At 35.5% G+C, this 144,179-nt stretch overlaps 8 protein-coding genes and 7 long non-coding RNA genes across 16 annotated transcripts; 11 read left to right on the top strand and 4 right to left on the bottom strand.

Annotated features, from left to right (window-relative positions):
- Window positions 1–8,647: 8,647 nt before the first annotated feature.
- On the bottom strand, window positions 8,648–10,572 carry LOC110900322 (protein SICKLE). The gene is made up of 2 exons (XM_022147224.2): window positions 10,237–10,572; window positions 8,648–9,608 (listed from the first exon to the last, which is right to left on the bottom strand). Exons 1-2 carry the CDS (start codon window positions 10,541–10,543, stop codon window positions 9,523–9,525), a joined length of 393 nt encoding a protein of 130 aa, XP_022002916.1. The 5' UTR covers window positions 10,544–10,572; the 3' UTR covers window positions 8,648–9,522.
- A 7,589-nt stretch (window positions 10,573–18,161) lies between these two features.
- Window positions 18,162–20,303, top strand: LOC118485538. Its single transcript, XR_004876572.1, has 3 exons — window positions 18,162–18,430; window positions 19,315–19,400; window positions 19,500–20,303. It is a non-coding gene; the product is annotated as an uncharacterized LOC118485538 (long non-coding RNA).
- A 31,396-nt stretch (window positions 20,304–51,699) lies between these two features.
- LOC110902343 lies at window positions 51,700–52,146 on the bottom strand. Its single transcript, XM_022149031.1, has one exon. It carries the CDS (start codon window positions 52,144–52,146, stop codon window positions 51,700–51,702), a length of 447 nt encoding a protein of 148 aa, XP_022004723.1.
- A 641-nt stretch (window positions 52,147–52,787) lies between these two features.
- LOC118485933 (ATP synthase subunit a, chloroplastic-like) lies at window positions 52,788–53,387 on the top strand (the record flags this gene model as incomplete). The annotated part of the gene is made up of 1 exon (XM_035982466.1): window positions 52,788–53,387. A coding segment is annotated over one exon (600 nt), but the record flags the coding sequence as incomplete, so codon positions are not given.
- Window positions 53,388–57,817: 4,430 nt separating this feature from the next.
- On the top strand, window positions 57,818–61,833 carry LOC110902345 (putative disease resistance protein RGA4). The gene has a single exon (XM_022149032.2). The coding sequence runs from the start codon at window positions 57,823–57,825 to the stop codon at window positions 61,831–61,833; it is 4,011 nt and encodes a 1,336-aa protein (XP_022004724.1). The 5' UTR covers window positions 57,818–57,822.
- A 1,660-nt stretch (window positions 61,834–63,493) lies between these two features.
- On the top strand, window positions 63,494–65,050 carry LOC110900323. 2 transcript variants are annotated; one of them, XR_002570911.2, is made up of 5 exons: window positions 63,494–63,651; window positions 63,863–64,084; window positions 64,183–64,324; window positions 64,401–64,625; window positions 64,718–65,050. It is a non-coding gene; the product is annotated as an uncharacterized LOC110900323 (long non-coding RNA). The 2 variants fall into 2 exon arrangements; XR_004876571.1 differs by having other exon boundaries at window positions 64,249–64,324; window positions 64,718–65,048.
- A 6,903-nt stretch (window positions 65,051–71,953) lies between these two features.
- On the top strand, window positions 71,954–72,498 carry LOC110900328. The gene is made up of 2 exons (XR_002570918.2): window positions 71,954–72,158; window positions 72,232–72,498. It is a non-coding gene; the product is annotated as an uncharacterized LOC110900328 (long non-coding RNA).
- Window positions 72,499–75,129: 2,631 nt separating this feature from the next.
- On the top strand, window positions 75,130–75,735 carry LOC118485932 (ATP synthase subunit a, chloroplastic-like; the record flags this gene model as incomplete). Its single annotated transcript, XM_035982465.1, has 1 exon — window positions 75,130–75,735. A coding segment is annotated over one exon (606 nt), but the record flags the coding sequence as incomplete, so codon positions are not given.
- Window positions 75,736–82,743: 7,008 nt separating this feature from the next.
- LOC110902346 (putative disease resistance protein RGA4) lies at window positions 82,744–86,661 on the top strand. The gene has a single exon (XM_022149033.2). It carries the CDS (start codon window positions 82,765–82,767, stop codon window positions 86,659–86,661), a length of 3,897 nt encoding a protein of 1,298 aa, XP_022004725.1. The 5' UTR covers window positions 82,744–82,764.
- Window positions 86,662–92,009: 5,348 nt separating this feature from the next.
- On the top strand, window positions 92,010–93,575 carry LOC110900330. The gene is made up of 4 exons (XR_004876570.1): window positions 92,010–92,235; window positions 92,728–93,020; window positions 93,202–93,367; window positions 93,466–93,575. It is a non-coding gene; the product is annotated as an uncharacterized LOC110900330 (long non-coding RNA).
- A 1,931-nt stretch (window positions 93,576–95,506) lies between these two features.
- On the bottom strand, window positions 95,507–96,978 carry LOC110903558. Its single transcript, XR_002572059.2, has 4 exons — window positions 96,724–96,978; window positions 96,374–96,429; window positions 95,712–95,812; window positions 95,507–95,634 (listed from the first exon to the last, which is right to left on the bottom strand). It is a non-coding gene; the product is annotated as an uncharacterized LOC110903558 (long non-coding RNA).
- Window positions 96,979–98,227: 1,249 nt separating this feature from the next.
- LOC110900331 lies at window positions 98,228–100,159 on the top strand. Its single transcript, XR_002570922.2, has 3 exons — window positions 98,228–98,372; window positions 98,459–98,587; window positions 100,031–100,159. It is a non-coding gene; the product is annotated as an uncharacterized LOC110900331 (long non-coding RNA).
- Window positions 100,160–100,169: 10 nt separating this feature from the next.
- On the top strand, window positions 100,170–103,327 carry LOC110900332. The gene is made up of 4 exons (XR_002570923.2): window positions 100,170–100,341; window positions 100,429–100,530; window positions 102,272–102,969; window positions 103,121–103,327. It is a non-coding gene; the product is annotated as an uncharacterized LOC110900332 (long non-coding RNA).
- Window positions 103,328–112,452: 9,125 nt separating this feature from the next.
- LOC110902347 (putative disease resistance protein RGA4) lies at window positions 112,453–116,513 on the top strand. The gene has a single exon (XM_022149034.2). The coding sequence runs from the start codon at window positions 112,515–112,517 to the stop codon at window positions 116,511–116,513; it is 3,999 nt and encodes a 1,332-aa protein (XP_022004726.1). The 5' UTR covers window positions 112,453–112,514.
- A 5,539-nt stretch (window positions 116,514–122,052) lies between these two features.
- Window positions 122,053–125,011, bottom strand: LOC110900333 (protein SICKLE-like). The gene is made up of 2 exons (XM_022147226.2): window positions 124,471–125,011; window positions 122,053–123,003 (listed from the first exon to the last, which is right to left on the bottom strand). Exon 2 carries the CDS (start codon window positions 122,930–122,932, stop codon window positions 122,225–122,227), a length of 708 nt encoding a protein of 235 aa, XP_022002918.1. The 5' UTR covers window positions 122,933–123,003; window positions 124,471–125,011; the 3' UTR covers window positions 122,053–122,224.
- Between the last annotated feature and the right edge of the window lie 19,168 nt (window positions 125,012–144,179).

The raw sequence follows: 144,179 nt of genomic DNA, 5'->3' as shown, positions 1-144,179 counted from the left end.
GGCTTTACCTCTAGAATCACATGATGTAGGTCCCGAAATCGGAGGATCGATTTTCACTACCAAAGCCTTGTTTATAACAAACAAAGTTAAGTGTGCGGAATCCACTTAACTAAGCAAATCAAACATAGAACAAAGTAACACACAATGGTTAACCAAAGAAACACACTCGTTTGATTAACTGGATGAGAATGAACAAACTGATACAAACACAGTTTACAGACTTGCAGGGTATTCTCTCATCTCTCACTGTGAAACTGTGACTATCTGTGCCTTATATAGCAGCTGGGCTGTTAACATCGACGAAACAAAAGTTGGGCCGACGAAACAGAAATAACCCCAAAACAAAGCCCAACATACGACGAATCACATGTGATTCGTCGTTGACATTGACGAAACAGAAACCACAAATCAAAGGTCTGTTTCGTCGACATGTATTCGACGAAACAAACTTGTTTCGTCGAAGGCTGCAAAATGTATTCTGTTTGCTGCAAACAGACAGCAAACAGAAGGCACAAACATCACATGCACATACAAAATTTTTTTTTTTTTTCTTTTTGCAAACCAAATTTCGCAGGTTTATATATATATAAAAATAATAATAATTTTTTTTTTGTGTAGTGCACATGCACATGTGTATGTTTACTACACATGTGTACTAAGCTTAATTTTTTTTTTGAAAAAAAGTTTTTTTATATATATAAAAACCAGCGACTTTTATAAAAAAATTGAAAAAAAAATTGTGTGTTTTTTAGGCTTTTTTTAGTTAGTTTTCGAGTTTTCACAATAAAAGTGGTTTTCATTTGAACCATCCCCTATATTTAATTGTTTAGATCATGTTGAAAAACCTTGGAATAGTTAATGGTGGTTTTGAATGTGATGAATAAAATGAAAAGAAACAGAGAATTTTCAATTTTAAGTGGTGGGCCGAGCAGCTAGGCTATAGTTTTCTTCATTGGGCCCAAACATAGTCATGGTTTATTTGCTGATGGGCTTGAATTCATGACTAGGTTTGGCCCAAATCCATGAGATGTTTAGACTGTGGGGACTGTATAGGTTAATTTCCAATGTAAACTAACTAAAAAAATATGATTTAGTTTCAATAATTAATGCTTGTTATATTGAAACAAGTAATTGATTTGTATGGGTATTAAATCTAATTATTCATTTTTTTATTACATGATTTTTTATCACCATAAAACCTAACTAATTTAGTTAAATTGTTTTCTTGTATTTATTTCCCAATTTAAAGTTATTAATTATTTTAATAAAATAAACTTGTTAATGGTTTGATTCAACAAGGGTCAAAACCAGCTTTGTTTTGAACTGGCTTTTTAAAAGCCGTTTCAAAATCAGGTTTTAACTAGTTTGGTTCGAGTTTGATCATTCGATGTATATGTTCCCACACCAATTACAACCCATATGCTTGGGTGGATTCAGAACCAATTTCAATATCAGTCCCAGTTCCGAATTTCAAACATGCTCTTGTTAAATAGTTTTCTTTTTTTCACTTCCTTAACCCTAGTAATATTAAGCTGGGCTCAAATGACTTGTTTAAGAAGCTGGACTCGGCACAGCTTAATCAGCAATGGCCTATGTGACTCAAACCACTTAAAGCTTCTCCCCCTTTGGAGACGAATGGAGTTCACTTTCGGCCACCAAGCCACGGTTATCCCTTACTTTATTTTCGTATGTTTATTTTTCCAAACCAATTCAGGTTTGAGTCAACAAAAGTCAAAACCAATTTCTCTTGGAAGTGGTTTTTGAGGGGTAAAAGATTGGTTTCAAAAGTAGGTTTAATCAATTTGGCTCAGGTTTAATTGGTCTCAAAGTATATATTCCAAAACTGATTACAAACCACCTTTTCGGGCCAGTTTGAAACCAATTACAAAGATACCAGTTTTTAATGAGCTTCCTAGATCTTAGTAATATTAAGTTGGGCTTAAGTGACTTTGTTTAACAAGTTGGACTTGGCCCAGCCTAATCATTAATGGCCTATGCGACTTAAACCAATTAATCTTCTTCCCGCTTTGTAGACGAACGGAGTTCACTTACGGCCATTGTGCCGTCATCGCCAATTCATACGAACATAATATACCCCTGTCCTTGTCATTCTTACCACTTTTGGAAACCTCTGACCGACCAGCTCGTGCTCTCCTCCTTTTTCTCAGATTTCTCTCGATTCCGATAAGATTTCATCCTAAATCTTGTACTTTCTTGATCTACACGCACTTCTACACCTTTCTATCTTTCGAATCTTAACTTTTAACCGTGAAGTCATCAAGATTCAAGTGCTCTAGGATGATATCATCATGGTGTTCTTGAAGAACTTCATGTTTTGGCCTCAATCCACCAAGAATGACGTGGATCTAGCCGATTTCCACATAAACAAAGATCTGTAATAGATCTAAACAAAAGCACGGTGTAAAGGATTGAAAGATGGATTTCCCAACTTTCTTTCAACTCTTTTACACTCAATGCCATTAAACCGATAGAAACGAAGCTTGTGTCGACTTACTAATCATCATAGTAGTTGTGCGGTTCAAGGTTCAGATTCTATCCACGAGGTTCACCGATTTCGGGTTAAACATTAAATTCCGTTCCGAACAGTTCACCGGCCGGACTTGGGTGATTCCTGTCCGATCAGGAGAAACAAGTAAGGACGAAGGTTCTAGGGTTCGACCCGTTGTCAAAATACCTCGATATAACGACAAACAAACCAGGAACAACCAAGTGTTAGACGAACAGGTCGACCAGGTCAGGAGGCTGACCGATCGGACTGCTGTCCGAACGGACAGCCTAGCCAATCGGACAAGTCAGCCGATCGACCAGGCCATCTGATCGGCTAGCACATGGCCCCACACTTGAACAATTCATTGAAGTCTAGTATTGAACGAACTACTGTTCGATCAGACTACTGTCCGATTGGATTACTCTTCGGATCATGAGATACTATGCTTCAACACTTAATCGATTTTCAAACTAGTTCGATGCACTTGGAGTGCCACCCGATCGAACAGCCATCCGATCCGGTGACACCCTGCTAAGAACTTGTTTACCGAAGTACCTAACTGATCGGTTAAGCCGGCCGATCGAACGGTCCGTTCGATCGATCGACCTGAAAGGTAAGGATACTCCAATGTTTTCAAATGCTACAACAAAAACTTTAAAAGTCAAACCATCATACACAAACACATCTTACTCAAAGGAAGGAACACTCCACTCGAACAGCCCATCCGATCGGCCTACCGACCGACCGGACAGGCTGTCCGAACGGACTGTTAACCAAACGGTCAAGCCGTCCGATCGGACCTACCGTCCGATCGACCAAGCCGTCGGACCCTCCAATACTTGTTTCCGTTTTACGCGTTACTCATCGTTATGCTATCGAACTATTCAAGCTAACCCTACTCTCAAGCGCTCCCTTCAATCCATCAACCGCTGTGAGTATACTCGAACCCTTTTTGCTTTAGCACTTTTGGGTGTTACATACGTTACTTATACTAAATCACAATCGAACACACTACTCAATTACTTTAAACGTTAACCGTTACTACATGTATTACGTGACTAAATGAATGCTTGTTGTTATGTTTACACGTGGAATGCTGTCTACCTGCCTTAACGACACAGTACTATAGTTTGGACTCAGCACCCGTTCACACGGGGGTTGTTAAGGACAATTACTTGCATGGATTACGGTGGTAATCATGTATTGCGAACTGCCTCAGGCAGTCAACCCGCAGTCATTGGTATGATAGATCCATGTCGATAATTAACATGCTTCGTTTTCTGCTGTGTACGTGCTAGTTATGCGTAAACTATTTCGAACTCTATATGCTATTATCAAACTTGTATGCTCACCTTTACATTATGTGTATTGACTTTATTTTAACGTATGTGACAGGTGTTTAAGGTGCTTACCTGCTAGGGAAGCGAGGCTAGAATAAAGCTCTAGAGCCCAACAAATAGTTGTCTGTAGTGGTCAAGCTAGGGGTCTCTAGAAGCAGATAAACAATTGCTGTATTTACATTTAAATCTGAGTTGTCGGAACAGAATATTTGCCTAGATGTTATCTGTAATAATTTGTTTGCTATTTGAGGTACGGTATGGGACGTATTATATAAATTGAATAGTAATGATAATTGTTGTCGAACTTCTGGACAATTTGTTTCGCTCAGTGCCATGCCCCAATGATTCCGCCATCGGTTGGGGTGTGAATAAAATACACAACAAATTTAATTTATAACATAAAACATATTGTAAAAAAATAATATTATAGAAATGGGTTAAACGGGTCAACCCGCCAACCCGATTGGGTTGACCCGAACCTGACCCGTTTAGCTAAACGGGTTGGCGGGTTCAACCTTAAACTAACCTGAACCCGTTTAGACTAGACCTAAACCCGCGAATTTCGTGTTATGTTCGTGTCGTGTTTTCGGGTCGTGTCAGAAATTCACACCGTTAGTTCAAATTCATCGTTGATTTTGAAAAGTTTCATCAAAATGTCGACCCTCGAAATCAAAAAGTAGAACAGAGGATGAAGAAACATGACCAAGCTTTAATTCAGACCGTATAACAGAGGATGCAGGAACATGACCAAGCTTTGATTCGATTGGAGTCAGAGGGCAGTAACAATGGTTTCAGATCGTAGAACAAGGGATGCGATTTTTGAACCGAGAGGTAGGGCATGCATGATAGCGTGCGTGATTTATGTTTCCAACATGCGTGATTAGGTTTTTTGAATTTATAACATACGTGATTTTCAAATGAACGTGCGTTATTATCTGTCGTACGTGATGTACGTTAAGCCGTATTGTACGTTAATTGGTCTCTATATAATACTGTTATTAGAAAATTGTAAATATAAAGGATTATATGATTATAAGATTTACAAATATAAATATGAGCCTGTTATCAATAAATTATATAGAGTTGTTTCTTAGTTTGTTAAAAATTAAGCATATTTAACTTAAACAGAAAAAGCTAGTATTAATATTATAACTAAGGGGACTAGGGGTGGTTCACTAGTGATGGAATCCATCACTCCCACTATCCAAAAAAATTATGCCATGTCATCAACCATTTTTTCATCACTCACAACCTTTTTTAGTCGGGGTGGTCATCACTCACCACCACACCCAACAATTTCCCCCCAACCAACAATTACACTCACAAAAAACAACCATCACGCGTTGAAAATATCACGAAATTCTGATTTTGTTAACTTAAAACGCGTTATAGCAAGCATGCGGGGTGGGAATTGTTATTGTATAACGCGTTGAAAAGGTTTATCACGGAACAAAAGGGCACCGCCCCGGGTCCCCTAATAGTATCAAATTATGTTGTTAAGAATTATTAAGAGGCTTTGCTAGGATATTATTTTGGAACCATTATAAATCCAAATGAATTATGAAAAGCAAGAATAAAAATCTTGAACGAGGATTTATATTAAATATTTTAGGTTATGGTTACAAAAAGTTTAATGCAAGTGGTAACCAAACAAGAGGATAGAAGAATAATGATCAATTTCATTTCTTTGTCCATTTCATTACCTCTTCTATTCAACTCTCTCGTCAATTATGTTATCCCGTACCAAGCAGACCCTAAATATTGCGAGAACAAAAAGAACAACTCTAAATCACTAAATTTTGGGATATAAGGTTGATACTTTTTTAAATTTTATGTTTCTTACATTCATATGTGTATTACATATATATAAAAAAAAACCATAAATTTTTACCTACACATAGCTTACATACATGTAGGTAATTTAACCTACACATAACCTACCTATGTGTAGGTTATATAAAAACTGAAAATTTTCTATATTTTATTTTGAATTCTAGTGTGAAAAAACATTAAATCTTACATTTGTAACATTTTCATTTATATTTCAGGTTTTTAGGATTGAAAAAATGAGTAATTCATTTTGTTCCGCGTGTTCTCGCAATATTTAGTGTTCTGCATAAAACCATCCCCTATATATATATAGAAAGTATATATAGAAAGTATAATGTACTTCAAGGCTTAACCTACATTAACATACATGACAAAAAATATAATGTGCGTTATTATCTTAGAACGTGCGTGATTATAGTCCCATGCGTGATTATGTGGTCCTATGCGTGATTATGTGGTCTCATGCGTGATTATACCCCTGATCCAACGGTTACCATTGTCTCCTACGTGATGTATGATAAGGCTTTTTGTATGTTAACCTTACTCTCTCTCTCTCTCTCTCTCTCTCTATATATATATATATATATATATATATATATATATATATATATATATATAGGGTAGGGCTAGATAGAAAACCCTATCTATATAAAAAACCCGAGAAAACCCAACCTCCCGACATTTTTTTTTTTAAAAAAACACATGTAATATACATGTTTTTAAGAGTTTTGGGCCAAAAAAATCAAAAAAGCGCCGAAGGGATAATTTAAAAAAAAAAAAAATTTTCAGCAACTTTCAGCATTTTTGTCTAACACGTGTTAGGCACTTTTTTTTGTTTATTTTTTTTTAAAAATCCCTTCGGCGCTTTTTTGTTTTTTTTTGGCCCAAAACACTCTAAAACATGTATATTACATGTGTAATTTTTTTCAAAAAAAAAAAAAAAATGTCGGGAGGTTGGGTAAAAATGGGTTCCCATTTGGGTTTCCAGAGTTTTCTAAGAATTTGAGGGTTTTTTGTCTAGCATTACCCTATATATATATATATATATATATATATATATATATATATATATATATATATATATATATATATAGAGTGGGGATCCTACGGAAAGTGTGTTTTTCCTAAAAAGTGTAAAAAGTCATAAAACACAATAATTTCAGGCATAAAACACACCTAAAACTCACAAATAATAGAATGAATATTACTAAAACACCATATTCAAACTCTAATAGTCCATAAAAACTTCAAACACACCATCGTAGAACTATGAATATAAAACACACAATGCTAAACAACATAAAACACAATAATATTTGTCATTCCATAATCAGAGCCTTAACATCTAAAACACAACACAAAACCCACATACATGATGTTTTAGTAATCTTCATCATATTATTTGTGGGTTTTTAGTGTGTTTTATGGTTGACATTATGGTGTTTTATGACTTTTTACACTTTTTAGTAAATTTGGACTTTCTGGCCAACTCCTATATATATATATATATATATATATATATATATATATATATATATATATATATATATATATATATATATATATATATATATATATATATATATATATATATATATATATATATATATATATATATATATGCGAACGACGATAATGGTAATCTGGAAAACATAATTGGGGTTTTGAATTTGAGATTTGGGAATTTTCCGAAATATTAGGTTAGACCACCCGTAGTGGGGGCTTTTTGGGCATTTTTCCCCAAAAAAATCGCCCCTTAACGCCATCGGACCGCCCCCTTGGGCGTTGTTTTCAAAAAATGGGGGGAGGCGTGCTTTAAGAACGCTTATTTGTTTTATTTTTTGTTTGCCTGATAAGAATATTCCAACTAATATTATTTGTTTTATTTTTTTTAAATATAATAATTGGGTAATCATTAATGGAGAATTATTGGGCATTATCTCACTACACCCATATATGCAAAACGCCTCATAATGCCCATTTGCTAACTGAGGTGACACGTGTCGCACAATGCCCATAGGTGGGAGCATTATTCATCTCTACCATTACACATGGTTTTAGTAATAGGGTTAAACGGGATTCAATTCATAATCGGTTTTTAACATGTGATTGTGATTCCTTTTATTTTTAAAAAGATGTACTGCATTTGGGCTGGCTGGTTTGAGCCCAACAACAACTATCTGTCATGGGCAAATGACCACTTGACATCCCATTTTCAGTCCATGTACAAATAGCAGACCCAAATTGTATCGGGTATAGGAGTATATACACATTGTTATTGCTACAAGTTAACTACATTTTATAACAATGGACTTTTTTATAGGAAGTTTAAATAAAATGACAAAATTAACGATTTAAGCACTTTATATGTTAAGAATATTTTATATATTAGTTAGTGTCATAAGTGATTATTAACGGAGATTATAATACCATCATTACTCTCACTTATATTGAACCAAAGGTTGAGCCTATCTGAAATCATCATTTAATAGAGGAACGTCAATCACCTTACATGCCTATGTATACATCATTGTTAACTTGTTGAGTCATCTCATGACGTCCAACCGGTCACCGATTTGAGAATATGTTGTCAAAACATGGAGTCAAAATTGATATTAGTTTATTTTCATTCAAACTCAAAAAACAATTTCTTTCATCGGACCATGGGTGTAACACAGCAATAAAATGATTTCTTTATGTGTTTTGTAGCATCTCCGTGTTAGTTTCTTGTTAAATGTGGTTGGCCTCTTTGGTTCGTTTTAATGAAGTTGCCGTTTAAAAAGAAAAAAAAAAGTGATTTCTTTAGCCGTTGACAGCTTGACTTTAATTATAAATATAATCCATGAAATTTAATAAAAAATGTAGAAACCAATTCGTTGTTATGTAGCTAGCTGACAGCTATATATATACCTACAGCCAAACAAAAGAATTGTTAGAATACGTTGACCAAGAGGAACAAGAACATCAATAAACAAATATGAATTTTATTAATATCTACATCCCTATCATTCTTTCAATATTACACATACTAAATACTGCAATAATAATTACCTAAACGCGCATGCAGCAATTAGTCGGAGACGATAAGGCCCAGTCTTGGTTTTATCCTGCTGGGCTATAGTAACCTCTAGAGTACTGAGCTTATAAAACTTCCGTTCCAGAGGCTCGTGAGAGAAATCGCTCACAGGATTTCAAAACAGATCTACGATTTCCGAGCTCCGCTGTAGCTGATCTCCAGGAGGCTGCTGAAGCCTTAGGATATCCAGCTTGCACATAGGATCCGTGGTGAGAGGGCCTAGACTATGATCTGTAATTCAAAGTCTGCACATCACGTCATCCTCCATAAACAAATCCAAACAAAACCTTAGAAAAATCATTCAGTATAGGGTACATCCTCTACAACTTCATTAAAAGATGCAGCCAATATTTCAGCAAGGCTAGGTTATGAACTAGACTGTCTTTGAGATTCTGAAACTCTAGGTTTTTTCGCATTAACAGAAGGTGGAAGCCACTGCTTTTTGAGTGACTTCCAAATTACTGGTTCTAGAAACTTCCGAGGGTCTTCCAACATTGACTTGTTGAAGAAACAATCGGGTCGTCGTTCTTCTGCCGATACATGATTACGGTCCCGCCCTCGCCCTCCACCCTGTCCTGACCACGGCCTCTCCCTCTCCCATATCTTGGACCACTGGTGAAGTGGGTTTGCGGGCTAGGAAAACCGACACCTGGTGGGCTATAGTAACCTCTAGGATGAGGACTATTGCCCCTCCAACTCGGGTTCGGTAAAGAGCTACTTTGTGGTGGGTTAGATGAATAAGCATGATTAGAACTTGCATAATATCCCTATGGTTGTTGCATTTGCGGATTTGGCGATTGGTTTATATGGGGTTGAAGGGAAGGTGAGGTAAACATTTCGTCGGTACGCAAGCCTGTTGAACCAAAAAATAATTATGTAAATTAATAAGAAAGGCAAATTTAATGCTTGCTGAAAACAAAAGAAAAATGAATATAAAGAAAATCAAACTACTCTTGTATGCATAAGAAGTGGCAATTTCAACCCATTTACTGATTGGGTCAATTCCAGTTATAAATGAGTAAAATAATGTTTTTTAGATGGCTTAAAAGGGAACGGGTCAAACAAGCTGAAAGTTGCTCAAAGTGTATTTGTAATTCATAAAACCTCCTTAAGTCGATCACTCAAAAATTAAGAATGTTACTGCAGTAATATAATTTGACTAAAATGGTTACTAAAATTGACCCGTTTAGACTTGTACAACATGATCACCCATTTGATATTCATATTGCTACATATATAAAAACATAGCATCATTTCGCAATTTATAATACTTTGTTTAGTGACGATCTCTCAAAAGTTATTTGCCTCCAATCCAATCATCTTAAAAGGTCAATTAACTAAACACAGATTCAATGATTATCCGTTTAAGCCCCAACAAGTCACGCAGAGATGTAAGCTTTCACGTTCAAATGGTGAAATCAAGAATATATATAGAAGACCAACGAATTAGTTGTGATAACAACAAGGTCATATGGTATTACTTGGAGTGGATGAAATATTCTGTGATATCGGAGGGCTGACCTGGCTCCTCTGCTTGTTGCCAGAATACGCAGCCATTGGGTTGGTGTAATAACTAAAGCTTCGAGAAGTCTTCTGCACCTCAGTTTCAGAGTTAGTTGTGGATTCAAGTAACGGGTTTGCGAGACTAACAGTTGAATGATCTTTGTTATGAGTTGCATCCTCCTTTGAAGCTTCCAATCGCATAGCTTTTAGTCTTTCTCTTCTCTGAGTTGACTCTTCCATTGACCAGAGAATATATACATATACAGCACGATTGCATACACACATATAAGAAATGTGAAATCAGGATGTTTTTGTGATATTAGAAGTGTCGAATGGGCGAAAATTTACAACATGGCTAGAAAGGAAACAGGTATAAGGGGTAAAAAAGTCATCCAAAGTGATTTTAAATTCTTAAAAACCTCCTAAATTAACAAGTTGCTTTATATTTTTAACAGAATACGAATTCAATTCCATTCCATAATAACTTATTTGACATACAAATACATATTTAGATCAATGTCGCACTACAAAACCACAGAGATTGCAACTTCAGACCTCAAATACCAATTCAATTCCAAAATACCGCAATAATAATAATGATAATCCAAACACATATCGATTTAGTTAGCAGTTTACATTAATTTAAGCAATTTGGCAACAAATTAGGGCTTAAATGAGGAATTAGCGAAGAACCCTAGAACAATAGAGAAACATACATATATATATACATATTATAAGTATACTACCAATGAGAAATTTAACCTCAAATTAATATTGCAGAAATCAAAGCAAGTCTTCAACAAACAAACGGAAAATTTCAATATGCGGACATTGTTTATATATTAATTTTGTTACTGGTTTGGTCCAAATTTAAAGTGTAATTACCTAGAAGACCCTGAAGTATTGCCACATTTTGAGACCATCCATCCCTTTGAGTTTATTTATTTTTTAGAGTAAACTGCCATTTTGGTCCAGTCATTTTTGTCAAAAACTCAAACCTTTTGCATCTGGATCCTTGTGGTTTTAGTTTTATTGCCATTTTGGTCCAAAAATGAAATCATGTCATATTTGTCTTATAAAATCCTGCAATTTTATCCTTTTCCTCAGGGGCAAATCAGGGCATATTTTTCTTATAAAATCTTGTATTTATTTATAAAAAAGAAATGACCATTTTGCTCGTGAGAAAAAGGACAAATAGCATGATTTTATAAGAGAAATATGACATGATTTCATTTTTGGACCAAAATGACAATAAAACCGAAACCATAAGGACCCAGATGCAAAAGGTTTAAGTTTTGAATTAAAGTGGCAAAAGTGACCAAACCACAGGGACCAAAATGACAGTTTTCTCTATTTTTTAATTTGTTGTGGAAAAATGTGAAAAAGTAACTATGACTATCAGAGAAAAAGTGGTGACATGGATGATCACTTACCAAGTGACGATGTAGAATGCCACACTAACAAAAATACTCAAGTGTCACGTGGACCTATAAACACAATTTTAAAAACAGGTTTAAATTTATTTATTTTTTTTTAACGGCTAACAAACTCAATCTTGAGCACTCTCGGGGCACCCACTGGACAAACGGAGTACTTCGAGAGTAACCCGAGTCCACCACCAATTCCGGGGAAAACCCGGTAACCCACAAAAAAAAAAGCAGGTTTAAATTACTGGTTGAAACAACTACAAGAGACATCATCGGTACCATAGACTTTCATCTAATTAGAGTACTAGTTTAGTTTTTAAACCGTCGAAAAATCTGTTATTACTTCTCTCTCCACCCATCTTACAAATTGGTTTTGCCTTGGGAATGAAGCAAGTGTGTGATTCGATTAATTTTCTGTTAAGTTATTAGATTAAATTACACTAGAATACCTTGAGATTAACTTTTTATAACATCTACGTTTGTGATTCGTTTAATTTTCTGTTAAGTCACTAGATTAAACTACACTACAATATATGAGAAGGGTTTGAGATTAATGTTTTATAACATGTACGTTTATGATTTGATTAATTTTCTATTAAGTTATTAGATTAAATTACACTACTATTCATGAGGACCGTTTCGAGCTGAACCGTTTCGAACCGAACCGTGCCGTATCGAACCGGTTCAATTCGGTTCGGCTTGAACCGGTTCGGCTCGAAACCGTTCGGCTTCGAAACGGTACGGGTCGAAACGGTTCGGCTCGAAACGGTACGGGTCGAAACGGTTCGGCTCGAAACGGTACGGGTCGAAACGGTTCGGCTCGAAACGGTACGGGTCGAAACGGTTCGCGTCGAAACGGTTCGGCTTGAAACAGTTCGGGTCGAAACGGTACGGACGGTTCAGCTCGAAACGGTCCGGGTTCGAAACAGTTTGCGCCGAAACGGATTTTTTGGATTTTTTAGAATGTTTATGATTTTTTAGAATTATTATTATTTTTTAGAATTTTTATGATTTTTTAGAATTATTATTATTTTTTAGAATTTTTTGGAATTTGTTTGGTTTTTTGGAATTTTTTTGATTTTTTGGAATTTACTTTTTTTTTTTTTTTTAATGTTTTAGAGTTTACACTTAAGTCCCTGTGTTTCTAAAACTGACGCAAACCGTCCCTGATTTAGTTAGTTAACTCAAAGTTAACAAAATAAATGGATGGAGTTAAGTTAGTGGACTGAAATAGTTACGAAAATGAAACTAATGGACTGAAATTGCAATTTTTAAACTAATGAACTGAAACCGTTATTTTTGACAAACCTCAGGGACGAAAACAGTAATTAACTCTAATTTATGTAACAACGATTTTGAAGTAGTTAAGATAAATAAAAGTATAATTCATTATAAAATAACATAAATATGTAATCAAATTAAATAGACTCTTGCATGTTGTAAGTTGTAACCAGTGTTTTAAAAACCAAATAGACTTTTAGTTTTGTGGGCTTATGGCTTTACCGGTAAGCCCAACACATAGGCAAGTAAGTCAAGAACGCACTTTTATAAAGTGAGTGGTCCAACCAATTGCTCGTTACTGAACCAAAAAGTCCGTGGGATTTTTGTCCCTGAGGTTTGGCCAGTTTTTGCAACTTTCGTCCAAATGTTTGTTTTTTCGCATCTGGATCCAAAAGGTTTGAAATTTTACCATTTTCATCCGGATCGTTAACTCCATCCATTTTTCTCCGTCAAGCCAGGGTGTTTTCGTATTTTCTATTAACTTAAAGCGAAATTTGATCTTTTTCACTTTATGTACAAGCATTTAAAATACCCCTGACCGAATCCGTTAGACCGAATTTACCTTTAACTTACTAAAAAGACGGAAATGCCCCTGACTTAACGGAGAAAAATGGATGGAATTATCGAGACGGATGAAAACGGCAAGATTTCAAACCTTTTGGATCCATATGCGGAAAAACAAACCCTTGTATGAAAGTCGCAAAACTGACCAAACCTCAGGGACAAAAATGGCATTTTACGGTTAATATTATTAAAAAATATATATATTTGTTATTTAAGTGCATCTCTTAAAATATTTAATGTTCCGAAGTGCATGTCGTTTTCTACCAACATCTTCAAGATTCTAGTCATTACAATATTGTTTAGGCCTAAAGCGTCATAAAAGTAATTGTAGACGGTATTCTCAATCTGGGCTATGTCCATTGAACTCGGGCCCGTTAATAACTGGCCCATAATTCATTTTACATAACTCATGTTTTGACTCTTTTTCGTGACGGATGAAGCTGAAGCAAAACTAGCATAAAAGAGTCCATAAAACGCAATTTATAAAATTAATTTGTATGGGTTACCTTCTTCTCATCCTATCAAGAGTCATCCAGCAACTCTTCTGAATCAGAATCGCTTGCATTATAACCTGAATAATAACAAGTTAGAGCTCAATTAGTGACAAGATCAATTTCATGTGCATAATACGGAAAAGGCACATATAATGTATATATGTCTGGGCCATCGGGGGCAAAAGTGAAAGTGCACTAATTTTAACGTTGTTTTACTAATTTCGTGAAAATAACGTTAAAAGCTGAGGACGGTTAATCATGCATTATACGGTGACGTTGATAGCTGAAAGACAAAAGGGTAGACGCACTAATCGGTCTCTGTCCCGATTGCTGAGTGTTATGTGCCTTATGTCCAAGGCTTGATGCAAAACTACTATCGAGTCGGGGTCTCACTGGAAGCAGCCTCTCTATTCCTATGGGGTAATTATTTGGTTAATTTTTTTCATTTAATTAAATACAAAAAGGGTATATGTGTAATTTCAATCTTAACTTGATTGCATAAATCTCTCACAAATCAAGTAATCAATTATCTTCTTAAATTGATTGCATAAATCTCTCACAAATCAAATCAAGGATTAGGAAAGATGTAACTTAATTCAATTATTAAAATAATTATTTGTTTAAATGCGATGTACACATGTGTATTCTGATTTTGCCATCTTTTTAATGTGATGTACACATGTGTATATCGTCTGTTTTTGTGATATCCCAGAATTTTTTTGTATTGAATGTTGATGTACACCTATGAATTACTGTACACATATGTATGATGCTGAGTACACATGTGTACTGTTCTATTTATATCCAAGTACACATGTGTATACCGTTAAAATATGAAGGTTACGTGGATCTTAAAAATCAAAATTTGAATTCTAGTGATGAAATCTGAAATAAAAATTAAAATTGAAATCTGGTGATTTGTTGTTTGTTTTGATAACTATCTTATTAATAAATAAACATAATGTGGATAATGAATTTAAATTAAGAAAGATGTAACTTAATTCAATTATTAAAATAATGATTTAAATCTAATTTTTTATATAATTACAATCCTACCATTAACAACTAAAAAGGAAATCAAAGGTTCATATATGTTCACGCAGTTCACTCTTGGGAGGTTGTTCACGCTGGAACCCTACCCATAATGTACATGCTTATGAGTTTTGGGGTGTTACAGGGACGCTATATCAAGGTTTTTGCAAAACACGGGAGAGATATAATATTAAACTTAGACGTTGGGTCTACCACCATGACTTGGTTCGTTTGCATGCTTTGAAAGCATCCTGAGCAGCTTAGAAAAAATGTCACGGGTGCTGAATTTGCAAATAGTGCAAGTGAACAAAGCCTAGAAAAGACTCAATATCTTCATGCAGCTTTAAACGAAGTGGAATGCAACTCAAATATATAGCAATATCTCATACCAAACGCTACCTAAGGATTTGACAGATGCTCCGCAATGACTGCTCTCCAGGGGCAGCTGAAGCATACCTTGTTGAGGATGCTAATCTGTGCGCAATTTAATGTCAAAAGAATAACAATCATGTCTAAGGATATCCAGCTTGCACGTGGGATTCATGGTGAGAGGGTTCAAAGTATGTAGATCTGAACTGTTTTATTATGGTCTTATAATTCTTATTGATTCATATTGAATGAAACTTTTCAGTTTACTTATGTCATATGAGATTATGTAAGTTGGTTGTTATGATGTCGAACTACTTTTTAGTTGTATTTGATCTTCTATCTAACTATGCATCCATCAACTTGTAATGAAGGTACTCATTAGTGATACATAGAAAGCCGAGTCGTGATACATAGAAACCATTCCGTTTACGTTTTAATGGAGGTTCACAATTAAAATGAAGATGCATTTGAGTTGTTTTAATTTGAATATAACTGATTGATATATCTAATTGTTTAGATTATGTTAAAAAAGCTTGGAATCATTAATGATGGTTTTGAATCTGATGAATAAAAGGTAAAGAAACAGGGAATTTTCATTTTTAACTGGTGGGTCGTGCAACTTGGCTGTGGTTTTGTTTAGGCTTCTTTATTGGGCCAAAATGTAGTCTTGGTTTCTTTGTTGATGGGCTAAAAGCCCACCCATGGAAAGATAAAGAAAAAGGGGTCGCCACGAAGGGTTTGAAATTAGGCCTCTGTATACTAATACAATATGATTAAGTTTCAATAATTAGACCTCTGTATACTTATTATTCTTTGTTTTATTACATGATTTTTCTCACCATAAAACCTTAACTAATTTAGTTAAATTGTTTTCTTGTATTAGTTTCCACTTTAAAGTGATTATTTCAATAAACTTGTCAATGGTTTGAGTTAACAAGAGTCAAAACCGGCTTTGGTTGAAACTGGCTTTTTAAGCTGTAAAAATCAATTTCAAAATTGGGTTTTTAACTAGTTTGGTTCAGGTTTGACACTTCTAAGTATATGTTCACACACCGATTACAACCCATCTGTGTGGGTCTGTTCAAAACCAGTTTCAATACCGATCCCGGCAGGGTCGGCCCTGAGAATTCGTGTACCCTGTTCGAACTTTAAAAAATGTGCCCTTAGGCCTTAACGAAATTGGGTATTGGGTTCAATAAAAGTCTAAACCTAATGCCAACGGGCTAATAACTAATATAAAGCATAAGAATAGTTTCGTAGATGGGCCTATGTTGGCGTTTGTATATGTATACCCTATTAAAAAAAGAAACTTTTACGTATACATATTGGGTTTTTCTAAAAATAGCATGCCCTCCGAAACATCGGGCCCTGGCCGGTGGTCTTCCCCGCCCACCCCCAGGGCCGGCCCTGGATCCCGGTTCCGAATTACAAACATGTTCCGGTCCCAAACCAGTTTTTTTCACTTCCGTAGGTAATATTAAGTTGAGCTTAATTGATTTGTTTAAGACGTTGGACTTGACCCAACTTAATCAGCAATGGCCTATGTGACTTAAAACCACTTGAAATCTTCTCCCTCCTTTTGAGACAAATGGAGTCCACTTCCGGTCACCATCCCACCGTTATCCATTACTTTATTTTCATATGTTTTTTTTTTTTCCAAACCGGTTCAGATTTGAGTTAACAAAAGTGGTTTTTGAGGGGGAAAAAGATTGGTTCCAAAAATGGGTTTAACCAATTTGGTTCGGGTTTAACTGGTCTCAAAATAGATTCCAAAATCGATTACAACCCGTTCTTTCGGGCCAGTTTAAAACCAATTACAAAAAGCAATTTTTTCCCCTCCCTATACCCTAATAATATTAAACTAGAATTACGACCCGCCGCAATGCGGCGGGGATTCTTTTGTTATAACTAAGTCGATTTAAGACGCGCACGTTATGTTGAACCTGTCAAACGGGAAAAAAATAGACGATGTAAAAACGTTCACCCACACACGCACGTTGCGTCGTGTTAACTCGTAAAATTTAGAACGAAACGTAAAACCGTTAAACTAAAGACGCACGTTCCGATGTGTTAAGTCACAACATTTAGAACGAAGTATAAAGCGAAAAATTTGCGGAAAACAAAAACTATAAAGGATCAAAGCTGAAAATAAAAAAAAGTTGTGAGGATAGATTGAAAAAGATAAAAAGTTTTGTGTTAAAAGTAAAAAAAAAAACAAATAGTTTTGAGTTAAAAGTAATTTATGAAATACTTTTAGGTGAAAAGTAAAAAAATCTTTTTTTTTTTAAACCCCAAAAGCCAAGGTTTTAACAACCATATGCATAACCATTTTTTGTTTGAAAAAAAAACCCTCAAAGGCAAGATTACCACACATAAGTAAAAAAATCAAAATGGTTAAATCGTATAAGATAGAAACTTTTGAATTAGAAGTGAAAAATCAAATTAATTAAAAGGGTTAAATTACTAAAGACTAAAACTTTAAATTAAAATTGTCAAAGATTCAAACTTTAGGGTTAAAAAGGAAACAAAGATTAAACTTTAAACTTAAATTGTTAAAGATAAAAACTTTAGGGTTCAAAAGGAAAATTATACTTTTTTTTTTTTGAAAATCTCCCCAAACACATGTTACAACCCTTATATGCATATTTAACTTGCTTATTTATATGTTAATAATTGGGCTTAAGTGACTTTGTTTAACAAGTTCTACTTGGCCCAACCTAATCATTAATTGCCCTATGCGACTCATACCGGTTCCCCTTTTGGAGACGAACGGAGTTCACTTCCGGCCACCCTGCCGCCGTTGCCGATTCAGACGAACATAATAAACCTAAACGAATAAATATTCGATCTTCGAGCTTCATAGGTTCCTTCCGTTTCATCGAATTGCTTTCAGCATCACAACAACTACTTCCAACGAAATCGAAACGGCGTTGATGAAGAGTAGAGAGATTTACTTGTAATTACAGTTTTCATTCACTTCAGGATCAGATTTTTATTTATTCAATGTAAGTTCGCTTTAACCTAACTTAACTAGATGTCGTTCTCTATTTTGTTCATCAAGTGTTGCTGCTGGTTTTATATATTGATTTTAACTATTTATAGAGGACACTAAACAATGCTGATTAAATGTGATTGTGTATTTTGTTCATGTAGTACTATCGCTTATTAGTATAATGCCTGTTTCTTTACATGAATTTGTTCTTCAATTTCTTTACAGAGTCATGGTCACATATCTATATGTGTTCATGTATGTACTAACCGGTTTATTGGTTCAATTTATACGTATGTATGTATGTATGTGTATGTCTCTGTTTGTTTTCAACCTAATTAATCCATATTGCGGGTAGTATGACAAAGCTGTGAAGTAACTTTAAAAAAAACACATTACTGTAAACAGCAATCTTCATCAACATTGTTGTTTTTGCTATTAAGATGATGGAATATAGATGCTCGTTATAAGACCCGCTTCACTGAAATTAGAATAAACGAATAGAAAGATAGGTTACTCAGTGTTTGATAAGTCAGTTGGTTACTCTAAGTGGTAAACTGACTATCCCAGTGATGTCAAATCACTAATTATTATAAATCATTCATAATAAAGTTAAAACTTTAAAGCCATATGACCCTATATATATGTCTGATTAGTTTGAGATAGACAAAGTGAAAAAACAAACCAAATCGACCCATCTTGACATTCACAATTTTCGGACGAAATTTTGTGTACAAGATAATATAATATGGTATCAAGGCAACAAACTATTATATGCAATTTTAGTTCTCTTAGTCTCACTTCTACTTGAAATTCTTTGTTGTATGACTAAACTGCCCTGTTGCTTGTTTTGTATGGTCAGTTGGCCAAAATGCTAAAAATCCTACCTTTTTCATGTAGTAAGGGCAAAATCTGGTAAGAAGCAATCATTAGAAGATGCTGGTGGCAAAATTGCACATTCTGCAATGAGCTTGCCTTAAAATAAGGTGTGTTTTAACATGCATACATATTAAGTTTTTCTTACAAAATTTTAATGTATTCATATCAGTTTTTATTTTGGAAAATTTTGGTTTTGACCATTATAGTCAAAGTAGGAGAGGTAAAAGAGCAAAGATGAAATATATGACTTGGTTCACCCAGCTGTGGATACAAGATTGTTCGAGTAAAGGGGTATTAGTAGAGCGGGCAATTCTGACCCACATGCATAAAATGGGTCGTTTTGGATCTTTTTTAAATCACCATGGGTTGATTTGGGTTTCTTTTTAGTAATCAATGGGTCTGGCTGGATCACCCTAAAATACAGAAAGATTTTACGGGTCAAAACCCGTGTTTGGAATTAAAAAGAAACAAACGGGTGGAACGGGTTAGTGGGTTCAGAAGTAAAATGAAACAGGTGGAACTAGTTAGAAAAAATCTCCGGTTTTTTCCTCAAAAGCTTTTCTTTTTCTTCTCTCTAAATCTGAGATTGTCACTCTCACACAAAATTAGTTCTTAAAAAATCTCACCAAACCACCATATTAGAAGCTTACAGATTCTCCTCTACTCTCGTCTCCTTTTACGCACTATCTCTGTGTTCCGGTAAACTAGCGACAGGGCCGTTCCAATGTTTTTGGAGACCATAAGCGAACTACGAAGTGGGGGCCTTAATTTCACCCATAAACTCTCCTCCAATCCCACTGGACCCGTCGCCATTGGTGATTACGGTTATTTTTTTTTTGTCTAGTAATAGCGGATAGCCTAGAAATTGAAAGCAGGTTGTGATGGGAAGTGAGAAAGATGATTGTGGTTGTATTTTAGGGGCTTTAGGGCGCTGAATAAGGATGTTAGGTCGATGGTTGTTGTTGTGTTGTAATAGGTGGAAATTAATGCGAAATGAGCTTTGAAACTGAGCCTTTTTCTTTTGCTAAACAATATTTACTTTGGTCTCTTTCAATGAAAAACTAGTTTAGTTTTGAAATAAACGTATTTATTTGGGCCTAATGCGTATACTATATACACAAACTTTCTAAAAACTTTGAGGCCCTTATTTTTTGGTGGCCCTAGGCCCGTGCCTAGGTTTGCAAGCTTATGGAGCCGGCCTTGACTAGCGACGCCGACCACCATTAAGTTGGTAACATATTAAACGACGGTGTTTCGATGTTATGCGGAGGTCGTAACGTAACTGATCACTCAATGGCTGACAGTTACGAACCCAAACGGGTTGACATATGCGAGAGATCAGGTGGAGCGATTACTGAATTGAAACCGCATGAATTATGAATCCTTGCTGCCTTGCTGAAAGAAACGATCGTTGGTTGTTCTTTTCTCAATTAGTATGTTTTAATATTTGATTTGTGTTTATTTGCTTTTTTACCCAAAATAAAACTGTTTTCTTTTAAGTTTAACTGAATTTTAGTTTTTCAGTTAAAATGAATTTCTATTCAACATCTGTTACAATTTCAATTTCTATTTTAATTTAATTTTAACTAAGAAAGCAAAGGTTTTACTCCAGGCCGTCTCCGAGAATTATAAAAAAAATTTGGGTTTCGGACGAGGAAAAAATTGGGTCCACTACTTGTAATATAAACCCATCTATTATATATCATGAAATCACAATATGCCGATAATTGTTGTAAAATAAACAAAATAAAAGTAGTGTAACAAAATAATCAAACTTATTTGAGCGAATCGGACGGCTCTTTTAACGTTTTTAGAAAGATGATAATATTCAACGATAAATTTATATATTAACCTTATATGGTTAATATATGAGATTGTGTGAAATGGTGAAATAAATGAGATTGTAATAAATTTATAAAAGAGGAACTATTTGATCCAAACTTCTAAAAGTTCGTCATTCATTTTCTTCCTTCATCTTGTGAGATCTGGCTACTGCTGAACCATCCATCAGCATGTCTACTTACCTCGCCTATAAATCAAACCGAAACATTTTGTGATTCAAACTTATCTCATCACATGTAAACTTATGAAAGGGGTAGCGGCGTAACTTGTTGCTCGTCTACCTGCCATTAGTTTGTAAACGTTTTCATTGAAATGCAGTATCTATAGTTCCTTAAAAAAAAACAAATACGAAAGTTATAATTATTTATTCTTGCAGTTGTTTAAAAACATAATGTGAAGCACCATAACTATGGAGGTTTGCCCACAACTAAGAACCAACCACAATTTTAAACCAAAAAAGGTCATACATGTAACAATAATCATGTCGAAATTAAATTTGACCAATTCAATCACACCCATTGCATAACATGTTTCACATAATTTATTTTTAGTACCAATTTTCTAAGACAATTAATATAGAAAGTAACAATAGAATATTGTAGTTTGTTAGTTGCATTTTTAGGCACGTTTTTACAACATGTTAATATTAAATTTCGTTACAGATCATGCATATTTCATAGTTATACCTCATTATTTTGCGTAACACTTGTTTTGTGGAATGGAATCTACTTTGGTTGTATTTTGGTTGATATTGTAGGTGCGGAGCGCTTGTTAAGGACGACATAGGAGGAGTTGGAAGGATTTTTGAAGGCAAAGTTTGAAGACGGGAACGAAAACGAGCTGAAGGGATCATGAAATTTTCATATTAGTACATGGGCCAGATTAAAGTAATTGCAAAATTATTATATGGGCTCATATTTAATCAAGTGGGCCAAAACTTGAGGAGCCCAATGATAAGGTTTTTTGAAAACATAGAGATTTGAAAAAGAAAAAAAAGTTGGGAGGACAAAAAATCTCTTCATCAACAAACTGGAGGAGAATTGGCAAAAGAAAACACAAGGAACCATCTTTTGACGGTTGCAACTCGGGATCAAAGAAAGCATATTCTAGATGGTGATTTTTGAAAAAAAAACAACAAAACTTGTTTTGAGTTTGTTTTCTTTTCGTGAGTTTTAATTTTGTGATGATTTGAATTTCTTTGTTATTTAAATTGATTGTTATACTCATCATGTTCGGCTAGACTTTTATATTTTCAACATCGGGGTTTGTTATCTTTGATTTGGTTCATAAACTTATGTGAAACGGTTATGTTAGATCTCATTATTTTAGTGGTTTGTTTGTATGATTCTTGTTTTTATACGGATCTGATCCGGAAAATATTAGATTGTTAATAGACCTGATCAACATATTAATTTTTCTAATAAAGTTCAATCAATTTTTAGAACTCTAATAAAGTTTTAATTTTTGATACTAGGAACAAAATGATAAGTTGAGTTAAGGCGTTAAATCTTTTGATTTTGGACCCAAGTGATTAAAACCACTAAAACACAGGAACTCAAATGTTCACCGAAGAATATTGATAAGATAACATTACCAAGTATGTTCATAAGTTAGTGCGATATTACATTTTCATCATATAAAGTCTAGCTTTACTAATACTTGTTTGTTTTCAAATGTTCACCGAAGAATATTGATAAGATAAAATTACTTATTTTGATTATTTAATAATCAAAATTTATTAAACTATTAAATTAACAAATTATTGAATATTGAGGGATAGTTTATTTTATGTTAGAAAATATTAAAATAAGCGCTCCTTTTTAATACAATAAGTATTTTACGAAGTTAAAGATTTTATTCAGTTTTGTCCTTTATTTAGGGGCTGTTTGGCAACCCTCTTAAATGAATCATTAAGAGGTTCCCCTCTTATTCGGAAATAGGTGTAGTTGTTTGGTTGGCAAAATGCTAGCCTCTTAATGGCATCATTCAGTCTGTATCATACGGATATAATAACTTGCTGAATGAAAAAAAAAGACATTTGTTACCCTTTCCCCTCTCTTCTCCTTCTCTTTTCTGTACAGATAGAAGAAACCCTAGTTCATCAGCCAAGACCTCCACCCCACTCATGTCCTCCCCACCGAAGCCTCCCACCGCCCTCCTCATCCCTCTCCTCACCACCTCCCGCCTACGCCGCCTCCTCCCTCTCCTCACCACGTCTCGCCTCCCGCCGCCTTCCTCCTCCCTCTCCTCACCACCGAACGCCTCCCGCCGCCCTCATCCCTCTCCTCACCGCCGAACAGCACCCAGGTTCGTTTTCTTGGTTATTTTTTTTATTAAACTGATTTTTCATTTATTTTACTCATTATTATGATTATGATGTGGTTAAGTTTGATTTTTATGGATTTGTTTATTTTTCTGATATTTTTATTAGTTTATTTTTTTTTCTGAATTTGGTGATTTTTTTTCTATTAGTTTTTTCCTGATTTTTTTTAATACTTTACTCATTATTATGTTGATTGATGTTGTATGTAGAATGGTTATGTTGTATGTTGAAAATTCATAGATGTTGGTATGATTGATGTGGTATAAATCCCTAATATTTGGTTATTTTTATGAATGTTTTTTTGTGGATGGTTATGTTGTATGTTGAAAAAAGATACATGTTTTCTTTATGTTGTATGTTGATTGTTATTAGTTGTTATATTAGAAATGGCAAAAAGGATTAGGATTAATTGGAAGCAATAAGGTGTTGAAAAAACCTTTCTTGAAGCATGTGTCGCATGAAGTAACCGTTAATGAGGTCCTAAAGGCAATGATGAATTTCGCAAGAGAAGTTATAGTTCCAACATCTTCTAATGTAAGCGCAAATAACTCCGAACGACATAGAAGGCTAAAAGAAATATTTCCTAGAGCAATAGGTGCCTTAGATGGAACTCTTATACATGCGATCATGCCTGTTGATCAACAGACTCGTTACAGGGGAAAAGGAAAAGGTGAATGCTTTCAAAAGTATTAGCAATTTGTGATTTTGATATGATATTCACATTCGTATGGGCTGGATGGGAGGGCATTGCACATGATTCACGAGTATTAAAAGAAGTTGCATTCAACCCAAATTCTGGCTTTCCTTTTCTGCCACCAGGTTTTTAACCATTCTTCAATGTTCATTTCATACATTATTTGTTTTTTATATGATAGTTTTAATACTGATACAGATAAGTATTACCTTTGTGACGCTGCGTACAACAATACTCATGGATTTATGACTCCCTACCGTGGTACGAGGTATTGGTTAGCTGATTTTCGACGACAACGTATACAATTAGATATAAGACTTGATCCTAGACACCTAGACGGAATCAACAGATGTAGTGCACCAACAAAAGCCATCTTTACCGACAAGGCGTCCACAATCCTATCTTTATTCGCCAACGACCACTCGGGTGCTTTAACTAAGGAAGAAAGATTCAATCATGCTCACGCACAACTCAGAAATGTCATTGAACGTGCATATGGTGTTCTAAAGGCGAGATTCCCAATCCTAAAGCAAATGGCTCCCTTTTCTTTTCCAATACAAAGAGACATAGTGATTGCTTGTTTCGCCATCTATAATTTTGTAAGGAAATGCAATATTTATGATCAGTTATTTATGGACTATGATGAGAACACGATGTTTCATGAAATGCAAAGTGGGGAAAATGATGGCCTGTTAGTTCAAGACATAGAGTGGGGTTCACAAGGTATTGACTATATGACTTCTTTACGTAACCAGATTGCTAGTCAGTTGCTTTTAAATGATTCAAATTAAAATTGTATGCAGAGTTGTGTTATTTGTATTTGGATTTCGTATGTTGTGTTATTTTGTATTTGGATTTTCGTATGTTTCCATGGAATTTAAAGGATTGATGTGTAATTTGGATTTTCTATGGCGTTTTGTATTTTTCTTTTACAATTTTCATCAATCTGTACACTATTCAGAGCTCTTGCCAAACAGATACATTTCATTCAGCACATAATAGTTCAGAGGGGTAAATTAGTCATTCTGCACAGTCATTCAGAGATACAACCAAACAGCTCTTAATGGTTCAGCACTTACTGGTTCAGAGCCTCTTACCCTTTCAGACCTCTTACTGGTTCAGCACTTGCCAAACAGCCCCTTAAAAAAAGGTTTAACCGTAGACACTTATTTTTTCACTTAAAAACATATAATCAAAATTGAAAGCCTCTCATACCCATATATCCCACCTCTTTTAGACTATGGGGTATGGGGCTTGGGTTGGGGCGTTGGTTGGAGTAAAACGCCCAAGCCACCACCCGGGTAGGCTTGGGTTGGGTCGTGGCCCTTGGGGCTTGGGTTTCAAGCCGGGCATGGGGCCGTCTTGACATCCTAGCTGGCGGCCTCCTAGTCGCTGACCCCGCCATGTCATAGTAGGCCATTTGAAAGTTTGAATTTTAAATTCAAACCGTTTGGCCAAGCCAAGCGGTCACTCCAACCCCAACATCCCCTATAAATGTAACCCCCAACCCCACCAGCTACCCCATCCCAAACCGTCACTATCCACCGCTACCCTACCGGCTACCCACTTGATCCCACGAACCCGCTACCCCAACCCGAAGAAGATGGCATCTTGGACCCACGAGGAAGAATTGGCTCTCGCCATAAGCGTTGTTGAAGCTATGAAGGGTCGGCAACCTGACCAAACACGATATTGTCCGGAAGCATTCGCAACCTACAAAAATAACGTCCGACACGACCAACCTCAACGCGTGCCAACATAAATGGCGCAAGCTACGGCCCAAGCTCGATCGTTTCAAGGCTTACTACGAAGCCGTTCCTAGCGGCGATTTAAGCCACGAGGACCAGGTGGCGGTGGCGAACATTGAATTTCTAGGCAACGAGCGAAAGGCATTCGACGAGATCGCCCTTTTTGAAATTTAACTAACGCTCTAGGTTTTTTATTTTGTAATTTTTAGGTATTATGTAATTTTTAGAATTATGTATTTTTAAAAAATTTAATGAAATTTTAGGTTTTTTTTATAAATGTTGCATGAATTTTATAATTTTTTTTTTTATTTTTTTTAATAATCTGCCAAGCGGTGCACCCAACCCACGCCCCGCCATACCCCACGGACACGTCACTAGGCGGTGGGAGGGCTCCAATTCCACGTGTCAACTCATGCGCCAACCCAAGCCCAACCCAAGCCCCACCATACCCCACAGTCTTAGCCGTCCCATTGAAGCACTCCAACCCCAATTACCCAAGCCCCAATCATCAATAAAATATATGTATACAACAGTTCAAATTTTGGGCCCCTTTTCATTTTGGGCCTTGGCATTCGCCCGGGCTGCCCAGCCCAATAACCGGGCCTGTTTTACACTGTAGGGAATAGAGATTCTATTACTGCCGAGTGCAGACATCAATCTATAAAATGACCGTTCTAACCCGAACCCAATCTGACCCAAACCCATTAACCCGATCTGACCAAAACCAAAATGTCCCTTTCCTGAACATGGCCCGTTCTGACCCGCACCCATTCTGATCCGTCACTACACCCAATCTAACCCGCTCATTTTGCCAGGCATAGGTATAAGCGTTATCATTGTAAAGTATGTTTAAGGTCTATAGTTTATTATATAAGGGGTTTAGGGTGTCATTTAAGTAAACCAGTATATCTCAATCGTTGCGTCGATTGTTTCACGCCGGTTCAATATGTATTGTCACACCCCGGCCGCGTATAACGTGCAACCGCGGCGGAAACGCCGGGGAGTGTTGTGGACAGAATTAATTGTTTCATGACCATGGCATACAAAGTTGTATTTTTATTTATAAACCAGAGTGTTACATCGTTTCAAAACAGGAAATACGAAGTTCATATCATAATATTCTATCTTCATTTTTAGGTTCTAAGGCACAGGTCCGCCCTAGTGTCGTGATCATCATCCTATGGAATAGCTCCTGAAAACACATGTGAAAGTAGGTACGTCAGCATAAAAATGCCTGTGAGATACATAGGTTTTGTGAAAATGGGATTCATGACTCAAGTATAAAGAAATGTTTAATAACAGTCAGTCATAAACCTTTGTAATTTGTCTTGCTTTGTAAACCCTTTGAAAAACGATAATATCAGATGATATGTAAAATAAATGTAAGGTTAAAAGAATAACCTAGTGAAATGAGTATGTATAGGATGAGTTGTTTGTAAAACAATGTCTTGTGAAGAATATGTCATTTGTATAAAATGAAATATGTTTATGCTGAAATGATTTAGATAACGCTATGATATATAATATTATACAAACATTTAAATATAGGAAGTACCAGCGGTGTATCCACCATGTTTGTATCATATTACATACGCCACGTTACTCCAACCATTTACCCAAACCAACCACCATGTAAATTGTTCATGTATAAATCAATTGTTAAGTGTTATTGTGTAAACCATGTCGGAATGTCTATGTTCAATGTGAACTACCAAGTATGTATATAAATGTCAAAATGTTTATGTTTAATGTAGATCATGTAATGTGTACCCAACATATCTTGTATGGTTAGTGAGATAAATCAACTTAAACCATATGTAAAATGCACAAAACAAGGTGTTGAAGTAAAACATGGTTTAAATCAACGTTATGTTTTGTGGAACAATGCATGCTCTACTGATATAAACATTTATGCGGTATTGTGAAATATGCATACATCCAAGCCTTGAGACTGTGGCGATAAACCCTTAAACAAATCAAAGGTTTATCTAAGTTATGTATATCGAATTCGGTCATTCCTTCCAATCCAATCAAACCCAGGATTTCAGGAACGGGAGTTGTCAATTCCTATGGTACCACTACCTACTAACGAACGGCGTAGCTAATGTTAATGAATGTATTGTTCCATGTTAAACAAACCAAATGTTGTCCCAAAATGAAGGCATGTGATGTAAACAATTGCACTAAGTATGCACACAATGGGCGTAATTAGCATGAAATGCAATGTGAAACAATGTACTAAGTACGCACACAATGGGCATACATAGCATAAAAATGTAATGTAAAGCAATGTACTAAGTACGCACACAATGGGCATACAAAGTATGAAAGGTATTGTAAAGCAATGTACTAAGTACGCACACAATGGGCATACATAGCATGAAATGTATTGTAAAGCAATGTACTAAGTACGCACACAATGGGCATACATAGCATGAAATGTATTGTAAAGCAATGTACTAAGTATGCACGCAATGGGCATACATAGCATGAAATGTAATGAAATCATGTACTATAATGTACTAACGAACATAGCAGGTATATGATGTGAAAACATGGAAAGCATGAAAGTAACAGGTAGGCACATGTGTTTCACCCCAAAACAGTTTGAAAAACAGTAAAAGAGGGGTTCAATGTACTCACATTGACTCCTTGAAAACATGTAAAAGATGGGGTTCTATGTACTCACCTGAGATTGCTTTGAATTCCTTGTATAATAACCAGATAATGCTAGAGATCACGGAATATCAAACGGCACCTAATAGGTAGCTATGTTAATATACCGGACCTAAATCAGAAGGATCAGATAGTATGCGGGTTCGTAAACCAAACGAGTATGGAGACTCGTGTAATGTGGTTTAACAAAGCCTACATACTAAAATGAAACCTAACCTAAGTGCTTACGGCCCATTACGACCCGTTTAGGTAGCTTATGCTACCTAACAAGTCGTTCGCGTAGAACGCGTTTGGAACGCCTAACATCGTGGCCATAAGGTATAACCTCGGAAGGTTATAGCTATGGTCACCTAATGTGTTTGGTCGGATCCTAATGATCGACCAAATGGGTCGGGTTCGAAAGTATAAGCGATGGTTTAGATCGCTTACCTTACGACTCTATATAAGCAGTATACTAAAAGTGACGAGCTAAGCATGTTAGAACATGCTTAACTAAGTTTAGAAAACAGGTTTGGCATCAAAACAAAAGGCTTTGATGCTCACGAGTAGTTTGGTTACAAAACATGAAAGAGTGCGCATTTTGGCCGAAACTACGACTCGTCACTGAGCCTAGATAACGTGGTAATCAGTAGGTATAGTCACTACGGACTATAACCTTCGTGATCACGCTCACGTTATGAACTTCATGTTGACCATAAGCTGGTCACACGGAAAGTCAAACAAAACTTTGACATTCGGACTTGAAAAGCGAATAAAAGAACGAAAGAACACTTACGAAGGGTCCCCGCAAGCTAATCTAGATCAAAATGGCCTAGATATGAAACAAAGGTTCCGACTTAGAGCTCTTGATCAGATTGTGTGGGTTTTTGCCAAAATGGGGGGGGGGTATTTATAGTATTTCCCGAACAGTTAGGATCGTTTCTTGAAAAACGTGATCGAATCTCGCGCGTACACTTGTCGAAAACTTGTGGTTACTGAAAATGACCCTTAGTGAGCTGAAAGGGCAAGTAAGAACATGTGGATGAGGTTTAATCAGATGAGATTTGCTGACTAATCAATCTTACCTGATCAGCTAGTCCCACGCGGCCCGCGTCAATGTGCAGGCCAGACTTACGCGGGCCGCCTGGCCCCGTCTGATCTGCACCACTTGCAGAATTTACAGTTTAGGTCCCTGTTGCGTGTTTAAGGCATTTCCGACACTTCTAAGGCCCGTAAAACCAACTTTAAGGCCCTAAAATGATGCCTAAACATTGTGGACATGAAACATGCTCAAAAACATGTCGGATGTTGGTTTGTTTGGCCGTACGATCGCGATGTTCGGTTAATTACGACGGAATGCGCATAAGCACGAAAGACAATCCAAATGACGCGACAAATGGATTTTTCTCATGCCAACCACCTAGGCATAATATAAGGATGCTTACATAAATTTTTGGATGTCCGTATGTATTCAGAACGTAAGTTATGCGCGAAAGTGCAAACTTGTGCACTTTTTGACACTTTTAGTCCCTGAATGATCCAAAAGTTTGTTTTAGCATACCAAACCCCTCAAAGCCTATTTCTAAGCTATGTAAAGGATATTTATGGTATGTTTAACTTATGGACATGTTCCGGAATGTTCGTTATAGTTCAAATTGGCATACTTTCGCAATTTGTAAAGTTTAGTCCCTGTAAGCGAATTAACTTGTTTTTGCCATACCAAAGCCTTTAAAACTTATTTCTAAGTTATGTAAAGGTTATTTAAGGTATGTTGAGTATATGTTGATGTTCCGGAGTATTTGTCGCATTAAACTAAGTACGTTTACGCACCAGTTAGCGTATAACTCTCTAGAAAGCGATGTAGAGTTTGAAATTGAATAAAAGTTAAAACATGAAAAATGTAAAACATAACCAAACAAACATTGGGATCAAATAACATTGTTTTATTGATAATTGAACTGTTCACAATGATATCGAGCACAAATGTTACAGTCTCCCCTACTTGTGGAAATTTCGTCTCGAAATTTATTTAGAGGAAACTCGTGGAAAAAGATGCGGATACTTCACCTTCATTTGGTCTTCGCATTCCCAAGTAAACTCGGGTCCACGTTTAGATTCCCAGCGAACCTTGACCAAAGGAATGCGCTTGCGTTTGAGCCACTTGACATCACGTTCCATGATTTCTACCGGTTTGTCAACAAATTTCAGTGTTTCATCAACACGAATTTCGTCAAGCGGTATGTGGAGGTTTTCATCAGCTAAACACCTCTTGAGATTGGACCCGTGAAAGGTTGGATGAACATTTCCAAGTTCAGGAGGTAACTCAAGTCTGTAGGCTACCTGGCCGATTCTTTCGACGATCTTGAATGGTCCAAGGTATCTAGGTGCAAGTTTTCCTTTCTTTCCAAATCTGATCACACCTTTCCAAGGTGAGACCTTAAGTAATACACGATCACCGACTTGAAAATCCAAGGGCTTGCATTTTAGGTCCGCGTAGCTCTTTTGACGGCTTCTAGCTGTCTGAAGGTTATCATGAACTTTCTTAACCTTATATGTTGTCTCTAAAATGAGGGCAGGTCCAGTAAGTTGAGCCTCGCCGATCTCATTCCAGCAGATTGGTGAACGGCATTTTCGACCATAGAGAGCCTCGAAAGGAGCCATGTTGATGCTGGAGTGATAACTGTTGTTGTAGGAGAATTCAATCAATGGAAGCTGTGAATCCCAACTACCACCAAAATCGATCAGACAAGCTCTAAGCATATCCTCCAGTGTCTGGATTGTTCTTTCAGATTGACCATCCGTTTGCGGATGATAAGCTGTGCTCAGATTAAGTTGAGACCCCATAGCAGACTGCATGGTTCTTCAAAAATGAGAAGTGAAACGAGCATCTCTGTCAGAAATGATGTTCAAAGGAACACCATGTCGAGCTACAATTTCATCCACGTAGATTTGAGCAAGTTTGTCAGCCGAAAAATCCTCACGGATTGGCAAGAAATGCGCTGATTTAGTAAGACGATCAACAATTACCCAGATGGCATCGTGACCTTTCTTTGTGCGCGGGAGTTTAGTAATGAGATCCATAGTAATGTTTCCCATTTCCAAACTAGGATCTCCGGTTGCTCCAATAATCCAGAAGGACGCTGATGTTCAGCCTTAACCTTAAGACAAGTAAGGCATTTGGATACGTATAAGGCAATGTCTTTCTTCATACCAGGCCACCAATACTGAATACGAAGATCCTTATACATCTTATCTGAGCCAGGATGAATAGAATAACAAGACTTGTGGTATTCATCCATAAGCAAGGTACGAAGATTATCTTGGCTTGGGACCCACAAGCGGTCCATGAAATAATATGATCCATTCTCCTTGAGTTCAAGAGCAGCAGTTATGTGATAAGGAAATTCCTTATCCATCAAACCTTGTGAAACACAAGCTTGTTGAACCTGAGAAATACGTGCTTGGATATCGGTTTGAATAACAGATTGGACACGAACACAATGAAGCTTAGTACGTTCCTTGCGACTCAACGCATCGGCTACGACATTCGCCTTACCAGGATGGTAGCGAATCTCGCAGTCGTAGTCGTTTAGAAGTTCTACCCAACGTCGTTGCCTCATGTTGAACTCTTTCTGATTGAAGATATGCTGAAGACTTTTATGGTCTGTGAAAACCACACATTTTGTACCGTACAAATAATGTCTCCAAATCTTAAGAGCGAAAACAATTCCAGATCATGAGTGGTGTAGTTCTTCTCATGTATCTTCAATTGTCTTGATGCATATGCTATGACTTTGTTCCTTTGCATCAGGATGCAGCCAAGGCCCAATTTAGATGCATCGCAATAAATGACGAAATCATCGTTGCCCTCAGGCAATGTTAGGACAGGCGCGTCGCAAAGCATTTGTTTCAAAGTCAGAAACGCTTCCTCTTGCTTGATTCCCCAATCAAATGGCTTGTTCTTCTGAGTTAGAGCAGTTAGAGGAACTGCAATCTTTGAGAAATTTTTGATGAATCGGCGGTAATAACCCGCTAGACCAAGAAAAGAACGAACTTCAGTAGGAGTAGTAGGCGTATCCTAATCCTTAATCACACTGATCTTGGAGGGATCTACATGAATACCTTGTTCGTTGACAATATATCCTAAGAATTGAACTTCCTTAAGCCAGAATTCACACTTGGAGAATTTGGCGAAAAGTTGCTCTTTCTTCAGGAGTTCCAAAGTAAGACGAAGGTGTTGCTCATGATCAGCTCGCGTCTTTGTAACACCTCGAAAATTCGGGTTCAATATAAGAACGACACGTGTCATGTATGCGTTGTAAACCCGGATTTAATAAAAATGTTTTGGTAGGATTTAAAGATGGCGTCATGTTAATTTTACCTCTGAACGAACTCATATAAATCCCAAGACCCTAACACTTATTATCAACAATTGATATAGCCCGGTAAATGCCCACAATAATTGAATTCATGCACAAGAATGAAATTCTACGAAGATAAAGCATGATAACCCTTAAATTTCGGTACTTTATAAATGATTCAAAGGAAACAAGTGAAAATGGTAGGGTATGGGACTGTACAAAGGCATTTTGGGAGGTCCCTAACTATCAAAATAAAGTCCCAAAGCCGACACAAGTGGTTGCCCTTTCAAAACTTCAACAAACAACAAATGTTAAGCCTGATGTCCAGCTTACGGACCGCAAGGTTAGGACCTTACGGTCCGTATGGATGTTGCCAGCGACCAGAAACAAGCAGCAGCCTGTTATGCGTAATTTTCACCACTTTGGCCGGTTCTTCTCACTTGTGGACGACCCCTAGGCACCCCTAAACACTAGTAACATGTGTATATCAGTTGTGGAGAGTTGTAGACCTGGTTGTCAATGAATCATGGTGCCTTGGACACTATATAAACCTCATAAGTTGCAACTCTTTGATCATTCCATTCTCAACTCACTTCTGACCATCTGAGGAGCTTTCAAGCAGATCACAAGCCTCCCTAATCAACCATTAAACACTAGTAAGCTTGCTAATCCCTTCTAAATTAGTTTTAGCTTAATTATTTAGCTAAAAGTCAAACCGACGTAACTACGGTTTGACTTCATGATTAGTTAATGATAACTCAGTCTTATCTCGATTTAAAAGCACCGTTAGGTAGGTAATCATATGGGTATTAAACCCTTATAAGGGCACTTACTGATTTCAGACATAACTAGGTCAATTGTTGAGTCAAGCATTGACCGAAAAAGTCAACAGTTATGCAAATTACGACTTTATGCATGACTAGCAATACGTTGTGCGTGTAACCTATTTTAAACTTAATATAACTTGGTAATAAGTGTACGGACATGTCTAAACTCGTCAGATTCGACAACTCTTAGTTTTAAACCGGTTCGGAACCGAAAGTCACGAAACTATGACTTTTACGTTGACTTCAGTTCTGATCCGAGTTAGATGGAATGAGAAATGACTTAATGCTTCATTAGAGTTGGGTTACATGATAGTATAAGTCTCTGTACTTGTTTCGTTGATTACCCAATTAATATGCATGTTTCCGTTAATCGCTTATATGTTGACCATTATGCCCTTATCACCTTAGAACGTGATTTATGAAAATGTAAGAGTGTAGAAACCTTAAATACTAATATATAAACTTGTATGCAAAGTTTGACATCAGTTTGACTTGTAGATTAAGAGTTATGCTCATTATCGCAAAACTAATGCTTTATGTTAATAAAACGGCGTAATTAGCATATAGCCTAGTTAAGCCTACTTTTTGGTATCAAACTTAATACCCACTGATGTAATATATTATTTTGGGAATTTTAAAGATTTTTAATCAAGTTTAGGCTGAGCATAACTCCTAGTCGCAGGCTTAATCCGGTAATTGTCGGTTTTGCCCTTACGGGCCATAAAATGAGTTTTACTTATCTAAAACGACTCCAAACCTTTTGCTACTGATCACATATGATAAATAAACTATTTTAAGCCTTCTGGAAAAATAAAAATATCAAATTTAAGTATCGAACCCGGAAATGGCCTTAATCGCCTTAATTAGCGTTTTTAACGCATAGTATGTTTTAAAATCATATTGGACATACCCGGGTTGATACCTACTGATATAAGAGGAAAATTATAATATTTTAATAGTAAGCAAAGGTTGATAAACTCAGACTTCAGTTTTGAGCTTTTCGGGTTATGTGAAATTACCAAAATACCCCTACGGGGCCTAGTTTGGTTAAAAATGATAAGTTTCACATACATGCTTTAGTCTACTGATATAACATATTAAATTGAGTATGTTTACTGTTTACCTCAGACCTATAACTCAGTTAAACATCTAAACTCTTTTACAACCTTTAAAATGACCAAACTACCCCTACGGGGCATAGTTTGCGTTTAAATTCGTCTCGGGCATAATGAAAGACATCCTACTGATGTTACGACATATTTGAAGCATATTAACCTAGGAAACCTGCATATAGCTCTCATGACTACCCGTCATGCTTATTACGCGTACGGTTCGGTTTTTGTAACAAGTTTACATAAATTAACCGAAACGGGTCAAACCTTAACGGTTTTATCTCAAAATTCAGAATGTGAATAATAAACCCATATAAAACAAGTCTTCAAATTTGTCGGGTCTGAATCACATTCTATCCGGTCTTCGCTTAATCGTGCGTACGAACCGTATCTTGAAACTAGCCGGTCTAAGCTTAAGCTTAATGAATGACCCGTTAGAATTCTAATAGGTTATTATAAACCTTCATTCCAGATTAGGAGGACCAATAAAAGCTACGTGCATTTCGCTTATTGTTATTAATACTTACTCAGGTAAATACTTTTAACTTATTTTCCCTATACGGGCTTGGGTTACGGTATATAGCATACCGCTTGATCGAGCATTAAATTCTCCATCGCTTAGGTGGGTAGTTGAATAAATTTGATCGGCTCATTTAAACAGTCTTGTTACTTAAAGCCTTTGGGGGGTTAATGACCATGTCCCGGATATCCCTGGCATCATCTTACGAGATGGCCACGACCAGAGCACGGGGTGTAGGCGTACACCTGTCAGTGTATAACTCTATGAAGTGGTGTGTCCATTGATCTTTAACCCGGACGAGATCCGGGCTAATGAACGCACAAGTATCATGTAATTCGTTCACAAGATTATAATATTAAATAATTCTCCCAAGTTAAAATAAAAATGTTTATGCCACGTGCATCCAAACCAATTTTCAATCATTTTCCAAAATGAGTCAGTTGATTGTATTTACCAGTGTAAACTGACGTATTTTCCCAAAAAGACTGAATGCAGGTACTAAACGAAATTGGCTGGATTGTCTCCTTAGCATCAATAAAAAGTCTCGCAAGCTTATGATGCCTGAAGTCTGTTGAACCATTATTTATATTTTATTTCGATCTGTTCCGTGGATAAACATCCGAACATTGTGATACATGATATTACAATAAATAAAATTCGGTTGTGTTATGTTATAAATTTGCTTCCGCTGTGCATATTAAATATTGTGTTGTTTGACTATTACGTTACCAACCACGTCACGATACTCCCCCACCGGGCCCACCGGTGACACGTGGAAATCGGGGTGTGACAGTCTTAGAGTATATCAAGATATCGTCAATAAAAACAATGACAAACTAATCCAAATAAGGTTTACAAACCCTATTCATTAAGTCCATGAAAACAGCAGGAGCATTAGTCAAACCGAATGGCATGACTGTGAACTCATAATGCCCATAACGAGTACGGAACGCTGTTTTTGGAATATCTTCTTCATGCACACGGAGCTGATGATATCCAGATCGAATATCAATCTTTGAAAAATAAGAAGCGCCTTGCAATTGATCAAAGAGATCATCAATGCGAGGTAGGGGATATCGATTCTTGATGGTAAGCTTGTTAAGCTCACGATAATCGATACACATCCTAAAAGATCCATCCTTCTTCTTTACAAAGAGAACGGGAGCACCCCAAGGTGAAAAGCTAGGACGGATAAAACCTTTGTCAGAGAGTTCCTGCAGCTGCTTAGACAACTCTTGCATCTCAGACGGTGCAAGACGACATGGAGCCCTGGCAATGGGATTTGCACCAGGTACGAGATCAATACGGAACTCGACTTGGCGTGCTGGAGGTAGACCAGGTAACTCTTCAGGAAAAACTTCAGAATAATCCCGAACGACAGGAATATCTGAAATAGACTTACAATTGCCTTTATCTGCTGTAACATGTGCTAAAAAGGCCACATAGTTCTTCCGTAGATATTTCCGAGCTTTAAAACAAGACATGAGTTTGAGACCACCGGCAGGCTTCTCACCACGAACCTGTAGGATCTCGCCTGTCGACAGCGGCACACGAACAATCTTCTCGAAACAAACTATCTCTGCACGATACTTGGCTAACCAATCCGTACCCACAATAACGTCGAAGCTTCCAAGTTGCATAGGCATGAGGTCAATAGGAAAAAGATGGCCGTTAAGGTTCAACTGGCAGTTGTGAAGAACAGATTCAAGAACGATGGGTTCAACATTAGCAACTTCTACTGTCAATGGTTTACCTAGTTTCGTTCTAGACACTCGAAGCATTGGCTCGAAAGATAATGACACAAAACTCTTATCGGCACCCGAATAAAAAAGAACAGATGCTGGCTGATTATTAATAAAGAACGTACCGTTCACCACATTATCATCTGCTTGTGCCTCTTGTGCATTCATGTTGAAGACCCGACCTCGAGCCTGAGCCTGATTCTGGTTTGCATTCTGGTTGGCTAGCCTTGGGCACCGGTTTCTGTAGTGGGTCAGATCCCCACAATTGTAGCACGATCCAGGAGGAATATGAGGTCGTGCAGCTTGACCTTGTTGTTGAGCAAGAGGCTGAGCTTGGTTCTGGTTAGCAGGAATGCGGCAGGTGGCAGCAAGATGACCATTTCTTCCACAGTTAGTGCATTGACGACACTGAACCTGTGGTGGGTGATGGCCGTTAAACCTGTTGCACAAAGGTGCATTACCAAGATAAGGCTTCTTGGCTGGAGGCTGTGCGGGTTGGTTGGGAGCTTCCTGGTTAACCTGGGCAGTGACAACAAAATTTTGGGAAGCCTTACGCTTCCTTGACCCCCTTGAGGAACCAGAGTCCTTTCCCTTCTTGTTTTGACCTTTCTTGCTATCTTCCTTGTCAGCCGACTGTTTCTTGCCCTTGTCACCCTTCCTGTGTAATTTATTCTTTCGAATCTGCGACTCAATCAATGTCGCTGATAACTCGATCGCCTGACAGAGTGTGGTAGGATTACTACCAGTAAGGATGTCTTGTACCGAGTCAGGCAGACCGTCGATGTACCTTTCGATAGCCTTGTCGAGTGGGGCGACCATAGTCGGGCAAAGCAGACTCAACTCCTCAAACCTATCAGTATATGCCCTGTGCTCGCCACTATCTTGCTTCAAATCATCAAACTCTTTCTCCAACGCTCGTTGCTCATGACGAGGACAAAACTCCCTCATCATAAGAGCTCTCAGTTCAGCCCATGTCTGAGCTAGAGCAACTTCTGCACCTTGATCTCTCATAACCCCGTTCCACCATGTAAGAGCCCTCTTCTGAAACACACTCGAAGAAAATGCGATTGTCAGGACACTGCACGTGACGGAAAGTATTCTCGATGCTCTCGAACCACTGAAGAAGCCCAGTTGCTCCCTCAGAACCACTAAACTTGAGTGGTTTAGCCGAGTTAAAATCTTTGAATTTGCATGTACCATTGTTGTTGTTGTTGGCTTGGTTCCATTGAGCAAAGAGATTCGGGAATTGAGCAGTCATCTGCTGCGCAATGATTTCTGCCAGTTCAGCAGTCGCTATCTGGTGTTCGTGTCGAGGAGGCATTCTAAAAGAGGAAAACATGAAAGGAAACGAGTGAGATGATTGGATGAAGAGAATGAGATGAAACAGAAGCACAAAAGCAAAGATGGTGGTTATGCATCGCAAAGCAAACAAGCGACACGTAATGTCTAATCAAAGTAAACGGGTCGATAATAATGCATTGCGAATACATGCTCGCCTATAAGTGAACACTCACCCCAAGAGTTCCCAGGTAAGAGTGACCGGTCCGATTATGTGGATTTGTACGAACACTCTAGCCTTAGACAGAAAACCCACGGTACAGGCATTCATTCTTCCAGTTCGCACGTGTTCACACTATTAAAACCCGAAAACCTTGACGAGATTTTTGAAAATTAAAAGGGGTTCAAAACCTTATAACAGAGGGTTCAAAACCTAGTAATCAATCATCCTAGAACAGATGATTAATTTTCAATGCGGATTCGGAACCGAAGTTCTCATTGTGGTTATCACCTAAGGATAGGTGAAGTGCATGTTTTAAAATCTAAACACAAGATAACTTGTGTTAGGGTCCTAGAAAGTTATAGTCTAGGTCAAAGCATTACTAATAACCTAATTCCCTATAACCATTGGCTCTGATACCAACTCTTCTGTCACACCCCGGCCGAGTATAACGTGCAACAGCGGCGGAAACGCCGGGGAGTGTTGTGGACAGAATTAATTGTTTCATGACCATGGCATACAAAGTTGTATTTTTATTTATAAACAAGAGTGTTACATCGTTTCAAAACAGGAAATACAAAGTTCATATCATAATTAAACTACTTTATCTTCATTTTTAGGTTCTAAGGCACAGGTCCACCCTAGTGTCGTGATCATCATCCTATAGAATAGCTCCTGAAAACACATGTGAAAGTAGGTACGTCAGCATAAAAATGCCTATGAGATACATAGGTTTTGTGAAAATGGGATTCATGACTTGAGTTTAAAGAAATGTTTAATAACAGTCAGTCATGAACCTTTGTAATTTGTCTTGCTTTGTAAACCCTTTGAAAAACGATAATATCAGATGATATGTAAAATAAATGTAAGGTTAAAAGAATAACCTAGTGAAATAAGTATGTATAGGATGAGTTGTTTGTAAAACAATGTCTTGTGAAGAATATGTCATTTGTATAAAATGAAATATGTTTATGCTGAAATGATTTAGATAACGCTATGATATATAATATTATACAAGCATTTATATATAGGAAGTACCAACGGCGTATCCACCATGTTTGTATCATATTACATACGCCACATTACTCCAACCATTTACCCAAACCAACCACCATGTAAATTGTTCATGTATAAATCAATTGTTAAGTGTTATTGTGTAAACCATGTCGGAATGTCTATGTTCAATGTGAACTACCAAGTATGTATATAAATGTTAAAATGTTTATGTTTAATGTAGATCATGTAATGTGTACCCAACATATCTTGTATGGTAAGTGAGATAAATCAACTTAAACCATATGTAAAATGCACAAAACAAGGTGTTGAAGTAAAACATGGTTTAAATCAACGTTATGTTTTGTGGAACAATGCATGCTCTACTGATATAAACATTTATGCGGTATTGTGAAATATGCATACACCCAAGCCTTGAGACTGTGGCGATAAACCCTTAAACAAATCAAAGGTTTATCTAAGTTATGTATATCGAATTTGGTCATTCCTTCCAATCCAATCAAACCCAGGATTTCAGGAACGGGAGTTGTCAATTCCTATGGTAGCACTACCTACTAACGAACGACGTAGCTAATGTTAATGAATGTATTGTTCCATGTTAAACAAACCAAATGTTGTACCAAAATGTAGGCATGTGATGTAAACAATTGTACTAAGTATGCACACAATGGGCATAATTAGCATGAAATGCAATGTGAAACAATGTACTAAGTACGCACACAATGGGCATACATAGCATAAAAATGTAATGTAAAGCAATGTACTAAGTACGCACACAATGGGCATACATAGCATGAAATGTATTGTAAAGCAATTACTAAGTACGCACACAATGGGCATACATAACATGAAATGTATTGTAAAGCAATGTACTAAGTACACACACAATGGGCATACATAGCATGAAATGTATTGTAAAGCAATGTACTAAGTACGCACGCAATGGGCATACATAGCATGAAATGTAATGAAATCATGTACTATAATGTACTAATGAACATAGCAGGTATATGATGTGAAAACATGGAAAGCATGAAAGTAACAGGTAGGCACATGTGTTTCACCCCAAAACAGTTTGGAAAACAGTAAAAGAGGGGTTTAATGTACTCACATTGACTCCTCGAAAACATGTAAAAGATGGGGTTCTATGTACTCACCTGAGATTGCTTTGAATTCCTTGTATACTAACCAGATAATGCTAGAGATCACTGAATATCAAACGGCACCTAATAGGTAGCTATGTTAATATACCGGACCTAAATCGGAAGGATCGGATAGTATGTGGGTTCGTAAACCAAACGAGTATGGAGACTCGTGTAATATGGTTTAACAAAGCCTACATACTAAAATGAAACCTAACCTAAGTGCTTACGGCCCATTACGACCCGTTTAGGTAGCTTATGCTACCTAACGCGTCGTTCGCGTAGAATGTGTTTGGAACGCCTAACATCGTGGCCATAAGGTATAACCTCGGAAGGTTATAGCTATGGTCACCTAATGTGTTTGGTCGGATCCTAATGATCGACCAAATGGGTCGGGTTCGGAAGTATAAGCGATGGTTTAGATCGCTTACCTTACGACCCTATATAAGCACTATACTAAAAGTGACGAGCTAAGCATGTTAGAACATGCTTAACTAAGTTTAGAAAACAGGTTTGGCATCAAAACAAAAGGCTTTGATGCTCACGAGTAGTTTGGTTACAAAACACGCAAGAATGCGCATTTTGGCCGAAACTACGACTCGTCACTGAGCCTAGATAACGTGGTAATCAGTAGGTATAGTCACTACGGACTATAACCTTCGTGATCACGCTCACGTTATGAACTTCGTGTTGACCATAAGCTGGTCAAACGGAAAGTCAAACAAAACTTTGACTTTCGGACTCGAAAAGCGAATAAAAGAACGAAAAAACACTTACGAAGGGTCCCCGCAAGCTAATAAAAGAACAGTTAGGATCGTTTCTTGAAAAACGTGATCGAATCTCGCGCGTAGACTTGTCGAAAACTTGTGGTTACTGAAAATGACCCTTAGTGAGCTGAAAGGGCAAGTAAGAACATGTGGATGAGGTTTAATCAGATGAGATTTGCTGACTAATCAATCTTATCTGATCTGCTAGTCCCACGCGGCCCGCGTCAATGTGCAGGCCAGACTTACGCGGGCCGCCTGGCCCCGTCTGATCTGCACCACTTGCAGAATTTACAGTTTAGGTCCCTGTTGCGTGTTTAAGGCATTTCCGACACTTCTAAGGCCCGTAAAGCCAAATTTAAGGCCCTAAAATGATGCCTAAACATTGTGGACATGAAGCATGCTCGAAAACATGTCGGATGTTGGTTTGTTTGGCCGTACGATCGCGACGTTCGGTTAATTACGACGGAATGCGCATAAGCGCGAAAGACAATCCAAATGACGCGACGAATGGATTTTTCTCATGCCAACCACCTAGGCATAATATAAGGATGCTTACATAAATTTTTGGATGTCCGGATGTATTCAGAACGTAAGTTATGCGCGAAAGTGCAAACTTGTGCACTTTTTGACACTTTTAGTCCCTGAATGATCCAAAAGTTTGTTTTAGCATACCAAACCCCTCAAAGCCTATTTCTAAGCTATGTAAAGGATATTTATGGTATGTTTAATATATGGACATGTTCCGGAATGTTCGTTATAGTTCAAATTGGCATACTTTCGCAGTTTGTAAAGTTTAGTCCCTGTAAGCGAATTAACTTGTTTTTGCCATACCAAAGCCTTCAAAACTTACTTCTAAGTTATGTAAAGGTTATTTAAGGTATGTTGAGTATATGTTGATGTTCCGGAGTATTTGTCGCATTAAACTAAGTACATTTACGCACCAGTTAGCGTATAACTCTCTAGAAAGCGATGTAGAGTTTGAAATTGAATAAAAGTCAAAACATGAAAAATGTAAAACATAACCAAACAAACATTGGGATCAAATAACATTGTTTTATTGATAATTGAACTGTTCACAATGATATCGAGCACAAATGTTACATGTATAAGTAGGGAACGTTTGTCAAGCATGATTCAGTAATCAGAAATTTAGTTTGTGTCATTTGTTAATTTTGTTCTTATTCTTTGAATTCAATCAATTGTGTCTTTGATTACCAACAACCTTGGGCTATAGAATCTCACCTTGTTAAAATGTCTTTTTATCATAGACCGTTCCATTATGGATGGAAACCTATGGATGCCAAAATATTGAAGAAAGGTGTAATGGAAGAGGCTCCCACTATAGTCTACAGGCCCATCGTCTCTCATATCCCCTGCATTAACACCAGAGACTACTACTGGTACTTGTTTACTAAATACACTTTTGACTCTTTCAATATGCATAAATTAAATATTTTTTTGTGTTTTCATTCGGGCACCAAATTTTACGGCTTGACAAATGGTTTATTCGGAAAAATATGTTATTGACAGATGGTTTATTTGGAAAAACCCGTAGATGCTGAAATCTAGAAGAAAAGTGTAATGGAAGAGGCTCTCACTATAGTCTGCTGGCCCATCAACTCTCGTATCCCCTGCATCAATTAACACAAGAGACTACTAATGGTACTTGTTTACTTAATACACTTTTGACTCTTTCAATATGCATAAATTAAATATTTTGTTTTTGTTTTCATTCAGGCACCAAATTTTACTACTTGACAAATGGTTTATTTGGAAAAACATGTGATTGATTTAATGCCTTTTTTTTCACTTTCTTTCAAGATATATATTGATCTTCTTTTCAAAAATGATCAGCGTCGGTGGAGACGCAGATCAGTGGCGGTGTAGTTGGGAGAGGAGGAATGAGTCGGAGAACAAAAGTGTGGTGAATGTTATTGTATGAAATTTAAAATTACGAAAATACTCCGATACTATAGCAATCATGCGTTATCAATTGATATATATAATAATGATTGATATATTGCATATACACATGCATACATATTGAGAAAGACATGAAATCATGACTAGTAAGAGAAGCATAAATTTTCATCTTTAACTGATGGGCCGAGCATACTGGGTTGCTTGGCTGCTATTTGTTTAGGCTTTTTTTTAGTCAAAGCCCAGTCATGGTTTCTTTCCTGATGGGCTTGAAGCCCACCAATTAAAAGATAAAAAAAGTAGTAGCCATAAGGGGTTAAGTAATTAGATCTGGTTAAGTTTCAATAATTAACCACTGTTCATATTTGTTAAATCTAATTTTTCAACTTTTATTACATTATTTTCCTCGCAAGAAAACTTAAATAATTTAGTTTGGATCTATTTTTTTAACTTAATTCCCACTTTAAGATTATTACATTACGAGTAAAGTACAATTTGCGTATTTGTATTTGTGGTTTACATGAAATTACAGATTAAGCCCCTAACTTTTTTGATCCCCGTGATTGCATTGTTGACTATTTATTGACAGGGTATATTCGTCTTTCATTATGGAGGGCATTTGTGTCATTATACCAGTTGGCTAGTCCAAGAGCAGATTCCACCCCTAAATTACACAAACCCAACTCTGTTTATCATCTTCTTCTTCATCTTTTTTTCATGAAATCTCTTCCTCTCTCAGGGTGTCGGTTTCACTGATTGGTGGAAGGGCATGTTTGGCTAAGCTTTTTGAAACAACTTATTGGCTTTTTGAAAAGTCATAAGCTTCAAAATGATGTTTGACAATGAAGGTGTATGTAAGGGGAAAAAACCAATAAGTTAATAAGTCACTCCATACTGACTTTTCCAAAAAAAAATCCAATAAGTCAATAAGTTCTTTCAAAAAGTTGGGAAAGATCAAATAGGAAGTTTATTTTGGCTAGGAAGTGTAAGAAGCAATATGATTAGGACAAGTGGCAACATTTAAAATAAAGAAAAAGGGTATTTTAGTCAATCCAACCCGTTCTTCTTCCTTTTCAAAACCCACCATTTTCAAAACCCACCATTTTCAAAACCCACCATCTTCAACCATTTCTTCACTTTCTATCTCGATAATCACTACATTATAGTGCGATTTTCATCACAAATCATTGATTCAAACACCCGATCAACGTGTTCTTCAAGTTTTTTTTTTGAAGAAAACCCAGTTTAATTTCATAAATAATCTCGTTTTTTCCGGTGATTTTGAAGATAATCACTCGATTCGTTCGATTCGAGCGCTGATAAGTGTTTCTATCATTCAAACTTCGTCAATTGTTGAAGAAATCACTTCGATCCATGTAAGAAATTCTTTAATTTTATTTTTACAATCTGGGTTTTTGATTTAGTCATTGCGTTTTACGATCTTGGCAGGGGTCCGGGGGCAAAGCCCCTGGTAGCGGGGTCCAAGGGGCAGAGCCCCTGGCTGGGGTTGAGCTGGTTCTGTAAACAACAGGTTCTGGTCATTGTGTTTTAGTTAGTTTCTGGTTCTGTGAACAACAGTTTCTGGTTCTGTGAACAACAGTTTCTGGTTATGTGAACAACAGTTTCTGGTCATTGCGTTTTAGACAGTTTCTGGTTCTGTGAACAACAGTTTCTGGTCATTGCGTTTTAGAAATAAAACTTTTTTTAAGTGATTTTACTCATTGTGTTTTAGGTAAACACATTTTTATGTGTATTCAGTTCATTGTGTTTTAGAGAGAACAGTTTCTTTTGTGTTTTTGGGCCATTGCGTTTTAGAAATAAGACATTTTTATGTGTTTTCTAGGCATTGTGTTTTAGAAATAAGACATTTTTAAGTGTTTTCTGGCCATTGCGTTTTAGAAATAAGACATTTTTAAGTGTTTTCTGGTCATTGCGTTTTAGAAATAATACATTTTTAAGTGTATTGGGTGCATTGCGTTTTAGGTAAAAGACATTTCTTTGTGTTTTTTGTGCATTGCGTTTTAGAAAAAATGTCATTTTTTAGGTTTTTTTTCATTGCGTTTTACGTAACTGAGGGGTTTTCTATTGCGTTTTACGCAACTGGGTTTTAAATTATTATTTTTTTTAAAATATAGCAATAGTATACTCGTTTTAAAGATAAAAAACGCTCGTTTTATTGGTGCAATTTTTATAAAAAAATAATGTCGTATGAAAAAGTTATTAACGTTTAAAAAATGGGGGGAATTGGAGGAGAGAGAAACTATTGTGCTGGATTGACTAGAATGCCCCTAACAAACCCACGTGCCTCTTTTTTTTACTTCAATTTCATTCATTTAATCTTAACCATTGATTAACTAAATGAATGGTCAAGATCACTTCCTAACCTTTCTAGCCAAATAAACCTATGTATCTCTACCCTCAAAAAGCTTAGCCAAACATGCCCTAAATAAATAGGTAGGGTTATGAGTGACTTAAGGATTGGGAAGTTTGTGATGAGAATGAAAGGATGAAATTAGGGTTTAGAGAGTACACGAGAATGCATCCACACACGCATCCTGTAAGTATCACCTCAATTTTATGAAGTCCAATTGCGTTTATGTGTTTGATTTCTGATTTAGCTACATTTGGGTTTATGGGTTTGTTGATAATTGGAATTTCGATTAGTAATTTACTATTTTTTGTGTCCTGATTCTGATACTCTGGTTGCACTGTTCGATTTGAAGCTCAATTGATGATTGATCGGTTTGATTTGCTGATTAGTACTTCAAATTTTGTGAATTCTAATTGCAATTATCTGGTTACTTTGGATTTAAACTAACTTATTATGAGTAGAATGCATGTTTCTTTTTAACATGAGTTTGTAATTCAAATTGCAGCCTCATGCTCTTCCCCTTCATATATCTGTATGTGTTCATGTATGTAGTAACCAGTTTGTTGGTTCAACTTATATGTATGTATGTATGTATGTATGTATGTATGTATGTATGTATGTATGTATGTATGTATGTATGTATGTATGTATGTATGTATGTATGTATGTATGTATGTATGTATGTATGTATGCATGCATGCATGCATGCATGCATGCATGCATGCATGCATGCATGTATGTATGTATGTATATGTCTCTTTTTTCAACCTAATAAATCCAATTTGGGGGTAGTATTTTTTAGACAAAGTACTATAGTATAGGGACTAATATGGTCTTCTACATAGACTAATGGGGCAGTATTTCATTTTACATGAATATGTGATCCAAATGACAGCTCTTAGTAGTCCCTATGCAAAGCATTTTTATATTTCTTTATTTACAAGCTGTGAATTAAATGGTAAAAAATACACATTACAGTAAATAGCAATCTTCATCAACATTCTATTTATGCTATTAAGACGACGCAATATAGATGCTCATTATATGACCCGCTTCACTATAAAGTGTAGGATTCTTGAACTCTGCATTCATCACCTTCAATTATTAGAGCTAATTGATTTGGCTGTGTAGGATTCTTGAACTTTGTTATACATTTTGATCTAGCTCATTGTATGGTTTGGTATAAGATGGACACGCTTGTTTATCCGTTACGTGTATCCATGAGCGGGCCCACCTTATCAAGAATGTGTCACATGATACATAAGGAACATTTCTACCTGATGGAACAGCTTTACAGTTTCAGCAGATTCTGAGCTTAAGTGTTTTAGAGGTGCCAAAATGGGTTGGTTGGACGGGTTGAAGTATGAATGACAGGTCAAAATGAGTTAACTTTGTACTGGTCAAACATGTCGTGTACTGGGTTGACCCAAAAATACTTTATGTCAAAAAATTTTAAATATGTTTATAAACCATTAGTGTTCTTTTCAAGTCTCAAACCTGATTACAAAAACTATATTAGTTGGATAGACAACTTTTGACCCGTTCCAGCCATTCTCAATTTAATTACCCATTTGACCTTTTCGAAAATAAAACATAGCCCCAGTCTACATGTTCTTAAGTAGTGCATTGGAATTGTCATCTCTACCTTAACCCATCAAATTCTAATCTTGGTTTGTTCCCACCATTTTTTTATTAAAAGATTCTCATGTCAATCATACCATTTTGCATGATCCAGGATTCCCGAATCACCTCTTGCGACACAAGCAGTCCAGGTGGTGACAACTACGATGCCGCATCCCAAAGAAGATGTTCTTACCAGAGCCTAGAAAAGACACAATATCTTCATGCAGCTTTAAATGGACAGTTCCAATGGTATGCAATATCAGATATCGCAATCTCTCATACTTTGTCTTAACCGGACCTTTGACTAATCAACATGGTTACTTAGGCTAAAGGTTGTTGTCATGACTCTCATGACCCTCCACGTAGGCGTCATGTCACCCACCTCTAATCCACCATCCAAAACCACTACCCTAAGGGTGTAGTCATGACCCAAACCACTATCCCCTTTATTATACTAATATATTTTTGTCTCAAAGTTATTAAATGTTGGGTGTCTCTCATGGAGCATAGACCGAACAAGTTACTATAGGACTGGTTTAGTTACCATTCGACCTGGTCTCATTTGATTTAAGTGCATTTAACCGGCCGTCTCCGTTGGTTTTTACACACTATTTTTCACCCTCTTCAGCAGTCAAATTACCAAATTACACTTCGTTTGGAGTAACAACCACTTTTTACTTTTATTAACTTAAGGGTTCCGATGTAAGTTCTAACAACAAAGTTGATTAACCCAACTTAATTAACAATTATCCCTACTTTATTATCATAAGATGATATATCATGAAGTGAAATCGTGTTGAATTTTAACAATTTAGGTCGCCAAATATTATTAGTGACCGATCATCAAATATAACCTAATAATGCGAGACTAAAAACAGTTCATATATTTTGTATGATAATATTAAAATAGATACATGTATTATGTATATGTATAAAAAAAGAATAGTAAAAGAGTACTAAATTTAGTTATCCTAGTATTCTATTATCTAGTAAGACTATCATCATTATCATTGTGACAACCCGACTTCCAAGGTTAGTGTCGTTTCGTTTCGTGTTCTTAACTTCTCATTATCCCTCTCCAACGCTTCCTTCTGTGTTAAACTTGTTAAATGTTTTATATCATGTTAAACGTGAACGTAATTGTGTTTGATCGAGTGGTTGATGATTGCGTACTCTAAGTGGTTAAGACTCAGGCCGTGCACGCACACAAACTCCCTTAAGTTGCACCCTCACCTCACCTTTTAACGACTCGGCCCACATTCATGTCGATCCGACCCACACTGCTAGGTTGGGCCGCTACACAAAACATTTGTGCCATAGTTGCAATGGGCCGCATTTTCCCCTTATGTTTTGTAATTGAGTTAGGACGGCCCAAGCCACACACCCTTTAATATACGGATTACATGTGGTTGTTACCCCCATAATTCCCTCATACGCACATAAGATCACGCAAGGTCGCATACCCTAAGAGTTGGACGGCAGCCCCCTCTTCTCTCCTTCTTTAGCGAGTCGGTTTCGGTTAGTGATCTCATATTATAATATGCATGTTGAAATCTGTGTTATACATGTGCAATAGGGGTGTGTGAAAGTATGCATGTAGGTTACATAATGATTGTGGTATTTGATGATTAATAATTAAATTGGATGATAATAGGGAGCATGTTAATTGTTGATTTAGATTGGATAAGGCTAGAGGAACAAACGAAACATGATTCCTGTTGATTTCATATTTCATAATATATATATATTGTTACTTGATTGCTTCGAATTGTGTCTGATGGATGGCTGAATAATCAATGACATATGATTGTTAAAGATGATGTGGTGATTTTTGGTTGGGCCGATGTCTAGTACTGGACTACTAAAGTTACTGAGTAAGTTATTAGTAGGGCCACATATAACTGTTGAATGTATATATATGTATGAAATCGGTCAAAAAGGAAAAGAGATGAATATTAATATGATTTGATTGAGGGTACTTTACATAAATGGTGGCCCATGTGCATGTATATCCCTAGTCTTACCAAACCATGTGCATACCCTATTAGGACTAGGATTGTCAGATTAGACATGAGCATAAATACTAGGTGCATATGTTGTGATGATTAATATTATTTATAATACTAGTGAATGGTTGTGCATGAATTAGATAATATTTATGAACCATAACAAGCATAATTAAACTGTGTGCACGTCAAAGTAACTGGCATAGGTGATTAATTTGAGTTATATGAGAAAGGTGTTATGTGATGTTGAATGGGTTCGAGCTTATATATAGATTTGATTTGCTTCATGAACCTGTACAAATTTGATAACTTCTATTTAATATATTATATACTCACTTGATAAATATTATTATTGTATATAATCATGGTAAATACAAGCAAATAACATTTTCTATGTTAATAAACAACATAAAATTTACAAATGTATTAAGTAACTATTATATATTGGTTAGAAATTATTTATGAGCCGAGAACTAGCTTTAGGTCTAAAGCTAGTTGATTAAGAGGTTTTTAGCATAAATTGAACCAAAGATAGGATTCGTCGTTGGCGTAGTTCGATTTATTTACACCATAATTTTTATAAAAAAAAAAAAGAAAAGAAAAATATTATATTTGAGGTGTACATACACGTGGTTCACATAAATCCATAGTTTGCATGCATGGATGAGAAGGAACCAATCAGTTGTGAGGTGATTTGATTCATGGTATTAAATAAATACTTGATTAATCTTGATCATAAATAATGCTGGATACTTACACGAATTCCCAGTTGGTGGACGTTATATTCATGAAAGTGCATAATGATTTCAAATTCATGTGGGGTGTGTGTAATGATGATGTCAGGAGTGGTAGTTTAATATTGACATGTGAACTGAAGTACTTGTGATAATGCATGATATGAAAGTGTATTAAGTAGGATTAGATACTTGTTAAGATTTGTGTAATTATATGTGTTCTACTTGTTGGTAATTTGTGTAATAAATGTAAAGAACGTATGTTTCCCATGTGCACAAAACTAACTGTTAGTGGTAACCACGATAGGGATAAATTGATCAACTTGGAACACGTACTTTAATCTAACCGAGCAAATCAAAGGTGAGTTCATCTCTATTGAGCATGCGTCCCGGTGGTTGGGACAGTCAGTGGGTATCTCGGGAAGGGATAAGTCTTTTGGGTAAAAACGGGAATGTTGGATAATATACTCTTCCTATCACCCTTAAAGTCCCTCCGTGTTGTTTGGTTACTTGGATGGTAACATGGTATTAGTTAGTAGCGCTACTTAGGTTTGGCAACCTCACCCCGTATCTGGGAGAACGGGTGTTGAACTAATGACCTAGTTATGACCAATTCTTTGATAGGAGCATTGGAGAAAGGGCAAAATAATCAGAAGCCGTCTTGTATTGGGGTATTATCAGCATTGTTTTCATCATTACTTCTGGAATTAAACTCAATGGATTAACTAAACACTTGGTAATCAACGTTTTCGTAAAACTATGAACTCACCAGCGTTGTCTGATACACTTGTTGCATGCTCGCAGGTTGTTAGGCTATATGGAGTTGGAACTTGCTGTCTGAAGTAGCTGGAGTGGTCATGGGTCGACAGGAAGGATTTATATGACTGATTTCTTGATACTATACTTGGGTTTTGAAACAATTTAATTTCGCTTACTATTTGCTTCCGCTGAACTTATTGATTTTCATTTAAACTTGTTGAAGATGTTTTTTTTTATAATGGGGATTTTATTTGTAACTTCTATGGGTTCAATGTAATTGGTGGCTCGTTATTGGTATGTCACACGCCTAACAGGGACACTCCCTATGTGGTAATTTGGGGGTGTGACAATCATTGGTGACGTCCTCCCAACCTAAGTTGCCCAAATAATTAAAAAAAGAGTTAAATACCCAGATAGTCCCTATGGTTTGTTATTTTTTCACCTTTAGTCCCTAACTTTTTAAAATTACAGGTATAGTCCCTAACTTTTCCAATTTCGTTCCCGGATAGTCCCTAGCGTGGATGAGGGTTAGTTTTTTCAGTTAAGTTGATGTGAAATCACTAAAATACCTTTATTATTAAAAACCCCAAAAGACATCTTCTTCTTCACCAGCACTTCACTCAGCCACCAGTGCCACAACCACATTCATATACGTTGTGTAATCATATACGTTTCATCTTCTTCATTCATCTTCCCCCAAATCGACATCTTGTTCTTCTTCCTTACATCAACAACATCATCACCACATTCATTGTAGCAAATAGAATTCATCTCTTAATTTTGTGACTGAATTCATCCATAATTTCCTCAAACATTGATAGATAGATCTCCAATTGTCCGGCACTTTGTCGAACGGCAGCCCTAGAGCGATCGGGTACGATGAGTCGCCGGCGGCCTCGTTGTACAAGTACCCGTACGACCAACACTTGTAAATTCTGGTGTTTAGGACTGTGAATTTCTCCTCTAACCTGCGTTTATCGAAGTCGTCGGTTTCAGCTACGGGTTCTGATGCCGGTGGTATGTCTTCTTTGGAGACATCAGTAGATTTTGCGGCGATTTGGAGCTTTGGATGTTTGTGTAAGGGGGAAAAGGTGAGGAGGGGTTTGAAAGGGAAGGTGAAATGAGGTTTTGATTTGAGAGAATGGGATTGGGAGGGCTGATTCAGGGGAAATGTCACCGATGCTGCTGAAGCCATTTTTTTTAATATTATTATTATTATTATTATTATTTTTAATACAATAAAATGTTACAATTAATTTATAAAAATTTCAGTTGGGTTGGGTTGGGTTGGGTTGGGTTGTGATGTGTATTCAAAATTGACTTGGGTTGTGTATACGGAAGAAAGAAAAATTAGTTTTTTTTTTAATTAGAGATTGGATTAGGTTTAATGTGGATAGTCTAATGTTAGTTTGGGCTTAATTGACTTATATAACAAGCTGGACTCGACCCAACTTAACCAGCAATTTCCAATGTGACTTAAATCAGTTCCATCTTCTAAGGGCGGAGGTGAAGAATATTAGTCGAGACACGCGTGTAATACTTGTACGAAAGTGAAGAATATTAGTCGAGACCGACGTGTAATACTTGTAATTACAGTTTCCGTTCACTTCACCACCACCACTCTCACTTCAACTCTGATTATCATCAATTTAATGTAAGTTCACTTAACCTAACTTTTTAATTAAATGTCATTATGTTTTTTATTCTTCAAGTGTCACTGTTTTTGCTTTATGATTTTAGTTATTTATGATGACTATTCAATGAGTATGTTAATTGCTTAAGAATTTAATTTAATTTAATATTTAATATAAATAAATACTATACTAAAATATTCATTATTGGAAAATCGGGGGTTTCCAAGTCCACGGTCAAGTACTTATTACTTCTTGGGTTGTAATTGCTATCTTATTAGGTTCAGCCGCTCTAGCCGTTCGGAACCCACAAACCATTCCGACCGGCGGTCAGAATTTCTTCGAATATGTTCTTGAATTTATTCGAGATGTGAGTAAAACTCGAATTGGAGAAGAATATGGTCCTTGGGTTCCTTTTATTGGAACTATGTTTCTATTTATTTTTGTTTCTAATTGGTCAGGCACCCTTTTACCTTGGAAAATCATACAATTACCTCATGGGGAGTTAGCCGCACCCACGAATGATATAAATACTACCGTTGCTTTGGCTTTACTCACGTCAGTGGCATATTTCTATGCAGGTCTTACCAAAAAAGGATTGAGTTATTTCGGGAAATATATTCAACCAACTCCAATTCTTTTACCTATTAATATCTTAGAAGATTTCACAAAGCCCCTATCACTTAGTTTTCGACTTTTCGGAAATATATTAGCCGATGAATTAGTAGTTGTTGTTCTTGTGTATGGTCATGACCCTCATGACCACCATGATTCTCCACATAGGTACCATGTCATCCATTTTTAATTTACCATTTAAACCAATACCCTAAGGGTGTGGTCATGACCCAAACCACTATCCCTTTTATTTTTTTTAATTTATTTTTGTCTTAAAATTTTCAAATAGGAGGGTCATGGCAATCGTGGTTTAATCCATGGGAACCACCATCAATCAAGGAGGGGGGTGGTATACCATTTAATTAATGGTCCTATGTGGCAATAATGTTCCAATCCATGACCCTCACACCTCATAGCCTTAAAAAAACGATGACCATAAATACAACCACAATACACGGAAATGTTCATGTAAAGTAACCGTTACATATAGAACACATATAGAGATTCATATATGCATAAGAATTAGACATTGGATGAACTTAAAGATTTGTGTAAAAGGAATGAGAGAGAGGTAACCTGGATTAATTAAGTTGCAAAAATAAAAGCACGTCTTCAACAAACAGAAGCATATTATATTCATTCATAAATCAATGAGCATAAATACAGCCACAATACACGGGAAAGCATGTGCCGTTGGCAACTTGACATTAATTTAATCCATTAAGTATTATTAAAATTAATAATCAAGACAGTGTCATGTGACTTGCAGCTATACTTTACAAAAGAAATGTTAAAAAATGTTCACCAAGCAAGAACATCGATAAAATCACTATAAGCATGAAAAAAGTAGCAGGAATCAAAGCAAATATTCAAGTATCACACTTTCATCCACCTCATTGTTATTAGGAAAATAATATATCTAATTTGTGTATTGAGAAAATGTGCATTAACCAATGTAAGTAAATATGTTACAGGTTCGTGTATCACACGGGTTGAATAAAGCTTTCTTATTCATATATTCGTAAAATCGTATGGATTAAACATTCATACTTTCTTCATGTTTATATGATATTTATTTTGATCTAAACAAAAAAATGATATATTAAATAATCTATTTAAAAAGAACTATTTTAATGTTTTTCTTTGTATTATTTTTACTTTTAATCTTTTTATTTGTTAAAAAAAGAACCATCAAATTAGGGGTGCTAAACGGGTTGGGTTCGTGGGTTCAACCTGACCCAAACCCTAAAATTTTAGATGAACCCGAACCAGACCCAAAAATCTTGTCATATATATGAACTCAAACACGACCCGATATTAGCGGGTTAACACGAACACAACACGTTTAACCCGAATTTTCAAATTGTTTATTTTTTTGCAAATTAATATATTAGAGTTAAAAATTATTAAAAAACACAAATGTATATTTTGCTTTTTAATTATAAAACTTTATGTCAGTCTCTCTTTTTAAGTTATAATTATGCATACAATACACAACCAATTTAATTTATGTTATATAACATATTGTAAAAAATAATAAAACATGATATAAATGGGTTAAACGGGTCAACGGGACTGGGTTGACCCGAACCCGACCCATTTAACTAAACGGGTTCAACCTGAAACTAACTTAACCCATTTAGACTAAAACAAAACCCGCGAATTTCGTGTTAGGTTCGTGTTGTGTTTTCAGGTCGTGTTAGAAATTCACACCCCTACATCAAAGATAGTAAAAAATGTAAACTGATAAATAAACAAAGAAAAAAATAAAAAATAGCTGTTTTTTTGAACGGTTAATTTCATACTGAATGGTATAATAATGGAAGAGGACAACGCCCCGATGAAGTTTGATTAAATATAATTCCTTATCCCGATGCTTATATTATTATTGTATTATTATAATTCATCTTCTTCATTTTTTATCAACATGTGACGCTAGAAGCTTCCGGTGACCAGAAAATTCTTGTTTTCGTCGACCATATAACTTTCGTTCATCTTATATTCACCTACACGTTCAGGGGTATCCTAATACTTGCTTAGAAGTATCCCCAATAAATAAAACAAATATTAAAAATAAATTTACACTTCGTCAAAAAAGTTGAGGGGTCTCCTGTGCAATACTCACCACCACATAGAACCGCCCCTGGTTCTAACCATACTAGAACTAGTAGTATACCTGTCTGATAGACTGGTTTTTTAGCGTCATAAAGACAAAAAAAAAATATTTACGTTTATATGTATAATATGAACTCACCACATGAGTTCACCTTAGACATGTATAATATGCCTAAAAACGAAAAAGCAAGATCGAAGACAATTTCAATAACTCAGTTTGCATTGAGTCTTTAAGTGGACTATGGACTTATAAAACATAAAAACATAGATAATCCGTTGAAGTAAAACACTAAGTAACAGTTATGCATGGGAGACAACCCCTAAATTTGGACATGTGTAAATATGATTGAATATTTGATTTGTGTTTATTTGTTTCTTTTTTTTTCAAAATAAAACTGTTTTTCTTTTTTTCAAAATAAAATCGTTCAACCTAGCTGCGTGTGGGTCATTATGACCCATAAAAGTGTATGTGCGTTTTACTTGCATTCATTATCTAAATTTTGTATTTTAATAATGGTGTAGTTTGTGATTAAACCGAAAAGGTTGACCCAACCAAATTAGATATTTTTTAGAACCGACCTGGTTTGACCTTTACCTATTTTTGTCAAAAACCAGTTTCAACCTGTTACTTGTCCGACCTGACCGATCCGCTTTGCAAGGTATTAAAAAGCATCATCTTAAGTGGAATTATGGCGTGGAAGCCTCTACACGGGGGTGTGTGGGCCAGGGAAATCTTCACCGGCATGTGGGCTTATGGGCTTATGGCGTTTTCATTGGTTGGTGAATTTTGGTCGGTTTTGATTGATTTTTGTTTTTTTTTATTAAAAGACACCACTAACAATGCCGCTCACACTCTTTTTTTGCACCACACCACTTTTCTGACTCGTACTGACCTGGCATCACATGTCAAATAACACCACTATTCCATACCTCTCCACTCCCTATAGTCTAAAGAGTGCCTCAACATGTGATATGTTACACCAATCAACCCCGGTCAATGGTCAAACTAAAGAATTCTTTTAAGACCAATCCACGTTATCATCATAGGAAAAACCAAATTTGTTTGCTTATTCAATTATAATTATGCACGCCTTGGATTCCCTAAATGCAGGTTATTATTTTAAGCAAACCCTTAAATATTATAACATTTACGTCCTGTTTTTTAATCTGTAAAGTTCCCAATGAATATCATTAAAATATATATTTCTGTACTGTGCAAATATTTTATTAGGATCTGACCACTTTTCTATTAAAAACAAGTTTTAAACATAGATACATACTAATGCTCATGTATGTACACATCCATGCATGCATCTATGTGGTAAAACTGTCGGGTCAGTTAAAAGTTTGGGGTCAAATTTGTTTCTGGTTAAAATGGGTTTTTTTAATAAAGTGTTAATTTGGTTCAGACTAAAGCTAGATGGATCATGAACAAAATGGGCTCGCCTTTGTTATCAAAACACTAAAGCGAATCTTATTAGGAAGATTTTAACATTTTTCATAATAGTGAATTTCAAGGATTGTCCTTTATCTTTATACCCATTTTCAGACGCTGTCTTTTATGTTCAAAATTGATGACTTTTGTCCTTTATGTTTTCATATCATTCACGTTTTGTCCTTTAGGCCTAACCCAGTTAGTTTTTTCAGTTAAATTTGGTTATGTGCTTTGCACATGAGGGCATTTTTGTCAATTCAAAGGTCGCAGAAGCTTTGAACTGTAAATCTGCCGCTGAACTTACCTTTGAATTGACAAAAATGCCCTCATGTGCAAAGCGCATGACCAAATTTAACTAAAAAAACTAACTAGATTAGGCCTAAAGGACAAAACGTGTATGATATGAAATTCACTCTTTTTCATAATAAAGAAAACAAATGTGGTTCAGTGGTTGAATCCAGAATCCATAAATATTTGATTGTTTCATCTGGGAACACATGTGATCCATCAAATATCAAGTAAATACACAAGTGGGTTTTTTTTTTTTTTTAATGACTACCTACTCTCTCTCGAGTAAATAAACAAGTGGTTTTTTTTTAATGACTACCTACTCCCTCTCGAGTAAATAAACAAGTGGTTTTTTTAGTGACTACCTACTCCCTCTCGAGTAAATAAACAAGTGGTTTTTTTTTTTTAATGACTACCTACTCCCTCTCGAGTAAATAAACAAGTGGTTTTCTTTAATGACTGCCTACTCCCTCTCGAGTAAATAAACAAGTGGTTTTTTTTTTTTTTTAATGACTACCTACTCCCTCTCGAGTAAATAAACAAGTGGTTTTCTTTAATGACTACCTACTCCCTCTCGAGTAAATAAACAAGTGGTTTTTTTTAATGACTACCAGCCAGAAGATGCACAATAAGATTTAAAAAAAGATAAAAGTTTGACCAAAAAAATTGCAGAATTCACTATTAACAACAGTTTCAATCGTTGTTTCTGTGCACTCATCATTTCATTCAGATCCCTATCACACACACACACACACACAGCTCCCATTTCACTTGTTCACTGTTAACCATGGCTGAAACTCTTGCAAATGAACTCCTCAAAGTTCTTGTTAAGAAGATGACCGATGAAGCCTTCAAGCGAGTTGCTCGTGCTCATGGCATTTACAACGAGCTCAAGGAGTTGAAGAAGACACTCTCCAGGATCCAAGATCTACTTCAAGATGCCTCTCAGAAGGAGGTTACCCATAAATCTGTCAAAGAATGGCTGAATGCTCTCCAACACTTGGCTTACGATATCGACGACGTACTCGACGACGTGGCGACTGAAGCTATGCATCGTGAGCTCACCCTACAGGAGCCTGCAGCATCCACCAGCAAGGTAAGAAAGCTCATCCCATCATGCTGCACAAATTTCTCACTAACTCATAGGCTGTCTCCCAAGTTAGATAGGATTAACAGAGAGTTAGAAAATCTAGAGAAACGAAAAACGGATCTAGGTTTGCTTAAGATTGATGAAAAGCCAAGAAATACTAGTAGAAGAAGCGAAACCTCTTTGCCAGAACGCGATGTTGTCGGAAGAGAAGTTGAGAAAGAGCAATTGCTTAAAAAGTTGTTGGGGGATGATGGGTCGTCTCAGGATAACTTTAGCGTCTTACCTATAGTTGGTATGGGTGGGGTTGGAAAAACCACTCTAGCCAGACTTTTGTATAATGATACAAAGGTGCAGGAACACTTTGAACCCAAGGCATGGGTTTGTGTTTCAGATGATTTTGATATTTTTAAGATAAGCAATACCATCTTTCAGTCTGTGACTACTACCAAAAACGAGAAATTTGAAGATTTAGATAAGCTTCAAATAGCTATTGCAGAGCAATTTAAGGGCAAACGATTTCTACTAGTAGTTGATGATGTGTGGAGTGAAAACTATGGTGATTGGGAAAACCTAGTGCGCCCATTTCTGTCATGTGCTCCTGGAAGTAGGATAATCATGACAACTCGGAAGGAGCGATTGCTCAAAAAGCTAGGTTTTGATAATCTGGATTGTCTTGAAAGTTTGTCGCATGAAGATGCGTTGTGTTTATTAGCTCTACATGCATTCGGTGTAGATAACTTCGACTTACACAAAGCACTAAAACCGCAAGGTGAAGGTATCGTGAAAAAGTGTGCTCGTTTGCCTTTGGCGTTGAAGGCAATTGGAAGGCTATTGAGAACGAGAACCGATAAAGAAGACTGGGATGACGTGTTGAATAGTGATATATGGGATATAGAAACCGGTAATGATATTGAAAATGGTAATGATAAAGAAAATAGAGATAAGATTCTTCCGGCCCTTAAGCTTAGCTACCATGATCTTCCGGCTGATTTGAAGCAGTTGTTCGCATACTGCTCCTTGTTCCCTAAGGACTTTTTGTTTGACAAGGAGGATTTGGTATTATTGTGGATGGCAGAAGGGTTTTTGAATCCATCCAATGCAACCAAGTCACCAGAACGCTTGGGCTGTGAATATTTTGAAATATTGTTATCAAGGTCATTTTTCCAACATGCACCTAATGATGAATCATTGTTTATCATGCATGATCTGATGAATGACTTGGCCACTTTTGTTGCTGGAGAATTTTTTCTAAGGTTTGACAATCATATGAAGATAAAGACAGAAGCTTTGGCAAAGTATCGCCATATGTCATTTACTCGCGAGGAGTATGTAGGTTACCAAAAGTTTGAGGCATTCAAAGGAGCCAAAAGCTTGAGAACATTTTTAGCAGTATCTCTCGGTGTGGATCAAAGCTATTATTACTTATCCTCTAAGATTTTGGATGACTTACTTCCCGAGTTAACATTGTTAAGGGTCCTTTCTTTGAGTCGTTTTGAGATAAGTGAGGTACCGGAGTTCATTGGTACATTGAAACACTTGCGGTATCTTAACTTATCTCGAACAAATATAAAAGAGTTACCGGAGAATGTTGGCAACCTTTATAATCTACAGACATTGATTGTTTCTGAGTGTATGTGGTTAACTAAGTTGCCTGAAAGCTTCTCGAAGCTTAAAAAGTTGCGACATTTTGATATAAGGGATACTCCGCGTTTGGAGAAGCTGCCATTGGGGATTGGTGAGTTGGAAAGCCTTCAGACTCTCACCAAGATCATCATTGAAGGAGATGATGGCTTTGCAATAAATGAGCTCAAGGGATTAACAAATCTCCACGAGGAGGTTTCAATTACGGGATTGCACAAAGTGCAAAGCGCAAAGCATGCACGGGAGGCGAACTTATCTCTAAAAAAGATTACTAAATTAGAGCTGCAATGGGTTGATGGCTCACGAATGGATACAGTTGAAGAGGAAGTTCTCAATGAGCTGAAACCTAATAGTGATACGTTGAAAACGCTTTCAGTCGTGTCATACGGGGGAACACAAATTTCAAATTGGGTTGGTGATCGCTCTTTTCATGAGTTGGTTAATGTGTCAATACGTGGTTGTAAAAAATGCACATCTCTACCCCCATTTGGGTTGCTCCCTTCACTTAAGAGGTTGCAGATTCAAGGCATGGATGAGGTTAAAATCATAGGTTTGGAGTTAACCGGAAATGATGTTAACGCCTTCCGTTCACTTGAAGTTCTAAGATTTGAAGATATGTCTGGATGGGAGGGGTGGTCAACTAAAAATGAGGGTTCAGCAGCAGTGTTTACGTGCCTTAAAGAGCTTTATGTAAAGAATTGTCCACAATTGATTAATGTCTCACTTCAAGCACTACCTTCACTCAAGGTTCTTGAAATTGACAGATGTGGTGATGGTGTGTTGACAAGTCTGGTTCAGGTAGCTTCTTCAGTCACTAAGTTGAGAATAAGTTTTGTATCAGGGCTTACATATGAGGTGTGGAGAGGAGTTATAAGGTATCTTAAGGAAGTTGAAGAATTAAGTATCTGGGGATGTGATGAAATAAAATACTTGTGGGAATCAGAAACAGAGGCAAGTAAGCTTCTTGTGAGATTAAAGGAATTGAGATTAGTGTTTTGTTCAGGTTTGGTAAGTTTAGAAGAGAAAGAGGAGGATGACAATTTTGGGAGCAGCACCCTATTATCTCTTAGAAGTTTGTATGTAGATTCTTGTAGTAGCATAAAGCGTTTATGCTGTCCAAATAGCATTGAGAGTTTGGAAATTTCTTATTGTTCAGTTATTAAAGATGTCTACCTCCCAAAAGAAGGAGGGAATAAGCTCAAATCACTTCGTATAAGATATTGTGATAAACTTGAGGGAAAAATCAACAACACAAGCATACCAATGCTTGAAACCCTATATATTAGGGCTTGGGAAAATCTAAGATCAATCAGTGAATTGAGTAACTCCACTCACCTCACCAGCCTGGATATAATACGATGCCCACATATTGTGTCACTTCCAGAGCTTCAGCTATCAAACCTCACCCGTTTGTCAATTGATAAATGTGAAAGTCTCGAGTCATTACCTGACCTATCGAATCTCACCTTTTTGTCAATTGCTGATTGTGAACGTCTGGTGTCATTACCTGAACTATCAAATCTCACTTTTTTGTCAATTAGTGATTGTAAACGTCTGGTGTCATTACCTGATCAGCTAAAGAATCTCGCCTTGTTAAAAGATCTGAAAATCAGAAGGTGTCCAGGCATTGATGTTTCCATTCATTGTGTGCATTGCCCTCCCAAATTGTGTTCCCTTGAATTAGAAGGGTTGAAGAAGCCCATATCAGAGTGGGGGGATCTGAATTTTCCAACTTCCCTTGTTGACCTAACGTTATATGGTGAACCCAATGTGAGGAATTTTAGTCAGTTGTCCCACCTTTTCCCTTCTTCTCTTACATCTCTGGACATAACTGGATTTGATAATCTGGAATCACTTTCAACGGGACTCCAACACCTCACATCCCTTCAACATCTGGCCATTTACAGCTGCCCAAAGCTGAACGATCTACCCGAGACGCTGTTACCTTCACTTTTGAGTTTGATAATTGACGAATGCCCAAAATTGAAAGAAAGGTGTGAAGGAAGAGGCTCCGACTACTGGCCCCTCATCTCTCATATCCCCTACATCCAAATAGACTTCAGGTAAATACCATCTAATTTCAATAAACTGGTATTCTCAGCCTTGTGCGTGTTATTATTTTTTTTTTTTGCACTAGGAATTTGTTGCTGAATACCTAAAATTAAATTTTAATGACAACAATAATTAAAACGTTGAAATTAGTAGTCACTGTTCATGAGTTTAAACTACTATATTGCGTGGAAATGATTTCACAATGGGCACTAATAATATCTTAACATGTTTAATATCTCTCAAAGGGTTAAGTGGATGGAACTCCATCTTGACACAACTGAATAAGATTCGTTTTATTCTTAAAATTGTTACAGATACATACAGATCTTAATATTGAATTTTTGTTATAACTTAATAATTCTAATTTTTGTTATAAACATAATAATCTGTTTTATTCTTAATAATCGGGTTAAGCGGATGGAACTCCATTTTGACACACTGAATTTTAATTAATTCTAACAATAGTTTAGTGATATGGAAAAAGAAACCGAATATGTTGAAATCAGTTTTCACTGTTTATTGTCACTCAAAGGGTTAAGGGGATGGAAGTGAATTTTGACACAACTAAATGTGATTTTTCTTTTAGTATTTTCTGACTATAATATTTATATCACCTTGACTTTCGGTTTGATAAACTCAAGAAGCCGTTCGAATCAGAGGGGGCTAAATGGATATGCTATTCTCTTCATAGCCAATTTCATTATCCTTTTTGCAATTTCTTGAATTGAGTTTCTTTCTTCAATGATTCCTTTGTAGTAATCCCATTAAAAACTTGGCCTTTCAATTTCAATCCATTTGATTGTAAAACACATAAATCAAGCATCTTTCTCATTATCTTAGATCACATGTCTCAATTTAGTGGAATAATCAAATCAAATATCTTATATATTATACAACTATGTTTTGCAGGAACCCTCTAGCCATGACATAATTGTAAAGGATATTCTGGGTGAATGAGAGATTTTGGCAGTGTAATCTTGAGGAAAATGGTGTAAATTTCGGGCATATAATGACTGGATCAGCAAATAATAATCAAACTGTCAATGGCATAAGCGTAAGTTCCTTTCACTCTACAACATTGATTATTCGTATTCATGATATAACAGAGGATTAATTAATGATAGCAGGTTGGATTCACTATTCAAAGATGCTTTTGGAATTGCTTTTGCGTGTATACTTTATAAGTATACAAATAACACATTTTAAGTATAATTTTTCAAAATACTATTTGATCCATTTGAGATAACCACATGAACCCTTGTATTATATATAAATGAGTTAAAATTGTTGTATCCACAAAATATGAAGTACAGTTTGACTCTTGATGTCAAACAAATTATATTCATTTACAAATTGGTTACCATTCTTCATTAAAAATGGATTTATAACTGGGATAGAAATGCCACAGGTTCCACATCATCTTTAATGGAAAAAAGTTGTTTTTATTTTAACATTCTTGTTATATTTAATTTGAAAAGCAACGGGCTTGGCCACTAATGTCAAAGAGTGTTGTTTGACCCTTGAATTTTTAAATTTGCAGTTAAAGAAAGAAGAAAATCTATCAAGCTTCTTGAGTTTTTTCGAACATTCTTGTTACATTACTGAGATTCAAGATAAGGGTGCAACAGAAATCGAAGAAACAACATCAATGAAAAACAATGTCACAAATGTTGTAGAATTTGCAAACGGTATGAGTGAAGAAAGCCTAGAAAAGATGCAGTATCTTCATGCAGATTTCAACGGAACTATCATGCAGCTCCAGTGGTATGCTATCTCAGATATTTAGCAATTTCTCATAACTTACAGGAGAGTCAGAGGCTCATATCGTAACAGGTTGGGCCTACCGAAAGTTCTTTTTGTCTGAAAGTTATAAATTAATTATTATTAATAATTATCGTCTTTACAGAAGAAATAATATTTCAATGATAAGCCGATTTTTTTTTACGAAAACAATTTCAAGGGTTTTAATTTTTTTATTACACTTTTGGTAACTTTACATCTTATAATGCAAATGTGGCAAACTTCATATGCTGTTGTTTACTAGGATGAAACTTTTAGGTGGAAACAATACCATCAGACGCCAGATTTATATGCTTTGCGGGGTGATGATGTATCTATTGGTTATGATGTGAAGAAAGGAGATTACCATACCTTATCAGCCATATGCAATAGGCAGGGTCAAGTTTGATGCATTCGAACCAGATAGATGGTTTCATCACATTGTTGCTTTCATCCACAAAGCTTCTTTAAGTTTACAACTTTGCAGGTTAGTAAAAATACAACCCATATTGATCATTCCTTTTTCGTTCAGATCATGTAACTGAACCATTGATTTGTAAAATTTTATGTGGTCTTGTTTAACAGTCAACCTTCAAGTTATGTCATATGACCAAAGCAAAAGTTTTAACATGATTTACTATTTTGATGAAGAAACACAAGAGGGACAAAGAATTTGTTTGGCTCAAGAATTTGCGTATGTGCAGATGAAGATCTTTGCTTCTATTTAGTTAAGTTATTTCATTTTCAAGGTGAATAAAAAACAAAAGTGCAAATGCTTAATCTTCACATTGATGGTGATACAGAGTTGATCCATGATCTAGCATACTCGTATTTGGTGCAATTAGACACACGGAAGTGGATTGGAAAATGGTTCATGCTAAAAAAGGATTAACTTTCAGTACGTTTGAAGTTATATGAGGGATAAGTAATGGACATAAACGTCTCAACAAGCCACACGCAAGGACAAATGCTATAGGCGGGTTTTCCCAAATCTCGGCGTCATCTAGAGCTCCAATTTTGAAGCCAAGGTTTTCCCCAATTTTAGCAGTTTCAATTAATTTGGTCTGCTTGTAAAAAACGACTGGATTTTTTAACTAGATATTTATTTGTTGTTTTTTAGGCTGTTAATTTCAAGGAACCCTTGGAGTGGTTACAAGTTGCGTCTGATGGCACTTGGCATTAATCGGTTAAGTTACGCACCTCTGATTGGAACAAATAACCAATAAAGAATTAATGGAACTTGCCTTTGATGTCAAGTTACCATCTGATGAAGATTAAAAGAACTTACCACTGAAGCAAGTTACCTCTAGTGAAGATTGATGAAGTCTCGCGCGCTAATGAAGAAGACAATCTGTTGAGAGGATGTTATACGTAATTGTCATTAGCTTGTCAATTCCGTACATCTCAACAAGATAACAAAAACATTAGTCTGCATTGAATTTATTTTCACTTGATCCCATAGCTTATCATGTCAAGCAGTTGTGTATGAATTCGGTGCTTAAACTTATGTGTGCAAACTTCAGAGGAAATTTGCAAGCCACCCAACCTAAAATATCTAGGAAATCGTCTGTAAAATTTGTGACTAGTTTTACATGATGTATTGAAACATTTGATTTTGATTAATACCCTGTGCTCAAAAGAATTGTTCTTCTACTCTTGTTTATTGCTATGTACAATCGATTGACGATGAAACAGTGATACTTGACATATTGATTAATTAATATTTCGTTACAAACTAACTATAATCAATCTAGGGTATTAGCTAAGTATTAGCTTGATTGTGATCCGCACAAAGTCAATCTCCCAACAACATTGTGTCCTAGAAAGATGTAATTCACTTGGTAATAACTTGAAAGGTATCTATTCATGTTACAATATCTTATAAGAATTGATAAATAAAGTAGACATGACCTGTAAAGACAGGTATCGATTTTCCTTTCAAGATATCTTTTGTAAAGAAAAAATAAGTCATATCACCCCACGGTCCATAAACCATAAAAACCTTAAACCCGTTAAAGACAACCTGTAAATATGATTATACGTATGCGCAATTTCCTCACTGGCTTTCTTCATTGGAGCGTAACAATTATTAAAATCCCACGTTTTTCCAACAAATGTTGACGAGCCCTTTTGAGGGTAGGATCGTAACAATCATTAAAATTATGCAACCCTAAAACACCGTGGGCACTTCAAGACGATGCTGACGTGGATTCCCACGAAGCCGGCGGCATCAGTGACCAAAACAGAGTACCCTGTTTTTTATCAGATCATGGCCCGTCTTTTTTTCAACCAGGTCCGCCCCAAGATCCCTATTAACACACAGAGCTCCCAGTTGAACTAATCACTATAAACAATGGCTGAAGCTGTTGCAAATGATGAAATAAACTCGTCAAATACATGTTTCTCCCTTTTTCCTCACAATGAACAGCCATCTTGAGCTTTCAAAATCTGGATGCTAACCGACATGTAAATAACACACTTTTTTTAACTAATAATAAGTTCAAGTTGTACCCTTTTTTTCAAGGACATACAAATTAGAAGATAATCTTTCTTCCATAAGAACTGCTCTTTCACTTGTTCTCCACATCTGCAAATAACAGAAACTTCAATTGATCTAACAAACCACAAAAGAACAACATATACAGTACAATAAAAACCCAATACCTATACCAGCAACCATGGTTTTCTTATTAGGGACTCTTTAATTGTCAATCTTGATGTCTATGAGTTTTAGCCTTTAGATTTTAGATGACCCCTCCAAGTGCCTGCCGATAAAAAGAAAGGGGACTCAGAAAGAAAACATCTATTCTAAAATATAAGACATAAATTCCACCATGTAAACAACTGCAATTACGGCACAATGCACACATATAGCAAGTCATTAGAACATGTATAACAACAGGACCAATCATTTTCCTTGAAATGCATAAGAAGCAACTCACTGTTATAAGTTTTAACCATGTTCTATCAAATATGAACAATTGTTAAATATGGGGTTTTAGAGGATTAGGATCAAATACAAAGGATCCTTATTGTAAGAAGTGTAAGAATGATTTATAAAGTGACAAGTGTCCAATAACCTAAAAAAACCCACTACAAAAAAATAAAATAAAATAAAATAAATAAAAAATTAACATCCACCACCACCAAAAACCTAACCCCCCCCCCCATCACCCACCCAAACAAAACAATTTTGTTTTACCCGGGGGGGGGGGGGGGGTGGGGGTTTAGGTTTTTGGGTGGTGGTGGGGGTTTGGTTTTTTTTTTTAGATTTTTTTTAGGTTTTTTTTTTGGGGGGGGGGGGGGAGGGGTGTTTAGGTTTTTGGGTGGTGGTGGGGTGGGGTGGGGGTGGGTGTTTATGGTGATGTAGTGGGTTTAGTTTAGGTTATTGGACACTTGTCACTCTATAAATCCTTCTTACACTTCTTACAATTAGAAGTCTTTGTAGAATAACTTAACCCCTACTATAAATAGGCCTCATTGAAAGAGTGCAAAAAAGCAAGCTACATACACAGCTAAGTCAACACCTAATCCGCAGGATCTAAATAAGGCCTCAAGCGAGCATGTACATATTTTATATGTGTATAGCAAACTCTATAGAATTAGGTCCTTTTCATGATATTGTTATTACTTATCAACTTATATAACGACCCCTACTGCTAAACATAAACATTGCCACAAAATGTATGTGTGCAGAGTTAATAATAACTACCAAGTAGAAATAGAAAATGAAAGATACAATAATGCTATACATATAAACTCCATATTCAAATTAAACAAGTAACAATCGGACAACTACACGGTTTCGGTCCCGAAACACGGTCCTACAGATATCATGTATAAAGTTGGATGTGGTCGAGTTAAACAGTCAACATTCAAGTTATGTCATTGGAGTGAAACTTGGATGTGAAGGGTATTTTTGTCATTTGACTAGATACAAAAGTAAACTGATGATCATAAAATATATTTTTGTTAAATAAGGCAGAATTCAGATGTTGGTTTATTGAATTCATTAGCATATGATCATGAGCTTCATATGCCTGTAACTTGGATTCCTAGTTTAAACAATCTGCCCGGTTTTACCAATAAATTTCTAGAATCACATGACAATATGAATAAAACATGTGCATCCTTTGAAAAGATCAGAGAGTTGGTATATTACTTGTTTTGAGAATCTATATGTCTCCTTTTCAAATAAATTACATTTAAATAATAATTACCTTTTTGTTCAATAGATATGATCTTACAGATTGATCAGTCCTTTCCGCAACAAGGTGTATACATTATGTTAAGGTACGTTGGATTACAATTTCTATATCTGGACTGTTACGTTTTTTTATTTGAGTTTGCTCAGTGATTTGAATTTTGTAAAATGTTACTTCCACATTTGGTGAATTCATAAGTTCTGCCTTTCAACAATTTCATAAGTATGGTCAAATGATTGATTACTATTCTTTAGCATTTTGTTAATTTGAACTTGCAAAGCAATGTGTTTGACCAAAAATTGTTTCACCCTTGAATTTTTAAAATTGCAGTTGAAGAAAGAAGACATTCTATCAGGGTTTCTACAAATCAACAAGACACATCCAACATACTAAGAGAGACATAATCCCATCCTGTGCGGGGTTGTTACTCTTACTTTGGGCATGTGTTTGGCCTTCAACTGTCATGTTGCGACACGTCATGAACTACCAGAAGAGAGCACTGAGCTTTTGATCAAGAGATTCTGTTTGAGAGGATAGTGAGAGAAATCACTTAGGTTTTCAAAACAGATGCTCTGCAGCGGCTGCTCACCAGGAGGCAGCTGAATCATACCTTGTTGGACCCATTGAAGACTCTAATATGTGTGCGGTTCAATGCTAAAAGAGTAATTATCATGCCTAAGGATATCCAGCTTGCACGTAGGATTCGTGGTGAGAGGGCTTAGAGTTTATAGATCTGTAACGCTAGTATGTAGATCTGAACTATTTTATTCTGCTCTTATAGTTCTTATTGATTCATATTGAATGAAAGTTTCCAGTTTAGTCCTGTTAAATGATATTATGTAAGTTCTTTGTTATGATGTTGGCGTTGTATTTGATCTTCTATCAAACTATGCATCCATCAACGTCTTTTGAAGGTACTCCTTAGTGATACATAGAAAGTCGAGTAGTTGAGTGTTTTTAGAGTAGTTAGTATGTTTTGATCACCATTCCGTCAAAACTTCCAGGTTTATAATACAAATGAAGATGCATTTGAGTTGTTTTAATTTGAATATAAATTGATTCATATATTTAATTATTTAGATCATGTTGAAAAACCTTGGAATCGTTAATGGTGGTTTTGAATGTGATGAATAAAATGAAAATAAACAGAGAATTTTCAATTTTAACTTGTGGGCCGAGCAACTAGGCTGTGGTTTTCTTCATTGGGCCCAAACCTAGTCATGGTTTCTTTGCTGATGGGCTTGAATCCATAACTAGGTTTGAGCCCAAATCCAGGAGATGTTTGGACTTTGGGGACTGCATAGGTTAATTTTCAATGTAAACTAATTAATAAATATGATTAACTTTCAATAATTAATGATTGTTGTATTGAAACAAGTAATTGATTTGTATGGGTATTAAATCAAATTATTCATTTTTTATTACATGATTTTTTTCTCACCATAAAACCTAACTAATTTAGTTAAATATTTTTCTTGTATTTATTTTCCAATTTAAAGTTATTATTTCAATAAAATAAACTTGTTAATGGTTTGAGTCAATAAGGGTCAAAACCAGCTTTGTTTCGAACTGGCTTTTTAGACGAAAACAAAAGTACTGTAGTTTCAAAATTGGGTTTTAACTAGTTTGGTTCTGGTTTGAGCATTCGATGTATATGTTCCCACACCGATTACAACTCATATGTTTGGGTCGATCAGAACCAATTTCAATATCGGTCCTGGTTTTCAAACCAGTTCAGGTTTAAGTCAACAAAAGTTAAAACCACTTTCTCTTGGAAGTGGTTTTTGAGGGGAAAAAGATTGCTTTCAAAAGTAGGTTTAATCAATTCGGCTTTGGTTTAACTGGTCTCAAAGTATAATATATTCCAAAACCGATTACAAACCACCTTTTCAGGCCAGTTTGAAACCAATTAGAAAGAAACGAGTTTTCAATCAGCTCCATGGACCCTAGTAATATTAAGTTGGGCTTAAGTGACTTTGTTTAACAAGTTGGACTTGGCCCAGCCTAATCATTAATGGCCTATTATGCGACTTAAACCAGTTAATCTTCTTCCTGCTTTGGAGATGAACGGAGTTCACTTCCGGCCATTGTCTCGTCGTCGCCGATTCATCCTGGTTATTGATTTGTGTCATTATACCTGTTGGCCAGTCTTAGAGCTGATGCTACCCCTAAATTATACAAACCCAACTCTGTTTATCATCTTCTTTTTCTTCATCTTTTCATGAAATCTCTTCCTCTCTCATGGGTGTCGGTTTCACGGATTGGTGGAGAAATAGCAGCTGTTGATTGAAACTAAATAGGTAGGGTTATGATTCACTGAAAGATTGGGAGGTTTGTGATGAGAATGAGAGGATGAAATTAGGGTTTAGAGAGTACAAGAGAAAGCATCCTCACACGCATCCTGTAAGTATCACCTCAATTCTACGAATTCCAATTGTGTTTATGTGTTTGATTTCTGTTTTAGATACAATTGGGTTTATGGGTTTGTTGATAATTGGAATTTCGATTAGGAATTTACTATATTTTGTGCCCTGATTATTATGATACTCTGTTTGCACTGTTCAATTTGAAGCTCAATTGATGATTGATGGGTTTGATTTGCTGATTAATACTTCAAATTTTATGAACACGTAATTGCTGGTTACTTTGGATTTAAACTAACTTATTGATGGGTTTGGTTTGCTGGTTATATGTCCCGCTTCACTAATAAAGTGTAAACTTTAAAGCCATATGCCCCTACATATATGTCTGATCAGTTTGAGATAGAAAAAGTGGAAAACAAACCAAATCGACCCATCTTGAGATTCATAAGTAAATGGGTTGAAATTGCCCTCCTTCATTCTCACAACGAAATTTTGTGTACAAGATCATATAATATGGTATCAAGGCAACACGCTTTTTTATGCAATTTTAGTTCTATTAGTTTCACTTCAACTTGAAATTCTTTCTTATATGACTAAACTGCTCTGCTGCCTATCAAAATATGTAAGGTCCGTTGGTAAAATGCTAAAAATGCTACCTTTACATGTAGATAGATAGATAGATATGGAGTAAGGACGAAAGCTGGTAAGAAGCAATCATCAGAAGATGCTGGTGTCAAAATTGCACATTCTGCAGGAGCTTCAATTCGACAGCACGATGAACTTGCCTTAAATAAGGTATATTTTAACATACATATTAATTCTTTTTTTTTTTATGAAAATCAAAATATATTCATGTCAATTCCAATTTTGGAAAATTGTTGTTTTGACTCTTATAGGCAAAGTGGGACAGGTAAAAGAGGTTCGTTCACCTCACTGAGCAGTGGGTACAGTTAGACTATGATTTGTAACGCCAGTATGTAGAGGTTACCTAATTTGATGTTGTTGTGGTCCTATCTGATTATATTAAACGGACATTTGAAATTTAGTGACGTTATATGACTGGGTTATTAAATTACTGTTCATTCTTATGCTGTCAGTTTACTGTTTGGTTGTTTCTGATGTTCTATCAAACTCTGCATTTTGATATAAGATTCTTGAACTCTGTTATGCATTTTGATCTAGCTCATTGTATGGTTTGGCATAAGATGGACACGTTTGTGTACCCGTTACGTGTATCCATGAGCGGGCCCACCTTATCAAGACTGTGTCACATGATACTTGTACTTTTTGTGTGTTATATATGCAGGCAACAACACCTACATTCAATCACAGTAAACTTGAATCACCGGAAGCTTGTAGGCTTTACGTCACAAACTTGATGCATAGTTACATCTTTAGGAGTAAATTACAAAAATCGTCCTTTATGTATGTCACTTATTGCAAACTGTGTCCTTTGTCTTCAATAATTATAGAAAACGTACTTATGTTTGCAAACCCTTGCAAGTTATGTTCTTTAGCCCTAACCCAGTTAATTTTTTGTGGTTAAATCTGACCAAATGGACCCCACATGAGGGTATTTTGGTCATTTTACTCTCATGTGAGGTACATCTGTTCAGATTTAACCACAAAAATACCCTCATGTGGGGTCCATTTGGTCAGATTTAAACACAAAAATTAATTGAGTTAGGGCTAAAGGACATAACTTGCAAGGGTTTGCAAACATCGAGTACGTTTTCTGTAATTATTGAAGACAAAGGACACAGTTTGCAATAAGTGACATACATAAAGGACGATTTTTGTAATTTACTCTTTATAGAATTTTCCCAAGTTTTTGAAGAAGCTGATAACTCTATGAAGGTGATTATTAGCACTTGTTTTGTTCTGAAGCAAACATATCTCATGCATTCACATTTTGTAAGAATGTCATGATTACCTGGCTATGCAACATGTTTATGGCTAGAGATTAGCATATCAGCACTCTGGATTTTGGAAGGTGAGTGCACCGTTTAGATCGGCCTTGTGAAAGTTATGTTTTCACGTGTCTAATTACTCTCTTATATTCACAGGTCATATCGTTCCCCGTTGATGCAGTGACAGATACATATGGAACATTTCTACCTGATGGAACAGCTTTACAGTTTCAGCAGATTCTGAGCTTAAGTGTTTTAGAGGTGCCAAAATGGTTTGGTTGGACGGCTTGAAAGTTGAATAACAGGTCAAAATAAGTAAACTTTGTACTGGTCAAACATGTCGTGTGTGTATTGGGTTGACCCAAAAATACTTTATGTCAAAACATTTTAAATATGTTTATAAACGATTAGTGTTCTTTTCAAGTCTCAAACCTGATTACAAAATCTATATTAGTTGGATAGACAACTTTTTTGACCCGTTCCAGCCATTTTCAATTTAATTACCCATTTGACCTTTTCGAAAATAAACATAGCCCCAGTCTACATGCTCTTAAGTAGTGCATTGGAATTGTCATCTCTACCTTAACCCATCAAATTCTAATCTTGGTTTGTTACCACCAATTTTTTTTATTAAAAGATTCTCATGTCAATCATACCATTTTGCATGATCCAGGATTTCTGAATCACCTCTTGCGACACAAGCAGTCCAGGTGGTGACAGCTACGGTGCCGCATCCCAAAGCCAGTACGCCAAAGGAGATGTTCTTACCAGAGCCTAGAAAAGACGCAATATCTTCATGCAGCTTTAAATGAACAGTTCCAATGGTATGCCATCTCAGATATCGCAATCTCTCATACTTTGTCTTAACCGGACCTTTGACTAATCAAAATGGTTAGTTGGTTACTTAGGCTAAATGTTGTGGTCATGACGCTCATGACCACCATGACCCTCCACATAGGCGTCATATCACCCACCTCTAATCCACCATCCAAAACCACTACCCTAAGGGTGTAGTCATGACCCAAACCACTATCCCCTTTATTATACTAATATATTTTTGTTATTAAATGGAGGGTGTCTCTCATGGAGCATAGACCGAACAAGTTACTATAGGACTGGTTTAGTTACCATTCGACCTGGTCTCATTTGATTTAAGTGCATTTAACCGGCCGTCTCCGTTGGTTTTTACACACTATTTTTCACCCTCTTCAGCAGTCAAATTACCAAATTACACTCAGTTTGGAGTAACAACCACTTTTTACTTTTATTAACTTAAGGGTTCCTATGTAAGTTCTAACAACAAAGTTGATTAACCCAACTTAGTTAACAATTATCCCTACTTTATTATCATAAGATGATATATCATGAAGTGAAATCGTGTTGAATTTTAACAATTTAGGTCGCCAAATATTATTAGTGACCGATCATCAAATATAACCTAATAATGCGAGACTAAAAAAAGTTCTATATTTTGTATGATAATATTAAAATAGATATATGCATTATATATATGTATAAAAAAAGAATAGTAAAAGAGTACTAAATTTAGTTACCCTAGTATTCTATTATCTAGTAAGACTATCATCATTATCATTGGTGACGTTCTCCCAACCTAAGTTGCCCAAATAATTAACAAAAGAGTTAAATGCCGAATAGTCCCTGTGGTTTGTTATTTTTTCACCTTTAGTCCCTAACTTTTTAAAATCACAGCTATAGTCCTCAACTTTTTCAATTTCGTTCCCGGATAGTCCCTAGCGTGGATGAGGATTAGTTTTTTCAGTTAAGTTGATGTGAAATGACCAAAATACCCTTATTATTAAAAACCCCAAAAGACATCTTCTTCACCAGCACTTCACTTTGCCATTAGTGCCACAACCACATGTATACGCTGTGTAATCATATACCCTTCATCTTCTTCATTCATCCTCCCCCAAATTGACATCTTCTTCTTCTTCTTCCTTACATCAACAACATCACCACCACATTCATTGTAGCAAATAGAATTCATCTCTTAATTTTGTAACTAAATTCATCCATAATTTCCTCAAACATTGATAGATAGATCTCCAATTGTCCGGCACTTTGTCGAACGGCAGCCCTAGAGCGATCGGGTACGATGAGTGGCCGGTGGCCTCGTTGTACAAGTACCCGTACGGCCAACACTTGTAAATTCTGGTGTTTAGGACTGTGAATTTCTCCTCTAACCTGCGTTTATCGAAGTCGTCGGTTTCAGCTACGGGTTCTGATGCCGGTGGTATGTCTTCTTTGGAGACATCAGTAGATTTTGCGGCGATTTGGAGCTTTGGATGTTTGTGTAAGGGGGAAAAGGTGAGGAGGAGTTTGAAAGGGAAGGTGAAATGAGGTTTTGATTTGAGAGAATGGGATTGGGAGGGCTGATTCAGGCGAAATGTCACCGATGCTGCTGAAGCCATTTTTGTTTTTAATATTATTATTATTATTTTTTTTAATACAATAAAATGTTACAATTAATTTATAAAAAATTCAGTTGGGTTGGGTTGGGTTGTGAATGTGTATTCAAAATTGACTTGGGTTGTGTATACGGAAGAAAGAAAAATTAGTTTTTTTTTTAATTAGAGATTGGATTAGGTTTAATGTGGATAGTCTAATGTTAGTTTGGGCTTAATTGACTTATATAACAAGCTGGACTCGACCCAACTTAACCAGCAATTTCCAATGTGACTTAAATCAGTTCCATTTTCTAAGGGCGGAGGTGAAGAATATTAGTCGAGACATGCGTGTAATACTTGTACGAAAGTGAAGAATATTAGTCGAGACCGACGTGTAATACTTGTAATTACAGTTTCCGTTCACTTCACCACCGCCACTTTTACTTCAACTCTGATTATCATCGATTTAATGTAAGTTCGCTTAACCTAACTTTTTAATTAAATGTCATTATGTTTTTTATTCTCCAAGTGTCACTGTTTTTGCTTTATGATTTTAGTTATTTATGATGACTATTCAATGAGTATGTGAATTGCTTAAGAATTTAATTAATTTAATATTTAATATAAATAAATACTATACTAAAATATTCATTATTGGAAAATCGGGGGTTTCCAAGTCCACGGCCAAGTACTTATTACTTCTTGGGTTGTAATTGCTATCTTATTAGGTTCAGCCGCTCTAGCCGTTCGGAACCCACAAACCATTCCGACCGGCGGTCAGAATTTCTTCGAATATGTTCTTGAATTTATTCGAGATGTGAGTAAAACTCAAATTGGAGAAGAATATGGTCCTTGGGTTCCTTTTATTGGAACTATGTTTCTATTTATTTTTGTTTCTAATTGGTCAGGCGCCCTTTTACCTTGGAAAATCATACAATTACCTCATGGGGAGTTAGCCGCACCCACGAATGATATAAATACTACCGTTGCTTTGGCTTTACTCACGTCAGTGGCATATTTCTATGCAGGTCTTACCAAAAAAGGATTGAGTTATTTCGGGAAATATATTCAACCAACTCCAATTCTTTTACCTATTAATAACTTAGAAGATTTCACAAAGCCCCTATCACTTAGTTTTCGACTTTTCGGAAATATATTAGCCGATGAAATAGTAGTTGTTGTTCTTGTATATGGTCATGACCCTCATGACCACCATGATCCTCCACATAGGTACCATGTCATCCGTTTTTAATTTACCATTTAAACCAATACCCTAAGGGTGTGGTCATGACCCAAACCACTATCCCCTTTATTTTTTTTAATTTATTTTTGTCTTAAAATTTTCAAATAGGAGGGTCTTGGCAATCCTGGTTTAATCCATGGGAACCACCATCAATCAAGGAGGGGGGGTGGTATACCATTTAATTAATGGTCCTATGTGGCAATAATGTTCCAATCCATGACCCCCACACCCCATTGCCTTAAAAAAACGATGACCATAAGTACAACCACAATACACGGAAATGTTCATGTAAAGTAACCGTTACATATAGAACACATATAGAGATTCATATATGCATAAGAATTAGACATTGGATGAACTTAAAGATTTGTGTAAAAGGAAGGAGAGGAGAGAGAGGTAACCTGGATTAATTAAGTTGCAAAAATAAAAGCACAGTCTTCAACAAACAGAAGCATATTAACATATTCATTCATAAATCAATGACCATAAATACAGCCACAATACACGGGAAAGCATGTGAATGTAAAGTAACCGTTTGGCAACTTGACATTAATTTAATCCATTAAGTATTATTAAAAGTGATAATTAAGACAGTGTCATGTGGCTTGCAGCTATAGTTTACAAAAGAAATGTTAAAAAATGTTCACCAAGCAAGAACATCGATAAAATCACTATAAGCATGAATAAAGTAGCAGGAATCAAAGCAAATATTCAAGTCTCACACTTTCATCCGTTGCAGAGTAAACCTCATTGTTATTAGGAAAATAATATATCTAATTTGTGTATTGAGAAAATGTGCATTAACCAATGTAAGTAAATATGTTACAGGTCCGTGTATCATACGGGTTGAATAAAGGTTTCTTATTCATATATTCGTAAAATCGTATAGATTAAACATTCATACTTTCTTCATGTTTATATGATATTTCTTTTGACCTAAACAAAAAAAAAACGATATATTAAATAATATATTTAAAAAGAACTATTTTAATGTTTTTCTTTGTATTATTTTTACCTTTAATCTTTTTATATGTTAAAAAAAGAACCATCAAATTAGGGGGGCTAAACGGGTTGGGTTCGTGGGTTCAACCCGACCCGAACCCTAAAATTTTAGATGAACCCGAACCCGACCCAAAAATCTTGTCATATATATGAACTCAAACACGACCCGATATTAGCGGGTTAACCCGAACACAACACGTTTAACCCGAATTTTCAAATTGTTTATTTTTTTGCAAATTAATATATTAGAGTTAAAAATTATTAAAAAACACAAATGTATATTTTGCTTTTTAATTATAAAACTTTATGTCAGTCTCTCTTTTTAAGTTATAATTATGCATACAATACACAACCAATTTAATTTATGTTATATAACATATTGTAAAAAATAATAAAACATGATATAAATGGGTTAAACGGGTCAACGGGACTGGGTTGACCCGAACCCGACCCATTTAACTAAACGGGTTCAACCTGAAACTAACTTGAACCCATTTAGACTAAAACTAAACCCGCGAATTTCGTGTTAGGTTCGTGTTGTGTTTTCAGGTCGTGTTAGAAATTCACACCCCTACATCAAAGATAGTATGTGAAAAATGTAAACTGATAAATAAACAAAGAAAAAAAATAAAAAAATAGTTGTTTTTCTGAACGGTTAATTTCATACTGAATGGTATAATAATGGAAGAGGACAACGCCCCGATGAAGTTTGATTAAATATAATTCCTTATCCCGATGCTTATATTATTATTGTATTATTATAATTCATCTTCTTCATTTTTTATCAACATGTGACGCTAGAAGCTTCCGGCGACCAGAAAATTCTTGTTTTCGTCGACCATATAACTTCCGTTCATCTTATATTCACCTACACGCTCAGGGGTATCCTAATACTTGCTTAGAAGTATCCCCAATAAATAAAACAAAGATTAAAAATAAATTTACACTAAGTCAAAAAAGTTGAGGGGTCACCTATGCAACACTCACCACCACATAGAACCGCCCCTGGTTCTAACCATACTAGAACTAGTAGTATACCCGTCTGATAGACTGGTTTTTTAGCGTCATAAAGACAAAAAAATTTTATTTACGTTTATATGTATAATATGAACTCACCACATGAGTTCACCTTAGACATGTATAATATGCCTAAAAACGAAAAAGCAAGATCGAAGACAATTTCAATAACTCAGTTTGCATTAAGTCTTTAAGTGGACTATGGACTTATAAAACATAAAAACATAGATAATCCGTTAAAGTAAAACAATAAGTAACAGTTATGCATGGGAGACAACCCCTAAAGTTGGACATGTGTAAATATGATTGAATATTTGATTTGTGTTTATGATTGAACATGCGTTTCGGCCCATTTTGACAAGTTTAAGCCCCGTTAACCTCATTTCAAGGCTCTAAAATGAAGTTAAAGTATAGGGAACTCAAAACATGCTCAAAAATATCTCGGATGTCGGTTCGTTTGGTCGTACGATCGCGGTGTTCGCTTAATTACGACGGAATGCGTATAAGCGCGAAAAACGATCCAAATTGCGCGACGAATGGATTTTTCTCATGCCAAACACTAAAACATAATATTTTTATGCTTATAAATTTTTGGATGTCCGGAAGATTCAGAACGTAAGTTATGCGCAAAAGTGCAAACTTATGCACTTTTTGACACTTTTAGTCCCTGAATGAGCATAAAGTTTATTTTAGCACACCAAACCCCTCAAAGCCTATTTATAAGCTATGTAAAGGATATTTAAGGTGTGTTTAACTTATGATCAAGTTCCGGAATGTTCGTTACAGTTCAGATTGGCATACTTTCGCAGTTTGTCAATTTTAGTCCCTGTAAGCGAATAAACTAGATTTTGCCATACCAAAGCCTTCAAAACTTATTTCTAAGTTATGTAAAGGTTATTTAAGGTATGTTAAGCATAAATTGATGTTCCGGAGTATTTGTCGCATTTAACTGATTACGTTTTCGTACCAGTTTGCATATAATTCTCTAGGAAGCGATATAGAGTTTGAAATCGAATAAAAGCCAAAACATGAAAAACATCAAACATGAATAAACAAACATTGGGATCAAATAACTTTATTTCATTTATAACCGAACAGTTTACAATGACTACAAGCACAAATGTCACATGTGGAACTTTTTTTTCATCAATATAATACAAGCCTTACCTTTAAAGAAAGGAAAAATAATTACCGAAGAAGATAACAGGTTTTATTATGCATGAAACAAACTCAATAACAATTATGCATCAAACAATCCCACAAACAAATAACAAACGCTAAAATAAAAATTACAAAACAATAAAAGGAAATGGTTCACCAAATTGTTTACAATTGTTTGTAAATTCAAGAAAATTTCTAGATGTCACTACCGTTGTCTTCGCCATCAGTACCGGTTTCGTTTCCTTCACCATTAGTACCGGTTTCATTTCCTTCGTCATACTCATACTGGTCATCGCACGCTTCAGGTTTTTGAAAAGTTTATGACCGGCGAGAATTTCAGGTTTTTGAAAACTTGATGTCCGACGAGATAATATTGATTGACGTGAATTGTAGATGATATTTATCAACGTGAATTGTGGATCAAAAATCATGAAGATATGGATGTTTGTTTAAAAGATTATGAAATATTATTTTGATTAATATAAAATATGTTAAGATTCTCTTTAATAAATAAAAAAAATTATGATTCTATAGTTGTCATTGTTGAAAGATTACGAAATTGTTTGTTGAGAAGATTACGATATTGTTGTAACTGATGATATGGTAGGCTTTTGAAATTAATATAATAATTAAAATTCAATATTTATATGAAGTTACAATCTTACCCTTGTCAAATGGATATGAAATCAATGGTTCAGATCATTTCACGCGGTTCACGCTAGAAAATCTGTTCACGTTTGAACCTGATCCTATATATATATATATATATATATATATATATATATATATATATATATATGAACTCAAACACGACCCGATATTAGCGGGTTAACCCGAACACAACACGTTCAACCCGAATTTTCAAATTGTTTATTTTTTTTTTTTTGCAAATTAATATATTTGAGTTAAAATTTTATTAAAAAATGCAAATGTATATTTTGCTTTTTAATTATAAAACTTTATGTCAGTCTCTCTTTTTAAGTTATAATTATGCATACAATACACAACCAAATTAATTTATGTTATATAACATATTGTAAAAAAATAATAAAACATGATATAAATGGGTTAAACGGGTCAACGGGACTGGGTTGACCCGAACCCGACCCATTTAGCTAAACGGGTTCACGGGTTCAACCTGAAACTAACTTGAACCCATTTAGAATAAAACTAAACCCGCGAATTTCGTGTTAGGTTCGTGTTGTGTTTTCAGACCGTGTTAGAAATTCACACCCCTACATCAAAGATAGTAGGTGAAAAATGTAAACTCATAAATAAACAAAGAAAAAAAATAAAAAAAATAGTTGTTTTTTTGAACGGTTAATTGCATACTGAATGGTATAATAATGGAAGAGGACATCGCCCCCAATGAAGTTTGATTAAATATAATTCCTTATCCCGATGCTTATATTATTATAATTCATCTTCTTCATTTTTTATCAACATGTGACGCTCGAAGCTTCCGGCGACCAGAAAATTCTTGTTTTCGTCGACCATATAACTTCCGTTCATCTTATATTCGCCTACACGCTCAGGGGTATTCTAGTATTTGCTTAGAAGTATCCCCAATAAATAAAACAGAGATTAAAAATAAATTTACACTTCGTCAAAAAAGTTGAGGGGTCTCCCAACCCCTCACCTCCACATAGAACCGCCCCTGGTTCTAACCATACTAGAACTAGTAGTATACCCGTCCGATAGACTGGTTTTTTAGCGTCATAAAGACAAAAAAATTTTATTTACGTTTATATGTATAATATGAACTCACCACATGAGTTCACCTTAGACATGTATAATATGCCTAAAAAAGAAAAAGCAAGATCGAAGACAATTTCAATAACTCAGTTTGCATTGAGTCTTTAAGTGGACTATGGACTTATAAAACATAAAAACATAGATAATCCGGTGAAGTAAAACACTAAGTAACAGTTATGCATGGGAGACAACCCCTAAATTTTGACATGTGTAAATATGATTGAATATTTGATTTGTGTTTTTTAGTTTCTTTTTTTTTCAAAATAAAATTGTTTTCTTTTAAGTTTCCAATGCTATTCACATGATGTTTCTCAGTTCTTGCATTTGTTTTTGTTAATTGTGAATCATTCAACCTAGCTGCGTTTGGGTCATGATGATCCATAAAAGTGTATGTGCGTTTTACTTGCATTCATTTTTATAAATCTAAATTTTGTATTTTAATAATGGTGTAGTTTGTGATTAAACCGAAAAGGTTGACCCAACCAAATTAGATATTTTTTAGAACCGACCTGGTTTGACCTTTACCTATTTTTGTCAAAAACCAGTTTCAACCTGTTACTTGTCCGACCTGACCGATCCGCTTTGCAAGGTATTAAAAAGCATCATCTTAAGTGGAATTGTGGCGTGGAAGCCTCTACACGGGGGTGTGTGGGCCAGGGAAATCTTCACCAGCATGTGGGCTTATGGCGTTTTCATTGGTTGGTGAATTTTGGTCGGTTTTGATTGATTTTTGTTTTTTTTAATTAAAAACACCACTAACAATGCCGCTCACACTCTTTTTTTGCACCACACCACTTTTCTGACTCGTACTGACCTGACAGTCACATGTCAAATAACACCACTGTTCCATACCTCTCCACTCCCTATAGTCTAAAGAGTGCCTCAACATGTGACATGTTATACCAATCAACCCCGGTCAATGGTCAAACTAAGGAATTCTTTTAAGACCAATCCACGTTATCATCATAGGAAAAACCAAATTTGTTTGCTTATTCAATTATGCACGCCTTGGATTCCCTAAATGCAGGTTATTATTTTAAGCAAACCCTTAAATATTATAACATTTACGTCCTGTTTTTTAATCTGTAAAGTTCCCAATGAATATCATTAAAATATACTATATTTCTGTACTGTGCAAATATTTTATTAGGATCTGACCACTTTTCTAATAAAAACAAGCTTTAAACATAGATACATACTAATACTCATGTATGTACACATCCATGCATGCATCTATGTGGTAAAACTGTCGGGTCAGTTAAAAGTTTGGGGTCAAATTTGTTTCTGGTTAAAACGGGTTTTTTTAATAAAGTGTTAATTTGGTTCAGATTAAAGCTAGATGGATTATGAACAAAATGGGCTCGCCTTTGTTGTCAAAACACTAAAGCGAATCATAGTAGGAAGATTTTAACATTTTTCATAATAGTGAATTTCAAGGATTGTCCTTTATCTTTATACCCATTTTCAGACGCTGTCCTTTATGTTCAAAATTGATGACTTTTGTCCTTTATGTTTTCATATCATTCACGTTTTGTCCTTTAGGCCTAACCCAGTTAGTTTTTTCAGTTAAATTTGGTTATGTGCTTTGCACATGAGGGCATTTTTGTCAATTCAAAGGTCGCAGAAGCTTTGAGCTGTAAATCTGCCGTTGAACTTACCTTTGAATTGACAAAAATGCCCTCATGTGCAAAGCACATAACCAAATTTAACTGAAAAAACTTACTAAATTAGGCCTTAACGACAAAACGTGTATGATATGAAATTCACTCTTTTTCATAATAAAGAAAACAAATGTGGTTCAGTGGTTGAATCCAGAATCCATAAATAATTGATTGTTTCATCTGAGAACACATGTGATCCATCAAATATTATTAAGTAAATACACAAGTGGTTTTTTTTTAATCACTACCTACTCCCTCTCTAATGGCTGCCAGCCAGAAGATGCACAATAAGATTAAAAAAAAAAGTTAAAAATTTGAGGAAAACAATTGCAGAATTCACTATAAACAACAGTTTCAATAGTTGTTTCTGTGCACTCATCAATTCATTCAGATCCCTATCACACACACACACAGCTCCCATTTCACTTGTTCACTGTTAACCATGGCTGAAACTCTTGCAAATGAACTCCTCAAAGTCCTTGTTAAGAAGATGACCGATGAAGCCTTCAAGCGAATTGCTCGTGCTCAGGGTATTCACAACGAGCTAAAGGAGTTGAAGAAGACACTCTCCAGAATCCAAGATCTGCTTACCGATGCCTCTCAGAAGGAGGTTACCCATAAATCTGTCAAAGAATGGCTGAATGCTCTCCAACATTTGGCTTACGATATCGACGACGTACTCGACGACATGGCAACTGAAGCTATGCGTCGTGAGCTCACCCTGCAGGAGCCTGCAGCATCCACCAGCAAGGTAAGAAAGCTCATCCCATCATGCTGCACAAATTTCTCACTAACTCATAGGCTGTCTCCCAAGTTAGATAGGATTAACAGAGACTTAGAAAATCTAGAGAAACGAAAAACGGATCTAGGTTTGCTTAAGATAGATGAAAAGCCAAGAAATACTAGTAGAAGAAGCGAAACCTCTTTGCCAGAACGCGATGTTGTGGGAAGAGAAGTTGAGAAAGAGCAATTGCTTAAAAAGTTGTTGGGGGATGATGGGTCGTCTCAGGATAACTTTAGTGTCTTACCTATAGTTGGTATGGGTGGGGTTGGAAAAACCACTCTAGCTAGACTTTTGTATAACGATACAAAGGTGCAGCGTCACTTTGAACCCAAGGCATGGGTTTGTGTTTCAGATGATTTTGATATTTTTAAGATAAGCAATACCATCTTTCAGTCTGTGACTACTACTGAAAACAAGAAATTTGAAGATTTAGATAAGCTTCAAATAGCTATTGTAGAGCATTTTAAGGGCAAACGATTTCTACTAGTAGTTGATGATGTGTGGAGTGAAAACTATAGTGATTGGGAAAACCTAGTTCGCCCATTTCACTCATGTGCTCCTGGAAGTAGGATAATCATGACAACTCGTAAGGGGCAATTGCTCAAACAGATAGGTTTTCATAATGTAGACCGTCTCAAGAGTTTGTCGAGTGAAGATGCATTGCGTTTATTTGCAGTAAATGCATTGGGGGTAGATAACTTCGACTCACACATGACACTTAAACTGCAAGGTGAAGGTATTGTGAAAAAGTGTGGTTGTTTGCCTTTGGCTTTAAAGGCAATTGGAAGGCTTTTAAGGACGAAAACAGATAGAGAAGACTGGGATGAGGTGTTGAATAGCGAGATATGGGATGTCGAAATTGGTAGTACCACTGAAAATGGTAAAGATGTGGAAAATCGTGGTAAGATTGTTCCGGCGCTTAGGATAAGCTACCATGAACTTTCTGCAGATTTGAAGCAGTTGTTTGCATACTGTTCCTTGTTCCCCAAAGACTTTTTGTTTGACAAGGAGGAGCTGGTATCATTATGGATGGCAGAAGGGTTTTTGAACCCATCCGAGTCACCAGAACGCTTGGGCCGTGGATATTTTGAAATTTTATTTTCAAGGTCATTTTTCCAACATGCACCTAATGATGAATCATTGTTTATCATGCATGATCTCATGAATGACTTGGCCACTTTTGTTGCCGGAGAATTTTTTCTAAGGTTTGACAATCATACGAAGACAAAGACAGAAGCTTTGGCAAAGTATCGCCATATGTCATTTACTCGCGAGAAGTATGTAGGTTACCAAAAGTTTGAGGCATTCAAAGGAGCCAAAAGCTTGAGAACATTTTTAGCAGTATCTCTCGGTGTGAACAAAGGTTGGGGCTATTGTTACTTATCCTCGAAGATTTTGAATGACTTACTTCCAGAGTTAACATTGTTAAGGGTCCTTTCTTTGAGTTGTTTTGAGATAAGTGAGGTACCGGAGTTCATTGGTACTTTGAAACACTTGCGGTATCTTAACTTATCTCGAACAAATATAAAAGAGTTACCGGAGAATGTTGGCAACCTTTATAATCTACAGACTTTGATTGTTTCCGAGTGTCTGGGGTTAACTAAGCTGCCTAAAAGCTTCTTAAATCTTAAAAGGTTACGACATTTGGACATAAGATATACTCCGTTGGAGAAGCTGCCATTGGGGATTGGTGAGTTGGAAAGCCTTCAGACTCTCACCAAGATCATCATTGAAGGAGATGATGGCTTTGCAATAAATGAGCTCAAGGGATTAACAAATCTCCATGGGAAAGTTTCCATTGAGGGATTGCACAAAGTGCAAAGCGCAAAGGATGCACGGGAGGCGAACTTATCTCTAAAAAGGATTACTGGATTAGAGCTGCAATGGGTTGATGTGTTTGATGGCTCACGAATGGATACACTTGAAGAGGAAGTTCTCAATGAGCTGAAACCTAATAGTGATACGTTGAAAACGCTTTCAATCGTGTCATACGGGGGAACACAAATTTCAAATTGGGTTGGTGATCGCTCTTTTCATGAGTTGGTTAATGTGTCAATACGTGGTTGTAGAAAATGCGCATCTCTACCCCCATTTGGGTTGCTCCCTTCACTTAAGAGGTTGCTGATTCGAGGCATGGATGAGGTTAAAATCATAGGTTTGGAGTTAACCGGAAATGATGTTAACGCCTTCCGTTCACTTGAAGTTCTAACATTTGAAGATATGTCTGGATGGGAGGGGTGGTCAACTATAAATGAGGGTTCAGCAGCAGTGTTTCCGTGCCTTAAAGAGCTTTATGTAAAGAAATGTCCACAATTGATTAATGTCTCACTTCAAGCACTGCCTTCACTCAAGGTTCTTGAAATTGACACATGTGGTGATGGTGTGTTGACAAGTCTGGTTCAGGTAGCTTCTTCAGTCACTAAGTTGAGAATAAGTTCTATCTTAGGGCTTACATATGAGGTGTGGAGAGGAGTTATAAGGTATCTTAAGGAAGTTGAAGAATTAAGTATCTGGGGATGTGATGAAATAAAATACTTGTGGGAATCAGAAACAGAGGCAAGTAAGCTTCTTGTGAGATTAAAGGAATTGAGTTTACATAGATGTTCAGGTTTGGTAAGTTTAGAAGAGAAAGAGGAGGATGACAATTTTGGGAGCAGCACCAGCCTGTTATCTCTTAGAAGTTTGAAGGTATACTCTTGTAGTAGCATAAAGCGTTTATGTTGTCCAAATAGCATTGAGAGTTTGGAAATTATTGGTTGTTCAATTATTACAGATGTCTACCTCCCAAAAGAAGGAGGGAATAAGCTCAAATCAGTTAGAATAGGGGATTGTGATAAACTTGAGGGAAAAATCAACAACACAAGCATGCCAATGCTTGAAACCCTATATATTAGGGCTTGGGAAAATCTAAGATCAATCAGTGAATTGAGTAACTCCACTCACCTCACCAAGCTGGATATAGATTGTTGTCCACATATCGTGTCACTTCCAGAGCTTCAGCTATCAAATCTCACCTTTTTGTCAATTAATGATTGTAAACGTCTGGTGTCATTACCTGAGCTAAAGAATCTCGCCTTGTTAAAAGATCTGAAAATCAGATGGTGTCCAGGTATTGATGTTTCCATTCATGGTGGGCGTTGGCCTCCCAAATTGTGTTCCCTTGAAATAGGGGGGTTGAAGAAGCCCATATCAGAGTGGGGGGATCTGAATTTTCCAACTTCCCTTGTTGACCTAACGTTATCTCATGAACCACATGTGAGGAATTTCAGTCAATTGTCCCACCTTTTCCCTTCTTCTCTTACATCTCTGGACATAACTGGATTTGAAAAACTGGAATCACTTTCAATGGGACTCCAACACCTCACATCCCTTCAACATCTTGAAATTTGGTATTGCCCAAAGGTGAATGATCTACCAGACATGCTGTTACCTTCACTTTTGAGTTTGACAATAAATGGTGATTGCCCAAAAGTGAAAGAAAGGTGTGAAGGAAGAGGCTCCTACTACTGGCCCCGAATCTCTCATATCCCCAAAATCCAAATAAACAAGAGGTAAATACCCTCAAATTTCCATAAGATAAACTGGTATTCTGAGTCTTTTTTTTAATGACAAGAACAATTTATACGTTGAAATTAGTAATCACTGTTCATGAGTTTAAACTACTATATTGTTGCATATGTTGGAAATGATTTCGCAATATCTTAACATGTTTAATATCTCTCAAAGGGTTAAGTGGATGGAACTCCATTTTCACACAACTGAATAAGATTCGTTTTATTCTTAAAATTCTTGCACACACAGATCTGAATATTGATATTGATATTTTCTACACTTAGTAAATTTCTATTTTGTTTACTATATATGATTGACATCTAGTTGACTTTCGGTTGACATGCAATTAGTATTTATATCAAGTTGACTTTCAATTTTATAAATTCAAGAATTAAGTGGATGGAAGTGAATGTTTACTGAATATAATTTTTTTAATATTTCTTCATTATTAAATATCAATTCTTATACAACATTTTGATTGAGATCATGTCTTACTCTGATGTTTTCTTTTCTTAAATCAAATTTATTTCAATTAGACATGCAGTTATTATTTATATCACCTTGACTTTCGGTTTGATGAATTCAATAATCTGTTCGAATCAGAGAGGGCTAAATGGATATCTTGTTTTTTTTCCTAGCCACCAATTTCATTATCCTTTTTGCAATTACTTGAATTGAGTTTCTTTCTTCAATGATTCATTTTTAGTTATCCCATTAAAAACTTGGCCTTTCATTTTCAATCCATTTAATTTTCTAAAACACATAATCAAGCATCTTTCTCATTATCTTAGATCACAAGTCTCAATTTAGTGGAATAATCAAATCGAATATCTTATATATTATACAACTATGTTTTGCAGGATCCTCTAACCATGAAATTGTAAAGGATGAACATTCACAGTTGACCGAGACATATGAGAGAACAGAGAAAAGTCTTAACCTGTCATATAATGGTGTAAATCTCGGGCGTAATGACTGGATCAGCAAATAATAATCAAACTGTCAATGGCATAAGCGTAAGTTCTTTTCAGTCTACAACATTGGACCACCCCATTATCATATAACAACCTGCTTTTGATTATTCGTATTCATTCATGATATAACAGAGGATTAGTTAATGATAGCAGGTTGGATTCACTATTCCAAGATGATTTTGGAATTTCTTTTGACAGCATGTGTATAGTTTATAAGTATACAAATAACACATTTTAAGTATTAATTTTTTAAGTATGCAAATAATACATTTTAAGTATACTTTTTCAAAATACTAATTAATTTGAAGTACAGTTTGACTCTTGATGTCAAACAAATTATATTGATTGATTTACAAATTGGTTACCATTCTTCATTGAAAATGGATTTATAACTGGGATAGAAATGCAACAGGTTCAACATCATCTTTATTGGAAAAAGTTATTTTTTTTAACATTCTTGTTGTATTGGAAAAAGTTATTTTTTTAACTAATGTCACAGAGTGTTGTTTGACCCTTGAATTTTTAAATTTGCAGATAAAGAAAGAAGAAAATCTATCAAGCTTCTTGAGTTTTTGAACATTCTTGTTACATTACTGAGATTCAAGATAAGGTTGCAACAGAAATCGAAAAAACAACAAAAATGAGAAACAATGTCACAAATGTTGTAGAATTTGCAAATGGTGTGAGTGAAGAAAGCCTAGAAAAGATGCAGAATCTTCATGCAGATTTCAACGGAACTATCATGCAGTTCCAGTGGTATGCTATCTCAGATATTTAGCAATTTCTCATAACTTACAGGAGAGTCTGTCAGAGGCTCATATCGTAACAGGTTGAGCCTACCGAAAGTTCTTTTTGTCTAAAAGTTATAAATTAATTCTTATTAATAATTAGCGTCTCAACAGAAGAAGTAATATTTCAATGATAAGCCGATTTTTATGAAAACAATTTCACGGGTTTTAATTTTTTTTATTACACTTATGGTAACTTTACATCTTATAATACAAATGCAGGGTGATGATGTATCTGTTGGTTATGATGTGAAGAAAGGAGATTACCATACCTTATGAGCCCATATGCAATAGGGAGGGCCAAGTTTGATGCATTCGAACCCCGAAAGATGGTTTCATCACATTGTTGCTTTCATCCACAAAGCATCTTAAAGTTTACAGCTTTGCAGGTTAGTAAAAATACAACCCATATTGATCATTCCTTTTTCGTTCAGATCATGTAACTTCCTTTTTCGTTCAGATCATGTAACTGAACCATTGATTTGTAAAATTTTATGTGGTCTTGTTTAACAGTCAACCTTCAAGTTATGTCATATGACCAAAGCAAAAGTTTTAACATGATTTACTATTTTGATGAAGAAACACAAGAGGGACAAAGAGTTTGTTTGGCTCAAGAATTTGCGTATGTGCTTCAGATGAAGGAAGATCTTTGCTTCTATTTAGTTAAGTTATTTCATTTTCAAGGTGAATGAAAACAAAAGTGCAAATGCTTAATCTTCACATTGATGGTGATACAGAGTTGATCCATGGTCTAGCATACTCGTATTTGGTGCAATTAGACACACGGAAGTGGATTGGAAAATGGTTCATGCTAAAAAAGGATTAACTTTCAGTACGTTTGAAGTTATATGGGGGATAAGTAATGGACATAAACGTCTCAGTGAGCCACACGCATGGACAAATGCTATAGGCGGGTTTTCCCAAATCTCGGCACCCAATTTCGTCATCTAGAGCTCCAATTTTGAAGCCAAGGTTTTCCTCAGTTTTAGCAATTTCAATTAATTTCGTCTGCTTGTAAAAAAAAGCTGGATTTTTTAACTAGATATTTATTCGTTGTTTTTTAGGCTGTTAATTTCAAGGAACCCTTGGAGCGGTTACAAGTTGCGTCTGATGGCACTTGTCGTTCATGGTCCCAGTTACATACCTTTTATTGGAACTTATAACCGATGAAGAATTAATGGAATTTTGCCACTAATGGCGAGTGACCACTAATGAGGATTATGGAACTAGCCTATCATGTCAAGTTACCATCTGATGAAGATTAAAGGAACTTACCACTGAAACAAGTTACCTCTAGTGAAGATCGATGAAGTCTCGCTAATGAAGAAGAGATGCCACGTGTTAGCCTATCATTTTTGACGAAGACAATCGGTTGAGAGGATGTTATACATAATTGTCACTTGTCAATTTCGTACATCTCAACAAGATAACAAAAACATGAGTCCGCAGTGAATTTACCATCATTTGACCCCATAGCTTATTGTGTCAACTAGTTGAGAGTGAATTCGGTGCATGAACTTATGTGTGCAAACTTCAGATGAAATTTGCAAGTCACAGAACCTTGCATGGTTAGGATATGGTCTTGAATTTCAATTGTGATTTGTGACTAGCTTTACATTATGTATTGAAACAATCGATTTTAATTACCCGTGTTCAAAAGGTCATGCACAGTAATGTTATGACCCTGAGATCTATGGATGAAGTTTTTAAAAGACTTAGTTTTGCTATTCAAAAAGGGGTGGCAGTGCAGCTTGTTGTCCATTTACCTTCTATCTCGATGTAATTTTTTATTTACAAGTAAATTTCAAAATAAATAGAAATTAGAAGCTGAAAACGGAAAACATTTTTTTAACTAATACCTCTTTCTTAGTACAGTTCTTCACTTCTACTCTCATTTATTGCTTTGTTCAATCAATTGACGACAAAACAGTAATGAATCTAGGGTATTCGCTAAGTCTTAGTTTGATTGTGATCCACAAAGTCAATCTCCCTACAACATTGTATCCTGGAAACATGTAATTCTCTTGGTAGTAACTCGAAAAGTATCCATTCATGTTGCAATGTCTTATAAAGAATCAATATATAAGACATGTGAAAGTCTGGAGTCATTACCCATTTGTCAATTAGTAATTGTGAAAGTCTGGAGTCATTACCCGAGCTATCAAACCTCACCAGTTTGTCAATTTGGACATGTGAAAGTCTGGAGTCATTACCTGAACTATCAAATCTCACCTTTTTGGCAATTAGTGATTGTAAACGTCTGGTGTCATTACCTGAGCTAAAGAATCTCGCCTTGTTAAAAGATCTGAAAATCAGAAGGTGTCCAGGTATTGATGTTTCCATTCATGGTGGGCGTTGGCCTCCCAAATTGTGCTCCGTTGAAATAGAAGGGTTGAAGAAGCCCATATCAGAGTGGGGGGATCTGAATTTTCCAACTTCCCTTGTTGACCTAACGTTATATGGTGAACCCCATGTGAGGAATTTTAGTCTGTTGTCCCACCTTTTCCCTTCTTCTCTTACATCTCTGGACATAACTGGATTTGATAATCTGGAATCACTTTCAACGGGACTCCAACACCTCACATCCCTTCAACATCTGGCCATTTACAGCTGCCCAAAGCTGAACGATCTACCAGAGACGCTGTTACCTTCACTTTTGAGTTTGATAATATATGGTGAATGCCCAAAATTGAAAGAAAGGTGTGAAGGAAGAGACTCCCACTACTGGCCCCGAATCTCTCATATCCCCTGCATCGACAATGAAGACTAATTGAAAGAAAGGTACATACATGTTAATTAAACATCAGTTAATAATTATTACTAGACGTTGTTTTAAATAAATAACCCTTACCTTCTTCTTCTTTCTTCTGTAGTCACATCTCTTCAACATCTTGAAATTTCGAATTGCCCAAAATTGAAAGAAAGGTGTGAAGGAAGAGGCTCCCACTACTGGCCACTCATCTCTCATATCCCCAAAATCAACATGGACGGCAGGTAGTTGTTTATTAAATACCCTCTGATTTCCATAAGATAAACTGGTATTCTCAGTCTTGTGCGTGTTTGTTTTTTGTTTTGGACTAGGAATTTGTTGCTCAGTACCTAAAATTAAATTTTAATGATAACAATAATTTATACGTTGAAATCACTGTTCATGTGTTTAAATTAATATCTTAACATGTTTAATATCTCTCAAAGGGTTAAGTGGATGGAAGTGGATGTTTACACAACTGAATATCTATTTTTTTTACAACATTTTGATTGAAATCATGTCTTACTCTGATGTTTTCTTTTCTTAATTCAAATTTATTTCAATTAGACATGCACTTATTATTTATATTACCTTGACTTTCGGTTTGATGAATTCAATAAATTGTTCGAATCAGAGAGGGCTAAATGGATATGTTATTCTCTTCATAGCCAATTTCTTTATCCTTTTTGCAATTTCTTGAATTGAGTTTCTTCAATGATTCATTTTTTGTAATTCCATTAAATTAAAAGTTGACCTTTCAATTTCAGTCCATTTGATTGTAAAACACATAAATCAAGCATCTTTCTCATTATCTTAGATCTCAAGTTTCAATTTAATGGGACAATCGAATCGAGTATCTTATATATACAACTCTGTTTTGCAGCGACCTATAACCATGACATTAATGTAAAGGATATTCTGGGTGATGGAACATTCACAGTTCAGAGAAAAGTCTCAACCTATGAACGAGAGATTTTGGCAGTGTAATCTTCAGGAAAATGGTGTAAATCTCAGGCATATAATGACTGGATCAGCAAATAATAATCAAACTGTCAATGGCATAAGCGTAAGTTCCTTTCAGTCTACAACATTGGACCACCCCATCATCATATAACAACCTGCTTTTGATTATTCCTATTCATGATATAACACAGGATTAATTAATGATAGCAGGTTGGATTCACTATTCAAACATGCTTTATAAGTATACAAATAATACATTTTAAGTATACTTTTTCAATAATACTATTTGATCCATTTGAGATCACCACACGAACCCTTGTATTATATATAAATGAGTTAAAATTGTCGCATCCACAAAATATGAAGTACAGTTTGACTCTTGATGTCAAACAAATTATATTGATTTACAAATTGGTTACCATTCTTCATTGAAAATGGATTTATAACTGGGATAGAAATGCAACAGGTTCCACTTCATCTTTAATGGAAAAAGTTGTTTTTTTTAACATTCTTGTTATATTTAATTTGAAAAGCAACGGGATTGACCACTAATGTCAAAGAGTGTTGTTTGACCCTTGAATTTTTAAATTTGCAGTTAAAGAAAGAAGAAAATCTATCAAGCTTCTTGAGTTTTTTTTAACATTCTTGTTACATTACTGAGATTCAAGTTAAGGTTGCAACAGAAATCGAAATGACAACAAAAATGAGAAACAATGTCACAAATGTTGTAGAATTTGCAAACGGTGTGAGTGAAGAAAGCCTAGAAAAGATGCAGAATCTTCATGCAGATTTCAACGGAACTATCATGCAGTTCCAGTGGTATGCTATCTCAGATATTTAGCAATTTCTCATAACTTACAGGAGAGTCAGAGGCTCATATCGTAACAGGTTGGGCCTACCGAAAGTTATTTTTGTCTAAAAGTTATAAATTAATTATTATTAATAATTAGCGTCTCAACAGAAGAAATAATATTTCAATGATAAGCCGATTTTTACGAAAACAATTTCACGGGTTTTAATTTTTTTTATTACACTTATGGTAACTTTACATCTTATAATACAAATGCAGGGTGATGATGTATCTGTTGGTTATGATGTGAAGATAGGAGATTACCATACCTTATGAGCCCATATGCAATAGGGAGGGTCAAGTTTGATGCATTAGAACCAGAAAGATGGTTTCATCACATTGTTGCTTTCATCCACAAAGCTTCTTTAAGTTTACAGCTTTGCAGGTTAGTAAAACTACAACCCATATTCATCATTCCTTTTTCGTTCATGTCAAGTAACTGAACCATTGATTTGTAAAATTTTATGTGGTCTGGTTTAACAGTCAACCTTCAAGTTATGTCATATGACCAAAGCAAAAGTTTTGACATGATTTACTATTTTGATGAAGAAACACAAGAGGGACAAAGAATTTGTTTGGCTCAAGAATTTGCGGCGTTGCAGATGAAGAAGATCGTTGCTTCTATCTAGTTAAGTTATTTCATTTTCAAGGTGAATGAAAACAAAAGTGCAAATGCTTAATCTTCACATTAATGGTGATACAGAGTTGATCCATGATCTAGCATACTCGTATTTGGTGTAATTAGACACACGGAAGTGGATTGGAAAATGGTTCATGCTAAAAAAGGATTAACTTTCAGTACATTTGATGTTATATGGGGGATAAGTAATGGACATAAACATCTCAATGAGCCACGCATGGACAAATGCTATAGGCGGGTTTTCCCAAATCTCGGCAACCAATTTCGTCATCTAGAGCTCCAATTTTGAAGCCAAGGTTTTCCCCAATTTTAGCAGTCTCAATTAATTTCGTCTGCTTGTAAAAAAACGGCTGGATTTTTTAACTAGATATTTATATGTTGTTTTTTAGGCTCTTAATTTCAAGGAACCCTTGGAGTGGTTACAAGTTGCGTCTGATGGCACTTGGCATTAATCGGTTAAGTTACGCACCTCTGATTGGAACAAATAACCAATAAAGAATTAATGGAACTTGCCTTTGATGTCAAGTTACCATCTGATGAAGATTAAAAGAACTTACCACTGAAGCAAGTTACCTCTAGTGAAGATTGATGAAGTCTCGCTAATGAAGAAGACAATATGTTGAGAGGATGTTATACAGCCTATCATTTGACGAAGACAATCTGTTGAGAGGATGTTATACGTAATTGTCACAAGCTTGTCAATTTGATGAAGTCTCGCTAATGAAGAAGACAATCTGTTGAGAGGATGTTATACAGCCTATCATTTGACGAAGACAATCTGTTGAGAGGATGTTATACGTAATTGTCACAAGCTTGTCAATTCCGTACATCTCAACAAGATAACAAAAACATTAGTCTGCATTGAATTTATTATCACTTGATCCCATAACTTATCATGTCAAGCAGTTGTGTATGAATTCGGTGATTGAACTTATGTGTGCAAATTTCAGAGGAAATTTGCAAGCCACCCAACCTAACATATCTAGGAAATCGTCTGTAAAATTTATGACTAGTTTTACATGATGTATTGAAACATTTGATTTTGATTAATACCCTATGCTCAAAAGAATTGTTCTTCTACTCTTGTTTATTGCTATGTTCAATCGATTGACGATGAAACAGTGATACTTGACATATTGATTAATTAATATTTCGTTACAAACTAACTAATAATCAATCTGGGGTATTAGCTAAGTATTAGCTTGATTGTGATCCGCACAAAGTCAATCTCCCAACAACATTGTGTCCTAGAAAGATGTAATTCACTTGGTAATAACTTGAAAGGTATCTATTCATGTTACAATATCTTATAAAGAATTGATAAATAAAGTAGACATGACCTGTAGACAGGTATCGATATTCCTTTCAAGATATCTTTTGTAAAGAAAAAATAAGCCATATCACCCCACGGTCCATAAACCATAAAAACCTTAAACCCGTTAAAGACAACCTGTAAATATGATTATACGTATGCGCAATTTCCTCACTGGCTTTCTTCATTGGAGCGTAACAATTATTAAAATCCCACGTTTTTCCAACAAATGTTGACGAGCCCTTTTGAGGGTAGGATCGTAACAATCATTAAAATTATGCAACCCTAAACCACCGTGGGCACTTCAAGACGATGCTGACATGGGTCCCACGAAGCCGGCGGCATCAGTGACTAAAACAGAGTACCCTGTTTTTTATCAGATCCTGGCCCGTCTTTTTTTCAACCAGGTCCACTCCAAGATCCCTGTTAACACACAGAGCTCCCAGTTGAAGTAATAACTATAAACAATGGCTGAAGATGTTGCAAATGATGAAATGAACTCGTCAAATCCACGTTTCTCCATTTTTCCTCACAATGAACAGCCATCTTGAGCTTTCAAAATCTGGATGTTAACCGACATGTAAATAACACACTTTTTTAACTAATAATAAGTTCAAGTTGTACCCTTTTTTTCAAGAACATAAAAATTAGAAGATAATCTTTCTTCCCTTAGAACTGTTCTTTCACTTGTTCTTCACATCTGCAAATAACAAAAACTTCAATTGATCTAACAAACCACAAAAGAACAACATATACAGTACAATAAAAGCCCAATACCTATACCAGCAACCATGGTTTTCTTATTAAAGACTCTTTTAATGTCAATCTTGATGTCTGTGAGTTTTAGCCTTTAGATTTTAGATGGCCCCTCCAAGTGCCTGCCGATAAAAAGAAAGGGGACTCAGAAAGAAAATATCTATTCTAAAATATTTACAAAAGATAGCCATATAAGACATAAATTCCACCATGTAAACAACTGCAATTACGGCACAATGCACACATATAACAAGTCACTAGAACATGTATAACAATAGGACCAATCATTTTCCTTGAAATGCATAAGAAGCAACTCACTGTTATAAGTTTTAACCATGTTCTATCAAATATGAACAATTGTTAAATATGGGGTTCTACTATAATTAGGCCTCATTGAAAGAGTGCAAAAAAGCAAGTTACATATACAGCTAAGTCAACACCTAATCTGCAGGATCTAAATAAGGCCTCAAGCGAGCATGTACTTATTTTATATGTGTATAGCAAACTCTACAGAACTAGGTCCTTTTCATGATATTGTTATTACTTATCAACAACTTATATAACTACCAAGTAGAAATAGAAAATGAAAGATACAGTACTGCTATACATATAAACTCCATATTCAAAAAAAAAAAAAAAGAAAGAAAAACAGATAAAGAAATAAAGAAGAGACTTCAATTTACCATCTTTTGCATTGCCTAGTAGTTTTATTCCTCAAACAGATGCAATGATTCCCCAACTGCATATAACACCAATCAATTCGTAAACAAATTACAAACAATTCATATTTGTTCCTCCAATATATCACCGTAACAAGAAAGCAAGAAGGTTCCTTCCATCACCTAACGATTCACAAGAAATAAAGATCTGAATGTGGGTTAATTTACCAACAATAGTTGAAAATAGGAATGTATCTCCAAGAGCCTTCAGAATGACTAATCTTAACGAGAATCATTAAACAAGTGACTAAAAAAGACAGATACAAGAGCCTTTTAAAAGACTTACTCACTGAGACATTTCATCAAACACTTACCGGACGTGAAAGTGCCGATGGGTTCTTCCTAGCCAAAGAAGCTACATCAATCAGCGCAGCAGGAAGCACTAAGTTTGGGCGTCTGGCACTGATGAGTACACAAACAAACAAACAATCGATCAATCGAGAATGCAGTTTACCGTCAGAAAGATTTGTGTTATCTTGATATAGGGGGGTTGAAAAAGCCCATCTCAGAATGGGGCAATCAGAATTTCCCAGCTTCCCTTGTTCACCTAAGCTTATGGGAGGAACCCGATGTGAAGAATTTTAGTCAATTGTCCCACCTTTTCCCTTCTTCTCTTACAACTCTGGAGATAAACAATTTTGATAATCTGGAATCACTTTCAACCGGACTCCAACACCTCACATCCCTTCAACATCTGCACATTGACACATGTCCAAAGGTGAATGATCTACCGGAGACGCTGTTACCTTCACTTTTGAGTTTGAGTACATGGAAGTGCCCAAAATTGAAAGAAAGGTGTGAAGGAAGAGGGTCCCACTACTGGCCACTCATCTTTCATATCCCCTGCATCTACATGGACGGCAGGTACTTGTTAATTAAATACCCTCTGATTTCCATATGATAGTGTGCGTGTTTTTTGTTGGAATAGGATTTGTTGCTCAAAACCTATAATTGAATTTTAACGATGACATTAATTTATTTGTTGAAATCAGTTATCGCTTTTCATGAGTTTAAACTATTATTTTTGACTTTCGTGAGTTAAACTTGCCAATGAATTATTATTATTGTTATTGTTTTGTTTGTGATTTTTGTTGATCTTGCTTTTGTAGGTTGATAGGGTGTGATTTTAAGTTGTTAATCAGTTGATTTGTGTGATTGTACGGTTAATTTTGTTTTTTTGGTTGCTAGTTTATCCGATGGATGTGAGTTGACTTTAGTTAGGGTTTTGGTGTGGTTTGTGGAATTATTGAAGTGTTATAGTAATAGATAATGAAATTTGATTGAAGTTACTTCGAGTCTCCATTACAAAGTTGAATCTTATTCAGAAGTTGAAGATACAAATTAGGTAGCGTTCGTTTATGGAATGGAATGGAATGGAATTAGGAAGTTTTTTCTTTGTAAAATTGATCTTGGTTTGGGGAGGGAGGAATTTGAAATCCCATGAATTTCTTTAATCAATGAAATTTGTGACTATTTCAACATTTCATTCCTTCATTAGAGTGAAGGATTTCTAAGAAATGTTGAAATAGTCACAAATTTCATTGATTAAAGAAATTCATGGGATTTCAAATTCCTCCCTCCCCAAACCAAGATCAATTTTACAAAGAAAAAACTTCCTAATTCCATTCCATTCCATTCCATGAAACGAACGCTACCTTAGGGTTTAGATCTGCATTTGGTTTGATTAATTTAGGCATTTTGTTTACTGCGGAGTTATGATAAAGAAAACAAACATTTCTAATTTGATTAATTGTATTAATACTTGATATGAAGTCTGTGAATAACTTATATATTACAACTAAACTTTTGCAGGAACATTCACAGTTGACCAGGTCAAATTCAAGAACAGAGAAAAGTCTCAAGGTGTGAATTTTCAGGGAAAGTATCTTGGGTAAAGTGCAGTAAAACTCACGTGTATAATTACTGAATCAGCTAATAAAAACGAAGCGTCGATGACATAAGTGTAAGTTCCTTTTAAGTCAACAACGTTTGACTACCCCATAATATGACAAACTGGTTTTGATTATTAGTATTCATGATATAACACAGGATTTATTCATGAAAATCAGTTGGATTCAATATTCAAAGTGATGGTCTTAAGAAATTGTCAAATATCGGACCAGAGGCTAAGTTAAAGGAAAGAGTCAAAGTGCTTGATGATGGACAAGATCATTTCTGGTAAGCTTATATTTTTTTCCCTTAAAAATTATGGGTGGGTTGGATAACGAGTCAAAACAGATTCGGGTTAATAATATTGTTGACTTTTTAGTAGGGTTGGACTGAGGCGGGTTGGAGTGTTGGACTGTGGTACAAACATTTTAATTTTCGTTTGACCTAATGGCCAATTAATGTTTTAACTATGATTACAGAAAATATACTATTTAGAATAGTCGTCCAAACTTTTTCTAAAGGAGTGTTTAAAAAGTAACATGTGTTTTGATTATGTTTTAATAACTTTAGAACCACTTGTATGGTTGTTCCTATTCTTTTGTACGTTTTGGTGTAAAATGCAAATAAGGTTCCCCTCCTGATATATATTTTTTGCCTAAAAGAAGTCACTCAAAATATCACAAAATTATATTACACACACATATTATTTGGTTGAGCCCGTAGCTTAGGCTAAGGGGTATGGGGATTATGGTTGGGTGGATTAAACCACGGCAACCACGACCCTCCCATATGAAAGTTTTAAGACAAAAATAAATTAAAAAAATAAAGAGGATAGTGGTTTGGGTCATGACCACGCCCTCGGTGTAGTGGTTTTGGATGATTGATTAGAGATGTATGACATCATACCTATGTGGAGGGTCATGTTGGTCATAAGGGTCATGACCACACCCTATAGCCTTATTTGTTATATATAACTGAATATAAAATAATGTGGTTGGCTTGTACGAAGCATATGTGAGTATTTTGAGCCATTGATCTTTCAAGATCAATGGCTCAAAGTAATCCAGTGGCATTTTCATAAATATGAGATTCAAACAATTGAAGAAACAAATAGCAAAAGGGTATTCTGGTCCTTTCCCACTTGAATTCCTCTCCCCTTGATTTTCAAACGTCTATAACTTTTTCATACATTTATATTTTTTTTAAAAATTACACCATATTAACGAGTATTTCATCCTCTTTAATTCGAGCAGTCTATTGCTATAGTTTTCTTAAATTTTTTTACATGATTTTGAATATTCATTACGTATGAAAGAGTTATAGCCGTTGCAAATCAATGGGGGAAGTTGTTTAAGTGAAAAATGACTAAATTACCCTTCAAGGCAAGGACACTTGTCCTCCTCCCTTGATTGTGTATACTTCGTACAAATCTTATGTCTTGTATATGATCCTTTACCTAAATTTTTCAGTCCAACCCATCAGACATAACCACATCAACCATTAAATGAAGTTCAGTTTGACTCTTGAGGTCAAACAAATTAAAATTGACTTCAAAATTGATTACTATAATGTTTTGAGAATAGTTTTTATAGCTGGTACAGAAATGCAACAGGATTCACATCATCTTCAATGGAAAAAGTAACATTCTTGTTATATTGAATTTGAAAAGCAATGGGTTTGGCCAATAATATCAAAGTGTATTGTTTGACCCTTAAAGTTTTTTAATTGCAGTTGAAGAAAGAAGATATTCTGCAAATCAACAACACACATCCAAAATACTTCATAATTGCTGGAAAGGAGGCTACATCTATTGCCATAATTTGGTTCATTTACATGCTCTGCAAACATCCTCATATTCAAGATTAGGTTGGTGTATTGAGTTTGTTCAATGGTTCCATTTTCATTATGACAACTGATAATCTTATACATTACAACTAAATGTTGCAGGGACATATAACCATTACATCCTAAAGGATATTCTAGGTGATGGAACACTCTACAGTTGAATGGTACAAATGTGAGAACAGAGAGATTTTAGCGGTGTAAGTTCCTTTCAATCAACCTAGTTTTGATTATTGGTATTAATGATATAACCAGGAAATTTAAGGAATTTTTAAATATCACACCAGAGGCTAAGCTAAATGCAAGAAGATCAAAGTGGTTGATGAGTTTGTTTATTAGCTGATCTAGACCAAGACTGAACAAATGAACAGGGGACAAGATGATTTCTAGTAAGTGGATACTTTTTTCCCATAAAATCATTGGTGGGTTGGGTAACGAGTCGAAAGAGGTCTGGGTTTTGAAAAAATGGTTACCTTTTTAGTAGGGTTGAAATGGGTCGGGTCAGGTTGGATTGTTTGACTGAGATGAAAACACTTTAATTTTCTTTAAACCTTATATCCAGTTAATGTTTTAACTATGATTACAAAAAACAAACCATTTTTAATAATAGTCAAACTTTCTTTTAATAGTGAAGAAAGCCTAGAAAAGATGGAGTATCTTAATGCAGATTTTAACCAAACTCTCAAGAATCTTTCATGCAGTTTCCATGGTATGCAATCTCAAATCTTTATCAATTTTTCATACTTTGACTTAACTGGCCGGGTCTTTGACTAATCAACATGGTTACTAGTATTTATTGGAGTAAGAGGTTCAAAATGGATCTCGTTGGATCAACCCAAAGCTCTTTTTGTTAAAAAATTAAAAAAAAAGTTATTGATAATGAGTTTTAAAGAAGTATTATTTCAATGATAGTCTAATTTTGTTTATTAAAATACTTTCAGGGGTTTTATCAGAAAAATGGTTTCGTCAAATTGTTGTTTCTCTGAAAGCTTCTTCAAGTTTAAGGCTTTTAAGGTCAGTAGAATACAACCCATATCGACCATTTCCTTTTCATTTGGATCATGTAACTGAACTCTTGATTTGTAAACTTTTTTGTGGTCTGGTTTAAAAGTCAACCTTCATGTTATGTCATTTGACCAAAGCAAAAGTATCTAGATTATCCTAAAACGTATATTAATAATTATTTAATGAACCTTCATTGTTACTTGTAGTTAGAGTAAAAGGGTCAAAGTGGTTGATGAGTTCCAGTACGAGTGAAGAAAGCCAAGAAAAGATACAGTATCTTCATGCAGATTTTAACAAAACTCTCAAGAGTCTATCATGCAGTTCGAGTGGTATGCAATCTCAAATCTTTATCAATTTCTCATACTTTGATTTAACTGCAGGGCCTTTGACTAATCAACATGGGGTTACTAGTAGTCAGAGGTTCAAAATGGCAGTTTACTCTTGAATTTTAATGATAACAATAATTTATATGTATTTTCATAAGTTTAAACTAATATATATATATATATATATATATATATATATATATATTATATATATATTGCTGCATAGAATGTATGGTATAAGATTCTGTTTATTTTCAAGTTGACTTTCAATTTCGCCTTTTTTTTTAATCTTAGCCATTTTCATTATCCTTTTTGCAGCTTGGTGCACTGAGTATGTTCAATGATTACATTTCAATACGGAAATTACGTTAGCTGATTTGATTTTGGTAAACATGTAAATTAAGCATTTTCCTCGTTAGCTTAGATCAGATCAGAAGCTTCTGTATAGCAGACCAACAGAATATCTTATATATTACAACAAAAATTTGCAGGGACTTACGACCATGACATCATAAAGGATCTTGTAGGTGATGGAACATTCACAGTTGACCAGGAAAAAATTGAGATAAGAGAGATTTTAGCAGTGTAAGTTCCTTTCAGTCAACAACATATGACTACTGCATAATACAATGACCTGGCTTTGACTATTGGCATTCATGATATAACACAGGGTTTATTCATGTTGGATTTGATTTTTAAAGTTATGTGTTTTGATTATATTCTTGTTAAAATAATTTGAAAAGCAATGGGTTTAATTGGCCACTAATGTCAAAGTGTGGTGTTTGACCCTTGACTGCAGTTGAAGAAAGAAGACATTCTATCAAGGTTTCTGCATATCAACAACACACATCCAAAGTCACAGATGTTGAGGAATTTGCAAACAGTGAGTGAAGAAAGCCAAGAAAAGATACAGTATCTTCATGCAGATTTTAACGAAACTCTCAAGACTCTTTCATGCAGTTCCAGTGGTATGCAATCTCAAATCTTTATCAATCTCTCATACTTTAACTTAACTGGGCCTTTAACTAATCAACATGGGTACTAGTAGTTATTGGAGTCAGAAGTTCAAAATGGTACACATTAATTGGGTCAACCCAAAAGCTCTTTCTGTCTAAATTTCTAAAAAAAATATTGATAATTAACGTGTCAACTAAAGAAATATTATTTCAATGATAGTCTAATTTTGTTTACCAAAATGATTTTATGGGTTTTATGTTTCTAAAAAACACATTGGGTAACTTTACATCTTAAAAAGGAAATAAAAAAGTGAAGTAATACAGATGTTGCAACTTTGCGTATATGCTCTTGTGTACTAGCATAAGATAATACCATCATATGCAAAATTTATATGCTTCGCTGATGATGATGATGCATGATGTATCTGGTGGGTTATGTTGTGAATGAAGGGGATATTATTGCAGCTTATCAGAAAAATGGTTTCATCAAATTGTTGTTTTCATCCAGAAAGCTGATCCCTTTAAGTTTAAGGCTTCTATGGTTAGTACAATACAAACCATATTGACTACGTGCTCTAGTTTAAAAGTCAACCTTCAAGCTATGTCATTTGACCAATGCAAAAGTACCTAGATTATCATAAAATGTATGTTGTCCGAGTACGGTTTTGACATGATTTACTGTTTTGATGTAGAAAGCACAAGCAGGACAAAGAATTTGTTTGGGCCTGAGAATTCGCTTATAGGCAGATGAAGATCTTTCCTTCCATTTTGCTAAGTTGCTATATTTTCAAGCTGAACAATGAAAACAAAACTGCAAAGCACAGAATGACGCTTAATCTTCACACAGATGGTGATACCGAGTTGATCATGATTTAGCAGACCTTCATATATGGAGCAAATATACATATTGCAACTGGGCTAAAAAGGGTTCAACCTAAAGATTCCTTTACTTCCGTTACTTTTTCAGTTATAGCTATACAGGGCATAGGTAATGGACATACATAAGCGTCTCAATGAGCCACACGCTTGGACAAACTTTAATCTTCTGTATTCTTGTATAAACACACTAGAAAAGGATAAACTTTAATCTTCAGACTTACTTTAACTGGTATGAAATTCTCTGTTACAGTTGGGTTTAACCGCTATGACCCGTTACCTAACCCGACCATCTTATCAATTGTTTCTAGTTATAAGGTCTTTTCATCTATATTTATTCCAAATAAGAGTTTTGTATTAGGATAAATGACCTTGTGATACCAAACCAAAATAAAGATCGATAACCAAAATCCAAAAATCAAAAATCAATTACAGAACTCGATTGCATTATCAATTACCTTAAAGCAAAAATCAATAGAACTATAGTCTATAACTTCAAAAATTTGGTGATGCTAACCTTAAAAAACGATTACTTTAAGTTCACTGTAACGATTGGTGATACCCTTTACCACTTCAATAACAAACCAAGACCTTTACCTACCAGTGCATCTAAATATAATTCAAGTTCACTGCAATAATAAACTATGAACTTATTTTCTATTTAGTAATCCTTGTGAATAATTTTAACAATTGGATTAGAATATGTTAGTTGAGAACGTAACTTTGTTAGACCCTTTGCCTTTTAGTACACTATAATTACTGTTAAGGTGACAAGTATTACCCATTTACTTTAGGGGTTATGGTCATATGTTTTGTTTTCCAATCTATACAATATCATCATATTACTACTTTAATAAATAATCGTTGTAATCATATATGACAAAATGTTTGTTTAAAAAAAAAAAAATCTGAACACTTGGTGTTTTAGACCAACCCGACTCATTTCGGAGTTGAATATTTTACCAAAACCACTTGGCCCCGCCCAATGTGGCACCTTTATATAAAACAAATAATTGCATTCTATACGTTTGTGTTGCTTATAATGTAGGTTATAATACATGTTAAAACATTTTCAATCCCGTTTTGAAGATGACCACTTTATGCTGCATTGTCAAGAGTAAAAAACAAAATTAGTGTGAAGTTACTTGTATTAGATAAAATAGAAATGTGTCAAATAAGACAACCAATGTGGCGTACAAGGAATTTTTTTAGTGAAATTTGAATTAATTTTATTTTTTTACTTATCCTATGTATTTTTAAGTTTATATTATTAATACTGAATTTATTTTCATTTAGTTTTCATTAAATCTGAACAAATTCAAAGTATTTTCGTATGTTAAACCGCGTGTACACGCGAGCTATAACCTAGTTTGAATTAAAGAAAATTATAATTTATATAAAGCTATGACTTATATCGAGTAAAAGAAAATACAAAAGAAATTTCAAATTTAGCTTATTAGTTTCAAGCCCAATTTAATATCAAGGTAATACAAAAAATGATTAGTTTTCCTTTTTGGTCCTTTTCTCTTCATGATGGAAAGTTGGGTCATTAGTTTCAAGCCTAGTTTGATAGGCTCACAATTAATAGAACATAACTGAGCACAAAAAAGGGAAAAAAATAAGTTTACAGCTTCCGAATTGTATTTCACAGCCGTTCAAAATTAATTGATTTATTTAATCGACTCCTCTTCCTGCAATCGTTAATCAGGAGCGTGTAATTGTTTTTAAGTCTTCTATTAACAGTTCTGGTACAGGGTATTTTAGGGTTAACAAATTAACCCAATTGTGTTGAAGGGCTAGTGCTCAAACTCCTAAAGTTTCACTATTCTTCTTCTTAACGAGAATCTTGAACAATTAGGGTAAGCAATTGAGTTGAATTATAAGGAGTGTGGTTAATGCACACCACCTGTTCGATAAAAGGTCTGTGTGAGTTTTTACCTTATTTTCTATAGCAGATTAACAATGGTGTAACCATAATTGACTTGGGTACTGTAGTTGAAGACTCAAGTTATGTAAAACTTAGATATAAGAAATTAAGAAGGAAATGGGAATTATTCTTGGAATAAGGTTACACTCCATTAACAAATTCTATCTTTTTATATATTAATAATAATCTTATATAAGAAATGAGGTCTCTTTCAATTAGCTTCTTAGTATGAAGTGTTGGGTTGTAGGGTGTCCTGGAATTGGAAATGGAAGAAAGATGTGGGGCAGTGGAATGATGCTGAAAAGGCGGATCTTATAGAACCAACAGGTGATTCTTGGAATCGGGTAAATGATAAAGGAGGCTCGTAGTAGAGTAAGGATAACTTGTAAATATAGATGGAATAATTGGGTGCCACCTAATGTTCGTTACTTCACTTGGAGAGCAGTGTAAGGAAAAATAGCGACCCTTCTCTCTTTACAGGCTAGAGGAATCCCCCTACATTCCCTGTTGTGCAGTAACTGTGAAATTCATAATGAAGATCCGGACCACCTCCTTGTCTCTTGTTTGTACACAAAAGCGGTGTGGTGGTCGATTTGCACATGGTGTAAAATCCCGGTAAGAGGCATGCTGGAGGCGTTAAGAGGGATAGCGAATACCGGGTGGAAGGAAAAAAACTCAATCATGACATTTTCCTTGCTTCTTTTGGGAAAATTTGGCTAGTGCGAATTGAAAAAAGATTAAAAAATAAAGGTACTTCAATTCACAAATGTGTGGAAGATATAAAGGAGCTTTCCTTCATGTGAGTGATAAACAGACCCAAACACAACCTGTGGACGTGGACTGTTGGCGTCTTTGTCCTGTTTTTCCTCAGAGCTCATCACAGAAATCAGACGTTTCTCAAGGAAAAGCTGTTGGCGTATCTTATAGTAAGGGTTGCATATGAATGAAGTGTTACATCACAGAATCTAGTCCTTTGAAGGCATCAGGTGTTTCACAATGAAACGTTTTTGGCATATGAATATCCTAATCTCGTGTATTCGGGATTCCACAGCTACTGCTATAAATTCCAATCATGGTGTTTCCAGGTGGACCAAACCAGACCCACTATATAACTTTGTCATTAAGTATTGGGTTAATAGGCTCACAATTGTGTTGAAGGGCTAGTTCTCAAACTCCTAAAGTTTCATTTTTGTTCTTTTTAAGCAGGAATCTAGAACAAGTAGGGTGAGGAATAGAGTTGAATTGTAAGGAGTGCAATGAATGCACACCACCTGTTTGATAAGATGTTTGTGCGAGTGTTTACCTTGTTTTCTATAGGAAATTAGCAATGGTGTGATCCAAATTGTAAATTGACTTGGGTACTGTAGTTGAAGACTCAAGTTATGAAAAGCACAGATGTAAGAAATTAAGAATGAAATGGGAATTATACTTGCAATAAGGTTATACACTTCAATAACAAATTTTATCTTTTTATGCATAAATTGAAATTAAGCAATGAGGTCTCTTTTAACTGGTTGGTTAATTTACTAGATGATTCCTGGATCAGCTGAATGAATATCAGCTAGTTTAATAAACGAAAGAAAAGAAGAGAAATAATTTAAGGAGAGAAAACCTGAGTTAGAAGGAAATGAAAAGAGAAGTTAGGATTTAATGTATTAAAAATCATTTTCTTTCAAATCCAATTTGAAAGGATTTACAATGAATGAAATAAAAATAAGTTTTTCTTTCATTGCTCTCCATTTCCTTCCTTAAAAAAATTATGTAACATGACTTTCTTTTGACATCCTTTCAAAAACTCGGAACACAACGTAAGAGTACAATAATTCATGCATGTTTAGCTCATAACACATCTGTTCGGGATGGTGTTATTTCACTAGCAATGTGATATTTTAACTACAACTAATTTGAAGGCTTTGTCCTTTAAAAGATATAAATTTGGCCACTTTGAACCATATGACGTGTTTATTTATAGCTACTTTGTTATATTATGATTAAAAATACAATACAATACAAATTGGCCTACCCAAAAGTAATGTGAAATTGACCCTTTTTTCCAAGTTGGCGTCTTAATTTTTTAATCACCAACGGTATTATAAAAATCATGTACAGTAGAATATATATAAAATTTTAACCTTATTATTAATAGGATGTGATAAAATATTGCCATCGTCATTGTAATAATGCAATCCATCAAATATTATGAAAATATACAAGTGGCATTAGAAATGACTACCTACTCTTTTTTTTTTCTAATAGTTGCCGGCCAGGACATGCAAAATAAATACAAACAAAAAAAGGATTTGACATGGCAATTGCAGCAATCACTAAAAACAAGTTGTAGTCGTTATTTAGCTTCATTTTGTATTACGGTAATTATATGGTGGTTTTTGTGAAGTTTAAAGAATAGTTGATTTTATAAGTGCTCGATCTGTATTTTTTATATGGTGTTTTACCCGTTCGTTTTAAACCCAGATAAAAAGATATTATAGTTTCAGCTTTTACCTAAGATCCATTATGATCATGTCTTGTTTTCCTATGGGTCCTACACCATATACACCGGGTGATGTTATCATATGGGCGGTGTGTTAGGGTACAAATGTCTATACGGGCCTTATGACTTTCGTAATGGTCAATGTCTATCACTTTTGTGTCACTGCACCACATCATACAATCTATATGACTCTGTCTGAGTGACTATTGTGTAAGTGAACCACATCACACAAACTATATGATAGGGAGAAAAAGGTCATACTTGTCGTATGATTTCGTCAATGACCACATTAGTCATCTGGTGTCATTTAATACGACCCATATGACCAACTTTCCCTTCTGAGTAGGGCTGTTCAAAAAGCTCGCGGCTCGGAGCTCGCTCGAAGCTCGCTCAGATTTAGCTCGGAAAAAGCTCGCTCGATTTGGCTCGGTTTAAAAGTGAGCCGAGCCGGCTCGGCTCGGTTAGAAAGTGAGCCTGGCTCGGCTCGGCTCGTAACGAGCCGAGCTGGCTCGGTTTAGCTCGAATTATTTTACTTATAATAAGTTTTAATTTTATATACATTATAATATATTACAAAAAAACTGATTATTATTTACATGTATATAGGTTTGTAATTTGATATTTATGGCATTTTTGAAGATTGATTACCATACTAATGAACTAATATTGTATTTTATGGAAATTAAAACTTATTTTGTGTTGTTAAACTTGATTTTGGTTTGAATTGTATTAGGTTGAACTTATTTTGAATATATTCTTTTGAATTATTGAATAATATTTTAGGCTATTAAATTTTAAGAGGTATATATTAGTTTTTTTTATAAAATCGAGCCAAACCAAGCCGAGCCGAGCTAGCTCGGTTTAAAACCAAGCCGAGCCCGAGCTTAGATTTTCAGCTCGGTTTCAAATCCGAGCCGAGCCGAGCCAGCTCGATTTATAATCGAGCCGAGCCCGAGCTTGGCCTGGCTCGGCTCGGCTCGGCTCATGAACAGCCCTACTTCTGAGACGACCCATACGACCATTTTTGCCTTCTCATATGGCTCGCATGACATGTTAGTGATGTCGTGTTGGTGTGTTTAGACCGGCCCTTTTTCTTAATCAAGAAAGTCTTAAATTGTTGTTCTATATAACCAATTTATAAGGATAAATCCAAATATTGCCTTAGCCGTTGTCATCAATGTGGATTTTTTATAACTACCAACTCCACTTGGATGCCTGTCCTATATTATTAAAAAAAGAAAAAAAAAAACCTTGACCATAACAATTGCAGAAATTATTGTTTAGTTTTTGGCTGTGTTGGTCATCTTTTGGCAACATGTGAATAAGAAAATCTTCAAATTTTGAATTCCCTTTTTGCCCTTCTTCCATGCTTGTATATACCGACTGCATTTAAAAATGATTTCCACCCATTTTGTTACGAATAAACTGATTTTGGATTGTCTTTTACCATAAATGAGCCATACCTGAAAGTGAAGATAAAAAGGTTAATGGGTAAACTAGCATGAAAGCCGTCCAAAGTTTATTGGGGAATTGGCTTGCAATAATACCACCTACCATTAATAATCCCACCTCAGAATATTTCTCCACCAGTCACACCTTTCACCTATTTTTCATACAATGGTCCCCCGTTAGAAAAACTTAACGGAGTTAAGCTTTTTTCCAAATTACAAACAAATTTTAAGGGGGTTTGATCAGAACAATGATACGAGTCCATTGATATAAAACTTACTTCGAAATGGTGCTCCAAGTGACTTGATTTTGGTTAATTGGAAATTTAAACACCCGAATTGAAGCGTCGTGTTCATCGTTTGGAGATCAATGGCCTCGTATCGTCGTTCTAATCAAAATCTCTAAAAAATCTGTTTGTAATTTGGAAAAAAAGTTTAACTCCGTTAAGGTTTTTTAACAGTGGACCATTGTAGGAAAAATAGTTGAAAGGTTGGACTGGTTGGGGGAATATTCTAAGGTAGGATTATTAATGACCAATAAAGTCTAGGTGGGATTATTACAGGATAATTTCCCAAGTTTATTTCCAATGCATACAATCCTCTAAATTTAGTGATATCGAAATATTCACATTACTAGTCTAGACCTTTAGTCTTTTGTATTGCTGATTAACGCATTGTCTAAACCTTAGTTTTTTGTATTCCTGCTTAACGCATTATATTATTAATAAAAGTTTTTTGAAAAATGAACAAAATAGTTTTTTCGAGTCAACTCAACCTGATCTGCTCTCTTCTAACCATACCAGAGCTAGTAGTATACCCGTCCAGTGGGCGGGTATTTTAGCGTCATAGTGACAAAAGTTTTTTTTATTTATATTTATATGTATAATATGAACTCGTCACATGAGTTCACATTGACATGTATAATATGCCTAAAACCGAAAAAGCAAGGTCGAATACAATTTCAATAATTCAGTTTGCATTGAGTCTTAAGTGGATTATGGACTTATAAAACATAAAAACATAGATAATCCGTTGAGGTAAAACACCAAGTAACAGTTATGTATGAGAGGCAACCACGTAATATTGGCCATGTGTAAACATAATTGAATATTTGATTTGTGTTTATTTGCTTCTTTTTTTTTCCAGTAGTATAAAACTGTTTTCTTTTAAGTTTCCAATGCTATTCACATGATGTTCCTGTTTTCTTGCATTCGTTTTTGTTAATTGTGAATCGTTCAACATAGCTGCGTGTGGGTCATGATGACCCATAAAACTTAATGTGTATTTTACTTTCATTCATTTTGAATCTAAATTTTGTATTTTAATAATCGTGTAGTTTGTGATTAAACCGAAAAGGTTGACCCAACCAAATTAGATATTTTTTAGAACCGACCTGGTTTGGCCTTTACCTATTTTCTCAAAAACCAGTTTCGACCTGTTACCCGTCTGACCTGACCGGTCCGTTTTACAAGGTATTAAAAAGCATCATCTTAAGTGGAATTGTGGCGTGGAAGCCTCTACACAGGGGTGTGTGGGGCAGGGAAATCTTCACCGGCATGTGGGCTTATTGGCTTATGGCCTTTTCATTGGTTGGTGGATTTTAGTTGGTTTTGATTGGTTCTTGTTTATTTATTAAAAAACACCACTAACCACGCTGCTAACACTCTTTTTTTGCACCACGCCACTTTTCTGACTTTTAGTGACCTGGCAACCATATGTCGAATAAAACCACTGTTCTATGCCTCTCCACTCTGTATAATCTTACGAGTGCCCCAACATGTGACATGTTACACCTATCAACTAGGTCAATGGTCAAACTAAGAAATTATTTTAAGAGCAATCCACGTCATCATCATAGAAAAAACAAATTTGTTTGCTTATTCAATTATGCACCCCTTGGCCGGATTCCCTAGCCTTGTATTTGAACCGAACGTTTAGTGAACCGTTCATAAATCGTTCAGTAGGAAATTTGTTCATGTTCGTTTATTTAATAAATGAACGAACATGACAATTTTTTTGTTCATTTAAATAAACGAACGAACATGAACAATGTCCTGTTTGTTCATTTACGTTCATGAACAATCGTTTATGTTTATTCATTTACGTTTGTTCATTTAAATTCGTTTATGTCCGTTCATTTAAATTCGTTCGTTCGTGTTCGTTTATATCCGTTTGTTTATATTCATCTTTTAAATTTAGTTATTACTAGTTAAATTTAAAAATCTATTTAATTTTCTTTATCATCCCATAACTAGCTTTGACTTTCCGATTTCAAAACTTTCTTTTATATGGTACTAATATATTTGATTTATATTTTCCAATTTAAAAGCAATCTTTTCTATCATATGAAACGTGAATTAAGGTTTACCTATATTTAGGTTCTTCATCTCCTCTACTATTGCTATACAATTCAAAGCCTTGTTTAGTTATGTTCATTATGATTTGTATTGTTCTTTTATGTTCAATTATGTGTGTTTGTGTACGTTTATGTTTGTGAACCGTTCGTTTATACTTTTAGCGAACGGACATAAACGAACATGAACATGTTCATTTTCTTAACGAACGAACATGAACAAGAAAATCCGTTCATTTAAATGTTCTTGTCTGATCGTTTGTTCGGTTAAAGGTAAATGAACGAACATGAACATGCCTCGTTCGTGTTCGTTCAGTTCATTTACAAGCCTAGGATTCCCTAAATGCAGGTTATTATTTTAAGCAAACCCTTAAATATTATAACATTTACGTCCTTTTTTTAATCTGAATGAATATCATTAAAAAATATATTTCTATACTATGTAAACATTTTATTTGGATTGAAAACAAGTTTTAAACATAGAGACAAACTAAATAATACTCATGTATGTACACAATCATTCATGCATCTATTTGGTAAAACTGTCGGGTCAGTTAAAAGTTTGGTTCAGATTAAAGCTAGATGGATTATGAACAAAATGGGCTCGCATTTGTTGTCAAAACACTAAAGCGAATCTTATTAGGAAGATTTTAACATTTTTCATAATAAAAAAAAAAACAAATGTGGTTGAATCCAGAATCCATAAATATTTGATTGTTTTATCTGGAACGCATGTGATCCATCAAATATTATTAAGTAAATAAACAAGTGGTTTTTTTTAATGACTACCTACTCCCTCTCTAATGGCTGCCGGCCAGAAGATGCACGATAAGATTAAAAAAAAAAAAAGATAAAAGTTTGACCAAAAAAATTGCAGAATTCACTATAAACAAACACAGTTTCAATAGTTGTTTCTGTGCACTCATCATTTCATTCAGATCCCTATCACACACACACACACATCTCCCAGTTTAAGTAATCACTGTAAACCATGGCTGAAACTCTTGCAAATGAACTCCTCAAAGTTCTTGTTAAGAAGATGACCGATGAAGCCTTCAAGCGTGTTGCTCGTGCTCATGGCATTTACAACGAGCTCAAGGAGTTGAAGAAGACACTCTCCAGGATCCAAGATCTACTTCAAGATGCCTCTCAGAAGGAGGTTACCCATAAATCTGTCAAAGAATGGCTGAATGCTCTCCAACACTTGGCTTACGATATCGACGACGTACTCGACGACGTGGCGACTGAAGCTATGCATCGTGAGCTCACCCTACAGGAGCCTGCAGCATCCACCAGCATGGTAAGAAAGCTCATCCCATCATGCTGCACAAATTTCTCACTAACTCATAGGCTGTCTCCCAAGCTAGATAGTATTAATAGAGAGTTAGAAAATCTAGAAAAACGAAAAACGGATCTAGGTTTGCTTAAGATTGATGAAAAGCCAAGAAATACTAGTAGAAGAAGCGAAACCTCTTTGCCGGAACGCGATGTTGTCGGAAGAGAAGTTGAGAAAGAGCAATTGCTTAGAAAGTTGTTGGGGGATGATGGGTCGTCTCAGGATAACTTTAGCGTCTTACCTATAGTTGGTATGGGTGGGGTTGGAAAAACCACTCTCGCTAGACTTTTGTATAATGATACAAAGGTGCATGATCACTTTGAACCCAAGGCATGGGTTTGTGTTTCAGATGATTTTGATATTTTCAAGATAACTGATGCTATCCTTCAAGATGTGACTAAAGAAAACAAGAAATTTAAAGATCTAAATCAGCTTCAAAAGGCTCTCACTGAGCAATTGAAGGACAAACGATTTCTCCTAGTAGTTGATGATGTGTGGAGTGAAAACTATGGTGATTGGGAAAACCTAGTTCGCCCATTTCTGTCATGTGCTCCTGGAAGTAGGATAATCATGACAACTCGTAAGAATCAATTGCTCAAACAGATAGGTTTGCATAATGTAGACCGTCTCGAGAGTTTGTCGAATGAAGATGCATTGCGTTTATTTGCAATACATGCATTGGGGGTAGATAACTTCGACTCACACACGACACTTAAACCGCAAGGTGAAGGTATTGTGAAAAAGTGTGGTTGTTTGCCTTTGGCTTTAAAGGCAATTGGAAGGCTTTTAAGGACGAAAACAGATAGAGAAGACTGGGATGAGGTGTTGAATAGCGAGATATGGGATGTAGAAGTTGGTAATACCACTGAAAGTGGTAAAGATGTGGAAAATAGTGATAAGATTGTTCCGGCACTTAGAATAAGCTACCATGAACTTTCTGCAGATTTGAAGCAGTTGTTTGCATACTGTTCCTTGTTCCCCAAAGACTTTTTGTTTGACAAGGAGGAGTTGGTATCGTTGTGGATGGCAGAAGGGTTTTTGAACCCATCCAAGTCACCAGAACGCTTGGGCCGTGAATATTTTGAAATTTTATTATCAAGGTCATTTTTCCAACATGCACCTAATGATGAATCATTGTTTATCATGCATGATCTGATGAATGACTTGGCCACTTTTGTTGCCGGAGAATTTTTTCTAAGGTTTGACAATCATATGAAGACAAAGAGAGAAGCTTTGGCAAAGTATCGCCATATGTCATTTACTCGCGAGGAGTATGTAGGTTACCAAAAGTTTGAGGCATTCAAAGGAGCCAAAAGCTTGAGAACATTTTTAGCAGTATCTCTCGGTGTGGATAAAGTCTATTATTACTTATCCTCTAAGATTTTGGATGACTTACTTCCAGAGTTAACATTGTTAAGGGTCCTTTCTTTGAGTCATTTTAAGATAAGTGAGGTACCGGAGTTCATTGGTACTTTGAAACACTTGCGGTATCTTAACTTATCTCAAACAAATATAGAAGAGTTACCGGAGAATGTTGGCAACCTTTATAATCTACAGACATTGATTGTTTCCGAGTGTCGGCGGTTAACTAAGCTGCCTAAAAGCTTCTTAAATCTTAAAAGGTTACGACATTTTGACATAAGAGGTACTCCGTTGGAGAAGCTGCCATTGGGGATTGGTGAGTTGGAAAGCCTTCAGACTCTCACCAAGATCATCATTGAAGGAGATGATGGCTTTGCAATAAATGAGCTCAAGGGATTAACAAATCTCCATGGGAAAGTTTCTATTGAGGGATTGCACATAGTGCAAAGCGCAAAGCATGCACGGGAGGCGAACTTATCTCTAAAAAAGATTACTGGATTAGAGCTGCAATGGGTTGATGTGTTTGATGGCTCACGAATAGATACACTTGAAGAGGAAGTTCTCAATGAGCTGAAACCTAATAGTGATACGTTGAAAACGCTTTCAGTTGTGTCATACAGGGGAACACAAATTTCAAATTGGGTTGGTGATCGCTCTTTTCATGAGTTGGTTGATGTGTCAATACGTGGTTGTAAAAAATGCACATCTCTACCCCCATTTGGGTTGCTCCCTTCACTTAAGAGGTTGCAGATTCAAGGCATGGATGAGGTTAAAATCATAGGTTTGGAGTTAACCGGAAATGATGTTAACGCCTTCCGTTCACTTGAAGTTCTAAGATTTGAAGATATGTGTGGATGGGAGGGGTGGTTAACTAAAAATGTGGGTTCAGCAGCAGTGTTTCCATGCCTTAAAGAGCTTTATGTAAAGAATTGTCCACAATTGATTCATGTCTCACTTCAAGCACTGCCTTCACTCAAGGTTCTTGAAATTCACAGATGTGGTGATGGTGTGTTGACAAGTCTGGTTCAGGTAGCTTCTTCAGTCACTAAGTTGGAAATAGATTCTATCTCAGGGCTCACATATGAGGTGTGGAGAGGAGTTATAAGGTATCTTAAGGAAGTTGAAGGATTAAGTATCGGGGGATGTAATGAAATAAAATACTTGTGGGAATCAGAAACAGAGGCAAGTAAGCTTCTTGGGAGATTAAAGGAATTGAGTTTTTGGGAATGTTCAGGTTTGATAAGTTTAGAAGAGAAAGAGGAGGATGACAATTTTGGGAGCAGCACCCTGTTTTCTCTTAGAAGTTTGCATGTATACTCTTGTAGTAGCATAAAGCGTTTATGCTGTCCAAATAGCATTGAGAGTTTGGAAATTGATAGATGTTCAGTTATTACAGATGTCTACCTCCCAAAAGATGGAGGGAATAAGCTCAAATCACTTACTATAAGCAGATGTGATAAACTTGAGGGAAAAATCAACAACACAAGCATGCCAATGCTTGAAACCCTAAATATTTATAAATGGGAAAATCTAAGATCAATCAGTGAATTGAGTAACTCCACTCACCTCACCAGCCTGGGTATATATGATTGTCCACATATCATGTCACTTCCAGAGCTTCAGCTATCAAACCTCACCCGTTTGTCAATTTCTGAATGTGAAAGTCTGGAGTCATTACCTGAGCTATTGAATCTCACCAGTTTGTCAGTTAGTAATTGTGACAGTATGGAGTCATTACCTGAACTATCAAATCTCACCTTTTTGTCAATTGAAGATTGTGAACGTCTGGTGTCATTACCTGAGCTAAAGAATCTCGCCTTGTTAAAAGATCTGAAAATTAAAAGGTGTCCAGGCGTTGATGTTTCCATTCATTGTGTGCATTGGCCTCCCAAATTGTGCTCACTTGAACTAGAAGGGTTGAAGAAGCCCATATTAGAGTGGGGGGATCTGAATTTTCCAACTTCCCTTGTTGACCTAACGTTATATGGTGAACCCCATGTGAGTGATTTTAGTCAATTGTCCCACCTTTTCCCTTCTTCTCTTACATCTCTGCACATATTGAATTTTGATAATCTGGAATCACATTCAACGGGACTCCAACACCTCACGTCGCTTCAACATCTGGCCATTTACCGCTGCCGAAAGGTGAACGATCTACCAGAGACGCTGTTACCTTCACTTTTGAGTTTGATAATTGACGAATGCCCAAAATTGAAAGAAAGGTGTTCAGGAAGAGGCTCCCACTACTGGCCACACATCTCTCATATCCCCTGCATCTACATAACAGACTAATTGAAAGAAAGGTACATGTTAATTAAATATAAGTTAATTATTGCTAGATGTTGTTTTAAGTAAATAACCCTTACCTTCTTCTTTTTTCTCTGTAGTCACTGAAAACAGATTTCCTGTCGTGAATACCAAATCACCGGAGACATCGTACCACCATCTTCACACATCATATCGGATTTATAAAGCCATCACAGCTTTTCCGGCGACCCGTCAGGTAACAATTAACATCGTCAAACCTCTAATTATTTATTTTCAATGTTTTGGCTACTGGTTTCTTTCTAGTTTGGGCCTGTTTTAATGTTGGAAGCCCAACTGGTTTACAATTAAGGAATGTTATTTAGCCCAACATACTTCATAGTGTTCATTTGGGTGTTTAGCAAAACCAGGTCGGTTTGGTTAAAACCGTTTTGAGTCAAAATCGGTTCGGTCGTAAGCCGGTTATGAAGTAAAATATTTGATACAAATCGGTTTGGGTCGCGTTGAAAGAGTTTCACCTTTTTAAACCCCTAGTTTTCTAACATCAGAGAGTGTTGCTTGACCCTTGAATATTTATAATTGCAGTTATAGAAAGAAGAAAATCTATCAAGGTTTCTTCAAATCAACAAAACAGATCCAAGATACATCAGAATTGCTGGAAAGGGCACTACGTCTACTGCGTTAACTTGGTTCACTTACATGCTTCAAACATCCTGAGATTCAAGATAAGGTTGCAACAGAAATCAAAGAAACAACAAAAATGAGAAACCATGCCACAAATGTTGTAGAATTTGCTAACGCTGTGAAAAAATGCAAAATCTTCATGCAGATGTCAACGGGTATGCTATCTCAGATATTTAGCAATTTCTAATACTTTGACTTACAGGAGAGTCAGAGGTTCACATCGTACAGGGTAGGCCGACCCAAAGCTCTTTCTGTCTAAAAATTATAAATTAATTATTTTTAATAATTAGGGTCTCAACAAAAGAAGTAATATTTCAATGATAGTCTAATATTTTTTATTAAAATAATTACAAGGATCTTATTTTAAAAAAATACACTTTGGATATCCTATAAAGATAAAAGTGAGGTAATTAAAATGTTGCAATTTTCATATGCTCTTTACTAAGATGAAATCTTTAGGTGGAAACAATACCATCAGATGCCATATTTATGTATGCTTTCCGGTGTGATGATGTATCTGTTGGTTATAAGTTACATGCCTTTTATTGGAACTTATAACCGATGAAGAATTAATGGAATTTTGCCTCTAATGGCAAGTTACCACTAATGATGATTATGGAACTAGCCTATGATGTCAAGTTACCATCTGATGAAGATTAAAGGAACTTACCACTGAAACAAGTTACCTCTAGTGAAGATCGATGAAGTCTCGCTAATGAAGAAGAGATGCCAATTAGCCTATCATTTGACGAAGACAATCGGTTGAGAGGATGTTATACGTAATTGTCACTTGTCAATTTCGTACATCTCAACAAGATAACAAAAACATGAGTCCGCATTGAATTTATTATCACTTGACCCCATAGCTTATTGTGTCAAGTAGTTGAGAGTGAATTCGGTGCATGAACTTATGTGTGCAAACTTCAGAGGAAATTTGCAAGTCACATACCCTTGCATAGCTAGGAAATCGTTGAATTTCAATTGTGATTGTGACTAGCTTTCCATTATGTATTGAAACATTCGATTTTAATTACCCGAGTTCAAAGGGTCATGCACAGTAATGTTATGACTCCGAGGTCTATGGATGTAGTTTTTTAGAAGACTTAGTTTTGCTATTCAAAAAGGGGTAGTCGTGCAGCTTGTTGGCCATTTACCTTCTATCTTGATATAATTTTTAATGACAAGTAAAATTTCAAAATAAATAGAAATTAGAAGCTGAAAACGGAAACATTTTTAACTAATAACTCTTTCTTAGAACAGTTCTTCTTCATTTCTTCTACTCTTATTTATTGCTTTGTTCAATCAATTGATGACTAAAAAGTGGTACTTGACATATTGATTAACTAATATTTCATTGCAAACATTGTATCCTACAAAGATGTAATTCTCTTGGTAGTAACTCGAAAAGCATCCATTCATTTTCAATGTCCTATAGTGAATCAATATATAAGGTAGACATGACCTCTAAAGTTTACAAAAATATTGTCCTAGGTTATTAATAGATTTATGTTACAACTAGTGAATGCGATTTAGATAGTAAGAATGCACAACTACTATAATGACATGATTGTTTGATACCCTATACTATTGCAACTTTAGTTTACAGTAATAAGTTTAGATGCAGGTAATGAGGTAACAGAACAAAAGTAATCATAAAAGTCAAACCTGTCATCAAATCACAAAAACCAAACACATATCAAGAAATTTATATATAAAAAAAAGCAAGTCAAACTCCAATCAAGAAATTAAACAAGAAAGCAATGTTTTCAGAACCGGACCGGAGGTCGACCCGGTCGTCTTACGGGGTCAAAGGTCGGACCGGTCCGACCGGTTCGACCGGATTTAAGACCCGGATTACATCGTAAATTATATAAAAATATAAATAATACATAGAAAATATTTATGTCAAATTTGGACAGAATTGTACCATTTTAAGGTTAAAAATATTAAAAATGAAATAAAGTAACCTTCATTTCATTATCTTCAGAATTATTCTTATATAAAAATTCCATGATTTTCTTACACAATAAATAATAGGTTAGAGCTTTTCAAAAAAATAATAAAAAAATAAAAAGCTACGGTGTGTTTATTTTCAAATTGAGGGTCACAAACATCCGGCTTATATGACTTATGAGCCATCCCTTTCTCTCTCACCTTAAATCTCTCTCACTCTCTCGCTACATTCCCAAAAGAAACCCACCATCAAGTTCATTGTCCTCCACTCCTGCATCCACAAACAACCACTCACCACCACAACCACCACCCACCACTGCCTCTACCTCTTCACCTTCTTCACCCTCTTCATCCTCCTCTCTCTCCTCTTAACTTTCTCTCTCATCACCACCCTCCCATAAGAAAAAAATAGGTTCATAAGCTCCAACCGGCCCGACCATAAGCTCCGACTAGCCGGCCCGACCTCCCGGCTCCCGGCCAGACCGCCGGGCTATTGTTCAAACGGTTTGTTGGACTGAACCGGTCCGGTAGATGCTCCGGATCCCGGCCGGACCGGTCCGACCAGCCGGCCCAGTCCGGTTTTAAAAACGTTGCAAGAAAGCATCATAAACATTCAAACTAATGTGTTCTATTTATTTGGTCTAAGGTGGCCATATCTGGTAGAGGCGTACGTTTCTAATAGAGGCGTACGTTTCTAATGGAAGAGGGAGAATTAGAGTTTTATCCTTTGGAGATGAAGACTGTATCAACAATTGATGTTTACCAGGTGTGGTGTTGAACAACAAACACAGCAGATGGACATGTAGCATGGACGATTCGAAAAAAACAAAGTATATGAAGATGATGACTGTATAAACAGTTAGGTTTCTTATGGTAGATGGAGTTTGGAGATAACGATTAGGTTTTTAGATCTAAAACTATAAAACACGCATGCTCTGAGTTTTTATAAAAAAAGTGGTCTCTTTCAAAACTTGGGCTCATTCTTAAAACATGGGCTCACCTAAAAATAAGGAAATTTGACTTAGCCCAATGAATTCTTGAAGTATTTATTGGAATTTTGAAGTACTATTTTATTTTTTATAAGATATACAATTTTTATATTTATTTTTTAATTCCGCCTCGGGCTTACGCCTCGTGAGGCAAAATGAAACGCCTCGAAACTCGTTTCCGTTTTTTTAAACCTTAGAGAAGACCAACCACATAAACTTGCTTTGTTAGTCAACGATCCTACAATAATAATGCTAAACAAAAATAAAAATTACATTTACTCGAGTTAACAAGAATACAAAGTTCTCAAATGAACACCACGACGTTTGAGATCCCTCTTTCCCCGTAACTTTTACAGACTTCAAGAATACTAACAAAACCAGCTTGAGATCCCTCTTTCCCCTAACTTTTACAGACTTCAAGAATACTAACAAAACCAACAATATTACCATGTAGTACCTAAAAAGTTTGTTCAGCAAAACAGCATCATTTATGCCCCCTTCCACAATAAAAATCCCACTTTTTCAAACAATTGTTAACGAGCCCTTTTGAGGGTAGAATTGTAATAATTGTTAAAATTATCAAACCCTAAAACACAGTCGTTTCAAGGCGGCGCTGATGTGGGTTCTGACGAAGCCGGCTGCTCCGATGACCAAAACAGAGTACCCTGTTTCTGATCGGATATTGACAGATGACTTAACCGTTTTTCCCATCTGGATCGAACAGAGAGTGAGTGATCATGTAAAAAATAGCGATATTAGAAATGTAACTTAGGACAAACAAATTATTAAGGAGTTGTATAATAATACACTAGAAGGAACCCCCACGATGCAAATGGTTCAAAAGGTTTCGACTGGATTGAGTCAGAATGAAACTAAAATCAAATATATGATCAAGTACACTCATTTCACAAAACCTTAGTTATTCCCAAAATGTTAAATGTCAGTTTTGGTCATTTTACCTTTTAATTTCATAAATAAACAGCGCTTGACTAACATTTAAGTATCTAAATACAACCAAAAAGAGGTGTATAGTTTCAATATTTTCAGATCGAGGTGTGAATTCTTCTTATAGTGTAACAATATTACCACAAGAAAAGTAAGCTTCATAGTTCACCATCAAAAATCAGCATGCAATACAATAACCATCTATAAAACCATATGTGACAACTCAGCAATTGGAACTCAGTTATAGCAAGAGGTGGCAAATTCGACCCGATTACTTATAAATGAATGATTAGTGGTGTATTTAATCTAAACGTACTTAAAAGATGAAAGGGCTGAGAGTAGCCAAATGTCTATTTAAATGCATGCATCATCCTAAATTAACTTATTGCAATCTGTAAGCTGAAAAATAAACAAAACAGCTTTAGAAAGTTAATAACACTAAAAGTAAAAAGAGTAAATTAATGTTCACAAAGTTAATAGCAATAGGTCTGCTACCATTCTTCATGTCATGCCGAACACCAAAGTAATAAGAGTAATTTGGATTTTCTTATTTTTCTTGTTCGTGATGAAAAGCCCTCTATGAAGATGTTAGCATACTAGGTGTTCGGCATGACATGAAGAATGGTAGCAGACCTATTGCTATTTTTTCACAAAGTATTCATCACGAACAAGAAAAATAAGAAAATCACCGTCTTTAGTCATAACATGGGCACTTATATATGTTTCAGATAAATCCAAATTACCTTACACATTAAAACCTGGTACTCATGTGTTTCAGCATTAACACCAATATTTTCGGTATTCACACTTTCACAGTAATATTACAAAATGGTAGTGTAGAAAGATTCACCTAAAACTTTATATGCAACAGGGTAGGTACACAGATTCAGAGATCAGGAAGTATCAGAAGAGTAAAGAAGCCACACAGATTCAGAGATCAGGAAGTATCAGAAGAGTACGAGTACTGACCTTTTGATCAGAGAAATTCCGTTCCAGAGGCTTATGATAGAAATCGCTCAGGATTTCAAAACAGATCTATGATTTCGGAGCTCTGCTATAGCTGCCCTCCAGGAGCCTACTGAAGCACACATTGTTGGACACTAATCTGTGGGCGATTCATGCTAAAAGAGTAACAATCAAGCCTAAGGATATCTAGCTTGAACCCTATCATTCTGCGTTGGGTTTATCGTCTGTAGCTTCATTTAAAGACGCAACCAAGATTTCAGCAAGGCTAGGTTGTGAACTAGACATTCTTGGAGATTCTGAAACTCGAGGTTTTTTCCCATTAACAGGTGGAAACCGCTGCTTTTTGAGTGACTTCCAAATTACAGGTTCTAGAAACTTCCAAGGGTCTTCCACCATTGACTTAGTGTAGAAACGATCAAGCCGGTCTTCTGCAGATACATGATTATGGCCCCGTCCTCGCCCTCCGCCCTGTCTAGGCCCACCGCCTCTCCCTCTCCCGGAACTTGGACCTGAGCTAGGGTACGCTCCTTGACCCGAGGCATGGTTGGGGCTATTCCTGAAGTTGGGTCCAGGACTAAGGTAGCCGCGTCCTGGACCATGACCTGGGCTGTTGGCAAAATGGGGACTATTTCTGAAGTTGGGTCCAGGGCTAGGGTAACCTCGTCCTGAACCACGACCTGGGTTGTTGGTGAAATGGGGACTAGAGCCAGGACTAGGGTAGCCGCCTTGTCCTGAACCATTGGCGAAGTGGGTTTGCGGGCTAGGAAAACCGACACCTTGTGGGGCAGAGTAACCTCTAGGGTGAGGACTATTGATCCTCCAACTCGGGTAGGTTAAAGAGCTAGTTTGTGGTGGGTTAGATGAATAAGCATGATTAGAACTTGCATAGGATCCCTGTGGTTGTTGCATTTGCGCATTTGGCGAGTGGTTTATATGGGGTTGAAGGAAAGGTGAGGGAAACGTTTCATTGGTCTGCAAACCTGTTGAACCAGAAAATAATTATGTAAATAAATAAGAAAGGCAATTTAATGCTTGCCGAAAACATAAGAAAAATGAATATAAAGAAAATCAAACTACTGTTGTATGCATAAGAAGTGGCAATTTCAACCCATTTACTTATTGTTGGGTAAATTTCAGTTACAAATGAGTAAAATAATGTTTTTTTAATGGCTTGAAACTTAAAAGGAAACGGGTCAAACAAAACTGAAAGTTGCCCAAAGTGTAATTGAAATGCATAAACCCTCCTAAATCAATCACTCAAAAATAAAGAATATTGTTGCAATAATACAATTTGACTAAGATGGTGGATAAAACCGACCCGTTTAGGTTCACACAACATGATCAACCATTTGATATTCATATTGCAACCTTATAGAAACAGAGCATCAAGTTTAATTTTTTCATACTTGTTTCGTGACAATGTTAAAAGTTATGTGCCTCCAGTCCAATCCTCTTAAAAGGTCAATTAACTAAGCACAGATTCAATAATTATCTGTTTAATCCACAATAAGTCATGGCAAGAGGTAAAATTTAACGTCAAAAAGAGAAATTAAGAATATAAAGAAAGCACTAATGAATTAGCATACATAAAGAAACTCAAAATTATGTGATAACCATAGTTATAAAATGCGTTAGGCGCACTCAAGGCGCATAGGCCTCGCCTGGGGCCTAGGCGCAAAGCGCAAAAAAAGCGAGGGCCCGAGAAAAAAAAAAGCGCACATTAATGAAAAAAAAAACAAAATGTATTACGTATTGAAAAAGATGATAAATATATCTTGTATGTGTATTAAATAAATATTACTCTCTAGATACATCTATAGAACTAATATAATTAGATATTAAAATTAAAATTATGTAGCTAGTTTCAAAAAATATTTAAACCTTTTAAGATAATCTTTGTAAAAGAAATTCTATCTGTACTTGCTATAATAGTTTAAAACATTTTGAAATAAAAATGAATTTTTGTCAACTATTTGGTATCACTGTTGTGCACAGTCCCTTTCTGCAAAACAGTAGCTTTTTCTGCAACAAAACACTGTTAAGGTTAGTTTTTAAGCAAAAATCTGCTCTCCTCTTCAAAACACATACTCCTCTTTTCTGTAAATCACGTTGTCTTTCGTTATTTTCTTCTCATCTTCATCAAATTTCTGCTCTCCGATGATCCATTCACAACCACTGTCCAGACGGAAAATGGCACTGGTTTTGCAAAAGTTCGCCGGAAACTGGTCAGGAATCCGGCCGGAATAGTCACCGGAAAGACGTTTTTTGGCCGGAAGCTTACCAGAAGCGCGCCTTTAATGGCACAAGGCGGTATGGTTGCGCCTCGCCTGAAAATTGCGCCTAGGCGCACCAGGCGAGCGCTTTTGATAACCATGGTGATAACAATATGGTAATATGGTATTACTGGGATCAGTGGATGAATAATTCTGTGATATCTGAGGGCTGACCTGGCTACTGTGCTTGTTCCCATAATACGCAGCCACTGGGTTGGTGTAATAATCAAAGCTTTGAGAAGTCGTCTGCGCCTTAGTTTCAGAGTTAGTTGTGGATTCAAGTAACGGGTTTGCGAGACTAACAGCTGAATGATTTTTATTATAAGCTGCATCCTCCTGTGAAGCTTCCATTCACATAGCTTTAAGTCTTTCTCTTCTCTCAGTTGACTCTTCCATTGACTTTTCTGTGAATTACCCAAGAGAATATATATGCCAGTATTGCATGATTACATACACCCATATAAAAATGTGAAATCAGAATGTGTTTGTAGAAAGGAAACAAGTTGAATGGGTAATAAAGTGGTCCAAAGTATATTCAAATCCATGAAACCTCTCAAATCGCTTTACTTTTTAACAGAATATATTATTATAATGACAATTACGACTTGTTTGGACCCATATAAAAAAATAACCCATTTGACCCGCTACCCAACCTACCCATTTTACCAACTATATATGGATGACAATATTTAACAGTTTAACATAAGATGTGCACTAATGCTTTTAGGCAAACATATATTACCTTCCACATTGTAGTTGGTACACATATGTTACGACTTTAACACCAACATTTTTTTATATTCACAGTAATATCACAGAACTGTTGTGTCGAAAGATTCCGATAAAACGTTACATGGAACAAGTACAGGACATACAGATATAATGTGAATCAGAAAAGAAGTGATATCAACCCCTATGGCTATGACTGATATAAAACTCTTTTGTTTACGTACACATAAGAAATATATCCATACTTGCATACACATTACTCCTAATAAAGATTAATTATAACAAAATAAGATGTGATAGAGTAACATCGATGTTCTCATGATCAAAAACTATGATCTAATAAAGTGAATCTACATAGGAATTAACAAAGCATTACAGATCATTTCAAAGTAACTTCTTGGTCAAACAAACAACGTAAAGACTTACAATTCAAAAACTTTGATGCCTGAAGATCTTCAGCAATCTCTGATCCTTTGGAAACTGCCAATGATCTTCTTCATACCCGTAAGGAACTCATATTTTCTAGGTAATTTAGGCTCATACTCTCGTGTAATTTAACTTGCTCCCCAAGTTAACCTGCAACAATTTGCAGGGGAAGAAGCAAAGAGCACGGATACCAGAGAAGACGACAAAGACGAGTTGAAATTACGGTGTTCGGAGTGGTAGCAGTAGGTGGTTACCAGTGAAGATGACTTGCATGTTTTGCTCCGTGGTCGGATCATAGCCGGAGAAGACAACTTTAATAAAATAAGGTGTAAACGTGTCTGTGTAAGTAAAACATAGGGTGTACAAACGAGATTTATTGTCCGTGTTTGTTCATTAATGTTCATGAACTGTTCGTGAATACTTATGGAACATAGACAAAAACAAACGAACCCAAACACATGTTCATGGACATAATTGAACACAAACGAACGTTATATATTCATTTAAAAATACAATATGCATTTTTCATTAGAAAGACTACTATCAAGAATCCACCAAAAATAAATAGATACTTAACATAATTAACACAAAACTAAGGAAGTTTGTCAAGTTTTAACACAAATTAAAATTGAATAATCAAATGAGGGATGTTGGCAGAGGCGTATAGTATAACTATGATTTCAACTTTTAAAAACTAAAGGCAATAAATAAAAATATAACATAAAAAAACTTTTAAATGAACGAACATAAATGAACACATTACCGAACGTTCATGAAAAAAAGGAACGGACATAACCTCCATTCATGTTCTTTTGTTTTACTTATCGAACGAAATTTCTTGTTCGTGTTTGTTCACATATTAAATGAATGAGGGCTAGTTGTAGGACAGTACTGTTCGTTTTTGCACATGGATTGGGGTTATTCATAATTGATTGATAATGTTGTAATAGATGTTTTATGTATGGTACAACAAGTAATGTGTGATGTACAGATAGGGGTGGCAAAATGGGTGGGTTGGGCAGATTTGGGTAATAAGTTAGGATGGGTTTATGAAGAAATGGGTTAGGATAGGTTTATGAAGAAATGGGTTAGGATGAGTTTAGGTCAAGATGGGTTTTTGTCAAGATGGATTTGGGCATGATAGGCTAAAAATATAAATAAATTAAAAAAAAAATCAAAAAAACTTAAAAAACGTAAAAAAATCAAAAAAAATCAAAAAAATAAAAAATAAATAAATAAATAAATAAATAAAAAAGGTTAAGCTTATGAAAACTGGATAAGAAATTTTAACATTTGCTATTTCACAAATCATCTTAGCGAGCTTCTCAAAACTGAAACTTATACACACTGATGTTGCAGAACCTCAAAGTACCCCATCATTGCAAAGCAGCATATTACATTATTTTCATTGACAATTTTACAAGAACTTGCATTTCCAGTCATATATTTAGCAATTTCTTGTAAAGTTTCGTTTACTACAAAATTTTCAAACTCTACCCTGCATTTCCAGTCATATATTTAGCAATTTCTCATATTTTTACTTAATCAAAATGGTTATATGTAGTTAGGAGAGTCTGAGGTTCAAATTGGAATGGGTTGGGCCGCCGACCCTTAGTTTTTTTTTTTTTTTTTTTTTTTTTTTTTGTCTAAAATTGTTTATAAAACAATTATTAATATTTAGTGTGTCACAAAAGAAGTATTATTTCGGTGATTACCTAAGACAAAAGGGTATGGTGAGATTAGTCCCCCAAAGAGGCTATCTGTCACGTAGGCGCCACCTCAACAAGGGTGGAGGGCCATCCCCTTGGTGACTACCCAAGAGTGTGGAAGACTACCCAAAACTACCCAACCCATAATATAATATTAATATATTTAATAAAGGGGAGAGAGAGAAGTTCATATGGGGGCCCACCACTTTGCTTCGTCTCCAACGTCTTGGAGAAGACGGGAGGGACGCGACGGACCGCCGGAGGGCGGTGTGCGACACCGGGGACGGCCCGGGACGGGTAGGGGACGACCCGCAAACCCTTTGGTCTAATTTTTCTAATTAAACTATTTCAAGAGTTTTATGCGTTGATTTTTTTTTTTTGGGTAAATGACCATTAAACCCGAGGTAATAAAAAAAGTGAAGCAATACAAATGTTGCAATATTTCAAATGCTCTGTTTGCTAGGATAAAAAAAACACCAGCATATGCTTTGCTAATGATGTATTTCTATTTTTACATGACGTTGCTGGTAATATGAATGAACGAATTTGTTTTAATCAAATTGCAAATAGTGAAATTCTAGGGTTACTTTGATTGTCCCTGGAAACTTGTTACTTTCATAACCAAAATAAGACAAGTAGTTGACTAAATTAGTTATTTTCACCTTAAATAACCATAAATTGAAATCACTCTTTATACCATGATAGAGCATTCACATCCTAACCATCAAATTATGTGAGGAGTGATTTTTATATTATAAAGGGTATAAAAAGTGGTTGTGAGTAAAGAAGAGAGAAAATGTTACTGTTCATCTGTATATTTGGGGGGACACTGTTCACCCGTTATAATTTTTTAATATATTTTGAAAGTGGTTGTGAGTGGAAGTTAGAGAAAAATGTAATGATAATATTATTTAATTGAAAGGAGAGAGAAAAAGTATTTGTTTTTAGTGGAAATATATTGATATATGATTTGTTTTTTAGTGGAATGTATGTATAATTTGATGGATTGGATGTGAATGCTCTTAAGGCTATAGGGTGTGGGGATCATGATTGGGACATGATTTGCCACCTAGGAACATTAATAGAAGGCTACACCACCCCCTTGATTGATCCACCATGGTTTGCATGGATTAAACCATGGCAACCATGGTCCTCCTTTCCATTTTTCAACAAATCATTTCCTTTTTCTTTAGACAAAGATAATAAATAAGGGGCTAGTGATTTGGGTCATGACCACACCCTTAGGGTAGTGATTTTGGATGGTGAATTAGAGGTGAGTTACATGGCACTAACATGGAGGGTCATGTTGGTCATGAGGGTCATGACCACACCCTATATCCTAATGGGTGTAAAATTTAAAAGTGCGCCCTATATTTACAAATAAATCACTTTTGTCTGGGATTAAACCTAGAACCTCTCATTAAGAGGTAAAAGCCTCTACCAAGTGAGCTTAGCCCCACAATCTCTTTAATCATTCAATATATTTGTTAATCTAGAATGTTATAATATAGTACTAGTTATTAATAAAAGAGTAAATTGCCATTTTAGTCCCTGAGTTTTGTCCAAATTTGCCATTTTGATCCAAATAGTTTTATTTTCTCCCCTGGATCCCTAACTTTTACATTTTGTTGCCATTTTAATCACTTTGCCTAACTCCATCCAAAAACCCAGTTTGTAACAGGGGTATTTTGGGGATTTCCTTAAAAAATGTTTTCAGTTGCCATTTTGATCCAATTCCAAAAAATCAAAAAAATTCCAAAAAATCAAAAAAATTCCAAAAAATCTAAAAAATCTAAAAAATTCAAAAAATTCTAAAAAATTCTAAAAAACTATAAAAAATCATAAAAATTCTAAAAAATTCAAAAAAATATAAAAATTCTAAAAAATCATAAAAATTCTAAAAAATTCAAAAAAAAAATATAAAAATCAAAAAAATTCTAAAAAATCATAAAAATTCTAAAAAATAAAAAATTCTAAAAAATCCAAAAATCATTAAATGTTTTAGCATGAACCGTTTCGACCCGCACCGTTTCGAACCGAACAGTTTCGACCCGTACCGTATCGAACTGTACCATTTCGACGCCAACCGTTTCGACCCGTACCGTATCGAACCGAACCGTTTCGACGCGAACCGTTTTGAACCCGAACCGTTTCGAACCGTACCGTATCGAACCGAACCGTTTCGACGGGAACCGTTTCGAACCCGTACCGTTTCGACCCAAACCGTATCGAAACCGTACCGTTTCGAACCCGTACCGTATCGAACCGAACCGTTTCAACGCGAACCGTTTCGAACACGTACCGTTTCGACCCGTACCGTTTCGAACCAAGCCGTTTCGACACGAACCGTTTCGAACCGAACCGTTTCAACCCGTACCGTATCGAACCGAACCGTTTCGACCCGTACCGTATCGAACCATACCGTATCGAGCTGAACCGTTTCGAGCCGAACCGTTTCGAACCGTACCGTTTCGACGCAAACCATTTCGAACCGAACCGTTTCGACCCAAACCGTATCGAACCGAACTGTTTCGACCCGTACCGTTTCGACCCATACCGTATCGAAACGGTACGGGTCGAAACGGTACGCGTCGAAACGGTTCGGGTCGAAACGGTACGGGTCGAAACGGTTCGGCTCGAAACGGTTCAGCTCGATACGGCACGGTTCGGTTCGATACAGAACGGTTCGGTTCGAAACGGTTCGGCTTGAAACGGTTCGGCTTCGAAACGGTACGGGTCGAAACGGTTCGCGTCGAAACGGTTCAGCTCGAAACGGTTCGCGCCAAAACGGTTCGTGTTCGAAACGGTTCGCGCCGAAACGGATTTTTTGGATTTTTTAGAATTATTTGGATTTTTTAGAATTTTTATGATTTTTTTGAATTTTTATATTTTTTTAGAATTTTTAAGAATTTTTAGAATTTTTAAGATTTTTTAGAATTTTTTTGAATATTTTAGATTTTTTTAAATTTTTTAGATTTTTTTGAATTTTTTAGATTTTTTTGTATTTTTTAGATTTTTTTGAATTTTTTGGAATTTTTTTGATTTTTTGGAATTTTTTTGATTTTTTGGAATTGGATCAAAATGGCAAATGAAAAGGTTTAAATTGAATAGAGTAACTGGGTTTTTGGATGGAGTTAGAAAAAGTGATCAAAATGACAACAAAATGTAAAAGTCAGGGACTCAGGGGAGAAAATTAAACTATTTGGATCAAAATGGCAAATTTGGACAAAACTCAGGGACTAAAATGGCAATTTACTCTTAATAAAATACAATTGTAGTTTGCAATTCAGAAAGGGTTGGCGGCGCAGCTTGTTGCCCGTCTATCTTCTGTTTTGATGTAACTTAACAAGTTTTCTGGTTATATTTAAATAAATGAAAAAGAAATTGTAGTTAACCAATTTTCAATATGAACTAAATTTTATTAAAAAATAACTTTTAATATACTTTATCTATTGAGCATTTGATAAATGTTATTTTTTTTTCTTTTTCGGATTATTATATTTATAACAATAATTTATTTGCTCTGAAATAAAAAATAATTTTATTTATTGGAATAAAAATAATCATAAGATATTTATTTAACAAAAAATTGATTTAAGACCTTTGGGTTGGATTAAACAGGACTGAGAATGGGGATGGTCTTAGCCCACAAATGATAACAATTACGTCATCTTTGAAGAGCCCAATATGAATGAATGGACAAACTTCAAAAGTCAAAATTCAGTGAAGCCACACTTTTCCCCCTTCTTAATCTTGGCGGCAAGACGTCTTCTGCATTTGATTTTTATGATTAAAGGGATTATTGGTTGCGGGTAATATGAATGAATCTGTATTCTTTTCTCTTTTAATAAATATATGTCTTTGCTTGTAATCAAATTGCAAACTGTGAAATTGTAGGGTCTTATAAATTGAGTTGAGTTTGTTCAATAATTGATTCTCAGAAATTGCATCAACTTTGAAAGTGTATCTTTACTCTTAAATCTTGATAAATTTGTTTTCAACTTTGGTTGATTTATGGTATAACTGATTTGACCTTAAAAGTCTCCTTCCTTTTGAATACATTAGACTATATAATTTGAGTATTAATTACCCAATAGGAGATTTTTACCCATTTTTAAAGCCTATATGGACATGCATGTTGTTTTTAGTTATTGTGGACTTCATTTTTACCACCCATCTTTGTGAATCATTTGTGTACACAAATAAGAAAAAATGAGAAGTGGTGGGTTGTGTTAGAGGGTGGGTCCGGGTGGGAGGGTAGGGTGGTAATGTTAAAAAAAAGTAAGTTTTTATTAGAAATAATGATGAGGTGACATTCGTTTTGGATGTTTTTAGATTTTGTTATTGTGTGTTTTTATTAATGTTTTTATGATGTGGCAGCTGAGTTGGTATGTTTTTTTTAGTGTTTTTAAGGTTTGTTATTGTGGATAGTCTAAACAACAAATATTGAAAATTGACTTAGGCCTTTGATATTTTGGGAGGTGGGTCCCTCCTAGCTATTTGAATGTATCTTACAAATTACAACTAAATAAATGTTGTCGGGAATCTATAAACATGAGTTGAATTGTAAGGAATACATTAAATGCACACCATTCGTTTGATAAAAGGCAGGGGTGGATCTACGTTCAATCACCGGATTTCCAGAAATCCTGTCGGTTTGAAATTTTTAGTGAAAACATATATAAAAATTTGAAAAGGAACCCATAAATAAATTATGGGTGAACCCATAAACATAAATCTCTACTGATCTGCTGGTTAAAAGCGTTTTTTCTTAACCTTACATCCTGAGTAGGGGTGTTTATGAGCCGATCCGATCCGATCGAGGGTCTGCTCATGCTCGGATTGAATTACAACCGATTCAATCCAATCGGATCGAATTTGCAAAACCGAGCACAAAAGTGATGCTCATGCTCGGATTGAATTTGAATCGATCAAATCCTAAAAAAATCGAGCGGATCGTTTTCGCTCGATTGAATTATAAGGCTGCGTTCAACAAACACAAATCCTAACTTAATTAAAACATGTCCAACACTTTACTAACAAAAGTAATACATAGCTAAAATCATGATTAGGAATTTAGGAATTTAGGTCGTTCATAAAAAAGGAATTTAGGAATTTAGGGTTAGATTTTGGTGTGTTTGTGGAGCAGCGATATGCAGATCTTCACACAATCAAATTATGACTATGTGAATATTGTTTTAGGAATAGGGATGTAGGGTTAGATTTTGATATTAACTTTAAGTTGGGCTGAATATTTTTTGGGCCTTTAATTTTTTTGGGCTAGTATATTTATTGGGTTTTTAATCTTTAAAATCTATAATATATATATATATATATATATATATATATATATATATATATATATATATATATATATATATATATATATATATATATATATGGTAAGGATAGTGTAAAAAGGGCCTAAAGTGTGAGAAGTGTGTTATAACACTATATATAATACTATATAACACCATATAAACACCGTATAACAATATGTAACACCATATAATACCATATAACACTATTTAACACTATATAACATTATATAACAAATATAACACTATACATCTATCATAGACATGCTATCAGACAACCTATAGTGTTATATTTGTTATATAATGATATATACTGTTACATAGTGTTATATGGTATTATATGGTGTTACATATTGTTATACGGTGTTTATATGGTGTTATATAGTATTATATATAGTGTTATAATTCGAGCGAAACCGAGCGATCGATGAGCGAGCGGACCTTTGCTCATGCTTGGATTGAATTTGAATCGAACCATCCGAGCGGCTCATTTGCAAACTGAGCGGGAATCGAACGAGCATTTTTCGAGCGATCCTCGATCGTCGAGCAGTTTGGACAGCCCTAATCCTGAGTTCGAATCCTCTATAAGTGCATTTTTTTTGTTTCTTTTTTTAAGTTCTAAAACCCATTTAGGGTTAACCTAAAATAACAAGGCAGTCCACAGTTCTTAGCCTCTGCCCTCTCCACTTCTCCATCGACCAACCCCTGCCCCACTCCACTGGCACCTACAGCCACTACCCATTACCCCAAAATCATCAGCCTTTTCGTCATCGTTACCCCCAAGGCCCCACCTCCATCCAACTCCGGCAGCCACCGTCGACCTTCCCTTGAATATATCTCACTCTCAGGTGTTTTTTCTATAACGATTTCTCTCAATTTGCTAGAATTGTTGCTTGATTTGTTGATTATTGTGTGTAAATTTTTGGAAGTTATGACTATGAAATGTGGTATTTAGTAGTATTTATGACTATGAGACCCATTGATCGAGTTTTTTCCTAAACTAGTGTTGGTGGAAAAATTATTTACTAAAATGGTGTTACTTGAAAACTATTTACCAAAATAGTGTTTCTTGTTTCTTTTGTATTTACCAAAATAGTGTTTCTTTTCCTTTTTAACCAAAATAGTGTTACTTGAAAACTATTTACCAAAACTAGTGTTCCTTACCAAAAATTATTTCCTTTTGATAAATAGTTTTCAAGGAACACCATTTTGGTAAATAGTTTCTCCGCCAACACTAGTTTAGAAAAAAAACTCCCCATTGATCTACTTTAAAAAAAAATAAAAAACCATCAAAGAACAACTCATAGCATCATATTCAAATAGTGCTATTGCATTGAATAGGAATCGTCAACTTTTTATTAGTCTACTTTGAACGCCAAACTGGAGATTTCAACCAACAAATGATCCCTTCTTAGCAAGGAACTAAGGGCAGGAACAACAAGAAAAACGAACAAAAAAAAAACCAAAGTCTACAACAACATCAAACACAAAAAAAAAAATAAGACTAAACTATATGAAAACAATGGAACTCATTCAAGATATATACCACCAAAACCTTTTTACATGAAAATAACGTCAAACTGGATCTTCCACTAGTGATAAAGCCTGATCCAACCCGGAATTTCAAACGTCCATTTGACGAAAACTCGAGCACCTAAAAAGTGAACCCAGATCCAGTGGAAAAAAATCCTGGATCCGCCACTGATAAAAGGTATGTGTCAGCTTTTACCTTATTTTCTATAGCAACTAGTTTTTATTAGCGTCTTGCGTTGCTGCGAAACGGAGCAAATAATAATGTTAAACTAACGATATTTGAAAATGAAGAATGTTGTTTCGAAAGCCAAACGGTAGAATCGGTTTAGTTTATTATCATACCGTAAAACGATACCAAATAAATACCCTAGTTTGAATACAACTTCATATTTAACAGCACTTGTATAAATACAATTGCATACTTAAGTTTCGTTTTAATTAACAAACGATATTTATTAAAAAATATTAAATTAATTGATAAAGGGAATATCATTAAAAACTATAAAAAAAAGTAAATGAAAAAAAGGAATATTGTTTAAAATAATAAAAAAAGAAAGATGTTAAAAGTAAATATAATAATAAAGTATTATAATATTAAAATAATAAAATATTAAAAAAAACTATATATTATTTTAAATTTAAAATTACTATTCATGGTCCTTCAACAACAATATATATATAATATAATGGTGTAATTTGACTTGGGTACTGTAGATGAATACTCAAGTTATGAAAAACATAGAGATACGAAATTAAGAATGAAACGGGAATTATTGTTGCAATACTGATACACTGAATCATAACCTCCTAAAAATTGTTGTTGATAAGTTGTTAAGAGACTTAAAAGGAGTATAATAACTGATGCATGTTTGTAGCTCTCAAGTCTTAAGACATCTGTTCGTGATGATTTATATTATTTCAGTAGCAATATGATATTTTAACTACAACATATTTGAATGCTTTATGGTTTAAAAAATATATATATATTTTTTGGTAGATTTTGACCCATATGATGGTGTCCCCCTTTTCTTTATTTTATAACTAAAGATGAAACATAATACAAAATGACTTGTTCATAATTAAAAAAGACGCAAAAATAACCGAGACTGATATTTAACTCCCAAGTTCATGTCATGTGTGTCCTTATGTCATCCTTCATATGGTATTTGTAAAGTAATAAATAAATTGTAGATCATTTTTACTAATTTATCAATTCTTGAACACTAAAAACAATATAATGAAAGAAAAAGCTTCATGTACAATCTAAGATGCTTTACATACAACCTCACGAGCTTTATCTAGATTCTTAGGGTGAGAGGGGCACTCTCCTCTTAGGGGAATCCCCTATTTTATGCACACCCAATTATGTTATGCCACGTCAACTCCCCTTTTAAACTGCCCTCACACCCTAAATTGATGACAGCACTCCCCTCTTAGGTGACTTGGTTTTTTATTTTTTATTTTTTTGTTTTTTTATTTGTTGTGATTATGCATGTTTATAAAAAAATATTAATAAAAATTAAATAAAATTTAACAAAAGACATTTCAAAGTAGAAAATAAAAACAAAAATAAAAATTAAATCCAAACTAGAAAATTAAAATTACATTCAAACTAGAAAATAAAATTTACATTAAAACTAGAAAATAAAAATTACATTCAAACTAGAAAATAAAAATTTTAGAAATCGCACGGCCACCCGTACTTGTTAGCGATGTCACGCTTTCGGGCGAGGATGAACGGAAACATATTTGGCGGAGCATCGTCGTGCGGCTTGAGAAATGTTTTCATATCTCGATCGTAATTGTAGTTTTTCATCGTCTCACGTCGAGATCCTTACACCCGCTTCCTCGTGTGCGATCCTACATATTATAAAATAATAAGTGTTAAAAAATATGAACTTAGTAAAGAAAATTAAAAAATATACAATGTTAAAAAATATAATTTTTACCGCTTGTTGGTATAGGCCGTTGAAAAAGTTTATTTTCGTTATCATCGGGGTCCATTTAGACCTACTTGATGCACGGTACAGTTACTTCCACCAACGGTGGCGTTAAAATGATCTAAAATCTTTGCCAAAAACTATCGCGGTTTTGTTGATTGCCCTTTATTTTGTTGGTAGAGCAATGTACCCACGCCTTCGCCAACACCTCTTCTTGGACCTTTGTCCATTTTTCGCTCGCCATTTTTCCCTTTTTATCCCGAGCGTCATCTTCTTCGTTGTCGGCATCTTCATCCACATTATATTCATCATCGCCGGTGTCATCTTTATCGTCGCCCAAATTTTGAGTTTCGGGCACTACCTCCTCGTCCTCGTCGTCGTAAATAGGTAGAGGACGTTCAACATTTCCTCGTGTAGATGAAACTTGTGGGGAACGAAAACCATATGGGTCGAAGGCGGGGGATTGAGGAGCATCCATTGATAACAAATTTTGAAAATAGCCGAAATTGGGTTGAAGGTTGGGTGGTTGGGTGTTGTAAAAGGAGGGGTGTAAAGGTTGTTGGAAAAAAACGGGGGTTGTGAAGTATATCCGAAAGGGGGTTGTGGTTGTGCACTTGCACCGCTCGAACCACCACGAGACGGTTGCGAGCCCCGTCCCTTAGTTTTTTTCTTGGCTTCGCGGGGTTGGTTCTCCATTGCTTGGTTTGAATTGGGTGTGGTTTGAGAGTATAAAAAATTAGTGAAGTGGGTGTGGTTTGAGAGTATAAAAATTAGTGGTAGGTGTGGTTATTTATATTTGTTTAGAAAGTGATTTTTTTTTAAATTTGACCGTTTAAAATGTAGCCGTTCCTCAAACTTCGTGCCAATTCAACGCGGTGAACAAGTGCCGAATCCCCTCCCCGAATCGGGTTCCCGCGGTGTTGGTGACGGTGTTCCCGATCGGGGAATGGGGTCATCGCACCCTCTCCCCGAGAGTACCCCGGATACCCTTATAAACACATGTACATCACCATGAATGGTCAATCTGAAAAATCAAAGGTCAACTTTAGTGCAACCGACAAAATTCTATGGTCGCTTGTTTCTTACTCCACATGATTAAGTGGTCCACTGGTTCTGATTTGCAAAAGCAATGGCGGCGCACTTTATTGCTCGTCTACGTCTACCTGTTATTATTATATAATTTGCTCAAATTATTGGAATGAAACAAAATCCTTACTAAAAAAAATTACCGTGAAATCTTCCTAACACAATTAACATTTTTTCATGGCAAGCTAGTTTGGATCGTATACTGACTAGGGAGGGGCTCGCACATAGGAATGTTCATTTGGATTCGGTTCTATGTGGGTTATGCAGCTACGATACTGAATCATCCTCACATCTTCTTATATCATGTTCTTTGGCAACGTATATTTGGCAAGCAATATCAAATTGGTGTAAGGTAACCCCCATTTATGCTTTTCAGTTCTAGACCTTTTGAACTTTCATAAGTTTAGTTCTTCAGACAAAAAGAAAGGCAAAGTTCTTCAAGGGATTATTATCATAGCTTGCTGGTGTATTTGGAAGGCTAGAAACGAAGCGATTTTCTCAGGCACAGAGGTTATAGGCCCAAAAGTGATTGAAGACGTTAAGTATCTAGGAAATTTTGTGGATTAAAAATAGGTCGCATTTTAAAGCTTTAAGGTGGAGAATTTCTCTTTTTGATTGTATGCTTGTCTTTTGGCTACTAGTATCTTGCTGGTATGCCATTTTTATAAAAGTTTGCCGTAAGAAAAAAAAATATTACCATGAATCAGTGATTGATTGGTTCTAATTTTGCAAAAATATTGTCAATTTTGGTGAATTTAAATGGTTTTGATTTACAACCCTTTATTTGCTCATGCAAATACTTATTACACCCACGTCGTCGCCGATGGTTTAATAGCTTAGTGGTATCTTAGTGGTGGGATAAGACTTTGAGACCAATAGGTTTTGAGTTCGATTCCCAAAAGAGGGTTTCCCATATTTATTGGGTTTTCTCCTGATTTAGTGTATAAGCATTATGCAGTGGCGGATCCAAGATTTTTTTCCACTGGGTTCACTTTTTAGGTGCTCGAGTTTTCGTCAAATGGACGTTAGAAATTCCGGTCGGGTCGGATCAGGCTTTATCACTAGTGGAAGATCCAGTTTTGCGTTGTTTTCATGTAAAAAGGTTTTGGTGGTATATATCTTGAACGAGTTCCATTGTTTTCATATAGTTTAGTCTTATTATTATTATTATTATTATTATTATTATTATTATTTTTTTTTTTTTTTTTTTTTGTGTTTGATGTTGTTGTAGACTTTGGGTTTTTTTTGTTCGTTTTTCTTGTTGTTCCTGCCCTTAGTTCCTTGCTAAGAAGAGATCATTTGTTGATTGAAATCTCCAGTTTGGCGTTCAAAGTAGACTAATAAAAAGTTGACGATTCCTATTCAATCCAATAGCACTATTTAAATATGATGCTATGAGTTGTTCTTTAATGGTTTTTTTTTAAGTAGATCAATGGGTCTCATAGTCATAAATACTACTAAATACCACATTTCATAGTCATAACTTCCAAAAATTTACACACAATAATCAACAACTCAAGCAACAATTCTAGCAAATTGAGAGAAATCGTTATAGAAAAAACACCTGAGAATGAGATATATTCAAAGGAAGGTTGATAGTGGATGGAGGTGGGGCCTTGGGGGTAACGATGACGAAAAGGCTGATGATTTTGGGGTAATGGGCAGTGGCTGTAGGTGCCAGTGGTGTGGGGCAGGGGCTGGTCGATGGAGAAGTGGAGAGGACAGAGGCTAAGAATTGTGGACTGCCTTGTTATTTTAGCTTAACCCTAAATGAGTTTTAGAACTTAAAAAAAGAAACAAAAAATGCACTTATAGAGGATTCGAACTCAGGATGTAAGGTTAAGAAAAAACGTTTTTAACTAACGGATCAGTAGAGATTTATGTTTATGGGTTCACCCATAATTTTTTTATGGGTTCCTTTTCAAATTTTTATATATGTTTTCACTAAAAATTTTAAACCAACTGGGTTCCTGGGAACCTGGTGATTGAACGTAGATCCACCCTGGCATTATGCATAGTGGAGATGGATATGATCGGGTGGTTTCGCTCGTGGTACGATAATACTCAAATAATCTGTCAGTAATCCAAATTTGCCATTAAAAAAATTACACCCACATGATTAACCATAAGAAAAACCAAATTTGTTTGCTTATTTGTTTCTACACCCCTTGGATTCACGTCTTATTTTTATGATCACCAATGGATATTATATTTTTTTTGTACAATATTATAAGGATGTGACAAAATATTGCCATCCTCATTGTAATAATTTAATCCATCAAATATTATGTAAATATACAAGTGGGTTTCTTTCAATGACTACCTACTCCTTCTATAATAGCTGCCAGCCAGATCATGCTACACAATAATAACAGACAAAAAGAAAAAAAGTTTGACCATAACAATTTGTAGAACTCACTACAAACAATCGTAGTTTAGTTTCATTTTATATTAAGGTAATAATATGGTGATTTTTGTGAATCATTAATTTTATAAGTGCTCTGTATGTTTTATATGTTTTACCGTCCGTTTTAAACCTGAATAAAAGTTTCAAGTTTTAACCAAAATCCATTATGATCAAGTCTATTTTCTTAAGAGTCCTACTACATATACACCAGGTGATGGGCAGTGTGTAAGGGTAAAAGTGTCTATTCATGATGATATTCATGCCATAATTCATAAATAAGTATTAGAGTCAACTGCAATTTTACCCCCTAAGATTAGGGGTCATTGGCATGTCTACCCCCTATGGAAATAATTACAATTTTACCCCCCACTGTTTGCTCTTATGTCTCATGTTTACCCCTCGGCGTCAAAGTTGTTAACAGATCTGTTAACTCTAAGTTGAAATGATTATATTACTCTTCCATTTTACCCCCCAACATTCCTGTTAAGTCACACAATTACCCCCCATTGGTAAATTACTAATTTTTCATTTGTTATTACCCCCTGTACTTTGTGTTAAGACACAACATTACCCCCTGCAACTTCCAAAACCCTTCCCGCCAAAATCAAAAACCTGTTCTATTCTATAATAAAAAATCTGAACCTGTTCTATGATCTGAAACCTAATTCTAATTTTTAAACACGTAATCTGAAACATAACAAGCATACTTGTTCAAAAATCAAGCAAAAATCTGAAACCTGTTCAAAAATCTGAAACCTAACAAGCATACCTGTTCAAAAATCAAGCATACCTGCTGCAATGTGTTCTATACTCAAAAAGTAACGCATACCTGCTGCACTAACAATTTCATTCAATGTATCTGATCATGTATGAAACCACTGCTGCCCTGACCATGTATGAAACCACTGCTGCACTAACAATGTATCAAACCACAATGTGTTCTAGAATCTGATTAAGCACACTCACATTTAGACATTGTAACACATCCAGACATTGTAACACATTCAGACAATGTGTTGTAGAATCTGGTTAAGCACACTTATTCCCAAACTATCATCTTCAGGACTTATGCCCCAACTGTAATGCAAACTGTCATCTTCAGGACTTCTACAAACTGTCATTCTAGCATCAGGTTACTAGCCTACAACCTGCAAATGCACATGAAATACACATACAACAACTGTGATCAATCAGTGTGTGTTAAGTACAACCTGCAAAAGCACATGAAACTGTCATCTACATGAGTGTGCTGCCCATTTTGATCAATCTGCTGAGCAAACATAATGTTAAGAAACAATGAGTGTGCTGCCCATGTTGATCAATCTGCTGACCAAGCTACCAACATTAACCTAGATTAGCTAAGTACTAGGTAACCAAGCTAACAACATACCCAAAATCAACATTTTACACAAAATGCATAAAGGATTCCAACAACACTGCATAAAGGTAACCAAGCTAACAGCATACCCAAAATCATCATCATCATTTTAGACAATCATCATCATTTTAGACAAAAACTAAATAAGTTAAGTTAAGTTAACCTACATATTACACAAAAGCTTCGATTAAGTTAAGTTAATTTAACCTACATATTACACAAAAGCTAAATAACTACTAGAGTAAACATCCACTCAACTCTTCAGTGGTAGATGGAAGTTGAGGACAGGCCTCCCGAACACAGAGACCACCAGGTGGACCACCAATGATGAGCTTGATAAGCTCATCGTCCGGTCAACTGTAAAAAAAACCAACAGTGAACCAAATCAGACCCTAAACCCTGTTTATAACATGATAATGACTAAATCTGACCCTGATTAACTGACATTGGCCGATTATACCTTTGGTGTGGCAGATGAGATAGCGGATTAGCCAACAAAAGACCGGCATTTAGACTGATCTGAAGATAGCGGGGGAGTTGTTGTCGCCGGAGGAGAAGAATGATCGGACGGGTTGTTGTCGCCGGAGAAGAAGATTTATCGTAGGTTGAAGGACGATGGTGGGAAGGTGGAGGGGTAATTATGCCTTGTTATGTTACTTATAGAGGGTGTTGTAGAGAAGAAGCTTCACATTAGTAGCAAAATGACATATTTACCCTTTGACCATCAGCTTATAATGTTGACTGTTAAGCCACTTTGATGCCGGGGGTATACATGCGACATAAGAGCAAACAGTGGGGGGGGGGGGGTAAAATTGCAATTATTTCCTTAGGGGGGTAGACATGCCAATGACCCCTAACCTCAAGGGGTAATATTGCAGTTTACTCTAAGTATTAATTCATCACATTTTGATGAATAGTTAATGACTGTCGTAAGGGTCATGCAAAAACCTAATTAAACTAAGTGTATAGCGTAAGTAGAATACCGTATCCACGAGTAATTTGTGGTTAGTGTAGAGATTTAAACTAAAACTATTTAATTGGGGGTTTGATTAATTGATTTAAAAAACACAAAAACTAATTAAGAAAGTTGTGATTAAGATGAGGAAAAGTATCCTCCACCCGGAATCCCGATTGCCCGTTTTAACATAAAAACTTGTTTACAGAGTCATAACACCACATAGGTATGGCCTTGGAATTAATGATTTTGATTAATTCTTGGGGATAGTTTTTTAGACTCACCATACAACCTAATAACCCGTTTAATTATATCAACTACCCACCAATGTACTAACCCGCTAGCAATGCAAGGAAATTGTCAATTGTGACAACCCTCATAAATCCAGGTATCCGTATAATTAATTAATATTTATTAATGCTTAATGATTGTGCTTAATTACAACTGATGATTTAAACTACTTTCTGATTACAACATCATATTTCCATGTGCATCACATATTGCGTATTGTCACACAATTTATCACATACAAACTTTAGTATACAAACTTTAGTGACATACATGATGCACAAAGCACAGTTAGCACAGTTAGCGGATAACTCAGAAATATGCTGACAATATTAGTACATAGACAGACAGTGTTTTGAGACCCTGTAAGGGCCAGAGACAAGGTACTACAATAGTATGGAGTGTAGGGAAGTAAGGACTATAAAACTGCGTCATTAGGTGATACTTTAAGTGCCAGAAAGTGCCTAAAACCCACTCAAAGTGCAGAATTCTGCATATTTCAGCAAAATTCAGCTTTTTAACAAGCTAGTAATGTGCAAAACTATGGCAAAATGGTCCTGTATGTTTTCCTAAGTGTCAGGAATTAAAAGTGTCACAAAAGGGCACTTAAGGAACACTAAACGGAATAACTTAACACTTTAACGAACCGGTATCTAACCGAACAACCGGACTTTACCCAGAACACCAAAATATTACTAGAAGCATTGTTTTATTATTTCTTGGCTAGTTATGGTTCCCGAACACCCTAATACACTACATAATACATACTACACTTAAAACACTAGATTTTTACACTTAACCTCCAACTAATTACTTACATTATCATTCAAACTTACACTTACCCCCCCCCCCTCATGATTTACGGCCACAAGGTGGCCCACCTTTGATCACACAAGATCTCATGTGATCTTGCTAATCTCCCTTGGATTTGCTTAGGATTGTGCTTGTACTATAAGAAACATAAAACACATTGGATAATACCTTTAGATGGTTTATAAATTACATGATCCTTCATCTTCATCACAACACCACCTCACTCCCTCTCTTGCCTCCATTTCTTGGCCGAGAGCTCCCCCACACACACTCACCTTCATTTTTCAAGTTCCATACAATCCATACATACTCAAAGGTGCTAGGAGCCATACAAGGAAGCTTGGAGCTTTCGAAAGTTGAAGGATCACTCACACAAGCTTTTATCCACTCCATTTTCATCTTGAGTTCATCCCTAGCTTAGAGCTAGTAGTAAGACCTTTGTAACCCTTTGTTACTTCTATTTAGTTGGTTAAAAGATATATCATGTTGTAAATCACAAGAACCCTAAAAGACATGAACATGAATCATGAACATAAAGCTTACATATGATGAAATCTTGATGAAATAGTGTTGTTTAGTATATGTATGATACTTGTTGTTTACTTCAGATTATGATGTTGATCATCATAAGGAGCTTGCTAGGTTGTGATTAAACACATGATCTAGCAAGTTAGAGGATGATTATGTGTTAACACAAGAAGATCATCCTCATACATAAGCATGAACTTGAATAAAAAGATGATTTCTTGAAAAATAATAAACAAAGTAAGCTAGTAATCTTATGGATCTAAGATTTATGGATGGTTTTCAAAAGAACAAAGTTCAAAAGATGATTTTTAAAAAATATTGGTTCTTACTTAAACTTACACTATTTTTGGTGGTAAAACAAGTGTAGAAACACTAGGGAAACAAGAAAATCCATAAAGAAACGTTTTTGTAAAATATGTTTACAAGTTGTAAACACCTATTAAAACTTTAAAGAATGAAGTTTATCAAGAAGTAAATATATTTTGGAGGGTAACTAAGTCTACTAAGCATACTACCATGTTACTACAAGTTTTTGTGAAAACTCAAGTTCATGATCTTTATGTAGATGGCTATGTTCTAGCACTTGGTAAGTATAATATTGTTTAGAATTGATTGCTGATTGTTATGATGATTTTTGAAAAGAAAATGATATGCTTTAATAGCATGGACACCTCCATTTTCAAAGGAAACTATGGTGAAATTTTCTAAAAATACAAACACTTAAAGAAATATTTTCTAACAAATATTTACTAGTGTATTTTAACTATGGTTTT

The sequence above is a fragment of the Helianthus annuus genome, chromosome 13 (assembly GCF_002127325.2).
Source record: "Helianthus annuus cultivar XRQ/B chromosome 13, HanXRQr2.0-SUNRISE, whole genome shotgun sequence".
Lineage (NCBI taxonomy): Eukaryota > Viridiplantae > Streptophyta > Magnoliopsida > Asterales > Asteraceae > Helianthus > Helianthus annuus.
The sequence above is the reverse complement of the archived record's forward strand: the minus strand, read 5'-3'. Positions and strand labels throughout refer to the sequence as shown.

What these genes read in the sequence shown, in the direction of transcription:
- LOC110900322 (XM_022147224.2), bottom strand. Translation starts at nt 10,543, where the DNA reads ATGTGTGTATGCAATCGTGCTGTATATGTATATATTCTCTGGTCAATG. An exon ending in GAATATTTCATCCACTCCAA is followed by an intron (nt 9,609 to 10,236) that starts GTAATACCATAT and finishes TTGGTTCAACAG; the next exon opens with GCTTGCGTACCGACGAAATG.
- LOC110902343 (XM_022149031.1), bottom strand. Translation starts at nt 52,146, where the DNA reads ATGGCTTCAGCAGCATCGGTGACATTTCCCCTGAATCAGCCCTCCCAA.
- LOC110902345 (XM_022149032.2), top strand. Translation starts at nt 57,823, where the DNA reads ATGGCTGAAACTCTTGCAAATGAACTCCTCAAAGTTCTTGTTAAGAAG.
- LOC110902346 (XM_022149033.2), top strand. Translation starts at nt 82,765, where the DNA reads ATGGCTGAAACTCTTGCAAATGAACTCCTCAAAGTCCTTGTTAAGAAG.
- LOC110902347 (XM_022149034.2), top strand. Translation starts at nt 112,515, where the DNA reads ATGGCTGAAACTCTTGCAAATGAACTCCTCAAAGTTCTTGTTAAGAAG.
- LOC110900333 (XM_022147226.2), bottom strand. Translation starts at nt 122,932, where the DNA reads ATGCAACAACCACAGGGATCCTATGCAAGTTCTAATCATGCTTATTCA.